The sequence below is a fragment of the Sabethes cyaneus genome, chromosome 2 (genome assembly GCF_943734655.1).
Source record: "Sabethes cyaneus chromosome 2, idSabCyanKW18_F2, whole genome shotgun sequence".
NCBI lineage: Eukaryota > Metazoa > Arthropoda > Insecta > Diptera > Culicidae > Sabethes > Sabethes cyaneus.
In genome coordinates, this window is record NC_071354.1 from 144,472,559 (window position 1) to 144,614,381 (window position 141,823).

The following is a 141,823-nucleotide window of genomic DNA, read 5'->3' on the forward strand; positions in this document are numbered from 1 at the left end:
CAATCCGGGAAAAATTGTAAGTGTACAAAATGTTGCCAGCTTAGTAAAAGAAGCATTTGGCGAAGCAGCAACAATAAAAAATGCTTTGAGCGGACTCCGTGCTACCGGTATTTGCCCCTTCAATGAAAACATTTTTTCAAAAAACGATTTTGCCGCTGCAGAAACATTAAATATCGAAAGCGCAGTGGAAATTGAAACGTTAAACTTTAATAATTGTACCAGCGTAGAACAACACGGAGATGAAACAGCCAGCCAAGAACAACCGATAGAAAAAGAACGAAGTGGAGACGAGTGTAATATAGACCTACCGAATGAATTTTTGCAGGCTGATGTCAGTGTTGCTGATTATACGTCCGAGATTTGTGAAGAAATTTCGAAACAAGAGGAAATCTATTTTCTCGAGGAATATTCAGATACATCGTGTGTATTTGTTGATATGAACAGTAATATAGAAAACGACCAAAATGTGACCATGGACTCATCCATTGTAGGACACGCTGACGATACATCCATGATTGCTGAACTAGTTGGCAATTTTTCAGAAGAATTTATTCTTAAATTGGATCCAAACCTATATTTCCAAGTTGGGGAAAACGGGGAAATCTGCGAAATAGTTATAGTTGATCAAATGACGCTATCAACAGATGCACCTGAAATACCCTTGCTAACCAACAGTTCTACGGTAAATGAAAAATGTGACCTGGGAACACAAAGCTTAAAAGGAGGAAAACCATACAAACCTGGTAAAAGAGCTGTTAAGCTGTTAAGCTGTTAAGTTTGCTACTTGCGATTTGGATGAGCTCCGTCTAAGTTCGATGATGTCCTCACTAATGAGCAGCATATTATCCTTGCTGATGAGTCGACCGATAAACTTGTGAAAGTTGGCGTATTTGGCTCGTTATTTCCAGCTGTAGTTGATGGCGGCTGCACTCATTTTGACAGATGCTGTAGATCCTTTACTCATTGCCTGGTCTGACGCTGCCGTCGTTGTAGTGGCTGAGGAAGTGGCGATGAAGATGTAACAAGTTACGGCTGCTGGGAAGACAACTTGTTATTACCATATTTCGACAGATTTTGTTGTTGCTGCTAAGGAAATCTGGTAGTACCGCTTGACATTCCCTCCCGATCTTTGATTTGAAATTTAGCTCACTTACTGGATGATGGTGTTCCTTACTAGAATTATTCCATGCATACTCCTTTCAATAGGTAGTACCGTGGACCCCGGCTCGTTTGACCATTTTTAATCTGAACACTTTTTAATTTGAACCCCGTTGGTTTGCACGACGTGCAAATTAAAAATGGTTCAAACGTCATTCTCAACATGACATCATTTGTTTATGCAGACAATGCACATAAACACGATTTGTTTGTACTGACCTAGCGTGTTTAATCGGTTTCACATGTCGTTTTCCTAACGATTAAGATAGAAATCCGATCAGAAAATGCAATATTCGCACTTGCAACTGCCAACTAAAACAAACCACCAAAACAATAACAAAGAGCAGGGCGGCCAGTTCACACAGGTTTCAGCATATTTCGGGTTACCAGTTGTTCAAATTAAAAAGTAACCCCGTTAGTTTGCATGAGGAATCGTTCAAACGAACGGGGGTCCACTGTACCTCGAAATGTCTTTCTAGCTGCTTTACCTTGTAAACAAACAACAGTTTTTCACAGATTCGCAAATGTAAAATGAAAATTCTTGAATAAAATTTGTAAATATGATACAATACTCGCACATAGCAACTGGATTTTTTTAACACACTGTTGTTCTGTGAAACACCCGAGCAGATCAATACAAACTCGTTCTGGTTTGTTCCAATTATTGCGTTTTTTCACATTCCAGTGAAAACTAGATCCGCAGTTTTGTCACACAAATTTTAACATTAAATCACTAGATCCAATATGTTTCAATATATTGTATATTTTACTAAAATCAAATTTAATCAAGAAAATGCAGACACGAGTTTAACTTCGCTACGCGAACGCAATCAACCTTAAGAAACTGCGAAGTGTATACATCAGCTGTTTACTTTCCTACGTTCCATATAAGGGTGCGTTGTGCCCGTTTGTTTTGGTGCTTTCTACCCCATTGTTGTGGAGCGTTCTTTCCATAGGTTTTGGCGTTTTTCCCCACATAATCATTTTGACTCTTGTTAAAAATCGTCAAAATTAACAAAAAATACTTGTTTTTTAAATGAAATTTCACCAGAAATATGTGTAAAAAAGATCCCAAAACCGGGTAAATATTAAAAACCGAGAAACAAACACTCCGTAGTTCTGCAAAATGGTGTTTTGCTTAAGTGGTGCGTTCTGCACCACTTTACCCTACTTGTGCCAGAGCCATCTGATGTGAAAAGCAACGACCAGTTTATGCTATTATTCCAACATGTTTCGTTGCAATTACCAATCCCGCAACGCATTCGCAGAATGCCTTATGGCATGTGTTGTTTTTGTGTTACCAAAGATTTTGCAAACCGCGTATGCCCAGAGTGAGGTCATTATTTTGCTTCAAAGAAAACCGTAGATGGTAATTACAGACCTATACATTCGACGCACTGCAATGTCAATACCAAGATTAGACCATGTTGCGTGTCACCTAGAAGGGGCAAAGAAGTTCTTTGTGTGATTTAGAATTTAGAATTAGGATTTAGAATGGATCGATGCGAATGATGTGGACGCTACTGGAGTTTCTGAGTATTCACCAACATCTATTGACAAACTCAAGGCTGAAATACGTTCTCTTCTTGAGCGGGTTAAAAGGATACACTGCTGTATGCAATACGTATTGTACGCAACGAAAAGCAATCCTACACTCAAAGTATTCTGCACATAACTAATGTAAAATTTCCATATGAAAATCCATATCATTATCATGTGTCATATATAAACACAATCAGACCAGAAGTGCATATAAAAATTATATGCATACTAGTTGAGCCCGAATCTTACGATTCGGAAAATATTATATGACTGTTCAGAATTCCGAAAACTGCAGATACATTCCATTGGCCAGTGTTTGCGAAAATGTTTAATCTTTGTATTAGTTCTTTGAGTTCTTATATTGGGAGGTTGCTACACATATATAAAATTCTAAGTGTAAAAGATGATGGGTTTTTATGCCAATTTGAGAATGGTTATAATGCTATCAACTCAAATTGGCTTTTCCCATTCGCCTCAATAAGATAATGAGTCACTTGAGGATAAGTAAATAAATAAACAAATAAACAAATAATATAGCTCTAAGATGTTGTACATAAAAGAGCCATAGCCGGAAACTGAAACAAATAGTTTTTATGGTCGTATTGGATTTTATTTGACTGAATAAAAACTTCTGGCTGTTTGCAATATTTATGTGGTCTGATTGAAGTAGAATGTTGCTTCGAAAATTCTTGTTCGTTTGCTATCATTAACTCATTTTTTTACAATTTTGCAACTTGGTCCGGGTTGATTTAAAACCGACCATATGATATCGCGTCAAGCAATCGAGTTGAGCAGGCGAGTCGAGCAGTCGAATCAAGCAATCGAGTCAAGCAGGTGGATCGAGCAGTCAAGTCGAACAGTCAAGTGGAGCAGTCATATCGAGCGAGCAGTCTAGTCGAGCCGTTAAATCAAGCTGTTGAGTCAAGCAGTCCGGTCGAGCAGTTGAGTCGAGCAGTTGAGTCGAGCAGTCGAGTCGAGCAGTTGAATTGAGTTGTCGAGTCGAGCAGTCAAGTCGAGCAGTTAAATAAAGCAGTCCAGTCGAGCAGTTTAATCGAGCAGTTAAGTCGAGTAGTGCAGTCGAGCAGTTGAATCGAGTAGTCTAGTCGAGCACTTGAGTCGAACAGTCGAATCGTCAAGCAGTCGGGTCAAGCGGTTTAGTCGAACAGTTTAGTTGAGCAGTTCATCCGAGCAGTTCATTCGAGCAGTCGAGTCGAGCAAGTGAGTCGAGTAGTCCAATCGAACGGTTTATTCGAGCAGTTGAGTCGAGTAGTCTAGTCGAGCCCTTGAGTCGAGCAGTCGAATCGTCAAGCAGTCGGGTCAAGTCGTTTAGTCGAACAGTTTAGTAGAACAGTTCATTCAAGCAGTCGAGTCGAGTAGTCCAGTCGAGCAATTAAGTAGAGTAGTCCAGTCGAGCAGTGGAATCTAGCAGTTGAATCGAGCAGTTGAGTCGAGCGTCGAATCGAACAGTTGAGTCGAGCAAATAAATTATGCTGTCCAGTCAAGCAGTCCAGTCGAATCGAACAGTCCAGTCGAGCAGTTCAATCGTGCAGTTAAGTCGAGCAGTCGGGTCGAGTAATAAGTCAATCAAATGTGTCAATCAGTCGAATCGACTAGTTAAGTCGAGTAGTCCACTCGAGCAGTTAAATCGAGCTGATCAGTCAAGCAGTCAAGTCTATCAATGCAATCAAGCAGTTGAGTCGAACAGTTCAGTCGAGCAATCAAATCGAGCAGTCCACTCGACCAGTCCAGTCGAGCAGTCTAGTCAACCAGTTGAGCAATCGAGCAGTCCAGCAGTCGACCAGTGGGGTGACTGAGAATACAACCCATTGCTACGAAAGCCTGACGTCCTGGCAGAGACCTGGTTTTCGGTACAGACATAAATATAAATAGAAAGCAAGCTAGTCATCGTTTTAAGGTTTTTTCTGTTTGTCTCTTTTGTTCAAGTTACTGATAAAGTATTGTCTTTAACCAACCGACTTGCGACAAACACATATTTTATTGTATACCTGCTGCATCACCAACAACAAGCGCTTGTGAGAGCGAGTAAGTATCAAAATATATTCTCACCGAAAGTTATCCTTCTCACTGATATGAAGAATTTGAAATTCATTTGTTCTATAGAACAATATATATATTATATAATATATTATTTTGTTATCGTGATAAATTCATGTTGCAATGTATGTTTGTTTTGTAGGCAAAGAATAACTGGTTTATCGCTCTTCGTTTTTGTCGCTTATTTCTGTGTATGAACAATGATACTTTGATTCCCTTAACATTACACACTCTTGATTTTGGCATTTTCAGCACTTTCGCCCACTTTGATCCAGACCACTCGGGATTTTTCAAAAAAAAAAAAAACTTTACGTCATTCGAGTTACATTCTGTACTGCTCTGAATGTGGTGGAATATTTTGATGAAACTTGGACCAGTTGTGCTCCATAAACATATAAATAAAGTTATGTCAAATACTTCCAGTTCCTAGCGTAAAAGGCGTGCCAGTGACGTACGAGGGGCGTCCAAATTTACTTTTAGTCAGACTTTAACGGTGACAACTAGCGAAACAGAATCTGGGAGAATTCCTTGTAGGTGGCGTTTACCAATTTTATATGCTAGTTGCAGCAGTCAAGCCGATCATCGTTTTTGTAGATGGGGCAAACCACTCTACTTTTCCGCTCCGGTAACTTCTCCTCCACCCAATTTTTGGAAATAACCCATGGTAGAGACGTTTCCAGCGTTTCTCGGTCATATTTATAAAATTTCCCTAGCACCAGTGGTAGGCAGTCGACCGATTCAGCTTGTTGGCCACATCCCTGACCGAAGCATTGGGATTCTTCTTAAACGCTTCTACGACACGCTAGTAATCCTGATCACTAATAGAACATCCATTCTAACCGCATTTCTCCTTTCGTTTGATGGTCAGTTTCGTAGTAACGTTAACCACACAACTGACGGCACGATTCCTATTCCGTGAACAAGCCAAGTCTGCTATCTAGGGTCAGGTTTGGGCATATCTTGACATATTTGGAGGACTCCGGGAACACCTAGGGAAGTCAATAACACAATATGGTACATGTTTCATAATAAAACCATGTCCGGGATTGGCCATTGTGATTCTAGGTACTCAATTTGACTTACATGGATCTATTTTAAAGTTAAGTGTGATTTCAGCTGTCGATGAGTTTTTATTCTTGCTCGAAACTTGTCATTTCCTAGGGGCTCCCGGGGTACCCCAAATATGTCCAGATACCCTGACCAAACCTGACCCTGGATAGCAGATTTGGTTTCTATTGATCTAGTTATTGAATTCTAGTGAGATTTTAGGTGTCGCACGATGAATTTTTGTGCATGGACGAAGCGGTCAATTGTATGAGTGTTCCCGGAGGTGCCCGGAACTTGTCCAAATAAAACCAACGTGGTACTAGATGGATCGTCTGACTTTGATTGATCTAGTCAGGGACGTAAAATGACAAAAAATTGATGACATTTACCATTTTTCTTGCTATCAGTCTTGCGACATGTTACTGGTATACAAGCACCGAAAAAAATGCAAGAACAACGACAACATCCTTTGTTCTACGTATTGTACACTTTTCGGTTTTAGGGAGAAAATGTCACCAGTCTTGGGACACTTTTTTGTCTTCTCTTTTGCTGTTGCGCACGTAAACCAAACATACAGCTTTCCCCCAAACAACACGGTTTCAAATAAGAAGGTTCCCGATACGCCTTATTCTCTATCACTTCTCCATACTATTCCAACTACAACTGTAAGCAAATAGCGGCAAATGCGTGTCATTTGTGCACGACATTTTGAATGAATGGTCAGCTGACGTACGAAAATGTTTGCTTATTATCAAGTACGTATTCGGGCTCGACACTTACAAGAGATAGGCACTGTCGATATACAAACAGTACAGAGCGATGATATTGGTTAAGAGTCTGACATGGTCATGCATGCTGGTGAATGTATAGAAAAAGTGTAACCGTTTCGGTCCCTGAATCTAGTTTTTAAATTCTGGCGTAATTTGAGGAGTCGCATGATAAGTTTTTGTTTATGTTCGATCCCACCACTTTCCACAGCGATAACTTAAACTGGAGCATTTCCAGTTAGTCCGAATAAAGCATAAAATTCCTGAAATGGTCGTCAATTGGCATAGGTTGCATAAAAAATCAATATCGGCTGTGATTTACGTTCATTTTGGAAGCGTCATTGTAGATTTATTTTTACTATACATATGCAATCTGCCCTTTAAAATTTCAAAGAGGCGTAACTAAAAAAGTAGTCGAACGATTTTTTTAAAAGTTGGCTCAGAAGTGCAGGGTGGCAATACAATCCAGCTGGCCTTTTGCCATTTAAATGACCTATTTAATTTTTTAATGAGGGTATTTTGAACACCGTACTACTAGCACCAGAAATAGAGGGATCTAACGTGCTAGATGGCGCGACCAGGTTGAATCCGACTTGCATGTGTCGGGACGCTCAACAAATTGACAACGAGTAGCCCAGGACCGGGTACAGTGGAGAGGAATTCTTGATACGGCAAGAGTCACCCCGGCTCTCTGCATTTATTGGTGTATCTTTTAAACCATAAATCCAATCATCCTAAAATTTAGAAGTTAACGGTTTGAAATACTCCTTTGTCATTTGCAATCAATTTTGTCCAAGCATATATAGGATAAAGTGTTACCAGGTCGATTGCCCATTTTTCCGCTGCCCAGAGGTTGATTTCCCGCTGAAATCCCGCTGTCTAGAGTCTATTTCCCGCTAGAAATCCCGCTGAATCAAAAGTCATATTATTCTTTCGTTTCTGGTACAGAATTAAAATTAAAAAATATTCATTTCAGTAAGGCTTGCATTTAAAATCAAGATGATCTGCTGAAATTGAGCGGTTTCAATTGAATGAACATTATGCAAATTTGCTGCATTTATGTTGACGAAGCTTCAGGAAACAGAAAAAGAAATATCTTGTTATTCTTCATAGACACCGCTATTCTATATTTCGAACGAAAGTTTTTTCGAACGAAATTTCCGCCAGCAAAATCAAATGGGCAAAACATCTCGTTCGAAACAAGTCGAACGAAATAAAAGTTTGTTCGAAACACAGAATAGGGGTGATAATGACAATTTACTACGAAATTTCGTAAGAATTATAACATTAAGGAGTCTAAGAACACATGCGAAAATTTCGAAAGAAGCTTTTAGCACAAGTTCTCTTTCTTTGTCTAGCTATGATAAAAATCATGCAAAATTTCAGCAACTCTGGCAAATGGTTATGGTTTTTGGTGACAAAAGAAGACATTAATATTTTTTGGGTATGAAATGGGAAAGGCAAATGAGGAGCGTCCAATATAGCTCTAGCTATCCCAAGCCCCTACCTAGCGCCTCCACGTGGCCATACCCGGTAATGCTCTATTGAGTAGCCAAGCTAGGAGGTGCGATACTGTGTGGTTCCCGGCTGCCTGATCTCATAATCGAGGTTTTGGGCAGACGGTGGAGCCACACGATCTAGTAAGCATAATATAAGTTATTTTAATTATTTTTGTCGTTTTAGCTTATGAAGCATTTACTGCTTTATAGTGAAAACTTTGGCCAAGACGAGTGTTAATACTGCACATGGATATTGGATACCAGAAGAAAAATTAAATTAATTATTAGAAGCATTTATGGAAACTAAAAGGACGCAACTCTATTCCATTCGAAGGACTGCTGGTGAGATTGTTCTATTTTTACCCATATATACCACATTTCATAAATAAACTAGAATCGGGAAGAGGGAGGGACCATCAGAGCACTTGTTTGAAGCGGTGGGCCTAGGGAGAGTGAAACAGTCAACTTTCTAGGGTTAATCTTGGCCCGATTAACAACACATCGTGGATAATGAGCGGGCTCTTCTCCCCACCTGCTGGAGTCATTCTGCATTAAGACGGTTTATTCAACGATTGACTCAGGTGACTTAGCCCTTGGAAGGAGATTCTCTAAATCCCTGGTACGTGTAAGTGATGTTGCTTATCGACCAATTCCCTTTTGGCCCTTCATACAAGAGTTGGGAAGCATGACCAATCGTTGAATATGTTCAACTCTTTTTGACATGATAGGCTCATTGCTATGAACGGATGTTCTGCTAAGGCAGGTGGTAGTACCATATATTCATATTCATATTCACAAAAGAAGACATTAATATTTTTTTTTTGAAACGATGATTCTACAATTGATAAAGGGACGGTAAGGGAAAGTAATGAAGAAGGCTTTTTTCGGTAATGAAGGGGAAGGGTGGAAAGGAAAGGGGGGGGGGGTAATTGGTAGCTATGGTTAACAAGTTGTCGTTGTGACTCCTATCTTTTGTCCAATGCTGGAAGGTGTATGGAGTCACAACGACAACTTGTTAACCATAGCTACCTATTACCCCCCCCTTCCTTTCCACCCTTCCCCTTCATTACCGAAAAAAGCCTTCTTCATTACTTTCCCTTACCGTCCCTTTATCAATTGTAGAATCATCGTTTCAAAAAAAAAATATTAATATATGCCTGACCGCATTTCAAGGTCATGACTAAAGTCACGAGTTTGGTCAAAAGAAGACATGTTTAAATTTTTATAAGCAGCCAAAATTCAAAAATATCTGTAAAACGCATCGGCTCTTTGTTCTCGCTGATGTTTTGTTTTAGCAAAAATGTACCGATTTGTCTTTTAGACTTCGGTTTTATCGGCTCATCAGCCGATTTGTTTTGGTTTTGTTATCATACAAATGCTGCGGTATATAGCAAATTATGATGTATATAGAAACATAAGTTGTTTGTGTTGTTTTGTTTCCAATTCATGAATCAGTTGGATTTTGCCATTCGCAACGAATTAATTTGTGGAAAAATTAGGAATACGTAAAACGGATTGGTTTGGTGGTCTTCTTTTTCAGTAAGTTCTAATGAGTATTTGTCAGAACTGATTCCATTCTTGGCAAAAAACACGGAGTTTTCTAATCAACAGAATATACTGAACTATCTGCCAATACACGAACAGACATTAGAGTGTCAATAAACGAAGTTTTTCGCTGTCAACCTCTCTTTCAGCACTCTTTTTGCCTACCAAATATCGCTAAATCGAGATCCCGCTAAAATCCCGCTGAGTTATTTAAAAAAAACCGCTAGATTCCCGCTAGCCGCTGTTTGGTTAATAAGCCCCGCTATCCGACTTGAAATCCCGCTAAATCTAGCGGGAAAACCACTGATCTGGCATCGCTGATAAATTGCTAATTGTTGCACAGCTAAGCACTCGTCTACAACAATTTGATGATTTTAAAAATATGAAAGCAGATTTTTTGAGCAAACTCGCTTACTATGCCCATAGACTAATTATAAAATAGGTTCTTATAGCCATCTGTGTGGAATTACTTACGAAAATTATGTAAAATTCATTTTTTCGTTAGTAACTCTGCATCCAATTATTACACCCCAAAATAACCTTCAAATCTTATATTGCACACCTCACGCCCTAATGGTGCATAGCTTTTGTTTGGACTTTTCCTCATTATTACATTGGCATTATTGCTTGTTATACTTATGGACAAAGCCATTTACATATACATACTTTAGGATTACTTTAGCATGCATTATGGACCTGGAAACCTCACAATAAACGGTGAAAATGGGAAACCACGGTTCGCAACGCTTGCGTTGATAAACAAAAAGCAACACCGCAGAGAAGTGAACTGTCAAAGGCGCGTTGCAAAAAAACAGGGGTTAGGATAAGAAAAACAGGTGTGCAGTAAACTTGGAAGGAGTACCATGCTGCATCAAAATCCGGACGGTATCAATATCCGGACACCTTCACTAATTTATCCTTATTAATTAATAATAAATGCAATTTATGAGGTGTATCTATGTGGATTACTTTGCAAATATATCTAAGACCGTTTATACATAATCGGTGGTTAAGTAGGCTGCGCGAAATAACTTAAATAAACCCAAACGTAACGTTGGTGTCAAACAGTGTCTTTTTTCTGCGAGTTTTTTAGATTACTAATAAGTAGTCCTTTCGCGATTTAAGGTTTTTGGAACTTATCATTATAAAGAAATCAACTTTTTAGGCTTAGTATCAACAAAGAAGGTTAGTTTTAATTAATTGAGATGGTGTCATTCATTTATGTGTTGAAATAAAGTGTATTTCTATAAATAATTACGCTGTCCGGATTTAAAACCATGTTTTTAAATCCGGACATGCTTGACTATTGATGTCAACTACCTAATGTTTTTCTTAAAAAATGCGAAAGGACACGTTGAACCAGGCAGAATGTGTGGTAAGAGAAGGGGTCTCGATCCATGGAACCGTCAAAATATTTGGAAATCCAAAATACTTTAAGGCATTATATGTAGAAGTATTTAATCACTTTCATTCTCTGGTTAGGTAAGTGGATCAGTGTAGCACTTAACTAAAATCGTACCGTTAATGACGACAAAGTGGCATTAAAAGTAAAAAATGTATAGAGAGATGATTATTTAATACTACATTTTACAAGTGATAAGGCATAGGTACATTTCTTAGACAAAATACGAGAAAGTTTTGCCCGTCCGGAAAACGATTCAAAAGTGTCCGGATATTGATTCACTGAGATGTGAGGTGTCCTGATTTATGAACAAGACACGCCTGTTTATTTCTCTTATTTTAATGTATTTTATTGAGTTTTCAATGTATAATTGACGTGTTATTGCGAATTTAAGCTTTATATTTGATTACAGTACAAAGCAATTACTAGAACGTTGCGAAATTATTGTTTACGGAGCATATTAAACACATGACCTGCTTAAGTGTCCGGATATTGATGCAGCATGGTATCGTACGTTGTCCCAATTATTGAACTTACGAATTTGTCGGCAAATTGGTTAATAAAGACCCAATTTTTGTTTACTTATTGAGCATAGTAAATTTCTATCAATGCTACGAAACCCATAGAACATGTTTATTTGCATCTAACGTTCGGTGAAAGCTTATTATCTAGATCAACTTTCTTCTTAATAATTTTGACAAGAAAATCGTTTGGTGAAGGCGAAATTGAGGCACATATAAACAAAGCAAAGCCTGTGATTTCTTCCGTTATCGAAACTTGACCTTCTGTTTTTGAACGCAGATTTCGCAGCCAGCTGTTAGAGTGCAGCTTAAAAATCACGTTGATCGAATCGTTCGAATCGAATTCGAATTCGATGGATAATGAAATTGTATAGCCGATGCTGTTGTCAAATTACACTTAACATAATAGGGTTTATTCCTACTGTTTCACCTGACTCACTGCGAATATGCGTATTATTGAAATGAAACGTAACCATACGCTTTATTCGTTTATAACGCATATGCAGTTAATATCGATAACAAACGATTTTTTGCAAGTTGTGCTTTTGTTATTGCATTTAATTTGTAAAAAGTTGCATAAATAACAATTCAGTTTCACAATACAATTATTGCGTACTACTGGCACATGAAATATAACGTTTAAGTACGTTATTTTTAGTGATCAAAATTAACGATATTTTCGATACAAGGGCGATATTTTTCGAAACCTTTCGAACCAACACGATAGCGCGAATACAACGCATTTCGCAGTGAGTCAGGTAACACAGTAATTCCCGTCGTAGTAAGTAAAAACACTAATTTTCATCATCTCTTGGATGGATTTATAAAAATACTCCTAAAGTTCTAGTGCTAATTTCACTCAAACACACTTACCTTCCGATCCGTGCACTTTAAATTTACTAAAAAGCGATTATTCAAGCATTTTATTAAAATTACGCAACTCACTTCATTTCTTAAAATCGTTTTAAAATCCGTCCATCAAAATTTATCATCGTCCGAATCAAAAATCACAACAATGTTTACGAAATTAGCGCCAATGTATTTGTGTATGCCGTCTTGCTTAAAAGTGTTATTCTGCACAAATTTCTGCTGGTCATGCAAGTTTTTTGGTTGCAGAATAACGACAATGCGTTGTGTGAGTTATTTTTATTTTACGAATGACGGAAATTAAAACGATTAGTCAACATTTTTTCTTCGTCGTACGAAAAAATGTAGGAAATTTGAATTTGAAAATTCTTTATTGAAAAAAACAGCATTTAAACAGATCTCAGCGCGGTTTGATTGATCGCGTATGATAGTCAACAAACTAAAATATTAGGGAATAACTTATTTTGCATTGTGTGTCATAAAAAACGTTGATATTTTTAATAATTTGTGTTGGATAGGACGGTAATAGGCAATTATGACGGAGCCGTAACATATTCTATATCGTCGAGGAAAAGTGCAGTGCAAACACTACGAAGTGTGTAATAATTTGGTGGTGTTCAATAATTGGCAAACTACCATAAATTTAATTTTTATGTCGATATAAAATAACGAACATAAAAATAAAGTTGCTTTACATCGAGGTATTACTGTAATAATAATTCATGAACTCATGCCGTCTTTGATACTTAAGAAGTTCGTGATATCATGATTATTATTCATGGTGTGTTGTCATAAAATCGCACTAACATTCTGAAATCATGAGTCATTTTTGCGTGGTGAATGACCATTGGTTAAAACCATATTAAATAATAACGATAATAATAAATGAGTTATTTTTCTCATTATTGAGTATGTTTGAATCTCTGCTGGCCGGTGTTAATTGATAGAGTCAGTAAAATCATTCAGACATGAATGCACCGAAAATTATAAACCCAAGTAACCAGTAAGCACTAAACACTAGTCCTTTGACAACATTGTATAAGCATACAGAACTATGATTAAAAGCTTACTTTTCTTTATATACTTCTGTAGAACTCACATAATGCTAAAAAGGCGAATTAGCGGGTCATTAAAATGCTACGTCAAAAGCATTCAATAAGCATTATTGGTGTTTGTTTGAGGCTTAATCGAAACGTCATTTTGTCTACATTATCGACGTACCGAAAAAGTATCGACGGCATATCGTTTGCTAGTTATGGAAAATAAAAACAGATTCGGCCGGGGTTTAAAAAACTAAAAAAGTATTTTCTCACTTTCATTTTTTAAGCAGGCGATTTTTTTGCAGCATCTCAAGGGAAGCAGGATAAACAGAACCTTTTTTTTTGAAATGCTGAATAATGTTACCTCCTAGACAGGGCTCGAACCGGGAGTTAGTCATGCAACCTCATTCAGGGCACGACTAGTGACCGTAGAATAGCAAAATAATAAGTCAAGTACAAGCTGCCCAAGTAACAATCTGAGTTTTATTGTACTCTTATGGTGGTCTTCAAGACCAATTTTGGTCTTAACCCTCTAACGGGCAACACCGTAAAAACGATGCGATCAAGCTAATGACTATTTTATCATGAAAGTACACACAAAAATCCTTAAGTTCTGATTTTCATGCAAATATAATTATCTGGAGGAGCGCCAGGTAAGAAAAGGTCCAATTTCTCTTTTTCTTTTTTCATGTCTAACGCTCTGCCTAGATGTTTTTTCAATTCAGATATATTACAAAATTAAAATGCATGAAATTTACTCATAGAAACATTTTTTAGGTCAATCATTTTGTTCTAGATGTCCTTTTCCTTCAAAAGTAAAAATGGGAATATTCACGCGTTAATTATTTTCCGAATTTTTCGGAATTTTTGTTTTTGAAAGATGATAACTTTTGAATGCATGGTCAGAATGTTATGATATCTGTTCTGAACACATTTTGCGTATTGCCAATTAAAAACAAATTTTGTATGCGCCTCTGGAGCTCTAAAAGCGAAGGCCGTCTACAGACGATCTTACCCGTTAGAGGGTTAAATGCCATCATAACAGTGTAATAAAATCCAAATTGTTACTTGGGTGTTTATCAACACTTACTGCTCGTTTTAATGCAATTGACTAAATGCATTATATTGTTACGTTATATGCTCATATATTGCTTTCTTTAATGCTGAATTACGTTAATGCTTCTATGCATCAACAATGTTAATATACGTTTTATAAGCATTAAGATTGCTGATATACAAAAGTTTGGCGCTAGGGATGCAGAATTATTTCCAATATACGGTTTTGGGTTAATGCTTATGATTTCTTGGGAAGTGTCTCCAAAAAAATAACAAACACAAACAGTAAAATCATTTCACTAGCCCCGAAATTATCCTCTACTTTAACAGCCATCGATAAAGAAGGGTAAAGTCTTAAGCCTAACGCTTTACTTTCTTTTTGATTCCGTGTAGGTAACAAATATAGTATTTGAAACATTCAGCCCTTTGAGTGTAGTTTTCAAAGTCGGTTCTAAATAGCGATCACTCTGCATATGGAAACAAATATTTAGTCCCCATAATGTGAAAAGCGACTCACGATTTAAAGATCCTAGTATATTTCTATAGAAATACACCATGAATAAATTTTATATCACGATTATAATTTCTTGCAGTTCAAAGACAGCACGAGATCATAAAAAATATTGATGATCTTGTATTGCTTGCCGCGCGTCACTTTACTCATGGAATCATGAGTAATCGCAATGATTTCATCGCACTGCAAACTTTATGATTTCATGGTTTTATTCAAAGAAACGGATTTTATTTTTCCGTGTACTTTTGTGGAATGCTATCTCTCATTTATTTTAGGTAGATCCCGGAGGCTCTTCTTTCATTTTAGTTTATGTTGTCCAGATTATTATTTCCGCTTTTCCATTTTTCAGATGATTATCTTTCGAATCCTCTTGACCAGCATGCTACTCATAATGGAAATTTTATGTGAACATCTCGTGGAATTTGTTTCGAACTACCAAACCAATATGCAGGTGATTTTGATTGATTCTAATTTGAGATTGCTTGGCAGTTTTTGAACAACTTTTTCTCTATATTTCAGATAAACTATTCATTTCGATACTACATTGACCACCCACAGTCAGGCGTTGCGCTTGATCATTGGGAAGATCGTCGAGGGGACTATGTACACGGTGGCTACGGCGTTCTGGATCCGGGAGGATATGTCCGAACCGTGCATTACGAAGTGGACGGTGACAGTGGCTTTCGAACGGTTATAAAAACAAGTGCTCCCGGTAAATTTATAACACGCAATCGAAACCGACACCTGATTGCTTATTGCTTGTGTTTTCATTCATTGTATTTTATAGGCAGTACATCACAGTACAACATCCACAGTGCCAAAAAGTCACAACCTTCGCAACCGCTGTGGTACGCTCAACCGGTTGCGTTCGTGCAAGGTGGCAATAAATCCTAGCACCATCTTTGGGTGCGATAACAGACCTGACTGTTCCAACTCCCTGCCCCGCGCGTGGCATACTACCGATAGAAAGCTTACAACAGCAGTAATAGTAAGGTTCGCTGTGTTTAGGACTTTTTTTCTAAGCTGCACCTCATTTCATCACCCTAGCACCTAACGCCCGAAAGCAGTTGCGCAACGAACTACACTTTCTTCGGAACTCTGGGAACACATGACCCACTAATATCGTTGTACCTTTTTGTGTGTGATTTTTTTCCAGCGCGTGAGCATTTTATACTTTCAATGAGATAAATAAATTTAAGAAAATAAACAGAAAAAGCCCAGACGAGGCGTTAATCGCCAAAGCTATCACGCAATAACCGTTTGTTTGTGCAGATTTATTGTGAATAAATAAAGTAATTTTACTGTCACACAACGAGAAAAGGCAGTCTGTTTTAACGAAAGCGTAGCCCTCTGGTAGACATTTTTGCTGGGTCAGGTTGGAGAATTTATTTCAATGGATCAGCGACTTTGCACAGTATGGCCCCTACGCCCTGCCAGAAGTAAGTCTGATTTGTGCGTAAGCGAGAATGCTCAAACGGTGCAATTTGAACTATTGGCCTATTAAGATAGTTGACTTGAAGTGTTGTTTCCAGTCAAGAGTTAATGCAATGTTACGCAAAACGAAAAAAAAATTGTATCGTCAACTGCAGATTTTGTATCCAAAGGCATCAAAATTGGGTAACCAATATAATTGTCCTGAAGTACTGAAACCGACTACAGATTTAATTGAAAAAAATATTAATATGCTTCTTCGAAGAAACAAGATTAAGTTTTTCGGGACTAGAGACTTCAAATTAACCTAGAAAATGATCATTTCGTCAGACGCATTTTTCTTTCAAAACAACCGGCTGCGTATTTTTTGTTCACCTTTTATTCATAGTTTTCCTCGTTCTGCTATATTTGACTGTAACAGATTGTCTGTGAATCAATCAAACTGTCTGCTGAAAAGCAATTTTTTACAGCGAAAAATGCGTGCGTTTAATCTCTAATGACTATGAGCTCTCAGTTCCAAGTCTCGTCGTACAAACCATATCGACGATAATTGATACACCGTATGCCGACACGTGATTAGCATACTTAGCAGTTGATCCAAATCAGCAAATATTAAATATACTACATGGGCTTTCAGTGAAGCAAAGCGTTTCTAGTCCTGCCAGTAAGATAAACTTCTGAATAAAATGACCGGAGTTTGTACTTATTTGCAGTATTCCTGTACTTTCGACACTTTGTTATGTCATCACAGCGAAAAAATTTAACTACATTGATGTAAAATTCACGATAATTACCTGATCGCCTCTGCAAAATATTACCATTGCTGATATGTCAATGCCAGAATCTGTCTGCTGTTGCATTGATGCCTTTAACAGTAGCAGCTATAATTTAACGGAAATGCCATACTGCAGCAGTACACATACCGCTAGCCTCATCGTCGAAATCCCCCCAGGGGACTCATAAAGCAGAAACTTCATTTCCAGTGGGCGAAGAACTAGGAAAAGTTCAAGGCCACTCGGCAAAAGTAAAACCGACTACCACCGCCGCCAGCGTTCCGCCCGGTGCACGTTATGATCCAGTTTTGATATAATCGGCTTGTTGCTTTAAATGTAGATGCTAGTGATCTTTCGCGTAGTAAAGCTTCACCACTTTGGAAAGCCTCCGAATGCAAAAAAAAAAACAAAACAGAAAATGTTAACCGGTATAGGAAACGCTGAAGTCCGGCGCTGAGTGCTTCAATAAAATAAACAACTCGCGTAGGCACGGTTCAAACTCAGAGCGAGTTCGCCGCTTGAAACCGTCCGCGTTGAAATCTTTCGTGTTATGGGCTAAAATGATTTTCAAATGCGCCTGATGGGTTGAGTCTAGAACCAATCAACTTAAAATCATTGGCGTAACTAGCGCTCATTTCTATGGAGGGCTATAGCCCCGGATTTTTTTTTCCCCCGTTGTATTGGTCGGCCAAGTCAATTTTTCTAGGGGGGGCTAAATCTCTCCTAAGCTAAGCCCCCCCTAGCCCCCCCTAGTTCCGCCAATGCTTAAAATGAATGTATATAGATACCAGTAAACTTTCGTTGAGTAAAGTATCGTTAGTTGGAAAAACCCACCGAATCTAAGATACAAACTAAAAGTTATTCACTATTTGAGACCAATTGAAAGCCAGTACGGCTTTGGGTGTAGAAAAACTTGCAGCTAGGTTCGTCACTTTCCATGGGTTAGCGTTGAAATCTTTCTCGGTACACTACGAAATAATTCACCAATGCGCCTGAGCCGTTGATTTTGGGGGCGAGGGGAATCATTACTAAGCATAACTTTTAGAGCTGTTTTGCATCAAAGACATGAACATTAGTTTTTAGTCGAGAGCATTCGAAAAACTTTTGTCGACATAATTTTTATAATGTGATATACTCAAACAAATACGGTTTTATAAGCGCTGTATTAAAATAGTTCGGATTGCCGTAAAAATATCAAAAGGATTTTATTAAGTTCACATAACATTCCTATTATTTGAATCATAAACGGCACTTTAAATTTATCGTTAGTTTTTTATAATATAACGATGAAAAGATTACAATTTTTTTACAAATTTTCTTTTCGTTGTTCCAATTTTAAGTTTATGTATTTCTATTTGAATGATACGCAACTGCAGAAGACACAGATTAGATTCTTCAATATTACGTCGCGTGAATGCCAAACGACTCACAATACTTTTATTACTATACAGTGACAAACACTACCGAAAGGCGTAAAATCCTTTATTTCGTTCAAAGCATTGTAGATTTCTATACTCCAAAAAGTAGACTATATCTGTTTTTATTTTGTTCGGTCGACTTCGAATTCAGTCGAAGTGCAGCTGTAGGTGTTATTCCTACAGCGAACCTACAAGAAAGCATCAGTAATCAGTAAACAATTTTTATTATAACACACTTCAAACACACTAAATACTTGACTTAGCTAAACTATGGACGATGAATCGGAACATTAGTATCTACCTAGAAAACTTGTGTTTTGGAGTATATAAAATTGATTTTTGTTCTCCATTCGTTTCAAATAAAGAAATTTGCACGTTTGGTCGTGCCTTCACCCAGTTCGAAACTGTTAATTTAAATTACCTTAGCATGCTAAAAGAACCAATTAGGTCTCCTTGGAGTGTTGTTTTATTCCCTTACAACCCTAGTGACGAGCCACGGTAGCAAAAACCGCAAATAAAAACGGGAAAAAATGTTCTACCCCATGGATTGTTTTTAAATCTTTTTTCTTGTACGCCGTAATCTGTCTGTGTCTATGTTCCTTATCTAAAACTACTGAACCGATCGGAGTGAAAATTTGCATGTAGGGGTTTTTGGGGCCAGGGAAGGTTCTTATTTTGGTTAGAGATCTCTCCCCCCAATAAGATGGGGGCTGCGATACTAATCTACACCTTTGAAAATGGATTTCTGTCTGTCAGCCTGTCTGTCAGCAAATGGAACCAAATTTGACATGTGGGTGTTTTTGGAGACAAGAACTTTTTTATATGGTGAATTGAACCCTCTCCCTACTTTAGGAGGGGGGCTCCTATACAAATGAAATACAAATTTCCTCATAACTCGAGAATTAATTAATCAAGTGGAACCATATTTGGCATGTGGGTGTTTTTCGAGGCATGAATTTTTTCTATGATAAATTAGGACCCCTTACCTTTTTAGGAGGGGGGCTCCCATACATTAGAGAAGCAGTGTGGTTTACCGTCAAACATAACCACGCTTTCGGATCAACAGTCGACAGAAACACGTGGTTGCTGTTTGCTTGGTAGTGCCGCGCATGTCGCAAGTAAACCCTAAAAAAGAATCGGGTGCCAGTAAATCCATCGTCCTGTGAAGGCCGATGTTTTGACACATGTAGCGACATACGTTGTCGGATAAGAATTTGATGAATATGACGACAGTCGCAACATTGGTGACTATGGCTGATCCTAGGCTCTATTCCATTACGTCCAAAGTCTCAGTCTATTTCGGAATTCATTATTCAGTTAAAAGCTAAGTCTCATCGTTGTAATTTTGCCGCGTTTTTGCCTGAAGCCTTGCGGTATCAATTTGTCGCCGGAGTCAGAAACGCAAAGTTGCGTACTATCCTTGGTGAATCTGATCTCACCTTTGAGAAAGCCTGCAATAAGGCCCGCAGTTACTAAGTTGTCGAACAGGAGTCGCAAGCAGGTTTTATTTTCGGTTTTTTGCTCAGTAGATGCTCATTTGAGTACAACTCATCAAAGAAACAGAATTCGAAAAAGTAGTGTAAGAGGCAATTGTAGTGTAAATTATTTTCTATTTTTATTATAGCTGAAGAAAGAACAATTTTATCTTTTGTATTTACAGCGCTAAGGGGCTGCCCATACCCCGTTGCACAGAGGAGTATTTGCACCAAAAATCTGGTCAAAATGAGGAAAGTTGAAACTCGTTCAATCCCCTCCGATTAAACCTCGCTGTCTTCCCAGATACCTATCACACAATGTAACGTTAATTTTGAAACCATTTGTCTTGTTTACATCTTGCATAGAGCTGTCAAACTTCGAGTAAAAATGGGCCATATATTTTCGCTCATGTAGGTAAGGATGTTGCCTTTCACATTTCTAAGGCTATATATATCCTATCGACCAGCTGTAAAAGGGCTTTTGAAACTCAAAGATTTTACAATTATTTGTTGATATAGACTTTAGATTTCAATGAATATAATGATGACAAGCGAGCAGTATTTATTATAGCAAATTAGCACAAATATGTTGCTACTTTAATGTGACACTTGTTTATGTTCTCACCTTTTCTCATTACAATCTTTGATGCCATTTGATAGCTTAGAGTCCCAGGAAAAGCGTTGTCAGTGAAATTTTTGCAATTTCATGAAATAAAAACTTTTTACTAAATGATGAAATATTCAATTTCGCAGCATTTTTCATATGATAAATTATACTATCATGAAATTTCAAGCATTTGAAAGATAAATTTTATGTCATTGCGCTTGTGAGACACCAGAGAATGCTCTATAAAGTAATTGAACAAGAAATTTTAGGTATTAAAAGAGAAAATCGCCAAATTTCTTTAATATCTATCAAATTTGCGCATGCGTTGAGACTCTTTTTTACGCAAATCATTCGATAAGCGTGTTATCATTCAAAATGTCTGTTTTGTAAGAAGAATAAGTACATCCTGGATCTGGATTAGGTTTTCCTGTGATAATTTCCGAAGGGTCACCCATCGAAGAGATTCAATGGACCGACAGAGAAGCATGAGCAGGAAAACGAAGACAAGTGATTAAGATCTCACCTCTCTCTCTCTCTCTCTCTCTCTCTCTCTCTCTCTCCTCAACTCTCCACACACCTCTATTTCTCACCTCTATCTCTAATACACACCTGTCTTTCTCACCTCTCTCCCTCTCACCATTCTCCCTCTCACCTTTCTCTCTATCTTACCTCTCTCTCATATATATCTCTCTCTTTATTCACACAATTTCTAAAAAGTTTCCATTCTTCAACTATCAGTAAAACAATGTCAGAAAAGTTGTGCTACACTACTAGGTAGATACAAACATAATTCCATAAAAAATTGCTTCATAAAACTAATGATACTATTTTTCACTCATTACCGCTTGTTTACTGTACTAAAAATGATTAACAATACTTTTGACCAACTTTTCGGCTCAAATACTCCTATGTGCGTTGGTAGCAAAAAGAGCGCTCATTAGGCTATTAACGGAGTAGCAGCCCCATAGCACCGTAAAGACAAAAGTTAAAATTATACTTTCTTCAACAATGTTATAGATAACAATTAACTCTGCAATTGCCCTTTAGACCACTTTTTAGAATACTGTTTCGCTGAGGCACTGTAGTCAAATGAGCATCTACTGAGCAAATAATCGCAAATGAAACCTGGTCGCAAGTGATTTATGGAGCATCGAAAATAGCTAGGGTAAGACTGTCCAGAACGCACCGTGGGGGTAGAATGGCCCATGCTATAATTGCTTAAAAACACGGAAACTATTTGGTAAAATTATGAATGCGCATTTTATTTTGGTGTAAAACACGCTAATTCGTAATTGTGTAGAATGTAAAAGCATCAAACATAGCCACATCCAATAAAATCAAGCGATTATCCGCGATCTCATTCCACATGTAAGAAATCACGGTTTTCTCTTAAGCTTTTACACTAGTCGGTATGCAAATTTCATAATAAATACAGTCTATCTAATTGATATACTGTCATACTCGATGATTCATCACAAAAACGGCATTAACTATGCTTATTTTTCACATATATTGCAAAAAACTTCAAAATACAAAACAGGGGTTGAATGCATCACAGCGAACAGTTATAAAATATCTTTAATTTGCAGTACATCTTTTGTTTCGGATTATTTATTAAAAATGTAGCAATATTATGTATTGTATAGGACTTAGAATTTGCCTTAAACCTAATTTTACATTGTTTAACTTACAATATTTCATCACACATCAGTTGGAGAAAAGTAGATGATTAAATTTTATTGCCTTTTATATGCCTTTTATATAAATTTTATATGTTGAGATATGAACCCATTGTATCCCAGCAAACAAGCGTATGTAACAAACGCTATAATGAACGCTTCCGCAATAGCGGCAGCCTAGTTTTAGGAGTTTATACAACACGTGATTGAATGGTAAATTTTTTGGTTGCGTTTAACGCCTAGCTGGGCAAACCTGGTGCGTTTTGTCCACGGGCTTTAGCGTTCTGCCTCACATAATGATTTTGACCCTTGCCAAAAATCGTCAAAAATAACAAAAAATACTGGTTATTGTTAGGAAATTTCACCAGGAGTAAGTGTAAAAAAGATCCCAAAGTCTTCTAGAAGTTGAAAAACGTGGAACAAACACGCCGTTGCTCTGCAAAATGATGTTTTGCTAAAGCGGTGCCACCTTACCACCTAACCCTACTTTGGGAGAGCAATTGCACCAAAAGTCGTGTAAGTCGTCACCGAGGCAGCCAACGAAGTCTGTGGAAGAGCTTGCAATCCGCAAACGTGTCCAGCCAAGCAGTCGACATGCTATGTATGTGAAAAGTCCGGCCATATTTCTACTATGTGTAATTCATCGGAGATTCACCAGGAGCCTACAACTAGTCAAAGCCGTGTTGCTGAAATGTCAGAAGCTGTGAACAACTGGTGATTAAATCTCAGGTCAAAATTCGTCGAACAACAAGGAAAATGGAGGAATTTAATGGGTGTGAAATTTTCATCCATTAGCATACTTAGGTCAAGTTTGGAGTCTGAGTCCCCTTTCATACTTTCATAAAATTCAAAATCAAACCAAAGTCATGTCAATATCATTTGAGATGTGAAAGTCAAAATCAAGTCGAAGTCCAATCAAAGTCATGTCCATGACACGTCAAAGTCAAGTCAGAGTCGAGTCAAACCAAGTCAAAATTAATTCGAGTCAGAGTGAAATCAAGTCATGTCAAAGTAAAATCAGAATCAAATTCATTTTAGAGTCAAGTCAAGGATGATGCCAAGATTCAAGTCAAAGTCGAACAGTGAATAATAAGAGAAGCAATTAAGAAGTAGAAAAGTCAAAAGTCGACGAAAGAATTCATAAACCTCAAACAGTTTAAAATTAAGTTTTTAAGACGACAGAGGAATAATATTAGCTAGTGTTTTGATTATACAAAAGAAATATTTCTAATAATTATAACTTTTTTTAGACTAATTGTTAAAGCCATTGTCAATTAAAAGTTTCTTTTAAAGCCCGGAGAATGTTATGTAGTGTATGTCAGGGTTCACGTACTGTTGCATTAAGCTACTTCCTGTAAATTGTCATTAAAGCAGTGGTTTATATTACTTACCTAAGTCACAGCAGTAATGCGCTCGCTCACTTTTCGTTCCTGACCACTGGTTGTATACTTTGTATACATATATTAATCTTATATATAAAAATGGATTTCTGTCTGTCTGTGAAAATTTACATGTAGGGGTTTTTGGGGCCTGGGAAGGTTTTTATGATGGTTAGAGACTCCTCCCCCCACTAAGAGGGCCCCCCTCTTAGGAGAGGGGAGAGGGGGCTCCCATTCAAATGAAACACAAATTTCTGCATAACTCGAGAACTAATCACGCAAATGGAACAAAATTTTGCATGTGGATGTTTTTGGAGACAAGAATTTTTTCTATCTTGAATTGAGACCCCTGTCCTTTTTAGAAGGGGAATTATGACCCTCTCCCCTTTAAGAGGGGGGTCCATACAAATGAAATACAAATTTCCTCATAACTCGAGAACGAATCAAGCAAATGGAACCAAATTTGACATGTGAAGGTTTTTGTAGGCAAGCATTTTTTCTATGGTGAATGAGTACCCCTTCCCACTTTAAGAGGGGGGGAGCTCCTATACAAATGAAATACAAATTTCCTCATAACTGCAGAACTAATCAAGCAAATGGAACCAAATTTAGCATGTGGGTGTTTTATAGGCAATTTTTTTTCTATGGTGAATTAAGACCCCTCCCCTCTTTAGGAGGGGAATTATATCCCCTCCCCCTTTAATAGTGGGGAGGCTCCCATACAAATGAAATCCCTCATAACTAGAGAACTAATCAAGTAAATGGAATCAAATTTGGCATGTGAGGGATTTTGGAGGCAGGAGTTTTTATTATGATGGTTTGAGGCCCCTCACCCCTGTGGTAGGGGGAAAAGGACTCTCATACAAATAAAACAGTATTTTTTGCGTAACTCAAAAACTAATCCAACTCGAGAAATTTTAGACTCTTTCATAAAACATTAGTCAATAACAAGACCACCAAAAACTATCAATAGTAACATTAGATGATTCAGGGCAAGACGGTCACAGGCCGCGAGTATTGCCGGCGACCTGCCGTCGGAAGCGCCGGCCACTGCGGGAGGCAGCCCTCCGTAGAGATCACCTCTATCTAGGTTTATTTATTTTCCTAGATCTACTGACCTCTGTAACTTTCCTTCAGTTGGGTCACTCTTGCGAAATGGTACTTTCTACGAAAAGATTTTGCGTGAAATGGTACATCCCGCGTAAGGTTTTTCGCGAAATGGTATTCTGCGAAACTCGTTATGGTCAACCGAGAATTGGTTCATGTTATTCACTCATTGCTCTTGGATTAGAGTGAACTGGTGGTTGATAAACTCCAGTGTCCAGAGAAAGATTCGTTTTGCATGCTGTGGGTGCAATAGATTACCTAATATTGATTAGAGATAGCATATTTGGTTGAATCGTTAATAACGAACACTGGCGAACGTCTGTCATCAATGATGTTTTGAGAAATCTAATTACCAGCAAGGCTTCGGATGGCACATACGATTAACTGTCGAAGCCCGAAGCAGATCGCTCTCATCGATTGGGATCTACCAAACCTTCATGATAATTGCAAACGTGCGTGGAGCAAGTACAGTCATCCCAGTATTATGGGCCACCCAGTATTATGGGCCAGTGTACACTTTACGTTAGTTTTATACGTAACAAATTAATATTTAACTATCGAATATGAGTGCAATAGATAGAAGCAAAATTCTACTGCATGCTTGACAGCAATACACTTGGTTCCAATGCGTTAATTTTCTTAATTTTCGATAGTTGTCACTTGGCTCCAATCGACTGTCGATTTAATGTTATTTTTGTGGTTGTAATAAAAAGTCGGTTGTGAATTATAAACTGAATAGCGGCGTAAATTTGTATGTCTGAGCGTAAAATGGATGGAAATCGGGGGAATAGGTATGTATTCATTGAATTACGGTGAAACCACCTAGAAAAATGCATTTTCCGCTTTAATAGACAAAATGAAACAATGGCCCATAATACTGGGAGCAAAATTAACTTTTCCCAGTGTTATGGGTCATGCATATAGATCAACAGTATTCGCTGTTTTTGACAGTTGGGAGGTTGAAGAAACACCCGAGCGTGTAGTCTTTGTAGGCCCCAGATTTGAAGCGGTGCGCGAGGATATGTCGCTCTAAACGTAGACAACATTGTTGAGAAAATGTGTCTAGATGAGGGCACTTGGAACGTCGTCAATAGATCGATTTCAAGAATTCTGGTTGAGCTGCAGCAAAAATGGAGGGCAGATCAGCAGGTCGGTAATGCCTAGCTTCAAAAGAGGGGTGATAAGCGTATAGAGGACAAGGTGGTCCATTGAACGGACATATCTAGGCCGCATATGACACACAGATCAAAAGCAACGCGATTCTGGGCGCGGTAAAACCCTAGACGGACTCATATGTGTGGGGGATGGGATCTTTCCCAAAATAGTCCCTGTACCTAGATGAACAGTGTTCAGTGTGGAAATGGAAGAAATCCTGCGATGGTGACTGTGCGTGGTGCGCGTTATGTTGGAGGACACTTCCTTATCAGGTCACGTCTCGATAGGTGGAGAAATCCCGCTACGGAGGCCATGTGCGTGCTATTGGAAGGCACTCCTGATTTGGCTCACGTCTCGACGGGTAAAGTTTCTGTGAATGCGGTCGAGATGCTAGCAACACTTTCGCAAAGAAATCCTGCGAAGGTGGCCGTGAAGAGATGGACGTTAAGTTGGGCGCCATCTCAGCATCGGTGCACGTCTCGACAGGTAGCGGAGTAGTACATAGGCACGCCCTCCTCCCGAAGTAATACCTAGCGGTGGTCCCGGGAGGATTTGGGGCCAGCAGCAGTGAGGTTTTTAGTGGGTTAGAGTCCCACACCGTGCCACGTGATGCAGTGCATCATCAGTGTGCCAGGCATTGAGCTTTTCCTCACGGTAAAAACACACATACATACACACACACGGTTTTCTCGAAATAAAACCATTTTTTTTACTGACTCATAATACTGGGAATATTGACCCATAATTCTGACCAGGTTTAAAAGTGGCTCATAATACTGGGAATGGAATATGCTTACATTTTGTTGTTCTGCAAAAAAGGGTGTGAATTTGGAACAAATTTACCTACTGAACAACAAATTATGATATATATTAACCAATTAGATTATAAATAAACTGTTAATTATTTAAATCTGCGTTTCTACCAATAATTTTGTAGCATCATCATGTTTAACTGGCCCATAATACTGGGATGACTGTAGTATTGAAACTCTCTTGAGAGATTGTTTTACGAATCTGTCCCGACTGTCTTAACGCCGCATCGTGCAGCGCATCCTTCCTTCGTCACTAATTCCAGTCATCTCCTATCTACTGTGCCATAGTTGTAACGCCGCACTGATCTAGCCGCAAATTTCCAAGTTGTGCTGGGTTACTGCCCAGTCAGCATTTTCTTATGTGTTAAGTGTTACGTACTGATATGTGCTCAACAAAATCGTATTTGACACGCAAAAGCCGCACTGCGGAATAATTTTGTGCGATACACTTATATAGGTTTTTCAATACGTTAAGATCAGATTAAGCACGACCAGCTGGATGCAGTTATACGACTTTGTGCTGAAAATCGTATGCTTGTCAGTTGCTTGCATTGTAAAGGATAGAATATCAACTTGTGCGCGCTTTATTGGGCTTTATTTACGAATCCGAATTTGTTAAGAGATATTTACGATAATTTTCGTACATTGATATACGAGTTGGTGCTGGCCGGGTGTATGCTTGTCGCATGCGCACTTTGTCATGAACGTAAAGTTCAGCAAGAATTTCTGCTCGCTTATTTCGCTGGCAGAGGTTGGTCTACACGCTTAAAAAATTTAACTCACGAATGAATGAGATTAACACAGATATGAGTGAATTTCAACTCAAAAATGAGTAAAAACCTACTCACTTTAACAAAAAGTGGAACAGCCCAAAAATATGAGTAATTTGGCAATTTCTCAATTCTGAGTAGTTTAGACCGACCTCAAAACTGAGTTAAATTTACTCGTAATTTGTGTAAGTTCTGGGTGAAATGGCACTCATTTTTGAGCAAATATTGCTCATTAATAACCTTCTGCGATGAACTCATAAAAGGAGTAAGAGTTACTCAAAATAGTGTGTAAAATATACGCATGTTTTGATCTGTTCCACTTTTTGCGAAAGTGGGTTGAATTTTTTAAGCGTGTACTTTTGTCAACACTGACAACACAAATAGTTTTAAATGTCACTTTCCGATAGCGTCATGCTCGTCATGCTCGTGTAATCCTGCATTAAGCATAAAGTAATGCATTTACATCTCGCTGTTGTGAAATATCCTATGACCATTGTGGGACTCGGGAGTTCTATATAACCAAACTATAACCTTATGGTTGAACAACACATACTCCATTCAATAAATTGTAGTGTGCTCTCCTCTGTAGTCTACAAAATTATCCTTTTCCGAAATTTCTTAAAAGACCAGTTTTCAGAAAAATATTTCCATGGAGGTATCATTTTAGTTTCATTATAACTGAAAGACACGGAAACAGTCGGTTATAGAGAGTAAGTGCATTAGGAAAGATAGCACTATGCGTCGCTGATCATCGAAGTCAAGGAACTTCGTCCGCTGTCTGCTGCCCAAGCCTGAATAGACAGCCGATTTCCCATCGGAAGCGGCGGCATGTTGTAAACGATTGTCTGATCTACTCGATAACATGATTAACTTAATCATAAAAGCTACACGATGGCTGAAAGGCCGATAGTAGTAAAGTATTTTACGAAATTTGCCGGTAAATTAAACATCGAGCGAGAAAGAAACTTCAGACCAATAATATTTCTCATTTTTTCACAAAAATCGCATCACAAGAAATATTTTTTTGTTTGCTACGAATATTTCGAGATAATTTTTCTTAATCATTGACTACGTATTTCATATGTAATCTCTTCAACTAACCATTGACCGAAAAAATTAGGTCGAACCGTCTACTGAGAGTTATTATTTTTAACGAAAACTGACAAAGGTAGAAATAATTTCTTTATGAAATAAATTGAGCAAGAATCTCGGTCAACATAAGATAAAACCAAAATTTTAATCTTTTTCACACGTGGCGCCAGTAATAAAAATTATCACACATATTTAGACAACTAGTCACCAAGTCAGTTACCAAATAAAAATTACTGTTGGTTAAAATATATTGCTTTAGATTACTTTATATTAAGAATTACTCTTTATTCTTCAGTCAATAAAAAAATTATAACAGAATCAAAACTAAATGAAAGTTTGTTATGAAAGTTGTCTCATTAATATTCAAAATAATTAAATTAATAACACAGGTTTTTATTTTTTAATATTTCTCGAATATTACGACGTATACGTTACGGAAACTCTTGATTAGATTTTTAACCCTGTTAGGATGCTTGTTGGCATCATGCCGCATGATATGAACAGTTAAATCATTATACTTGGCCTGAGGAAAGAAGTCGGGTAAACTCTACATAATAAATTCTACAAGAAATAGAAACAGAAACACCGATACATATTTCGCTAGCTAGGTGCAGTACAACTTTAATATTTTTCGTTTTACTTGTTTCCGAAATCATCACAAACAAATCAATCATCTTCTGAAAATTGAAAGAAAATTTCATTGCAAGGTAAAAATCGAATCAAATTGTAATCGTTTGTTAACATAAAAAATCCATTATGAGTTGAAGACTTGAACACTCAACGGCTGTCATCTTTGGCAAACGGCGTGCCTCTGAACCGTCTAATCGAGGCTAGATTGAGAAAGCTTCCACAACCAGCAGCGCTGAGGCTGGCTGGCTCACCCCCGCCTTTCAAAGCAACGAGCTGCAGTTTAATCCAATTTGCGGAAATAATTGAAACATCGTGCATGCCCCTTTACTGCCATTGCTCTTTGCAGCTCGTTCGTTCGCATAGGTTAGTTTGCATGGGCCAGCATGAGAGTGACCCACATTCGGGCGCCTCCTCCGCCTCTCGCGGCTTGAGTGTCGTGCATCGAAACGCCTAATGGGTAATGAATGCTGTAGATGAGGTGGAGCGGTTGCTGTGAGCTGAAAGTGCGCCGGTATATTACATCAAACTCACTTTTGCGGCTGCTGCTGCTGCTAGTGTGCAACTACCGACTCGATATGTTGGAAGAGTGAACGAACGAGAGTAAGATTGGAACAAATTACGGTGAACTTGAAAAATATGTTTCTTTTTTGCCTCTGTTATGCGGTACTGGCTGACATACCGCGGGGCCAGTCGTCTAACCGTTTGAAATTCTTCGTTTCGCTACTGGAGGACGGCTACAGAGTTGGTTTTTTTCCTCTTTTTTTTTGCTTCAATCGTTAACTATTTTCTTTATTGGGCTATTGGGTTTCCAGTTCGAAGTGAGAGCTATTTAAATGTGACGAGGCGAATATCAAGTGGGCTTTAAAAACAGCCGTCACAGTTATGTCTTGCTGATGGTTGCAAACATGACGCTCTGAAATACAAACTGCAGGAAAAAAAAACAGACATAACACCAGAAAGTGCAAGTGAAGATGCAGTAAGATGAAAGTAAATCAGCCTTATGCAACTGGTATGGCGGGACTGGTTTGCGTTGGACACGTTCGCAGCCAGAAGCGATGTAAATACAATTAATTGGACTTTGTGCCTATCTCCCGGTCACTTGCATCGTATATTTGAGCGTGATGTGAAAAATGTTAAAAGAATGAGTATGACATGTTACAAATTGTATTATAGAAAGGAAAAATAGGGTTTCCTTAAATACTACAAAATAGAATATAAAAACTGAGCTACGTCAAGGTCACATGTGGACTATTTTGGTGGTGATTAAAAAGGGAAACAAAAATGATATTGCCTATTATCACGGGATTACGCCGCGCTGCGCTGGCTCGTAATTAGATGATATCTTTATCGGTGCTCGTTGCACTAGTACTTGGAGTAGTACAAATCTGGTGGAGTTCAACTTATTTTGTTTACAACATATGGAAGATGGAACACACGTCGGTACGGTGTATATCGACATCAAAGCTGCGTTCGATTGCGTTGACCACACTCTGCTGTTTTAGTCCGGTGTAATGGTTGTAATCCTTCCTTCAAAACCGGGGAACGCTGAGTTTGGCGACTTCAGGAGTACTTCAGGCGTTCTTCAGGGCAGCAACGTCAGAACCTTGTTATTTTCGCTGTATTATCACCGATGTCTGCATAATGCTTCCTCCAGAATGCAGAATCGTGTACGCTGATGACCCTAAAAATTTACCTCAGTTTTTTCGCCTCAGTACCTCAGTTGTTGATTGAATTAAATAACAAAAGCTGTAATTGAACGAAAGAAAGCTGCAATTCAATACGGTTATGCCATTAACAGCCAGAATATTGAACGCGCAGCGGTCGTCAAGGATCTTGGTGTTTTACTGGATACCGAACTTACATTCCAGGACACCTACAGCAGCATTCATTCCAAAGTAAACAAAGACCTTGTATTCATAACACGCACAAACGCCGATCCGTTCAGATCATGATGTCCCTTAAGCTGGAAGTACAAAGTTAGCAGAACATTAGCTGAACCATTCAGTTAATTGATGCTCAATTAATGCGAATTAATGCTCCAAACGGCAAATTTAATGCTCCATTGTTTCATAGGAAAAAACAATATACTGCTTGCTTAAGATTAAGCTAGCAGTGAAATGTCGGAAATGGCACTTCCGGTGCAGATAGAGCTACCCAAGTATCAAAATAATTTAATGCTCATTTAATGCTCTAAGAAAATCATAGTTTTGGTAACTTTGGTGGGCATTTTCCATGAAAAATTTAAAGAAAAAGAAAATGCACTGCTAGCTTAAGATTAAGCCCGGATTGAAGCAACACGAGGGCCCTACGGTCTTTTGGCACTATTCAAAGGATATTCTTGAGTGGTACGAAGCCAACGGAGTTACTTTCGTACCCAAGGACATGAACCCACCCAACTCACCGAAACTAAGGCCCAATGAAAAATACTGGCCTATTATGAAGTAGGCACTACAGAAGCACCCTAAGGAGGTAAAATTTGAGGAAGACATGAAGAAAAAGGTGGGTTTCCGTACAGAAGAAGCTGCAGCGAGATGTTGCACGAAACTTTTTGAGTGGAGTTAAGCGTAAGAAGCGAGCATACGGTTATGGTATTGCAGTTGAATGAAATAAAAAGCCAAAAGCTTACTAATGGGTTATGTTTTATCGTCGGAAAGTTTGAAAAGGATCGGTCAATTAGGTAATTTTCTACAGCGTTTTTTCCGTAATGCAATTTGATGTGGGACACCCATTAGCTGCAAGAAAAACCCGATTTGCCTGAACCCGAATTCACCTATTGGTGAAAGGAACCTTTGTTATACCATCTCATTTGTCATTTGAGTTAGAATTCGACACGCCTTCGGAGCTCAACTTTTTGATAACACTATGATAGTAATCATCAATACATATGTATGTCTATGTAATATTCTGATAAATTTGTATAGTATAATTTGTTATTTTGAGTTAATAGCAGGGTGACATTCCGGGGTTGGGTTTAAATGAGCAACTGTCCGTTTCCTGGATGTATTCGGAACGTTCCTAGAATGTGTCCAGCTGTGGCCAATGTAACCCTGGGCACTTTATATGTCGACAAATGAGCTACTTTTGCAATTTTGACTACTTAAAGATGTCATATGTTGTACTTTAGCTGAATACAGAAGCTGATCCCCGATCCGGAACATTCTCGGACGTGTTGTTCCGGAATATCTTCGGAACCGTACATCCGATCCAAATTCTGTTCAATAGAATTCTTCTAGGTCACAAAACTCTGCATTTGTTAGTTATTCAGTCAAATCGGTCCAGGCATTTTCCAAAAGCAGATGTTTATTGTTATATTTTCACTACTGAGACTGTAATGCGTTTATTTGTAACTTCTTGTAACTGTTATCCTGGATTTCAAATAATCGCTGTCGTATCGCCCTCTCTGCAAATTGAGAAAAAAGCTAACGTCCACAATCTGGTATCTATTTTCCAGAGTATCCATATCCAGCAGACAGCACAAATCTTTATATTCCGGAAGATTTCCTCTCCATCCCAAATTTCTCACGGCAAATTTAACGAATTTTTTCTGTACCGCTTCCAATTTGTTCATGTATGTTGCATACATTGGCCTGCACACCACACTTGCGAATTCTAATTTTGATCGTACCAGGCTCACATATATAGATTTGATCGTATACGGGTCATCCAGTTCTGTTGCGAATCGTCTTACTACAGCAAATAGTGCAAGACACTCGGAAACCAGCGTATTCACGTGATCGTTGAAAGTCAACCCTGCGTCTAGATTGACTCCTAAGTCCTTAATCCTGCTCACTCGTTTGATGGTTTTTCCATCCAAGCTGTAGTCGAATATTAACGGATTTGAGCAGCGTGTAAACGTTATGGTAGCACATTTTTCGTTGTTGATTTGCAACTTGCATGCTGAACAGAAACGCCCAAAAGTTTGCACATCTCTTTGAAGCTTTAAGTAATCTTCCTGCTTTTTCACTGGATAAAAGAGCTTCACATCATCAGCGTAAATTAATACGAGGGCATTGTCAATTGGGGTAGGCAGTTCATTCATCAGTAGGATGAACAGAAGTGGTCCCAAATGACTGCCTTGCGGAACTCCTGATGTTACATTGTAAAGTTCTGAATTTGCACCATCTACAGTAACGTATTGCTTTCTTCCGGTCAAATATCCATGAATCCATGTTATGGTTATCAAGGAGCCACCAATACCGGCACGTGCCGCGGCACGCAACACCTCTAGAATTCCAACAACGTCGAAGGCTTTCGTCATATCTGTGTACACATAATCAACTTGATACCCCATTTTCATCCATTCTATGACACGCGTTGTGAACTCACACAAGTTTGTTACCACTGACCGGCGCTTGAAGAATCCATGCTGTACTGATGATATCCAATTTTCAACTGCTGAATATAACTTGTTATAAACTAGCGCTTCAAACACCTTCGGGATTGCGGATAATATAGCTACTCCTCTATAATTTTCTGCTTTTATTTTGGACCCCTTTTTATGAATTGGTTTTAGCCGTGAGATTTTCCACGAGTTAGGAAAGTATCCAATCCCTAGAGAAGCACTGAAAATTCTGGTCAACGGATTAGCCAACGAATCGCAGCAGGTCTTTAATAGCTTGTTTGAAATTTCATCCGGCCCAGGTGCTTTAGTTGCATCAAGTGCATACAAGCCACGCGCGATTTCCTCTTCGGAGAACGTTATAGATTCCATCGTCGGATTTTCCTGGTTGGGACAACTCTCATTACTACTCTCTTCCAGGTATATTGACCTGAAAAAGTTGGCAAAAATTTGAGCTGCGCTTTGTGGGCTCGATGAAGTTGTCCCTGCATGGCTGATCCGAATCGGTTTGCTCCTGCTCTTCCTTTTACCGTTGACAAATTTCCAAAAGCTCTTCGGATCACTTTTTATATTATTTTGAACCTTTGATACGTACGCAGTATATAATCGGCGGTGTTCTTGTTAAAAAATCGCGTGTAGTCGCTTATATTCGTTTTGGTCGCAATCAAGATGGTCTCTTTTAAATCGGTTATACGCTTTCTTTTTTGCTTTTTGCAGACGTATCAGAGCTGTATCAAACCATTCTGGATACTTACTTTTTGTCCCGCACCGTGATAATGTTATAGGAGCATGTCGACTACAAATTACAAAGAACGGATAGTAAAACTTTAATACCATATTATCTATATTATCTATAGTTTCATATTTTTTTCAAAATTTTGGAAACAAACATAACATTACTGTTTGAAATATTGAAAGCATGAACAATTTAAAGATGATTCCCAGGCTCATCTCAAAAGTGGTGAAAATCACATGGGACTGTTATGCATTTATAGGCAGTAATGGTAGTTATCATCAACACATATGCATGCATATGTAATATACTGACAGATTTGTAGAATACTTGAAAGCAATCAAAAAATCGTGTGCAAAGTTCTTGAGCAGGATCGATATTTAAGGGGGACCCTCACTGCAAAGTCGAAAAACTTGTTTGTTTTGCATTTTCAGAAGACTTTTATCTTTAGAAATGTTGAGCCCATAGTATTTTTCGGTACGTGGTCTCGTTGAGAATTTACAGTAAAACTGTTGGATCACTTGAAGGGAAGTGCAGTGCTGTACAATAGTTTAAACGTGCTCTCCTCGAAATCATATGTTTTCAGCGACTGTGCGTGTATCGCAGTATCTTGAAGGATCGATTTGGGTGAATTTTTTTTTGACGTGTAAAATTTACTTATCTAAATTGTGACGTAACCGCTTTTCGATATCTCAACTTTTTAATTTTCGCTGCATTTAAAAAAAACGTTACACTTCGCAACCAGTAAGAGATAGATAGTCTAGACTATGTACAGCAAAGTTGCTTATTTTACTGTGTTCTATAACTTTTGTGGAGACACTGTACTTTTTTGGACGCATTTAAAAAAACACAAGAAATTGTATCACCCCAATAGGTAGATTTACGGTCACCCTAATAGTGTAAAAAGTTGCGCCAGATTTTTAAAATAAACTGATCCAAAGACACACCACCTGGAACATTAAGCATTTTTACGCTAGAGCACGTGATGTTTTTTTCTATTTGGTTCATATCAGTAAAGTTTGCTTTAATAATTTCATCAATGTTTTTCAAATAACTTTTGACTGGTAAGGCCAGTTCTAATAAGATTTAGCAGATATGTTCACAGCGTTAAGGCCTCCTGTTTGATTTAAAAATAATTGAAATCTGATTAATGGTCTGGTTAAAATCGTTATAAATAATTGTAACTTTTATTATGTTGTACACGACTGCTCATAACTTTCAAATTAAACATCCAATCAAAAAACAAATCAATAGTGATCTATGAGGCTATATTACCTACCAAATGAGACTAATAGCGCATAAATCGGTTTGGCCATCTCTGAGAAACGTTCGACTAATTGACACCTTGAAAAAGCACATTTTTAAGCATAACTTTTGAACCGCTTGATTGTTTGCGATAAAACTCTTCCAAAAAATTTGCAGTAGTAAGAGCATTCATTTGATTTTAAAATGGTTGAAATCGGTTGAGTGGTTCCGGAGAAAATCATGTCACGTAATTTTTACGTTTTTACTTATTACTTTTAAACAAAATGGCGTAACGCAAAACCATCCAAAAGTGATCTACAAGGTGATAGCACCTTTCAAATAAGCGTAATAGCAAATTAATCGGTTCAGCCATCTCCGAGAAACAGACGACTAAAGTCAAGCGTCACGTACACACACACACACACACACACACACACACACACACACACACACACACACACACACACACACACACACACACACACACACACACACACACACACACACACACACACACACACACACACACACACACACACACACACACACACACACACACACACACACACACACACACACACACACACACACACACACACACACACACACACACACACACACACACACACACACACACACACACACACACACACACACACACACACACACACACACACACACACACACACACACACACACACACACACACACACACACACACACACACACACACACACACACACACACACACACACACACACACACACACACACACACACACACACACACACACACACACACACAGACATTGCTCAATTCGTCGATTCGTCGGCAGTTGATTTCAGTAGTCCAGTTGAGCAGTTGAATCGAGTAGTCTAGTCAATCAGTTGAATCGCACAGTTTAGTCAAGCAGTCTAGTTGAGCAGTCAGGTTGAGTAGTAAAGTCGAGTAGTGAAATCGAGCAGTATAGTCGAGCGACTTGACTCGTACAGTTGAGTCGAGCTGTCAAGTCAAGCAGTCAAACCGAAAAGTTCAGTCGAGCAGTTCAGTAGCTTTTGTTAGTTGCATTTTACAAGAATACAATATTCTAGGCAATTTATCGTAGTTCTCAAAATGCACGTACACAAAATACAACAGAAGACCGCAAATCTCTTGCACCTTTACTTGCTGAGTTATCGCATACTCAAGCTTCAAATTTTCATATCTTCACGACCCCATAGGGTAAAATGGGGCAAGCTGATTAATGAATTCAGCGCTTCATCTTAAAGCTTAAGTCGAGTACTACAAAACAAAAGCAACAAAAGCTAAGCATGAAAACCCAATTGTTAAAGAAGTTTTAAAGAATATGCCCTATAGTTCAGCACTCGATAAAGATAAGAACTTTATTTCTTCAGCAAAGTTGTTTATTTTTACAATATTTACAACTTTGCCGAAGAAACTATGTCTATATTTCCTAACACAAAAAAGTTATTTCTTTTATTTTCATTATAGTAAGCGATGACGAACTTTTGACAGTTTTAGATTAAAGGGGATACAGTGGTTTACCGATTTTATCTACCCATCCGAAAATTTTTGGTAGATGTATTTGGAAAGTAGACAAATTTGGGGAAAAATGAATTGCTCCAAAACTATTTAAATGAACAAAAAATATTGTTAATATTGATCATTTTCATACATAATTGAAGTATTATTTTAGCGTAATTTTACGCATAGGGTTCATTTTATTGATATCAACCATTAACCATAATGCATATCAACTCAGCAATATTACGAAAAAAGACATATCGAAATTCAAAATTGCTTGCTGTTAGCACCCCGATAAGTTCTGATGTCGATAATAACTAAAAACGCCGACCATCTATCAGAACGTGGTCGATTCGTGATTCGATCTGGTTGGGTGAACTCCAGGATGACTGGTGGTAGAGGTTACGCTAAAAAAAGGTACTACGTACAACATGGCTTGGAGGCGAAAAAGTCGACAACTCTTAGATCATCTTCCTTCGTCTGCGGGTCTGCGTTGAACCGTCCAATTACCGGTTTAAGTTCCTTTTCCTGATCAACCCGAGCTTATAATCCCTGATGATAATTTTGACATCATATCTTGGGTAGCGGTCGTATTCGCACTCATACTGTGTGTAAAATTTATCTTTGTTATCATGATACTTCCGAGGTGAGCGCTCTGCATGTTAATTATACTAATATTAAAGAACTGGCCCTTAATTCTTAATCTATCTTAATACTCGAGGGTTGATCGGCCTCCACCCGATTACCCGCTTCTGCATCTCGCCCATCACTATAGAAGCTATGAACACGGTTTATCAATCTTTTCATAATTCAAAGTTTGGATTTCACAAATGGTTCAATGTCAAGTAATAAACATCATTTACCTTCCCATGTAGTAAAACAATTTAAAATAAAAGCTGTGATAGAAATTTACGATTCGAAAAGTTCTGTGACAAATCGGTTAAAATGTTTGTATCATTATTGTTTGGCTTTGATACCTAATAGGTTCACTTAATAAAGTAACAAGTTAGTGGGAATACATCCGCCAGTATTGAAACTTTCATAATTTAAGAACAAGCCATAACATATATTACATACATAAAATCAACAGACATCACCAATAGCGCAACGACCATGGATGTAACAAAAGCATATCCCAAAAACTTAATAAACGCTTCGAAATCTGTGCCAAATTTGCAACAACACCCATCGATTTCATATCATTTTTAAACAGTAGCTTTCAATTTCAACACCTTACATCGAGTCGACAAGCACCACCGGTCGGTCCTGTCCTCACTGGCTTGCATCTGATATAATCCTCCTCATTGTCCATTGTCCAGTTACATATTTTACGCTACAATACGTGCCAATGATCATTGTCTAACATATAGCACACAACCGGGTTGACAACTCAATGCACGACATGACAACAAAAAAGCGAAATCGAGTTTAACATATTCCGTAATAAGACACTGTCTTCTGATGAGAGTACCTAGCTGCAGCTCCCAACCAGTGCACTATGGGCAAAAACGAGCTAAAAAACAGACACAATTAAGATACGGCCTGCAGGCTGATAGAATATAAGTGATCTTATGTAAAATTTTCCGGAGAATCTCGTGGTGCCAACCCCTGTCCTGTTTGCCATCGGGAAGTTTCCCATTTGGCTCATTTTCCCCTATTTTTGATATTTTTTCACACTTATTGGACTATACCAAGCGTGACTTCGAGGAAATAAAACTAAAAAACCTGATAATTTTGGGTAAAAAAGTCCCCAGAATCGAACAGGGTTTACTCCATTTAGTTTAGAGCACATTAATTTTATTGGGTGAGTTCCCGTTTGCTATGGTCGGCTTGGTAACGCCGGTAACGAGTTCAACCAAGTTCTGCCTTCTGCGGACTTTTTTGCACACAATTATAAGGTTTTTCGCTTTGTTTTCTCGAAACCTTGCTTGGTATATAGCTCAATAGATGTACGAAAATGTTTAAAATAGGGGAAAATGAGCAAAATGGGACACTTCCCGATGGCAAACAGGAAAGGGGTTAGAACCACGAGATTCTCCGGAAAATTTTACATAAGGTCACCTATATTTTACCAGCCTGCCGGCCGTATCTTAAGTGCGTCTGTTTTTTCGCTCGTTTTTGCCCATAGTGCAGTGTGTAGAAGCGACTCGATCTGCCGCATACAGCCAAAAAGAAAAGCAAAAACAAAATCAAAACAAAACTCAATAAAGCATAAAACATATGAGCATACTTAACCCGATTGTAGCCAATTCGAGAGCATAGTTTCAGTATGACTTGCTCGAAGTATATATGTTCGTTCTGCAATCGAGAGTTATGATGCAAAAATCGCCGAAGAAAAAACGCGAGAAGCTTGCAACAAATTGCGGCAGGTCATGGCTCGTTCGACAAATGTGTGAACTTTTGGTCGAATTTATGCCGGTGGTGTGAGATTTTTAGAGGAGAATTACCTATATGGGAATGCGATTATTTCAAGTAAATGCAGTTCTCAGAGTCTAACCGCTAATTTTGAAAAATAACCTGACGTAAACTGAATTGATAAAAACAGATCAAAATTACAAACACTGACTTACATCATTCCTTGTCACCAAATACTTCAACGTGTAAATCGTAAAATTTTATTCAAGATCAAAATTTCATTTGTGAAAATGTTGATTTTTATCGAATTTTACAAAATTTCGAATTATAATTCTTAATCAAAACCAAGTTGATACTTATTGAATAAAAATAACTTTGCGATTCTTGTGCCATTAAAGCAAATGCAAAAACGTTTTAATATTCCATGTATAACATTACTTTCTAAATTGAATCAAGTCAGCCAATAAAGTTTAGAATGTCTAATTAGTCAAAGACGGCTAAGTTTCTGAAAAGAAGTGAATAAAATAAAAATCATTTATCGTAACAAACATCATTATATCTCTGTAACAATTATAGTTATCAACTAAACCAGAACGATTTCTAGTGAAACGTCCATAATTTAGACTAATTGTTACAGTTCAGGCTGATAATTAGTGCCAACTTCATTCTAACCGACATTTGTTTGTAAATGAAAATCCACTCTATCTGGCGGTCAAGTGCAGCCTACATCTGTCACGCCAAGACCAGTTGACCATAACCACACCACCAATTAACATTCCAACGTCCAACGCCAGCAACTAAGGCAACAACAAATCCGTCATCATCGTCCTTCAGCCATCTCATACAACAATCATGTCCGGTTAGCGCGCATGTTTGTTACAGATTTCGCACGAATGCTTCCTTAATTCTTTACTTTTGCGACCTCTTTCGTGGCAAGCTCCAAGTATCTAGTACCATGAAATGCACTTCGATGTTGTACTTTACGATTATTCTTGCAGTCGTGCTTCCTCGGCTAAAACATCTAGCCAGTCAGTGGTTTCGACTGACTAATCTCCCACCCTGCCCAAGCCCGCGATCCGTATCCGCACATATGACGCGAACCAGTGAACTATAACCAAGTTTCGCCATAGTTGTGTACTGATGAAAACTAATAGCTTGGCAATTAGAAATTGCCGCACCATACAAACCACTACGTTCTGCTCCAACCGGAATAAAATATACACCACCAACGCAGTATGTACTTTATGAAAATGAAACCAACCACAACCCTTCAGCATTATGTGTGGTTATAGTTGGAAGAAAAAAATGCCTTGGTATGTGCTACACGAATGCAAACTCTTCCACTGTAGCTGGTGTATCCGCTACCGAATTAAATGTCCTATGCTTTAAAGCTCTATTAGGCCGAGCGAATTGCACCGGCAACGCGACACGGTTAAACCGTGGATTTCCTTTTGACTGAAGTATTTATATTTTTCGTACGGTTTTGACTTTAACTTTCTAAAATGCTTTTACAATAGTAGATATAATTTTTATATGTTGCTATGTCGTAATTGCTTTCGTCAGGACAGGTTCTCGTCAATAGCCCACATGTCGTTGGCTAAGCTGGGTCGCCATGAGCCTCTGGGTCTACCTCTTTTTTGTCCTTGCGGATTCCAGTACTTCTATGCACATTTCGTTCGCTCTTGAAGAAGAAGGTGTGTCCGATTCACTTCCACCTACGTCCTCGAATTTCTCAATCGTCAAGCTGCTCGATTAAGGGGAAATCCTAGACAATCCTCGATTTAATCTACTGTAAATAGGATACCGTCTCTAGTTTCTGATAATAAATAACAGAAATTAGCGCTAGTGTTTCATCATGCGTCATACGTGAGAGTATACTTGAAACTATCAATGTTGCCCTGTCGAATACAACAGATGTCGTTACTTTGTAACGCATATTGTATATTTCGGAAACAGCCCAATTTTGCACGACAATAAATTTACTCAACGTGCAACATTACTCTCTCATGCATCTCAGTTTCTTTTGTGTTTATCGCTAATCGCAATATAACGTTGGACACCTAAACCAATAAATAGTTGGTAAACGTTGTTTTTATTTATTGCGTTCATGTTGCGAAATTTAATTTTTTCGAATTTTTTTTGAATGGTAATACGATGCTGTGGAGAGGTCAGGTGGGTAAACATAGATAAGTGAGAAATTTTGATTTACTACCACTAGAAAAGCGCCATCTCTTGAAACGCAACGGTTCGTATGGTGTCCTATTACTCCAACTAACATCACATACATCACAGTAACCCTTATTGGGTCGGTGGAAACGCCATTGTGCAACACCTTGAAGGAGTACGCCTCGTACTAAGCCTTGATTAGATGGACTAGCTTATCTAGAACTCTTCTACCCCTAAGTGCGCCCCAGATATTTTCCTAGTTGACTCGGTTAAAAGCTTTTTCGAAGTCAAAACCAGCACGAGAGAGTCTTGGAATTCATTGATCTGCTCCAATATAATACGGAGCATTGTGATATGGTGAACACATGATCGACCAGCACGAAGTTCTGTTTACTGCCAACGAAGTGTAGTGTCGATCTTCTCTTGGATCTAGTTAAACCTCTCACGGGCAACATCTTAAAAACGATGCAATCGAGCTAATGACTATTTTTTCATGGAAGTACATTCAAAAGAAGCTCAAGTGTTGATTTTCGTACAAAAATAATTGTCTGGAGAAGCGCCAGGTTAAAAAAGTCTAATTTCTCTTTTTATTTCTCCATGTCTAACGCTCTATCCAGACATTTTTTGAATTCAGATTGAATTTTTGTTTTTAATAGCTGATAACTTTTGAATTCGTGGTCAAAATGTTGTGATATTAATATTAAAATGTCAAGAAATCTGTTCTGAATACATTTTTCATATTGTCAATTCAAAACAAATTACATATGTGGCTCTCGTAAACTTTCCCCCCGGCATTCCCACTATACGCATTCGCTATCTCGCCTATCATCTGAAGCGGGTATTTCATCCATTAACCCGCAGAACCCCGTGATTTTCGGGCAGACAAACCGTATTTTCGGACACATACAAACCATCATCGCCAATAGCCGATACAAGCCACCGCCATCGTTTCATCGTCTCATCGTGTCAAAGGACATCGCCATTGCCGTATTTCTTCGCCGTGGGTTTACATTTCCCACCTGTTGCGGATTGTATACGCGTTTCTGGGTTATTCTGGGTTATTCTATTCATAACCACCCATCGTTATAGTCGTGGTCCAGCTACAGAGATTCGCAGTGTCGCCTTGGTTCCCGTGGCTACCAACTACATGCCCGAGGAAACCGTAATACCCGCTAAGTGGGAGGAAAGTGGATAACTCGACTAGAAACGAGTAAATTTTGGAGGAGGAACGGAAGGAGTACTGCTGCAGGAACGGGGCCCCGGAAGTGAAGAGGATAGAAAAGTTAGTTAGTTTTAAGGAAGTGGGAGGAGAAATTATATACAATTAAAGTTTGTGAAAAGCTAAAACCCAGTGACTTTCAATCAAGCAATTCCTGATATCCGCGAAATTCTATTTAGTGTGCCGACCCTAAGGTGTTTGTCATCGGGGAGTCCTTTAGACGCTCGCTGCTAGCTTGCCGACAGGTACACATTGCTTAAGCTGTTCTATGCGGTCAATCAGTAGCGGACCAGTTCAGTCCTTTAGCGGTACCTTAGTATTCATTCGGCACCACTAAGGCGGCGAAAAATATCGTACAACAAATGGACATCACCATTCCCAACAGCGCATTCCCCTTCTTCGGCTTAGGAGTTAGTCCAGGCTTTCATGTCTCGCCCAAAAGCTCATTCAACAGCTTCTCTAGCTCGGCGTATCGTTGGCGGGCAGCTGTCTTAGCCGCTCTGGTTAACGCTCGCTCAGTGTCGGCTTTAACCTTTCTCCGTTCGTTAACCATCTTTCATCCTTCAGTTTCATCCGAAGTCTACTTCCACCGCCCGCTGCTCACTTTGCCCAGTGTTTCGTCAATTGTCGTGATCCAGACGTTCTTGAAGCCGGTTCATTGTTTTTCGACGGTCCCCCTAGGTGGCAACTCCTCGATTCGGAATTCAAGTTGTTCCACGAAGGCGCTTTTCGCCTCAGGATTCTACAATCGTAACGTCATCCAACTTTCTTCTCTCATCACTGAATACTGAGGCGTAAGCGTATGTCAGTGATAAGAAAGTGATGGTTGGATAGAATATCGGCGCTACGCTTGATGCGTGTTGCGTCCATTATTATATAGTCAAGGTAGTCACATTGTTGCAAGTTACATTGTTATATAGTCAAGGTAGTACAATGTGGCAGCGAACTCAAGACTGGGCATGGGCATAGTAGATGGCTCACATATACATAGCAAAGAACGATACTACTAACGCCATCTCTTATCTAGGAAGTTGCTATTGCTTACAAGTGTTTGTGATAGCAACCATCTGAAACCTTAACCGTAGAGATCTGACCGAATGCCCAGTCTTGAGTTCTGTAGTCTTCGGTGGCAGGCTATGATGGGCTGGACACGTTGCCAGAATGCCCGACTATTTTCAACACGTAGCCAAAACTATTTTCTACAGAGAATCAGGAAAAGGCAGTAGACCTAGGGGAAGACCCTGCACCTAATGAATGTGCACTATTGAGAGCGAAGCACGTTCAGCTGGTGTACGAGGGAATTGGAGAACGGCAACCCAGAACCGACAATAGTGGAGGACCTTAATTCGTTCGGCGCAGAATCAATAACGGTCCGTTGTCACTAAAGTAAAGTGAAGTAAAGTAAGTAGCATTGTTAATTTCTCAACAGTAAATCTTAAACAGCATTGAATTTCGAACCAAATAGAACCAATGAGCAGGATCAAGGATCAAAATTTTGATATTTCATTCAAATTTCAAACTGTACTGTTCTTATATCTGTAAACCTTATTATTAATGTTGATGTAACTTTCTGTCATTGATCAAATATTTTATTACAAACACTGTAATTTTGAGACAAACCTGCATTTATTAAAAATGTTACACAGCAGTTTAATAAATCATGACTGCTGCAAAAATTATTAGTAACATTCAAAACAGTACGCAAAGTTTGGAGATAGCAGCATCAAATTTTACTGCCCTAATGGGCTGACTGCCAGTAGAACAGCGAACGCATGTACCTAAGGTAGTGCGAACTTTGCGGTTGTTTAGCTGTAGAAACTCAAATTTAACTCCACCGTTCGTCGGCGATTCTTCCGATTCGAAGGTAGATATACATTCCACCACTTGGAAAATTGACAATTAAAATCGCGATCGTATTTCGGTAGCTGGCGTAAGGTTTGGAATGCTCCATTATGGGTGGCTCGTGGCTCGACTGTTCATGTGAGGTGAAGGGTACTAGAGCAAGGCGGAAAATATTGTCGTCGACTCGATAGCAAACACACCCTCAAACATATAGATATAGATTCTCGATAGTGTGTGTCTATAGTGAGAAGCAACTCAAGAAGTCCTCCAAGAAAATCTATGACGTAGCTATTGACGAACTTGGCCCCAACGAACGAACGGTCAGTGGCTATCGATCAGGGCGGTATAAAAACTAAGTCTAGTATTCAGAATAGCATCAGATGTCCGTTTGTAACACCACGTGCAACAGTTGCAATTATCTAACAATCTAGTGAAGAGTGCTTAAATTTGGCTAATAGTTTTAATCCGTTCGGATAGCTTGGCAGTTCAGCACCCGTGCAACTTGAAACGAGTGGCCGTATCGTACCGCAATATGTTGAGAGTGAGTTAAAGTGCCTATGCTGGGGCTGGGTTGTATTAAGGTGTACTTTTGGGTGTCGAGTGGCTGCGAAAGTGAAATTGACTCCACTTGAAGGTGGAGAAGTGCTCGCCTGGAGTACGGCGGCCGATATGGATCAGCAGATGGATGCAACGATTAGTTACATAATTGCGTTGCGAGACAGCCGGCAGTGTTTAGTAGTTCATGCAATAGAAACATGTGTATCGTAGGCAAAAGCGACATCAAACTTGAAATTTCATAACCTCGTCTGAATGGGAAGCATGCTCACGGGCTAACGAAATCGATTGATTTGTATCGTATTAAAGCATAACAAAGGGAATTGGTCCATGTACTGCTACTACCACGCGATATACTTTCAAGATAATTTGTTGGTAATCAGTGTTTAATCAACCTAAAGTTGTGTTTAAAAGTCTGTATACGACAGACACCAGGACTGGTTTTTCAATGTTTCATTGCATCATCGAACAATTCTGATGATGGTACACTAAATAAAATAAAGAGTTTTAAGTTTTAGTGAAGCAATACATACGGTTGAACATAAACTACGGTGCTATTATTTGAGTGTTCAAAACGCATTCGGCTGAAAAGTTGTTTATTTATTCAATGTGACATATCATAACTTATCAACTTATCTTGTCAGTTTACACAATGATTACATGGCACATTTATCGAAAGTTTTTCAAAATATTTTCAAATGTTTTTATAGAGTGTGGTAAACATTTATATAAATCTCCTTTCTAATTTCAATGCTTCAATGGCTATATTTGTTCAAAAACTTCTGTTTAAGGGAATTAATCAATATAATTCAAAAATTGTACTCTAGATCCGCTCAAGATTTGAAATATATCCATTCAAAACTGAAACAAATTTCAACTCAGAAGCTTGAACTGAACCAAAATATTAAAACTGGTTTATAAGCTTTCGAAAATCACACAAAATAGTTTTCTGCTTGAGTTTATCAGGCGTACACCAAAATATGTTTAGAGTGAAAATTAGCAACAGATCTGCTCTAAACACATTTGTTCCTATTTGTGGATTTGCTATCATTATATTTGACGACCATGATTTTTACTCATTGTAACTGGATCGTCAGAAACTTTACGCTATTTTCGAAATGAAATAAATCTTTCGATCGATCGATCTTCTAAGCATCGGCCTCCGTAAAAAAAACTAGGTATTGATTTTTAAGTGTGCGCTATTAAAAAATTGCCAAATATCATTCCAGGTCTTATTTTTATCATTTTCGTTTGCTAAGAAAACGAGATGTTCCACTAGCACAGTCATCATTTTAGTCATTGTCACTGCAACTGCAGACAAATACGCTCTTGATTAAGAATAAATTAGGCTTTCCTCGCCTTTGACACTTAGTTTGGAGTCATTTTCTCCGCAATTTCTCAAATTTTCGAGCATAGACGACACAGTTGCATTAGTAAGAATAAGAATTTTACTGCAAAAATTTGCCTAACGTCAGCATTTGTGGTTCTTAACTTAGTCCTGCATTATTTTCAAATAATACATACCTATTAAGGTTTAAAATTTAGCTAGCTTCGAGGTAAGATGCTGGTCTAACAAACCTGTTGTCGTAGATTCGATTCACGGCTGGGTGGTACTGCAAGAGGCAGTAGGATCGTTGCACTAGCCCCTTAATTTTCCTGTGTACTATTAACTGGCTGTGAAGTCTGTCGATAAAGAAGGATCAAGTCTTTAAGACGTTTATAACCAAGGCCTATTATTCATAAACTTTCTTGCGAGTATATCGGCAATATCAAATTAGAACTTCTTAGGATTATCGCTTCGCCCATCGGCTTTATACACTTTTGTCCGTGAAGCTGTCCATAATCCATCTTCACGTCCATTTCGTCGTCCATGAGGATTCCTCCTTCGTGCTTCGTGAGAACTTCATTGTACAACTTCCGGGCACGTCTTCTTACTACTACATTTCACTACAGTGTCCTGTTTGGCAGCTTTTTTTGTTAGGTGGGACTTAGACTGCTTTGTTAATTGAATTGAACTTTTATAGTATATCCCTATTTGCTGTACGTGTCAGGCATACCAAACACCATTATACAAGTGATTGGCCATTTGCCGCTACACGTTCCCAGTCAGGTATGATATGGTTTCTGAAATCAAAAACCTTCCTTCCCGGGATTAGGAGATCAAAGCTCACCGGGAGATAAACAACCCTTGTCGAGAAAATTTAATCTGCTCGTATATAACGCATCACAACTGCATAACAGATGTTCCAAAGTTTCACTTTCAAGATTGCAAAAGCGACAGATTACCAACCTGACCAATGTTTTTAACATGATATCTACTCGGACAGTACCCAGTTACTAGGCCAGTGTATGTACAAAGAGCTCTCTTATTGAGCTCTATGTGCTTTTTGGTGGTTTTTGCATTTGGAGTTATAAATCTTTTAAACTGATTACATCCTCTGACTGCTACCCAATTGGCTGTCACTTTCTGTTCTTCCCAGCGTCTAAGAGTTTGGTAGTTTACTAGCCCGAATAGACGAAATCTTTCACAAAAACGAATCGTTCGGACGGTGCTTTGCTGGCATTGGATTTCTTGAAGATATCATAACCCGACAGCCCTGGGTTTACCCTAATTACTCCCACAACACCCCCAAATGCAACTTCCGAGCCTTAGTTTCACGCTTGCTGATTAATAGTATGCCATCTCAACAACTTAGCGATCTTCGAACCTGACCACGCCGGATTTTCAAATTAGATGTCCAAAATTAATCTTCGGTTTGCGGTTTCCTTCAAATATAGCTTCTTTAAAATAAAGTTAATCATGAGGAAGTTTTCAGCACTGAAAGGAAAAATTTCAATACAAACTGCTGTCAAAATCAAAATGTGTCAAAATGTGTCCAGATTCGACCACTAAGAGCGGCAAAACATAGAGATGAAATCAGAGATCTTCACTGCCGACGGTTATCCGCCATGGTTTTCACTTGTCGTTACTACAGGTTCTCGTCTACAAACCGAATGTGTTTGGCTAAGCTGCGTCGCCAAGAGCCTCTGGGTCTGCCTCTTCTAAGCTGTGCTTCTCTGCAAATCTCGATCGCTCCTTTCCTCAAGATGTATTCGACCCACTCCACCTACGTTCACGTGTTTCTGTTACCATCGGCCGTTGATGACATCGACAATGGAGTTCCTCATTTGATATCGAGTTGCTAGGCCACCAGGCACATATCATCTCAGGCAACGATGAATAAATACCTGCAGTTTTTACGTTGTCTCCGCTGAGACGCACTATGTTTCAAAGGCATACAGTAGTACGGATTTAACTTTTGCGTTGAAAATTCGGTCTTTCATATGTAGAGTGATGTTTTGAACGCCAAAATGTTTCGCAGACCTGCAAAGGCACCCCTGACCTTCCTGATCCGTGTGACTATATCAACCTTGGTACCACCATCATGCATTGTCTGGCTACCAAGATATTGAAAGGCGTCTACCTACTCAACTAATCAACTTGTTTTCCCGCTACTATGAAGTTGGTGAAATTGTCAGTATTCACTACCATAGACTTTCTTTTGCTACATTGACTGCTGGGACCTGCTGGCTGGGAGCTCTCGGAAAGGTCATCTTTGCATGCTGTGTCGACGTTGTGCGAGCAAAACAATGTCGTCGGCTAGATCGAGGTCATTTTGCTGCCCCATCGTTAGAAGATTCCAAGACAATCCTCGATTTGATCTACCGTCAATTGCTCCAACTAATATCTCATCTATAACCAGGCAACGTCACATTCAATGGCATAGCGTCACTCAACAATGAAGCAGTGAAGCTTCGGTTTCAACAGAAGCAGCACCGCTTCAGTTTCAAACTGGCTTCAGTCAGCTTCAGCGAAACTGGTTTCACTTCATCAAGACTATCAGTTTCAACTTTTCGTTTGTACTTTTCTATCAAATATTCAGAAGAAGGTCAGCAACTTTGAATGCAAATAAATTGAATTTGAGTAACATTTCCTAGATTGCAACGCATATTAAAGTTAACCTAGTCAATGTCGACAAATCGTGCCTGACTTTCTGCCGTCGTCAATTGAAACAGCCACCAACTTCAACTGAAGCTTGCATGAAACGTTCTGTTCAACAAATGAAGCAAGTCACTTCATATATGAAGCGAAGGTAAGAGAAAGTCAGTTTCATTTATTTCGACGATGCCAGGCCCTGTCTATAACTATTAGAAACAGCAGTGGTCATGAAATGCCTGGCGTAACCCTTATAGGGTCGGACAAGATGCCGTTGCGCAAAACCTTGCACGAGAACGCCTCAGGCTGGGCCTCGACGAAATGGACTAGCTTATCTGGAACTCCTCTACACGTAACTGCACGCTAGATGTTTTCGTGTTTGAGTCGGTCAAACGCTTTTTCGAAGTCGTTGAACACCAGCAGTAGAGAGTCCTGGAATTCGTTGATCTGCTTCAATATAATGCGGAGCGCTGTGATATGATCTATCACATAACCGATCAGCACGGAAACCAGCTTGCTGCCATCAGAGAGTATGCCACTGTGCCCGGTGGATTTGGGCTAACCCAGTTTTGTGTAAGTTGACGCAACCAAAGTCTAGAATTCTCATCACGGCTATTGGGTGCGGAATCTGTCCCGAAGTCTACTTCCTGGCTCTTTGCTGAAAATAGGTTTGGCTACTCTTTCAGGCATTCTGACCACGCGCCCAGTCCGATGCAGCCTGCCACCAGCTCGTAGTTCATGCATCTGTGTCACACTCCATTTTCCATTTTTCCATCAGGTATTGATCGTAGAATCCTACGCTCAAAAACTCCGAATACTTGTCAATCAGCTATCTTCAGCATCCATGATTCATGGCCGTAAAGGACCAACAGGTGGATTAGTGCTCTATGGAGCACCAGTTTTGTGCGAATTTACACACTACGGGACTTTAGCTGGCTACGTCACCCGCAGAAAATTTGATTCGCAGCTTACATCGTTGTCATATATCACGAGGGTTCCAAGGTATATCAACACAGAGAACAGAGTACCAGGTAATTGACAAAAAGTGTGTAAAAGGTTTTTATGTAATCTACGAGTAATCCTTCAATAGAGCACCCCTCGAGCAGTAAGTGGCAAACTAAATCTTGATGTCGCTGCCATCGCTGCTATGTAACTCCAGCACAAAGAAATATTGATAAAGGTACATGGATGTTTTTTGATGCGTTTGGCAAACTATTTTTGGAGGGCGCTACCGACAGATTTTACACACAAAAAATCGATTACTTCCTTCGAGCCTGTTAATCTGTTCTCTGTGATATCAATTCCTCCGCGACTATATTATCGTTCCCGCTCGTATTAACACCAATTGGGTTCCCACGTTCTCTGCCAGCAACGATATACTTCGATTTGGCGGTGTTAATGGGAAGTTCCATCCTTATTGCTTCCCATTTAACAGGCCTAAAGACCTCTTCCGCTACTCTACGTTTGATTTTGATGATATCGACCTCATCCGCAAAACCGACAAGCATGTGAGATTTCGTAATGATAGTTTCCTTTCCACGTTTGCTCTTCGTATTGCACCGTCCGAGGCAATGCTGAATAACAGGTTAGAGATCGCATCCCCTTGCTTAAATCCATACAATGTCACGAAAGCGTGAGGTCCCACCGTTAATCAGACGCATGGTTTTTACCCATCCAGCGTCGCACGAATCAGCGTAATTTGTTTCGTCGGAAAACCATATTCTAGCCTTATCTGATGTAGCTCATTTCGTTTGACTGAACCGTACGCCGCCTTAAAGTCCACAAACAGATGATGAATCTGCAAGTTGTGCTTCTGGAACTTGTCTTGCAACTGACGCAAGGTAAACATCTGATCCACCGTAGAGTGACCCTGATGAAAAACAGTTTGGTACTCGCCGAGAAAGTAATATGCTAATAGAACAAGATACGGGAGGGTGTCCTATAAGCAGAATTTAGCAACGTACTGCGAATAGTTTTTACACTCAAGTCGATGTCCTTTTTTAAAAATAGGGCAAATGTGGCCATCCAATTTCTCTTCCGACATTTGTTCTTCGTCCCAGATTCTGACAATGATCCGGTGGATTGCTTTGTATAGCTGCTTGCTTCCCGCTTTTAGAATTTCAGCCGGAGTACTATCCTTTGCCAGCAATCTTACCGTTTTTCAGCTCACTAATTGCCTTCTTAACCTCTTCCTATGTTGGTTGTTGAGTTGGTTGAGTTGTGGGTTCAAACCCTACCTGGACAGTTATTTTTCACAATTTGCTTAAAAAATTCCAGTTCTTCCAATATTCGTTCTTTACAAAAAACACATTTACTCCCTCATATGAAGGTTAAAGTAATTTTATTAAATTATTAAATAGTTTTCTTCATTGAAGATTGCATAAAGTACATTCTAATCAAAGGCATTACAAGCAATTTCAAAGAAAAAGGTAGCGCACGGTAGTTTTTAAACTTTATTGATGATTCAATTTAAAGTTTATCAATTTCAACAACTAGAGTTATTCACTGTGAAACAACAAGATACATTATTACGTATTGCATATCGATGAAACATACATTATAGCTGACCTTATTAATATATCCATATAATAATTAGACCATTTAACTTCTTACGAGTGGTGAATGACCCGTTAGTTCAACCACTCTATAATAAACTCAACAACAACAACCATTTAACTTAAAAACTGCTTAATTTGACACGTAATAAATTCTTTACATTTACATCTATACGTACATTACAGTTCATATCCGCTTGTGTCATCCTCATCGCGACGGCCAGGGCCGCCCCGGTAGAACCAGCGCACTACAGTTTCGTGGCCGAGCATCCACATTACGAGCACTTGTCTCATGCCATTCCCGAAGTTCACTATCCAGTCCAGCTAGTCGGAGCACATGATCAGCATGCCTATGTCGAAGTGCCCCAAAATTATATTGTCGAATCCCATGATCTAGGCGGTTACCAAGGACACAGTGCCGAAAGCTACGTTGACAGCAATACCTACCATGGCGGATACAGTTCCCTTTATGGTGGTTCTAATCAAGGTCACCTGTACACTTCCGGAGGGCAAGGAGCGTACGCTAACAAATACAATGATTACTATGCTTATCCCAAGTACAACTTCGAATATGGTGTCGACGATCCCCACACCGGAGATCACAAGAAACAGTGGGAATCCCGTGATGGAGATGTGGTTAAAGGTAATCACTATTTTATTTAAGCAAACACTAAAATTAAACCATCTTTTCCTGTTCAGGAGGATATATGTTCAAGGAAGCCGACGGTACAACCCGCGTAGTTGAATATACTGCCGATGACCACAACGGCTTCAACGCGGTTGTGAAAAACATTGGTCACGCCGATCATCCGGTTGTTCACGCCCAGCCCGCTGAAAACTACTACGGACAGCTGGGTAACTACGCAGGAGCATACGCTACTGGAGACTATTACGGCAAAGGAGCTACCAGCTACACCAAAGTTTGGAGGCAGCATTAGAATGCATAAATTGCATAACATAACAGCGGAAACTCATCCAAAGATATGGCCAGACCACACGGAATCGATGTATAATATTTATTTGATAGGTTATAGATCAAGCTATCCTATGCTCGAAGCGAAACGATGAAAAGTTTTAGCCAGATTCTCTCTTCACTCATTATATGCACAGGAAGTTAGAGGACTTTTCAATTTTGTGGTAGCAGTAGCTTCAAAATATGTGCGTTTGATGGACTGTAAACTTGTTGAAAAGTTTTGAACTTCAATAAAGAAATAAATTGATCTGTGATAAAAACCATTTGCTTAGCTCTTCTTTTCCTCATCACTTCGCGTGTCTGACTAATCGCTTTATATTTCAGACATACATGAGAGAGGTCGAAAGACCAGCATCCTTAATGAAAGTGATCTATTTAAGAAGTGAAAGTGAAGTACTTTTCCTATCATATACATCATTTGAAATGAAAACAAAACTAAACGATATAAATATTTCGCAATCGTTTCCAAGCAGCTTCATTCTTCTTGGAGCTCTCTAACAATTCACCCATTTTGTTCGCTGCATCACCGCAAAGCTCAAATAGAAAAATCGAAATGATCAAGGTTATGAGTAATGCTTCTTCTGCTAATCTTGAAACATTAACTAACAAAATTCCTCTTGCATTTTAGATCATCCCGTTGTTAGTTGTTTCTCTGCTGGTTGCAATCACGGCAGCCATTGACAACCCACACCACGCTGCTTCTAAGTATCAGTACCAGTACCAGTACGGTGTCAACGATGGACAAACCGGCGATCATAAGTCCCACTGGGAGCACCGGGATGGTGACCACGTGGAAGGTCAGTACACTGTAGCAGATGCAGACGGGACGCATCGAGTAGTGCAATACAAAGCAGATCCGACCGTGGGATTTCAGGTACACGTTAAGCGAGAAGGACAGGGTAATCACCCACACGGGCAGAGTTATACAATTATTGATCAGCAATATTAATTGTGCGAAGACACGTCATAATGCCAAAAACATAGTTTTCGAAATATATAGTTTAGCCCTCATTTTCTTTTCACTCTTATTAGTTATCAAACTTTTTTCCGCTCCGCACAGCTCATAGAGAACAACAAAAGTAATGAAGCTCATTGTTCTATTCTCTCATAAACTCTCATAAAACTTCTACAAACAACTTAACACCGAGCCTGAGACGTTTGACAAACCTAACCACTAGTCATCATGCAATAAATTTAATCTAAAAGATCGACAACAATGATTTTTGAAGTTTCAGCCAGGCTAAAGTTTTGATAAGGATATTGTGAGTATAACAGCTTAAAATCAATACAGCTTCAAAATAATTCTGGCTTAGAAAATAATTTCTTATTTAATTTTAAATTTCACGAAAATAATCTGTCTGCAAACGTTGACTTGCATCTATTAGCAAGTCAAGCCAATTTACCATTTCCTTAATGAAAATAAAACATTTTTGTGAAAATTGAATGCTTTCAATCCTTTACAGTTTTCCGAAGAGAGTGATGATCGTGAATCGGTGGTACAAACCACAACTCAAAATTATTCACTCTTAAACTCTTTTATCTATTATAATTTTTTGTTTAATCAAACGAAAATAAAACAAGACATGCTTAAAAGGTCGTCTTTGATTATTTTAAGAAGGTAGTTATAATTTCAATATGGAAACCGTTAACTATAGTTAACTAAGGTCGTATACTAACCGCGGAGGAGGTATAGGGAGTCTCGGCACTATAAGATGGCAGCCCCATCGCGAGACTCGGTAGTGTAGTGTTGCCCCAGTACGGCTACACACCTAAATAAAATAACTAACAAAATGTAAGCAAATTCGAAGGGGAATATCCGGCATCGACCTAGGCGACGGAACAAGGACGACGAATGGAAACTCGGTACTTGGAACTGCAGATCGCTAAATTTCGCAGGTTGCGAGCGGGTGCTGATTGAACAGCTTGAACCCCGCAAACTCGGCATCGTAGCTCTGCAGAAAATCTGTCGCAAAGAAGAGAATGTATGGAAGATCCGTGGCGGAAAGGTCCAGTTTTACCAGAGCGGTGGCGCTACCAATGAACTGGGAACAGGCTTTGTAGTATTGAGCGGAATACAGGATCGCGTGATAGATTGGACGACGATCAACGAGAGAATGTGTGGATTGAGGATAAAGGGCCGTTTCTTCAATTATAGCATCATTAACGTGCACTGCCCACACGAAGGCATACCCGACGATGAGAAAGAAGCGTTCTACGCGAGGTTGGAGGCAACGTACGACAGCTGCTCGTCATGGTACATCCAGGTAGGAAAGAGATGTATAGACCGGTGGTAGAACCCCATAGCCTGCACGCCGACACGAACGACAACGGCCAACGATGTATAAACTTCGCAGCTTCCAGAGGCCTGGTGATCCGGAGCACCTTTTCCCCGCGCAAGGATATCCACAAAGTCACCTGGATATCACCTGACCAACGTACAATGACCAGCGATGAAATCCGAAGGAAACGCGATTAAACTTTTCATTCACTGTACTATAGCTCGCGCCACGCTCGGTATAAACTGTTCCAACTTCAGACACATAATGTTAATCTTTCTAAATCATCAATAAAACACTAATTTAAAAACGCCGCATGCCTCGTAACTATGTACGGTAGTTGAAAGGAATTAGAAATTAAAATCTAATTGCCTTTAATCACCATTGCTTCTCTTCATCTTCATTTTATGATAAATCTTTCAAAACCTTTTATTACCGTTTCAGCTAACTCAATAAGATGCAAAACAAATAATTAGTAACGATTACAAATGATTATATGTTCATCAAAGCAATAACGACGCAAATATCATAAAGGTATCTTACAGGTTTCAAAATTTAGTTTGAAGATCATTAGAAATGCGCAACAAAACAAATCAAAAACAAGAATCAAGACCATTGGCGCAACTAGCGCTCATTTCTAGGGCGGGCTATAGCCCCGGCATTTTGTACGACCATTTTATTGGTCGGCCAAGTCAATTTTTCTAGGGGGGGCTAAATCTCTCCTAGGGGAGGCTTAGCCCCCCCCCCCTCTAGTTCCGCCAATGATCAAGAGATCACGTGAAAGAATAAAGAGGGTCTCAATGATTTGTTGACCAGATGCAAAGCTTTACCGGGCAATGTTTTAATGCCTGTTTGTTAAAAGTTTAATAAATGCATTCCAATTGACAGAAACTCGCCCAACATACCCAGCTAGCATTTTTATATGTATATAAAAGTTAAAAATCAGCATCACATACATAAATCGTATCTAATCGTATACATCTAATAAATCGTATTTGATGCGCAAAACTGGTATATCCGTGGTATTTTGCGGGCGATATACGTGATGAGGAATAAACATACGCATTTCATCGATATGAGTAATTATTTACGACACTATCCGATTAAGCCCGACCCGCTCCGTACTGCTATATGATTCTGTCCTGAATATCGTATGTATGTCAGCAATTATCGTTATATAGGACTGAAAATCAACTTGGGCGGACTTTATTTAGCTTTAGTTACGATTCCGAATTTGTTCAGAATTATTTACGATAATTTTCGGTTATTGACGTACGATATGGTGCTATCTGGGTAATCCCTTTTAGATATAAACCTCCCAAGTAACACATAAAACAAGGTAGAAAATGATTTTCAAGCAAAGCAGTCATTTAAGAGTGCGTACCTAATCTTTGGAAACATCTGTAATTAGTATTGAGATGTTTTATGACAGCATAAAAGTAGGGTAAATTAACTATTTGTGGACCAGTTAGTACTTGAGTAGTTTTCTTCCACGAATTATTTTAAACTGGTTTACGCTAAACACGCAACCGACGGCACTTACAATATGAGTAACTTTCGATTAACGCTAAAAAATATCAATTTATGTTGCAAATCTCAATATTTTCCACATTTTTTAAAACAAATTAGAATGTCCGTTTTCCTTTTATGGACTTTTTGGTTTATAATAGGATAGCGATCGGGTCCATTATAGGAATTCTAGTGCATTTTGCATGACGAGGGTCCACTAATAGCGTCATATTTTGCATTGTTAACCGTATAATGGACCCTCACTTGTTAAAAATGTCGATTTTAAGACATTAATCATCAAATGCGGCTAAAACTTTGTAATCTGAACCGTGTGGCATGTTGCGTACTTTCTGTTTCATGTCGTATATCCTCGGAATTAAGAAGTACAAGCTAATAAACGCCGAAACTGTGTCCGGGGCCATTATAGGTAAATGGTCCACTATAGGATAACTTAACCTATTTGACAGCTCGTATAAAATGAATATGAATTGTTTGTTTTCGAGCAGGGATGGTTTGATCACTTTGACTCAATTTTGATTCATTTGACAGTACCGTCTCAGCCGAGCAAAATTTGACAAGTTGATATAAGGGATATTTGTAGAACTACTTATTATCTACAATTTTGATGCACAAAGTTTTGCTGTACCTTTTGTATTTACGGTGCTACAATGCTAGTACCTCTTTAGTAACTAAATGATTGTTCATTTAGTCACTAACGAGATACTAGCATTGTAGCGCTGTAACTACTTGTTAAGCGTAGCTACCAATAACACCCCTCACCTTTCCACTCTTTCCCCTCTATTTTCAAAAAAACTTTTCATTACTTTCCCCTACCCTCCCTTCATCAATTGTAGAACCACCGTTTCAAAAAATATTACCTAATAGATGCTTGACCACATGTCAAGGTCAAGACTAAAAACACGAGGTTTGGTCTACAGCAAAACTTTGTTCAGAAAAATTGTAGATAATAATTTGTTCTACAAATACCCCATATATCACTTTGCCAAAATTTGCTCGGCTGAGACGGTACTGTTAAATGAATCAAAATTCAGTCAAAGTTATCGAACCATCCCTGTTTTCGAGATGCCTCTAAGATTACTAAGTTTACACAGGGTAGCAAACATAGCAAATCTAATAAATATTTAATAGTTGTCCGCAAAATTTCCTATTACAGCTGTCCCTAATGAGGACTCAATGTGTTCCTCTGACCAATACACTTTAAGTATAAGAGTGACTTTCGCACTGTTAAGAGGCTTCATAGGGGTAATAATATTATAGAATTAATCATGAAGGAAGGGTAATATACCCATGATAAAGTCACTTGATATCGAATGACCTGATTCTACTAAGAATCATTTCAGGTGCAATACCTATAGCGCTGAGGGGATGGACATCTCAATTGCAAGTGTAGTTCGACAAGCGAACATAGAAACGAGATTTTCAGTCATTGTAGCCAACTCTTACCCATCGCGGACGACTTCAGCGTTATCATTAAAAACTTTGCGACGGCGCACTGTGGGATGAAACCCGAATCTTGTCGGACAAAAGTGCTTACGTTAAATTGTTATTCCTAGGTATATAGGGCATGGGAGGATATTTTCAGCCCATTAAGCGATGGCATCTCCGTGTGCAAACTAACCTGCGAAGAAACCCGAAAGATTTTTGGAGTTTTGTAAACTCGAAACGCAAATGCAATTCTATTCCCGCCAACGTATATCTTGATGGCTCAGAATCGTGCTCCACTACAGACTCCTGCGAAATGTTTGCATCCTTCTTCTCTTCGGTATTTGCAAATGAGTTCGCCTCCGACGCATAAGCTGGTTTGGCTGCAATGAATGTTCCCGAAGGACTCGTCGACCTTGACACTTTCGAAATTACTCCAGTGATGATTGTTGAAGCAGCTCGTAGATTGAAGCGATCATATTCCCCCGGATCTGATGGAATCCCAGCCGCTATTTTTTGTTGCTGCGCATTTGAGTTATCCGTACCACTTTGTTGTATTTTCAACAAGTCTTTTGCACAAGGAAAATTTCCCAGTATTTGGAAACGATCCTTTATGTTTCCCGTTCATAAGAGTGGCGATCGTCGGAATGTTAGGAACTACAGAGGAATTACCAGCTTGTCTGCAGCTTCCAAACTTTTTGAAATTATTGTGGGCACTGCCATGCTTAACCGTACCAAAAATTATATATCAGCCCACCAGCACGGGTTCATGCCTGGCCGATCGGTTTCCACCAATCTACTCGACTTTACCTCCTTCTGCATCACGCAACTTGAAGAAAAAGCACAAGTCGACGCAGTTTACACGGACATAAAAGCTGCATTCGACCGGATCGATCATCGCATCCTTCTGCAGAAATTGCATCGTTTGGGAGCCTCAGAGCAGCTATTGGCTTGGCTTGAACTAGAAACTGGATGCGCACTTATCTACGCTGACGATCTTAAACTGTTTCTTACCGTGCGCTCCATCGACGACTGCCGTCGGCTCCAAAAATTGTTAGATGGCTTCGTGAATTGGTGTAAAATCAACTACTTGATAGTGAGCACAGCAAAATGTGAGGTTATAACGTTTCATCGCACTCAAAACTCTATCATCTTTGACTACAATATAAATGGAAATACTCTCCGGAGGGTAGAGCAAGTTAGCGACCTCGGCATCTTACTCGACTCCAAACTTATGTTTAACGCTCACCGTTCTGCTATTATCTCCAAAGCATCCCGACAGCTAGGATTTATCTCCAAAATCGGAAGAGATTTTAGAGATCCTCACTGCTTGAAATCTTTATACTGTGCACTAGTTCGTCCTTTGCTTGAAAACGCCTGCGTAGTTTGGCAACCACATCAGCTCACCTGGATTCTAAGAATCGAACGCATCCAAAGACGATTTATCCGTATTGCCCTCAGAGAGTTGCCTTGGAGAGACCCAGAGAATCTCCCTCCTTATCGTGAACGTTGTCTTCTGCTCGGTTTGGACACACTAGAACGGCGCAGAAAAGTTCAGCAGGCAACGTTCGTAGCAAAAATTTTGAACAACGACATTGATTCGCCGACGCTGCTTTCAAAAGTGAATTTCCGAGCATCTCAAAGATCTCTGCGAACTACGGCCTTATTGCACACGGAATTTCACCGAACCACGTTTGGGTACCACGAACCAGTGACGTCATGCATCCGGATGTTCACTCGGGTTGAAGAACTGTACGAATTTGGAGAGCCTACTCGAATTTTTGTTCAAAAATTGTCAAGAACTGATGCTTTGTAAGAGTTTGTGTGACCTTCATTAAGACATTGTCAGATGAATGTATCAAATAAAATAAATAAATAAATAAATTAAATCTATTTTTTCGGCCTATGACCTAGTTCTAGTGGAAAAACAGGTGGTTTTGACGTTCTTTAAATGAAAAATAATAGATTACTTACAGTCTTGAGAAAATAGTTATAATATATTAAAATTGTATGTCGGGAAAGTATTTTTATTGGCGAAAGAAAAGGAAAATAGACTGAATTTAGAAACCTGCTGAAAATACCCTCCCGTACCCTAATATCTTCAAATAAAATTTGTTATTTCATTTCTGCAACTTTGGTGGTGAAATCAGGATGGCCCTCACCCCGAGCAGAAGCGAAGAGCAAAATAATATCAAAATGTGTTATGGAAATCGAATAGCACATATCAAAATTTGGTCTTGTTTTGGATGACATAGTTGGTAAAATAACAAAAAAAATCAAAATTTCATGACCAAAAAAATAACTACTTATGTTATTTTAATAACAAAGCAATAACATGATTGTATTCAGAATTTGGAACAACCTATTTTAGTATTATTAAGATATTGTATAACAAATGCAGTAGCATATGAAATATTAAAAAATCATTTTATAAAATATTTATAATCTAAAATCTCTTTAATCAATAAAAAAATTGTATGAATATATCGAATGTCATTTTAAGGTCATAATAAGATATGAAAAAAATCAGTTATTAAACTCATTTTACAACCACTGTTTTAAATATCGGTTAAATATTAGGTCTTATCGATGTATCTCCATATCTATTCAATAACAAAATATAACATTATAACACAATTTGATATTGTTTTTATATAATTTTGCTCTGCGCTCCTGCTCGGGATAGTAAGCAAGTCAAAGCATGAACTTTTTATGGCTTAAATTAGCTGAATAAAGAAATTAAAGAGCATTAAACTTTAAGTAATTTTGCCGAAGCAATGAAAATCGTATCTATTATAGGTAATTTGTAAGAGCAAGTTTAAAACTTTTAGTCGAGGTGGACCTTAAAAATACGATTTATGTATTTATATATCCTTTCGTGTTTATTTTTCACAAATCACGACCTCAGAACACTTTGAGAACCATAAAAGCCGCACATTTTCTGTAAAGGGATCGAATTGGTTTCGAAGTTATAGGCATTTTTTCTAAAAAAAAGCTTTTTACTAATCAAATTTTGTGTGGATCTTAAGTAATATATGGGATATAAAAATTCATTCTGATCGAATCGGTCCATGTCGGCCTCTTTCTGCTAGGTCGTTTTGAATATAAGGGTAAGCGGGGCAAGACCGCCCGCCTAAGAAAAACCACCTGTATAAAAAAAAGTTGTAGCTCAATTTCTAATTTATCTGCTTTAAATGAACAATCCATCTATTACCTACACGTAAAAAATAAAAACATAAATATTTGTAATGATTTTCCATTTTTTATTGCGATTTGGAAACTCGTCCAAAAAAATAGAATATTTTTCCATGCGGGGTGAAACACGCCCACTAATGGGGTAAAACCGCCATAGCCTATAACTTTACCAATATTCAACCGATTTCAACGAAACTGGTGGCATTGGATTCGTGAATTTATCTAATTTAAACAAATTAAATCAGGTTGCCATCAAACAATACATGGTTTCCCGAGATTCGCAATTTCGAAAGAATGTCCGGCAATCACTCGTATTTGAAGAATATCAGTAATATAGGTACAAACAGTCTTGAAATTGATACCGTGTAGTTTCCTGAGACAACGAGATGGATCGGTTTAGGCATCTTGGAGTCAATCTTTAAGGACTAGAGATGATCTAAGATAAAATATAACAATATGGTATTAAAGTTCCTGCAATTGATTCGGTGGGTCATTTTTTGACATTTCAAATTGTTCTGATTGATAAACTAGATACAGATTATTTTTGCATTGCTAAGAAAATTTGCTATATTTTCATAAAAAAATGTTTATTCCATGATATTTGTTCCAAGAGGGAGGAATTATTGAAAAAAGCTATATCCGAGAAAACAAGAATATGTCCATAGCACCCGCAGGGAAAATTGGCGATTTAGATTTTTCTAAACAGTCTACCAGCTATAAACTAAGCACATTTATATTGTTTTATGTAAATCTGAGATTCTTTGGTCCAAACTATGCAATTATTTTAAAAATTTTCTTATCGCACTAGCATTATGCACGACGGTCTTGCGCCGTTCGTTGCGGGCGGTTTTACCCCCAAATGACCGATTTACACATTTCACTATTTATTTCAACAAAACTGCATGAACAGTCACCTAATTTAGGTACTGTCGGATGGGGACAGGATCAGAGATGCGATATGGGTTGGATTTACTAAAAGTTTTAACGTTTTGAATAAAATAAACCCTAAGTTCTGCGGGAACAAAGTTATAAAAAACGAAACGATTATAACGAAAAATCTGTTTTTATTTATTTCTCCGATAGTTTATACGGTATTGCTGTACAAGGTATTGTAAAATATTGCGTACGTATTCAGTAATTTGACTGTCATCAACATTTAACACCAATTTGAGCAAGGCCCTGTAAAACCATGGTGGGCGGTTTTACCCCGGCGGGCGTTGTTACCCCGTTTACCCTTACCTACTCCACAGAGCAAATTAACAGAATTTTGAAGTAAAAATTACGGTTTTACTTACTTCACGATTTTTCGTTGATATAATGAATTCATTAAACGAAAACAAGTCTCCATAATAAGTCCGCTCAACAACATGTTCACCCAACAATTTTTTCTGTATAACACCTATTTTTTACGAGTAGGGAAATCTGCTGAGCACCTGAGAAGATACGGTACAATCAGACACCTGCGAAGACAAATCAGGTAGTGTGGGGTTGGCGATCCCGACGCCCCTTATGGTACGTGAGGAACCCGACCCACTAAAATCCTACGCGAGTCTCCAGCCTCAATCCTCCCTGCCACCACCTTCACGGTATTACTTCAGAGAGGGGCTATTGTGCTCAACGCATCCTCTTAAATAACTACTGGACTATGGTAGTTAGGCTGTTTATTCGCCGTTGATCAGCTCTTTAGCAGTTTTGCAGCTCGAGTACAATCTGGGTATGAAAGCTCCCCAGCCATCCGAGCTAAAACACATCCTTTGGACTAAGTTATCCGAAGTAGCGTCCCGTCCGCTCACTGCCATCATGTTGCATGTTCTGCAATTTCCTCTACATCCACGCATTCCGGACACTCGGGGGACTCCGTATGCCCGAGCTTGTGCAGTTACTGTCTAAAACAACCATGCCCTGACAGAATCTGTGCCAGGTGGAAGTTGACTTCGCCGTGACGCCTGTTGACCCACACGGGCACTTCCGGGATAAGTCGATGTGTCCACCGGTCGTTTGTGGAATCAGACCTTGCCCGCTGCCATGTGGTCATCGAGGCCGATCTTGTGATACTCCGTATGCCTCCAGTTCCACGATGCCAATAGGCTAACACGTAGATTACGTCATGTGAACCTGTGCGATACGCACTCGCCACTCTTAAGCACACGAGACGATAGCTACTTTCCAGCTTACCTAAGTAAACCTTTCGTTCTTACCGCCGATGACCGCACCGGCCCGCCATACCTAAGTATGGACTGGACCACATTGGCTTCGCTTGCTGCCGTATACCGCAGAGCTCTTAGACATCATACGAGGCAATGCCGAAATTGCTGTGGAAACTTTCTCGCAGGCATAGTCGACGTGGCTCTCGAACTTGAGCTTGTCGTCGACCATGACTCCTATGAGTTTTAAGGAGCTCGTTACCGAAATAGTGCAGTCCCCGACGCTGATATTTGCTTGCTGCACCGACTTGCGATTGTTCACCACGATAACCTCCGTTTTATGATGCGCTAGCTCCAGTTTCCTGGAGCGCATCCAATCTTCAAGCTGTATAACAGCTTATTAGCGGCTATTAGCAATACAACGGTTGAATAGGCTACTAACCAACATAAATGTTTGTTGAACAACAACGTGCATTCGATAAGTCGACGGAAAGTTAATGCCAAAAAGCTCCGTTGTTCGATGTCACGCATCTGCAACACTCTAGGAAGGGAATTGTATGTAGGAAGCAAACCAGATCCCCAGAGCATGATGTTGAGCAAATCCAGACCGTGAAATCCCAATGCTGCAGAATGATTCGGATGTACGGTGGAAAGTCTTTTGATCTGAATGACGGAAGCTACGTTCCACTATCAAAGTCGACCGACTCGATACTACGCACTACACACACGTGTTCTGGGGCGGATAGCAGCATCGCAATACGCCAAAAATCCGCAAGCGTTCCTGAAGAGCCAAAAGATCGGAACCAGACAACTGGAGCACTTCGGAGCTACAACAATAATTGCAAGGTATGAACTACGAGCTGCAATCACTCCTTGAAAAAAATTCCATCGTACAGCTAGCGAAAGTCTGAAGACTAAGGTAGATCGGCCACGCCACGAGGATGCCAGACGACAGTGAAGAAACTGTTACGTCATCTACCCTCGACTAGATCGACATTGACATACGAGTCTTGAGATGCTTGAGGAATTGCAAGCGAGTAGTTCAGTAGGACCGGTTCAGCCACCACGGCTCCTAGCAGCTAAAGAAAGAAGATATCAGCATCCCACATTATGGAAACCCATTTTATCTGTCTTCCAAAATATTTAATCAGGCTAAGTGGAAACTCCGCAAAGTCACATGTTTCGCTAGGAAGTTCGTAAAGCGGTGAACTGTAAACCAATTAACTCCAATCGAAAAAGAGATGTCAGTTCCCCGGTTAAAGTTCCGGATAAGACGATAAGGCGTCCCGGTGCTTGAGGGCCTTTTCTTCCATAATCATCTATGGAATTGTCGAAATTTAAATATTTCGAAATTGATCGTATTACTCTGCCTTTTCGATAATTTCATTTTTTTAATTGTAGTGCGGTATTAAGCATGACTTACCTTCTATACCAATCTAAACCAATCTAATTGTAATCACTTGAAATAATAAACTCAATTACCACCGATGCATGTTATTTCAACGTTTACCTCCGATGTATATCTAAGCTTAGCGCTACTAAGTTGATTATAGTTCTCCAATCTTCCGAAACGTTGGTAATGCTAACGTTAGGAATCATGACAATATTTTCAGTCAAATCATTACTAATTTTATTTCAAGCTTTATGATAATCTTTTGCAATAATTCTATCATGCGAAACCTATAATTTCGATCACCTGTTATGAAAACTAATTTTACACTCGCAGCAGTGTGAGTCGTTAATAGAGTTTTAATCAAATATAAAATGAATAAACCTTTCTTTCGAGGAATCAAAATCTTTAGTTACGGTAGGTCAGTAGGAAGCTGGGGGAAGGCGTATCACAGTTAGCTATGTACTAGTAGGGAATTAGAAAATCTGTAACAGGTATTTTAAAATTGTACTTCAATTACACGGTTGTCTTGTTGGAATGCTGTACTGAATAATAAAAGGACTTACACAGTAACTGATCGAACAGGTGTCAAGGACGGGAAAAAAGCAATTGAATTTTTACAGTGATGTATTTAAAATAAATCGCAGTTCATTGCGTGCACGGTGAGAAAATACATGCTATTGATTGATTGAAATGATTTGAACTAAAGCACTTTTTTTGAAATAAAAATCTCATTGATCTTACTTGCGTATTGCCCTTTGAAAACATATCTGATACACTTTGTTGTTATGTAACAAACCTTAGGGAGCTTAAACGGACTCTCAAAATAGCTTTTTCCAGCATAATTTTATATATTTGATGAAAGCAGTTCAAGACCACAGATGATTTCATGGATAAAGAAAACACAACAATCAACATCACACATAACAAACAAGTCCGAAAACAAAACAAAAAAACACCTAAAACAGGTGCAATAAAATCATCCACAGTCCGACGCGCTTTTCGGATGAATATGATATAATAACGGCAACGGTGCCGTATTAACGAGCGAAAGTGTTGATCAGGAACTGGCACGTTTTGATGGGTAATCTCGTCCAATTCATGGCGGCCAATGTAAAGTGAGCCAATTGGATGTTAGTGGTCACACCGCCGCCACTTTATTAATTTTCGTTTTTTTTTCTTATTTATTTCATTTTCTTTTCAATGCATCGCTAATTCCGCCAGTTTCAATGTCCCTCAAGGCCGCCGCAGCCAATCGACGGCGGCGTCGGATATGAATTGATTGCCTCTGACCGAGCGACGCGCGCCGCCACCGAAATGTGCGTGCCAAGTATCCGAAACTGTTGGTTGTGGACAAGATGAGATTTTATTTCTTTCGCATCGGTTTGGTGATTTCATAGGGGCCGAAGACTAACACGCGTTACGCCGCTTTTGGTTCAGCGTTATAGTACACAAAAAGCTAATCCGTATAAATATTGTTCTCCGTACTGGCAGAGACATCAGTTCATCCACAGCATTCGTTCTAGTACATTGTCATAGCGACAACATCAACCGCAGGAGATCCAAAATGCTTAAAGTGAGTGATTATATCGTGTGGGCATTGATGTTAAGTGATCTTAGGAAAAGTGATACTAATTAGCATTACGTTTTACTCTGTAGATTGTTACTTTGGTTGCCTGCCTGGCTATCGCCGTTTCAGCTGAATACTACTTAGGAGAGCATGTGGAACACGAGGAATACCACTCGCATCCTAAGTACAAGTTCGAATACGGCGTAAAGGATCCACACACCGGTGATCACAAGAGCCAGTGGGAACATCGTGACGGAGATGTAGTAGTTGGATCATACACACTGGATGAAGCCGACGGCACGCACCGTGTAGTGTCCTACAACTCCGACGACCACAACGGATTCCAGGCTCACGTACAGCGAGTAGGACATGCCCACCATCCCCATGGAGAAAGCTACGCCAACATCGATCAGCACCACTAAAGACTGGAACGTGACGCAGTGTTAGTGTTATTAGATGTGTAAATTTAGAACGCCAAACCAATAAAATGTTCCTCACCTGTACAGTATATTTACCTTATCTCTTTATTCACCCAGCCGTCCTGTAATTCTAATAGTGTGATGTAGTGCTCGAAATTGTCGCAAATTACTTTGAAATATTATTTCAATGTGTTAATTAAATATAGACCATAACTCACAGTCGATCGAGGTAATTCCTTTTTCATAAGATTCACAGTTTAGGAGAGAGTAGTCAACGGTGAAACAGCAGGAACAGTGATACAACGGGAATATCTTCACTATAAAGCATTCAAGTTTCATGATATTTTCCTGGAAAGTGACGATTATGAACCTTCATCACGTGATGTAGCTGAGAGTAATTTCTTAAGTGGAGTTTCTTCGACTGTAATCATTGATTATAATAGATCGGTGACTGCCTGTGCAGTTTTTAAATGAAGTAGACGATTTTTTTTCTCTTACGTCAACATTTTGATCTCAAATCTAAACCTAAGATCGAAACGATGGCGTAAGAGAAAACAAATCGTCTACTTCATTTAAAGACTGAATAGCTATAGCTAGTCCACAATCTATTATTAGAAATTTGTTTATTTTTTAATATAATTTATATTTCATCAAAAATCATATTTGTGGGGGAGTCAAAGCAAATCACACAGTGATAAGACTTAACAAGGGCATAGCAAATTATTTTTAAAGTTTTTGTCTACAACCTTTCCCCCGCCCCACCCCTTTGAAAATAGCTTGAAAATTGGGGGCAAACAAATAATTTGTGGGATATAAGATAAATTTTTGTTTATAAAATCAATTGTCTGTGGGATCTACAGCCTTAAGAACTCGAAAAATGAGTATACGGAGTGTATGAAATGCTTCTAATAATCGATTTGTATACTGACACCGCTATTTCGCTACTTTTCATTAAACATTCTCATTGGCAACAATGAGACAATGGGTAACACTGAAGCAATACTCTCGCCATACAAAATTTTTCAAAAATTTCATAGCAAGAAGCACAATACTCACACGTATTTCTTCCCGCTTGATCAAATTCTGCTTTGCTTCAACTGCTACCTGGAGCTATGCACATATACATACAAATTCCTTGTTGAACAGCATAGGCATTCTCTCGTGCGATACGTAGCTGTGAGTGAGCATGAGGGAATTAATCTCTAAATAAATCGCAAACTTAAACTAAAACGCACATTTAAATTACATGTTTATCTAATTCTTATTAGGCTTGTTACTTTCTCGTTAAGAAAATGTCGATTCTCGCGAAGGAAAAACGTAAATTGCGCCAATATGTTTGCCATCTTAATTCATGAATGTGTGCTGCATTTCTCGTTGCTGATTTTTTTTCTGACGGTAGATTCTATTTTGCTCTCTGGTTCGTTGGATGAAATGCCTGCTGTGGAAGAATTAAACAAAATGCCCACGGCTGAATTTGGTTCACATCGCATAGCAACAGAAACATCGCGTATAATAGCGAAAGAAATTAATATGTGAGTTTCTCGCTTGTGATAAAGGTTGAAATTTCATGTGCTTGAAATCTCATTGAGTTTTTTGCTGCTATGAACTTTTCAACACTGATTTAGGGAGTTAGGGAACCGGGAGTACCGGAATCGGGAATACTGGTACTACCGGCTGATTTTCCAGTACCGAAATACCGGTACCGGCACAAAAGAATACAGGTACTTTCAGTATTGATCAACTATGCATTTTTTGTAACATTCGTCTACAAAAACGAAGATGAGTAACAATTTTAAAATATTTTCCAAACTGTGCAGAATGTTTTGATAAGACAAGTGGATGTGGATCCAGGTGATCCTCAACGATTTTGAGTAACAAGCAGCAAGATTGAGGAAATTGTTAATAAGATGCCGCGTCGCTTTGATTATGGCAGTAAAGATCACAAGGAAAAGTTTGAACGTTTAACCTTCCGTTACTCGCACTGTTGTATTTTGTACAACACTTGCAGATTTTTGAATGCCATTTTATTTTAAAGTAACAGATCGATGTCAAACCAATGCGTATCCTTCAATAAACTTATTATCATTATATTATAACAGAATTATTAAATAGATCAATGCTTTAGATTGTTCTGAAAAATAGATCAGCATAAACCGAAATCGCAGAAACGATGCAAACGCGGTACAGAGGGTACCGCAATTAGTCCCTAATGGAACTTTCTTTCGTTTCTTCATAAGGGAAAATGGTTTCTGTATCCAGTAAAGTCATTCATCAGTTGATGATCATTCCGGAGGTGTGAAAATGTTCACAATTTCGTGGCTTCAGGCCGCTAGTATATGGGTCAGTTTTCTGACTGTGTTATATCTACGGAATCTGTTTCTTTTTTGTAAGGACTTGTTTTCAGAAAATGTTATGATAGACCAAAAACGCTAGGCTGATGAACGAAAGTTTCAAATTTTCTTACTATGTGTCACTACTGTGCGGAAAACTTTCTAAAAAATCTTGCCCAACCGAATTAAAACGCTACATCAGCCCTACTTTCCAAGATGCCAACAGCAGAAATGATATTGTACTATGTTTTATGTGAAAAACATCTAAAAAAAACATGATAACTTCTAGAAAAAAATTCTAGTCAATAGAATGCTATCTCATTTAGGAACGATAAAATGATCTTTCCGAATGCAACAAGCTGTATACGGCCGCAGTTGTACAGTGTACAATTTGCAGTACATTTTAGCGCCACCTGGTGACAAACTTATAAAATTCTATCCCCCAACCGAAAGGTCTTGACCTATTGATAAACGTTGCTGCAGACAGTAACTTTCTATATAGGCAAGATTCCGAAATATTTCGAGATAAAGAGTGTTGTACAAAATACAACGCGCGAGTATCCGTGTTACAAAAGTTGACGCGAGTAACGGAAGGTTAACAAACAGTTGAATTAAGTTCCGAACTTACTTACTTACTTATGTGTCCATGTCCGCCGGTCCGGCAGAACAAAGGGATGAAATCAGAGATCTCCACTGCTGACGGTTACCCGCCATGGCTTTTACCTGTCGCCAGGACAGGTTCTCGTCTACAGCCCGGATGTCGTTGGCTAAGCTCCGTCGCCATGAGCCTCTGGGTCTGCCTCTTCTACGCTGTCCTTGTGGATTCCAATCGAGTGCTGCTCTGCAAATCTCGTTCGCTCTTTTCCTCAAGGTGTGTCCGATCCACTTCCACCTACGTTCACGAATTTCTGTGGCTATCGGCCGTTGATGACACCGACGATGGAGTTCCTCATTGGATATCCAATTATCAGGCCACCGGGCACGAATAATGTATCGCAGGCACCGGTGAATGAATACCTGCAGTTTTTGCGTTGTCTCCGCTGAGACGCACCACGTTTCGCAGGCATACAGCAGTACGGATTTAACGTTTGAATTAAAGATTCGGGTTTTCGTACGTAGAGTGATCTGGTTTGAGCGCCAAATGTTTCGCAGACCTGCAAAGGCACCCCTGGCCTTCCTGATCCGTGTGGCTATATCAGTCTTGGTACCACCATCGGGCGTTGTTTGGCTACCAAGATATTGAAAGACGGCTACCTGCACAACTTGTTGTCCCGCTACTGTAAAGTTGGTGGAATTGTCAGTGTTCACTACCATAGACTTAGTTATCGCTGCATTGACTGTGAGACCTGCTGCCTGGGAGCTCTCGGAGAGGTCGTCTAACTTGCTCTGCATATCGTTTCGGCGTTGTGCGAGCAAGACAATGTCGTCGGCTAGGTCGAGGTCATTTAGCTGCTCCATCGTTAGAGGATTCCAAGGCAATCGTCAATTTTGGTCTACTGTCAATTGCTCCAACTAATATCTCATCCATAACGATGAGAAACAGAAGCGGTGATAAAATGCAGCCCTGTCTCACGCCAGCAGTAACCCTTATGGGGTCGGACAAGACGCCGTCGTGCAAAACCTTGCACGAGAACGCCTCGTACTGAGCCTCGATGAGATGGACTAGCTTATCTGGAACTCCTCTACGCCTAAGTGCGCCCCAGATGTTTTCGTGATTGAGTCGGTCGAACGCCTTTTCGAAGTCAACGAACACCAGCAGAAGAGAGTCCTGGAATTCGTTGATCTGCTCCAATATAATGCGGAGCGTTGTGATATGGTCTACACATGATCGGCCAGCACGGAATCCAGCTTGCTGCCGCCGGAGAGTAGCGTCGATCTTTTCCTGGATCCGGTTGAGGATTACCTTACAGAGTACTTTGAGAGTAATACAGAGCAACGTGATGCCACGCCAGTTACCGCATTCCGTTAGGTCTCCTTTCTTAGGGACTTTGACCAATATGCCCTGCATCCAGTCCACCGGAAAAGTTGCGGTTTCCCAAATATTGCTGAAAAGCTTATGCATCATCTGGGCTGACAAAGATGGGTCAGCTTTGAGCATTTCGGCTGAAATACGATCTATCCCTGGCGCTCTATTGGATTTCATACTCTAGATGGCTGCTACAATTTCATCCAGCGATGGCGCCTCCGAGTTCACGCGATTTATTCGACGAACTGTAGGCGTCGTACGCTGCTGGTTTTGTTGGTCTCTGACATTTGAAACTCGGAAGAGTTGTTCAAAATGTTCAGTCCATCGCTTAAGCTGTTCTGTACGGTCAGTCAATAGCTGACCAGCTCTGTCCTTTAGCGGCATCTTTGCATTCATCCTGGCACCACTAAGGCGGCGAGAAATATCGTACAACAAACGGATATCACCATTGGCGGCGGCGGTTTCTCCTTGTTCGGCTAGGGAGTTAGTCCAGGCTCTCTTGTCCCGCCTACAAGCACGTTTAACAGCCCTCTCCAGTTCGGCGTATCGTTGACGGGCAGCTGTCTTAGCCGATCTGGTCCGCGCTCGCTGAATGCCGGCTTTCGCCTCTCTCCGCTCGTCGATCTTCCTCCAAGTTTCATCCGAAATCCACTCCCTCCGCCCACTGCGCGCTCTGCCGAGGGTTTCATCACTGGTCGTGATGAAGGCGTTCTTGATGCCTCCATTGCTCTTCGACGGTTCCACCAGGTGGCAACTCCGAAGCTCGAGATTCAAATTGTTCAACAAAGGCCCTTTTCACCTCAGGATTCTCCAATCGGCGGACGTCGTAGCGGCACCCAACTTTCTCCTCCCGTCGTTGGACACGTGCGACGCGCAGACGTATCTCAGCGATAACAAGATGATGGTCGGATGCAATGTCAGCGCTGCGTTTGTTGCGTACATCAAAAAGGCTCCTTCTCCATTTCCGGCTGATGCAGATGTGGTCGATTTGCTTTTCTGTTCGGCCGTCGCGGGAAACCCACGTGACTTTATGTACTGGTCTATTGGGGGAGCAGCGATCCACCAATGACCATGTCGTTATTACCACAGAATTCTGTAAACAGCTCCCCGTTTTCGCTCATCTCTCCTAGGCCATGGCGTCCCACGACGCGTTCAAGCTCCGCGTTGTTTGAGCCAATCTTAAGTTCCGAAGACGTGTCGAAAAATAACAAGGTTTGACAAAACGAGTCTTTCTTTTTAAAAAGGAGGTACTACCGCTGATCGGTATCATTCGTCACCAAACTTAAGATTTGACCAGATTAATAACAAAACAAAAATACTACGTTGCCCCCTTAAAGATAGCAATATCTAAGTATGCACGGAAGAAAAAATTGCCGAAATACACTAATATAAAATAAAAATACGCTCCCTTGAAAATGAAAATAAATATCGACCCAAGCTGCCCTTGGATCACTCAGAATCTGAGAGTGTTATTCAAAAATCGATCGGATGCATACAATTGCTGGAAAAAAGACAAGCAATGTGCAAGCAAGTGGAACAATTTTACGCGGTTAAGAAATATTGCTAATCGTGAAGTGAAAAGATCTAAGCAAGAATTTTTCGCTTCTAATCTCAGTCCTCAACTGCCTGCATATAAACTCTGGAGGAATATCAAACGAATAGGGCTCAAAGAAGTGCCCTGTAAAACTGGTTGCAGTGTTACGAGTGCATCATCGCTTAACTCATACTTTGTTTCTCATTTCAATCGAACCAATTTACACTATTACAGCATAGCATAGCCAAATAGTGTACCGATTCAGCCAGGGTGTATGTTAAAACGATCCACAAGAATTTCGTTCGAATACACTCGGTTAATGCTAGTATTACTTATCAATGTGACTAGTTCAAACCTTCTACAGAAGCCACCAGACAAAATACGATACGTGGTTCTAACTCCTTGAGAAAGATGTTAAATACATCGAAACGTCGGGCATAGAATAAATAAGTGTCGTTTTGCTTTGCCGTATGACTGTCCTACCGAAAACATAAAGTTTGGAATCATAAACAGTCGATAGCTCCACTTCGATTATTATAACGTCATCTTTTCCTCGCGACTGGAAAATCGCTCGTATTGTTCCAATTGCGAAAACTGATAATCCTTCTTCGAAAGCTGATTATCATCCAATCAGCATTCTTCCTGCGCTATCTAAAATCTTCGAGGGACTAATTGTGAAACAACTGAATGACTATTTAGTGCAAAACAGTTTATTGTATCCTCTTCAATCAGGATATCGCAAACATTGCAGCACAACCACAGCGCTCATCAAAATCTAAAATGATATCCGTTGTGCCATGAATCGAAAACTTGTCACAATCATGGTACGTCTCGATTTCAGCAAAGCTTTCGATTCCATTAATCACTCACTGCTATGTAAAAAATTTAAGCGTTTATTCGCCCTTGAAAAATGTGCTATTGATCTCCTCCACTCATATCTTTCGGGAAGATCACAATATGTTGAGTTCAATGGCATGAAATAGAACTTATTAAACGTAACAAGCGGAGTCACGCAGGGGTCAATTTTGGGACCGCTTTATTTTCTATGTTTATTAACGATCTGCCTGAACAACTTCTGCATTGTAAATTTCATCTTTATGCTGATGACTTTCAACTATATCTTTCCGGGAAAATTAATGAAACGCGAAAAGTAGTGAATAATATCAATGGACATCAGCAAAATTATCGAATGGAGCATCTCCAATGGCATTCGATTAAATGCGGCAAAAACTCAAGCAATTGTTTTTAGAACAAAAAGAATGGTTCTTGATGAGGTTGAAAATATAGTGGTTGGAGACAAAATAATCGACTATTGATGATGATGATGATGGTCCCACCTCATACCCCTACAACGGTTTGAGCGAGACGATTTATCTATTAAGATATTTATGTAATGACAATGTAGCCAGGTGCAAAAGCAAATAACGAACTGACTTCTAATGCAGACATATCAAACTTTCAAGTGAATATCAACATTCTCAAAAAATGTCCAAGGCTCGTCCAAAACGTTGCCAACCCGAAAATTATCTGGACTTGATTAGGAATTGAACCTAATATTTAGAAGCACAAGCCGGTCAGAGTTGGTTCTAGATAACGATCTAGAACTACGAGGGAGGTCCTGCAGAACTTTGGTGCTCGATACACAACTCCGCATCAAAGCGATGGTGTATGAGTTCCAAAGTCCACAAGCAAACCCAAGCCTGTCCAGCTTCCGCTCCAAACCCTTTGTTCAGGACTTTAACCTGACCATTCAATTTCCAGATTGTGTATGTCTGTTCTCGCGCGCGTAGCTCAAACATGTGTAGCCTTCTCTAAACTTTTTTTAATTAATAATAATAACAATTTCAAATCCATCATCATCAGTGAACACTAAATATACAAAAAATAAATAAATATACAATCTTCTTAAATTAATACAAAAAAAAACATCACATTGTGTCTATAAAGTAGATTTTATGTGTGAAATACAAAGCCTTTTGAATTCCGCCATTGTTGCTGCACGTTTTTTTTGTCTAGGCATCGAATTGAAATAGTTCATTCCTTTGTACAACAGAGAGTTCTGTGATCTTCCAAACAAAAAATTTGGTGTTCTTGCATCATTCGCGTTTCTAGTGTTGTACGAATGCAAATCACTTCCTCTTTCAATTCGATCACACAAATATCGAGGCAGCATCCCGTTAAGAATTTTATATAGAAACACCATTGTCAAAAAATAAACTCTTTGCTTCACACAAAGCCATTGCAATGCATCCAGCATAATATATGAGGAAGTGTATCTATTACATCTTAAAATTAATCGCATAACTTTATTTTGCAAGCGCTGCAACTTCAATATTTGTGTATCGTTTGCAAGGAACAGGATGGATGAGCAAAAATCTATATGTGGTGAAATGATTGACTTATATAAAAGAATTTTACTACTAATCGTCAATTCATTTTTTAAACGGCACAAGACAAGACACGTTACGAGCGGCTGTGTACCTAGCCCAATCATCACTATTATTACTTCTACGAAAATTCTTGTACTTTTTGTCTCTTTCACGTTTCAGACGTACTAGATCTAAAGAGTAAGGGTAAGCGGGGCAAGTCCGCCCGCCTAAGCAAAACCACCTGTATAAAAAAAAGTTGTAGCTCAATTTCTAATTTATCTGCTTTAAATGAACAATTGATCTATTACCTACATATAAAAAATAAAAACATAAATATCTGTAATGATTTTCTATTTTTTATTGCGATTTGGAAACACGTCCAAAAAATAAAGTATTTTTTCCATGCGGGGTGAAACACGCCCACTAACGGGGTAAAACCGCTATAGCATATAACTTTAACAATATTCAACCGATTTGAATGAAACTGGTGGCATTGGATTCATGAATTTATCTAATTTAAACAAATTGAATCAGTTTGCTATCAAACAATACATAGTTCCCCGAGATTCGCAAGTTCGAAAGAGTGTCCGGCAACCACTCGTATTGGAAGAATATCAGTAATATAGGTACCGACAGTCTTGAAATTGATACCGTGTAGTTTCCTTAGACAACAAGATGGATCGGGTTAGGCATCCTGGAGTCAATCTTTAAGGACTAGAGAGGATCTAAGATAAAATATAACAATATGGGTATTAAAGTTCCTGCAATTGATCCGGTAGGTCATTTTTTGACATTTCAAATTGTTCTGATTGATAAAGCAGATACATGTTACTTTTCCATTGCTAAGATAATTTGCTATATTTTCATAAAAAATATGTTTATTCTATGTTATTTGTCCCAAGAGGGAGGAATTATTAAAAAAAGCTATATCCGAGAAAACAAGAAAATGTCCATAGCGCCCGCAGGGAAAATTGGCGATTTAGATTTTTCCAAACAGTCCACCAGCTATAAACTAAGCACATTTATATTGTTTTATGTAAATATGAGATCCTTTGGTCCAAACTATGCAATTATTTTAAAAATCTCCTTATCGCACTAGCATTATACACGACGGTCTTGCGCCGTTCTTTGTGGGCGGTTTTACCCCCAAATGACCGATTTACACATTTCACTATTTATTTCAACAAAACTGCATGAACAGTTACCTAATTTAGGTACTGTCGGATGAAGACAGGATCAGAGAAGCGATGTGGGTTGGATTTACTGAAAGTTTTAACGTTTTGAATAAAATAAACCCTAAGTTCTGCGGGAACAAAGTTATAAAAAACGAAACGATTATAACGAAAAATCTATTTTTATTTATTTCTCCGATAGTTTATATGATATTGCTGTACAAGGTATTGTAAAATATTGCGTACGCATTCAGTAATATGACTGTCATCAACATTTAACACCAATTTGAGCAAGGCCCTGTAAAACCATGGTGGGCGGTTTTACCCCGGCGGGCGTTGTTACCCCGTTTACCCTTACCAGTTGTTTGTGTTACGTAGTTCTACATACTTATCAAAAACAAGGTTATTGGTACACTCTTTCAGCGTGTTGGTAAGCACAGCTGCCTTATGGTCCAAAACACCAGTTATTGGGAGAAAATCCAAGCTTCTCGAAACAAGCTGAGACACTGCCTGCTTCGAATATCTATTGTATATTCCAGCACTTTATCTTTACTTTATCATCAGGTTTGGTCCTTCTCGATTAAAATAAAAATTGTCTCATGGTCAGAAATTTTACAATTGGCCCCTGTAACAGAATGGACCTTGTCAAAGTTTGAAAACACGTGATCAATTAGTGTTCGACTGTGTCTGGAAATTCTAGTAAATTGGCTAACCGTTTGCCTTAAATTGAAAAAATCTGCTAATTGCTTTAATTGGTTCGAATTTGATCCATTAAGCCAATCAATATTAAAGTCACCCGCAATAATATTTAATTTATTTAAGTCAACAAAATTATCCCACCAGTTGTCTAAAATTTCCAAAAAGCGCTGATCATTTGAACTAGGGGAATGATATATTACTCCAAAATTTCCAATCGTCATGCCTCTTTCAACTGAAATGCCTAGAAACCAATTATTCTCAACGGATTCTTTTGTACGAACGTTGAATTTAACTGATTCCTTAGCGTAAATAGCAACACCACCAGTATGTCTGGAATGCGAAAGGCAAAAAGCAACTTTATAACCCGGTATACTATATTGATTGTAGGCATCAGCGTCCACTATATGAGTTTCGGCTAGAGCTACCAACATTGGACGTTTTATTTCTACAAGATGTCGCAACGCAACATAATTTGTAGATAAACCAGCAATATTCAGGTAGACTATTTCTAACTTCCTATCGCATTGTGATTTCTTTTGTTGCTATTTACTTGACAATATGTTGCTTTTTCTTTTTTCATACAGTCTCCGATAAACCGGACACTGTGAACTAGATGCTGGGTGTTTTACGTCCAAATTCATTTTAAGTACTTTATTTGATTTTATACAATTCACGCATTCAAAGGTTGTCAAAAACTTGGGCATACTCATGGCCAGTTACATGAAGTGGGATGCCCAAGTATCAGCCGTATGTAAAAAGGTTTACGGGTCTTTGCAATCTTTAGTTGCACTGCGCCATTTCACTCCTCAATCGATTCGGCTACAATTAGCTCGGGCTCTCATAATTCCACTATTTGATTATGGAAATGTCCTGTACGCAAACGTCTCAAACGAGAACTTTGAAAGGCTCAAATTGACATTCAATTCTGTTACTCGTTACGTCCACAATGCTCGCCGATTCGACCATATTTCAAGGTTCCAGAATTCTCTGGTTGGGTGCACATTCAAGAACTATTTGGACTTTCTAATGTGCTCTCAAACATACAAAATACTATTTGATGGGCCAGCTTACCTGTCTGACTTTTATTCGTTTTCTCTATCGCCTAGAACAAATAATCTCACATTGTACATAAGCTTTGAGAACCAGTAGGAGGTTATTTGTGTTACAGTGATATATGTGTTATAAATAAAATAATAATTTTCTTTTCTGGTAAGCGACCAGCGACGTGACAAAATGAGTTTGCCTCTCATCATATCAATGACCGTTAACGGATAAATATACCTGGACTTATGCCTCCAAAAGCGACGTCTGCTCTTCTCGAGATCTCACAAAGTTCCGCCATTGGTTTGGCCGGATTGGTCAACCTAACGCTATGTCCGACCCATCTGAATTTGGTATACTAAAAACAACATTCTTTTCGTATCAAAAGAGGATACCGCCCAAACACTCCGGAACTTCGCTCAATCGAGAACATTTAGGTCATAATGAAAGAAAATCTTCCTGGTCAAAAATGACTCCAAATTCCTAAATTACAACTTAGTAACTTTTAGAAATATTGAGCTGGTTAATTAAATAACTCAATCGTCATTGGAAGCAAATCTTCGCGTACATTTTTAATTATGACACTCCGGTAGCACTTGCCGTTTCATTACACGCATGAAATAAACACCGTATGTTATGATGACGTTTGTGTTTACATAATTACCCGCACGTTTCCAGCCAACTGCAAACGCATAAAAGTAATGATGAAAAAATCATTTAAAGACCACACTGGCTGCGAGCGCTCCTCATTCGTCACATCACAACAAGTTGTTCGACCGAAAGGAAATCTGGGGACATGCGGAGTGTTTTGCAATATTGGAAATCAATTTTGTTAATCGATTTAGATCAATTATCGCGAATTATTAGCAATCGACCGTGAAACGGTAAACGTTGATTGACATTGACTCAAGCTGAGTGGACGCGAGGCTAGGACAAGGTCTGAACCAGGTTACATGTTTTTCTTTCAATATCAAAGTCCATCTCATGGAATAATTTTCCGAATTCGATTCTATATTTGGATAAATTGGTCTACATCTTTGGTCTGAGATCGAGTTTAGTAATGTTGATGGATGTTGGCGTAGCTTTCGCCGTGGGGATGATGGGCGTGTCCTTTGCGCTGGACATGTGGTTGGAATCCAGTTTTATGGTCCGAGCTGTAATCCACAATACGGTGGGTGCCATCAGCCTCATCGAGCGTGTACTGTCCCTTAACATGGTCTCCATCACGGTGCTCCCACTGACTCTTGTGGTCATGGGTGTGGTGATCCTTGACACCGTACTCGTACTTGTACTTGGGATAGCTGAAGTAGTCCTCGATGGCCAGGACGGTAACAGCAAGGCACAGAACAAGAATGGTGGTCTGCGCAATCAAAGTTCAAAATATGATCTGTGTCCAAAGTTATTAAAGTATACTAACCTTAAACATTTTGATGCTTAATGGAACGATTGTTGTTGTTCAAATGAAACGCTGGAACTTGACTGATATCGACTAGGCGCTGCGGTAGAATATTTATACGAGCCGCCCTAACGAGTGCCGTTGGGTTGTTTTTCCATTCTTGTAACACGTATGACCACACGATCCAATAAAATTTCACCCGACTATTTGTCAAGCGATCAAACGAAAAAAATGCATGTTGCGCGCATATATGTCGGCTGCCATACATGATTGATTATTGTTCGATCGGGGGAGATTTGAATTTTTGCACTAGCCTAGCACGAGATGGGCAGCGAACCGTGAGTTTTCTGGCAGCTGTTTTACATAGACACTAACAAGGTTAATAGAGAAAACTAAACGGGCGTAAAAAAGCTTACTTTCAATTAGGCGGTATGGCACTTGAGTAGGTGCGAAATCGTTTGAATCGTTTAGGCTGCTGTGGACAAACACATTTGGCGATGCTGGGGAAGAAAAGACAACTTGTTTTTAGTATAAATATTCTGCGGTTCGGTGATCAAGGCATCAGTCCCGCTCCAGCTATCCAGTTGCATTAGTTCGCAGCATCAAATCAGTACCAGCTCCAAGATGTTCAAGGTAGTTGAATTGTGCATTGGCATCTCCAATTAACCAAAGTTAATCAAAAATCATTCAATTGTTCTCTTTTGGCAGATAACCACCTTGCTCGTCTGCTTGGCCGTTGCCGTTTTGGCATACGAAGATTATCATAGCCATCCGAAGTACAAGTACGAATATGGAGTTAAGGATAGCCATACACACGATCACAAGAGCCAGTGGGAACATCGCGATGGAGATCACGTCGAGGGACAGTACACCCTTGATGAGGCCGATGGTACCCACCGCGTTGTGGATTACACCTCGGATCATCACGGCGGATTCCAGCCGCATGTTCAGCGCAACGGGCACGCCCATCATCCTCATGGCGAAAGCTATGCTAACATCCACCAACATTACTGATCAACCCTATCTCATGCCAAAGAAACAGAACGATTTCGAAAAATAAAAAAATAAATCAACTTTACTTCTGATCGAAACGTTTTATTTGCAATTTTTGTTGTTCCAATTGCTTGGTCCATTGAAAATTATGTTATGAACTTCTGCAAAATCTCTTTGCAAAATAACGTTTTGCAACTGCCTTAACGTGAAATAAGTCGTCATTGATTTTGTGAATTTCCAAAGCAATAAAAATTCGGTTCAAGAAAATATATTTACTGTGTTCAGATTGGCAAGAAGAATGCAGTGAATACATTTTTAAAAAACAGAGCCCTTGTTTTGGGCCCAAAAACTGTTTTTGAAATTGGGTTTTCTGACGACAAGTTAATGACTGCTCATTACCCGTTAGATATTTGAATTTAAATACGCATAATTTCATAACCTTGATGAACAAGCAGATCAGGACTTTACTTACAAAAGCCGCCTCACTTCATCAGTTTTGCCATCATATTGATGCACACTGGGGAACGTGCCGTGTTTCTTTAAAATTTAAAATAAAACAAAATAATTTTTGTAACCCAGAAGTCTGCTGTTTTCAACTTCATCTCCCACTATTTTTGCGAGTGTATGAATTAACTGCGAAAAAATAGTTTCAGTTTCAAGTCTAGTTATAAATAAAATATAAGTTTATGTATCACTTTAATCACTATATATCACTAAAGTGATATATAAAATTCACGGAGACGAACTCTAGCAATAAATATAAGTTTAGTTTCAAGCCTAATTATGCCTAGTTTTATTTCCAAAATTTAACCGTTGGTTTCGAGGTACGATGCTGGTCTAATAAGCTAAGCCGAATGTTCGAATCTCTGCTATGCGGTGCTGCAAAATAGAGTAGGTAGAATTGTTGCACTAGCCCCGTAATTGTCTTGTACTCTAATAGCCGGCTGTAAAGTCTATCGATAAACAAGGGTTGAGTCTTAGATACACGTTTAAGCCCAAGGCTTTGCTTTTTCTCAAGTCCAAATTCAATTCTAATTTCCTGCACAATTTTAACACTGATTTCATGACCAATTTTAAGTATAGTTTCAAGTCCAACTCCAAATACAATTTCAAGTGTAATTTGAATCCAACTTTTTTTCCAATTTCAACTTTAGTTTCAATTCATACCTAAAGTTTAATTTCAAGTCTGATTGCATGTCTTTTGTCAAGTCTAATTGCAAGTCCGATCTCATGTCCAATTTCAAATCCATTCAAGTTTAACATTAGGTCCGATTTTAAATCCAGTTTCAAGTCCAATGACAGTCATCCCAGTATTATGGGCCAGTTAAGCATGATGCTGCTACAAAGTAGAAACACAGATCTAAATAATTTGCAGATTATTTATAACTTAACTGGTTATAAACATATCATAATTTGATGTTCTGTAGGCAATCTTGTTCAAAAGTCACACACTTTTTTGCAGAACAACAAAATGTATTCATATTCCGTTCCCAGTATTATGGGCCACTTTTAAACCTGGTCAGAATTATGGGTCAATGTTCCCAGTATTATGGGTCAGTAAAACAAAATTGATTCAATAGATTCAATTAGCTTCTTCTTCAGGAAGCTCATCAAACTGATTCTATGTATGATGGATGGTACTCAAAGAAAATAACAAATAAATGAGTGAAAAACAAGACTAAAAATAGACAAAAATTGGATAGGAAACAAAGAAAAATAGAACAAGAGGAAAAACGGTAGTAAAATAGGACTGGTACCAAATGGCCGAATCACGAATGACTGAAATCCAAATGGCCGAATTTCAACAACAATCACAGAAGGCCGAATAATGAATGACCGCATTACGAAAGGCCGACGCACGAGTGGCCGAATCACAAAAGGCCGACTATTTTCGGAACACCGCTAGCAATTCTTAAATGAAAATACAGCATTTTGATAGGTCCATTTTTATTGATCACGCTTGAAGGCCAAAAACTAAAATATTAGGAAGTAACTAATTTTACATTGTGTGTCATAAGAAACGTTAATTTTTGGCATAAATCTTATTGGATAGAGCGGGAATAGGCAATTACGACGAAACAGCACTAGACCCTAGTACATTCAAGTACTTTTTTACACGGTTTGTTTTTTCGGTTATTAAGAACGGGGCAACTTAGGGACCATTCATTTATTTCTCAATACATTTGGGTGCGGTCCGACATTTGTTACGTAGTTTGTAAATGGTCCCTAAGTTGTACCGTTCTTGAGTATTCGAAAAAACAAAAACAAAGTGTAAGGCTCTTCTTAACTTTTTTAGTAATTACTGAGTATACAGAATTTAGCATCACGTGTTTATGTTTATTGAATTTTACATAAGAAAAAACAACAACAGGGAAGTGGGGTAGGGGTTGAGCCAATGTCCACGTTTGTCCACGGAGTGGGACGAGGGGGTTGAAAATTGATATTTTTCTGTCCACGTGGTATCTGGATGGCCCCCAATAGATTCGTCATCCTACGATTACTTCATTTTTCCACGCCAAACCACTCTTCTCAAAGGTCGGCTGCCCCACCTTTTGTTTATATCTGGGCACGTTAGTACTTGCCATACTATAGTCGTAAAATACCTGGCGACAACAGGGTATTTCCAGCCCATCAAGCGGTAGCCTGAACAATATTCAGGACTCATTGAAGATAATTAGTTATGCAGTGACAACAGCTTGCTACTGGCGTTAGTGTATCATTGAATCGTTCATATACATTAGCACCAGAAGCAAGTGGTTGTCACTCAAATACTAGCTATGTCAACACGATAGAAGCGTTTCAGGCGTTGCAGGCCTCACATATTGGTGTAGTGTAAATAACGCACCATATGCTGGACTTAAAAACAAAATGCTGCTAATGGCTAGTGAATGAAAATTGATTTATATTTTCATATCAGAGGGGAATGTTTGTGTTCTTCCGTGATAAAAAGAAGTAGAATTGTTCTGTGATAGCATATTCACAGCTGTTAAGTTTCTAGAATAAGTAAACGTGATCATAATTGTGTGTTTTCCAAACCATCATTAAGAGCGGATACGCGCAAGCGATTGCTGTTGGTTTTTTCAGCCTGGTTACGTGCTAGTGGAAAAACAGTGGTTTTGATGATTATTAAATAAAATTTAGCTAATTACTTACATATTTATGAAAATAGTTGTAACACGTTAAAGCCTATGACTGCTACATTCGTTTCAGGCAAAGTTTTTATTTGGGAAAGTGTAGCCAAAAAAGGTAATGTATGCCGAAATTAGTAGCGTGCTGGGAATACCATCCCGTACCCTATATGAAAATAATTTTTTTGCGAATGTTCTAAAGCTCCAGAATGTTCCTCAAGATTATAATGAAAAAACGACCGTTTGTTTTTTTGTTTAAAATTCTTGGTTGGCTTTCGGTCACGGGTTGCGTGCGAAAATATTTATTTTCCGTTTACAGTCGACGTTTCGAGGGATATCCCCTCATCTTCAGGACAGAACGTATACAAATATTTTTTGTCAAGTGGATTGTGTCATTGCACTGTGGAAAGCTTGTTATTCTACAACAGGTTTTACCCGGGCACATCGAACACAGATTATATAATGAATGATATAATATGAATTATATAATCATTATATAATCTGTGTTCGATGTGCCCGGGTAAAACCTGTTGTAGAATAACAAGCTTTCCACAGTGCAATGACACAATCCACTTGACAAAAAAATATTTGTATACGTTCTGTCCTGAAGATGAGGGGATATCCCTCGAAACGTCGACTGTAAACGGAAAATAAATATTTTCGCACGCAACCCGTGACCGAAAGCCAACCAAGAGTTCCTCAAGATTATAAGGTAATGCCGCGGAATGGCTCATCTGTTACTGTTGAATTGGCGTAATTTTTCAACGTTCTGAATGAATGAAAAAAAATTTTCCTTTAACCGATGTTTCTTGCACCGTATCATTGTTACTAGGAGATGGAACCAATTTTTGTGCAGTCTAAGCGGATCACTGCTTATAAAAAGCGATGAGTTGACTAAGGGTATATCGAGCAATTCCAGCTCAACTAGCAAAACGATTTGACTCGACTATTTTTGATTGGAATGAAATTGTCCTAATGTGTTGAATACCAAGCAAGAACAGTAACTTTTCAAAAAGACGTATTTAGAAGTTAGATTAGTGTTTTTTTCAACATCATACCTATCTTGAAAACTACTTATTTCATCAAAATGGCGTCAAAAAAAATTGTAGGAAATTAAGTGTATATTTAGAAAAAAATTACTCTGAAAGAAATTTTTTTTCAAAACCATGATAAAAATTATAAAATGTCAATTATCTCAAAACCTCCCTCTCCGATTTTTTTAATTTTTTTTTAAAGATAGCTTAAATTATGCCCTAAAATCTGGTGAAGAGCTATCGATGGAGACTCTTTAGGCTTTGAAGTCAGACAAATTTTTCAAAAATATCCAAACTTTTAGTTTGTAAAACTCAAACAAAATCAAATTCAATATATACCTATATTGATTTTATGTGCAACGTAAGAACACTAAATAACGCGAATACTAGACACAACACTTATGGTTCTTACAAAAAACTTTGTTTTTTGTAAGAACCATAAGTGTTGTGTCTAGTATTCGCGCCAAAATCAAATTCTACGCATAATTTTGAACAAATTTATGATAACGATGATGATGATGATGATGATGATGATGATGATGATGATGATGATGATGATGATGATGATGATGATGATGATGATGATGATGATGATGATGATGATGATGATGATGATGATGATGATGATGATGATGATGATGATGATGATGATGATGATGATGATGATGATGATGATGATGATGATGATGATGATGATGATGATGATGATGATGATGATGATGATGATGATGATGATGATGATGATGATGATGATGATGATGATGATGATGATGATGATGATGATGATGATGATGATGATGATGATGATGATGATGATGATGATGATGATGTGATGATGATGATGATGATGATGATGATGATGATGATGATGATGATGATGATGATGATGATGATGATGATGATGATGATGATGATGATGATGATGATGATGATGATGATGATGATGATGATGATGATGATGATGATGATGATGATGATGATGATGATGATGATGATGATGATGATGATGATGATGATGATGATGATGATGATGATGATGATGATGATGATGATGATGATGATGATGATGAATCCCTATATCGAATTGAATAACCGGATAGCCGTGTTCCCAGTTAATCGAGTCCGACCTGTACACAGCTTTATCTGTGTTTTTCAAATTTTGGCTACAAGTAAGCTAGTTTTCACGGCCCATCCAAACTTGTTTGGTCAATCTTGTTTTCTTATTCCATTTACAAAGATTATAGCGTAGTAGCTATTGTGTTCACTCTTCCACTTATCATCAATTTTCACTATTTAGGTATTAAAATACCCCATCCATTGAAATATTTCCATTATTCAAATTTTGCACTCAATCAAGGCTACGCTAATTTCCCACAATATTAATGTTGTTATATGCTAACGCGCTACTCGTATCCCAAAACATCATATTTGTAATAACAGTAATAGTATTTTTCCAATGCATAAGAAGCACTGGGCACCTATTTTATAGTCGATTTACATTGGGTATAAAAGGTATGTTAACCAAGTTTCTAATTATGCGGCCTCTCTATCGTGTGTTTCATGAACCTGAAAAACTAATTTATTGCCACTATTTATTGCCACTAACTACACATCTGTTGATAAAAATAGCGACAGCTTTGCCCCCAGAAAATATATAGAAAAGGCGACAAGTTCAAAATAGAAATAGATCGAAAAAACTGGTCTACACATTTGACCATCAATAAAATATTTAACAACATATAATGATTACCAGCGTAACATCTATCTTTCGTAAAAACATTCATAGCTGCCATTAGCTGCAGACAGTAATTATTCCTTAATCAACAAATAAGGATAGTTGAGAAAATTATACATTTTTGCAAGCAAGCAGCCTGTCTACTCCGTTGTCTGCATTACTCAATCATAATGACCTGAGAATAAATACTATCTGAACATGGTTTGAAAGCATAGGAATAGCAGGTTTGTGGCATAGTCAGTTTTCAATTACCCAGAGGGTACTGAAATTTATTGCTGAAATTCAAATGGACTCTCTGTTTGTTGTGAATACATCAAACTAGAGCATTTGAGCATAACATTAAATGCTTACTTTAAATTAGCATTTTGCCTTTCTACTATATAAATATATTGTACTAGGTGGCCCGGCAAATTTCATATTGCCACAAATAAGACTGATTATGACAAATTGTAAATTTTAAATGAACTAAGAGAACTGCAACTTTTCAGAGAAACGAATGTAGGTTCTCAAGGTATAAGTTAAGTTTTGCAGTTTTTCGCGGAGTTCAGCTTTTACTGAAGTCGATTAAACATCTGGTCTTCAGAGACATTCAATATCTAAAAACCGTATTAAGCCATAAGTAAAGCCCTAGACACAATGCATACGCATTTTACTACGTTGCGGCAATTTGACAGTTTTTCCATGGGTTTTATGTCAAATTCTATTATGGAAACATGTCGGCGTAAAAGTTTGGTTGTCAATTTCCAATGCCCAGCAGTTGTGTTAGTGGTCATTGCGTCGAGTACGTTTAAAATCAAAGTTACTAATAGAACATGCGAGTTTTATCTGCTTGTCTAAATTGATTCGTTGAAACCATTATTAAGTCATTAAACCCGCAGAAGCCTCCTCAACAAATCTTCTCAACAGCAAAAAAAAGTCCAAACGGAAGCAACAAAGGAAATTATTGCACCGCAAATCGACAAGTACTTCCCTGCAAAAACATCAACAGCTTGGCCCCAGGCCAAGCCGAAGAAAGCGTACACCGTGCGGAGTGTAAACAAACCTCATTTCTCACTCATCTCTAATTTAGCAACATCTGCAATTGCACATATGATTACAAAAATGCCGCTGATTTACCAAATTGAGCCAAATGTCGACCACATTAATTATCTCGTCCATCGCAGCGCGCTATAAATATTCACGCATCCTCGGTATCAATCATCAGTCAGTTCACAGCATCCGATCAACCACCTCTTGAACGAAACCAAGCCAGCAGTTAAAAATATGTACAAGGTGAGATTCACTGCAGCCAACAATTTTCTTCATCGAAGTGTTTATTATTTTCACTCTCATTTGATTGTTTACATTCGATTATATCATGTCAAATCATCGTAGATCATCGGGCAGCCGTCGCTGTTGCTCTGCCATATAAACCAGTAGCGGAACCGGAGCACTACATCGAACCCAAGGAAGATCATCATCATCCGCAGTATAAATTCGAATATGGAGTGAAAGATGCCCACAGCGGAGACCATAAGGTGCAGTGGGAGCAGCGGGACGGTGATGTCGTCAAGGGATCATACAGTCTGGACGAGCCCGATGGCGGACACCGTATCGTTGAATACCATTCCGATCCTCACGGCGGAATTCAAATTCAGGTGAAGAAAGTTGGTGGCCACGCCCCTGCCCCGGCAGTACACCACGAGCCCATTCCCGTAGTGTCGGCTCCGATTGTGCATAAACCCATCAAGAAGCATCGGTACTGAAGTGATAAAGGCTGAGTTGCAATGTTTGAGGCGTGCTACAGAGTTCCTGGAAGCGTTGACCGTTTCCGTCTTATAGGAGTGAATGAATAAAGTGTGTGTAAATATACTGAAAAAAAAAGGAATAAAATTATTGCTGTCTTTTGGTACATTCCAATTATATTCGATTCGAAGAGATGTAGGTAATACAATAAAATATTGATCAAAAAATTTTAAAGTGACATTCACATAGAATGTACGAGAGAGTGACGTAGGACCATATATCAATATTTTATAAGGTTACTCGAATTTGTAGTAGTTCAGTTGCTATTCTTTATTATTGCTTTACTGGTGATCAGCATTTTATATACAGCCAAATTTCGAATACTGGCTGACGGCTGTATGGAACAAGTGAAACAACCATAAACCATGGAAGTGATTTTTTACATTTGGAATTACAGTCAGTCCACAATCATGGGTCACACACAATTATGGGTCATTTTAGCTTTATCTGCCGATTAATGCGTGAATATTATACTAATTGATTGTTAAAATTGTTACTCTTACGTAGCTCTAACAATTTGATCAATCAATAGATGATATTTAAACGGAAATTAGTAGCTAGAGCCAAATGACCCACAATACCCAAAACATTATTTCCCATCACCTTCAGCACCTTTTCCTACAAGACTTCAATTTCGAATACCGAGGACCCCCGCTAATTTGAACGATTCCTCATGCAAACTAACAGGGTTTGTTTTTTATTTGAACAACTGGCAACCCTAAATATGCTATAAATTGTATGAACTGGTCGCTCTGCTCTTTGTTATTGTGGTTTCGGTGGTTCGATTAAGTTGGCAGTTGGAAGCAGTGAATATTTCATTCTCCAATCGAATTACTAGAAGAATCGTTGGGAAAACAAAATATGAAACAGATTATTAAACATGCTGGATCAGTAGAAACAAATCAGGCTTACGTGCATCGTCTTCATAAGCAAATGATTTCATGTTGATTATGATATTTCATGGTATTGCACGATATTATGATATTATATATTATGGTATTGCACATCGTGGCGCGGTCTCAAATAAAAAGTGTTCAGATTGAAAACGGTCAGAACGGGGGTCCACGTTATATCTTAACTTCACATGTATAGTTTTCAGTTGAACTTTTCATGGATTGAACATTTATTGTGAGTTTCATTGAAAGTTATCCACCGCGCTGCTCAAAAATGAAATACGCTTTCATGGTTGCTGGGTCGATTTTGATATTATTAGAGGAAATTACACAGAAATCATAAAGTTTTAGTTACTTTTGGCTACCCAGTTACGTGAACAACATGTTTGTTTACAAAATTTTGGCAGCAGTTCTAGCGCTGTTTGCTTCAAGCGCCAGATCGCGTTTAACTTTGGGCAAAGCTCCCAATAAAATAACTCCGGGGCATTGCGCGTCTTTAATCCCATATTGTATCTGTGGCATCCTAAACTGTCGCGAAGCAGCACTAACTTTTTTTTTTTTTTTTTTTTGTTAGATTATAGTCACTTTAACAGCTTATGTCATTCGTGACTTCTGCGGGGCTGGGATTTGAACCCGGGTCCTCGGCGTGAGCACTAACTTTCATGGATTTAAGTGGGTTCTTCACCCTACTAGCACGGTTGTTACAAAGTTGTTGTGGTAACCGAAATATGACTAATTTCAGTCGTAATCCGGTTGCTTCAACTAAATGGACCTAAAGTGTGCTACTTGGGCATTTTCTTAATAATATAGATCAGTGAACCTTCGATTCGTCACCCCTTCCTCGTGAAAATACGAATCTTTTCCATCATGTACTAACGGTCTCCCTAATTTCCTTTTTGAAACTAGTGAAATAGTTTTAAGTACTGACCGCCAAATTTATTGTATAGAAAAAGCACAAAAAGCACGATAACTGCTTTTTTCACCATATTCTTTCATTACGCCACTGGCTACCCGAGCAGGGTTTTAGAGCAAATTGAAAACAAAATTTGATATCTTGATGTAACGGATTTTGAATACTCGGCGTGATTTCATTTTGGTCGACTTAGCGGTTAAAATATCAAAATTGATTGCAAAAATTCCACGCCGTGAAATTAAATTGAAGACTACTTTTGCTATCAAAAATATCAAACGGAATACTAATCTTGCTGTCACACAATATTAATAGGAAAGCAGAATTAGTTATCATTTTACTATCATATCATCATCATTTTGCTATCATCATATAATTTGAACCAACCATTTTATTAGAAAAAAATTTATGTGAAAATAGATTAATTTAAATATTGAAGGTTTATTTACATCATATATAGAATCTGCCAACACATTTTCTTTTGATAAAAATGAAAGCAAAATTATAGCAAAGTCTGATACATCATAAGTGCCATTTTGAGTTGGTAACAAAACATGTTTTCTAGTTGATATCAACAGCAAAATATGTAATAACTTTGATATACTTTTGTTGTCAATCCTTGCTCGGGTATCTAGCCACGGGTTTGGTAATGACACAGATGACTTTTCCTTTGTTATAAACGATATAAGGCAGCCATTGGAATTTCATTAAGGCTTTGGGAAACACTGTGCAGATCGCAGCGGTGGGTGGGGTAAAACGACTCGTGCTATTAATTGTTTAATAACGTCGAAACTACAGGTATACCTCGATAGTACGTACCCTCGTTAGTACGTACCCTCCATAATACGTATATTTTGCCTCGATAGTACGTATCCTCGATAATACATACGTTTTGCCTCGATAGTACGTACATTTTCCAGCAACACTACTTGTTTCAGTCCAAGCTTCATAAAGGGTAAAATCATTGATTTAAAAAAATTAAAAATTAATTGCTCTATTAAATCATTACCACTAAAATACATATTTATTCAATAGTGTATGCAAATTTGCAAATTTCATGCAATTACTAGCGTAATATAACAATGTTTCCAAACCTAAAATTGTGATTCGAAAGTACGTACATTTCGGAAATTCGTACGCTAAACGAAGCAAAGGTGTACGTCCTATCGAGGTATACCTGTAAAAAGTGTACCACATCAAATTGCATCGCAGAAAAAACGCTGTAAAAATTACCCATTGGGTATTTTCTCTTGAAAATTTGGGTAGAAATAGTTTAAATTGTATTATTTACACTGTATGACAGTGTCGCTGTCAGTTTTTTGAAAATTGGAAGAAATGGCGTCACCCGAAAAGCAACGTCGAGAATGGGTTTTGCACAAGCACTTGGAAAATCCTCTACTCTATCATCGGGACATCGGAAAACAACTCGGAAACGTCAGTTAACGGTGAGTCGTGTGATTAAACGTAACTACAAAATTCTGAGCAACGAACGAAAGGAGAAATGCGGTCAGAATGGATGTTTTATTAGTGATTAGGCTCACAAGCATGTCGTGAAAGTGCTTAAGCGGAATCCCAATGCTTCGGACAGGGATGTGGTCAAAAAGTTAAATCTGTCCAAGTCTTTCGTTTAGAGAGCCTAGGACCAGGAGGGACTGCATACGTACAAAGTGCAAAAGATTCCAAATAGTGGTGAACGGCAAAATATGGTGGAAAAGTCACGGGCCCGGAAACTGTACACCCATATGTTGACGAAACCTCGTTGTCTCATCCTGGATGATTAGACTTACGTCAAGGCGGAATTCCGGCAGCTTCCGAAGACCCAAAGACATGAACCCGCCCAACGCACCGGAGCTAAGGCCCGTCGAAAAATACTGAGCTATTATGAAGAACGCACTACGGAAGCATCCCAAGGAGGTCAAAATTGTGGAAGACAAGAAAAAAGTGGGTTACCGTACAGAAGGAGCTGCAGTCAGATGTTGTATAGAACCTTATGAGAGGAGTTATGCGTAAGGTGCGAGCATACGTATCCCGCAAAGGCTTCGTGCCACAAGTCGAAACATGTCGGGATTTAATACAGAGGGATCTTGTCGGATGAACGTGAGGTGATCGAAAGGTGGAAGCAGCACTACAATGAGCCCTTAATGGCGCGAAGTCGAACTAACAAGGCAGTAGAAGTGATGACTACATCAATACGGCGTATGATGGTGATATGCCGATCCGCCCAATAGGTTCAGTTATCGAAGCCCACAAGAGGCTTAAAAACAATAAGCCAGCTGGCAAATAAGGCATCGCAGCTGAGCTTACCAAGATGGGCCCGGATAGATAGGCTCCCTGACTGCACCGACTGATAGTCAGGATTTGGGAAACAGAACAGCTACCGGAGGAGTGGAAGGAGGGAGCAATATGCCTAATATGCAAGAAGGGCGACAAGTTGGAATGTGAGAACTATCGAGCGATCACTGTTCTCAACGCCGCCCAATTCCGGTGTTGGAATTCGTTGAAAAATTGAACGTGGTCGATTTAGCGGGTATAAAATGACCATAGGACGCCCGAAAGTGTCCAAAATAGTGGCACAATTAAAAGAGATAATAGTTTTAAGTAATATTAGTTTGCTTTAGAAGCAGCAGAACGTGTTATTTCGCACTTTTGCGATGCACACGATATTCATATATTCCGCGATGCTATGAAGCGTGAATGTATGCGGCTCATCAGTAAAAAGTGAATTGAACCATTCATTTATCTGTTTTTTTCATGATAATATTGCCAGCCGATGCTCGGCGTATATATTCATTTTGCGAATTCTCCAACCTTTGCATTCATACCTTTGCAACCTACCTATTCATAGATTTCAAGGCCACCAATGATACTATTGACCGTGAAGAGCTATAGAAAATTATAGAAAAAACAACTTTTCCAGAAAACTGATTAAGGGCATAATGGATGTACAGTGCAGTGTGAGGTTTCCGGGCGTATTTTCGAGTTGGCTTGAAACTCGCAGGGGACTTCAACAAGGCGATGGTATTTCCTGTCTTCTGTTCAACATCGCGCTAAAAGGTGTTATAAAACGTTCGGGTTTTAAACGATACAGGTTTTAACATGCGGGCACGATGTTCAATAAATCTAGCTAGTTCATCTGTTTCGCTGACGATTTAGACATTGTCGGAAAGACGTTCCAGGTGGTTGCCGAGCAGTATGCCAAACTGATACATGAAGCAATGAAGATTAGATTAGTGGTGAATATGTCTAAAACCTACCAAGTACCTTTATTAGGAGAAACCGAGCGCAAAGAAGCTCGTATATAGGCAATAGTGTGGTAGTCGACTGGGACGAGTTCGAGGTGGTGGACGAATTTGTAAACCTACCTCGGATCGTTGATGACGTCGGATAGCAACTGGAGCAGAAAAATACGCAGACGTATTTTTGTCAGAAGTCGTACTTACTACGGATTCCACAAGACCCCTCACCCTCGTGCCAAATGTACCACGAACAAGACGCTTTAAGACCGGTAGTCCTCTACGGGCACGCAATGTGGACAATGTTCGACGGGGACTTGAAAACAGGTTCAAACGTCGTGTGGTTAAACTCCGACTCCGTCTCGAATCCGGTTGGTATCAGACGCAGAGGTGCGCAGCGTGCTTGCTGGTTGGACCAAGTGGAGCAAGACCTGGAAAATGTGGAGCATTCGTGAAATTGAAGACGGACAGCCATGGATCGAGTTTATTGGCGGAACATTGTCATGCAGGTGAAAATCTAAAGGAATTGACACCAGGATAAGTATGTAAGTACTACTCGTGCAGTTACTCGATTAAAAATCATTCGATTTTTTTACCATTGCTTGAATTAATCAAACGATTAATGAACAAGATATAGGGTAGATGCTCCAGTAGTTGTGGTAGTACCAGTAGTGGTGGAAACTCGAAATATATCATAATTTTGGCGGTTTTCGTGATAATTTCAGTTTTCTATTCGTAAATATATATTTGTTAACAGTTTTATCTAAGATACACAGTTAAAATTCAAGAACTTCAAATTATCTTTACATACTATCCCCCGACATAATCCCTATTCGCGCTCTTTTTAATGGTTTACTTTCAGGATGTTGGAAGGTGTAATCCCAAGCAACAATGTAAATTTTATTGTACTCTAATGGTGGTCTTCAAGGCCAATTTTGATCTTAAATACCATCATAAGAGTAGAATAAAACCCAAATTGTTACTTGGGATGATTTATTTATACCAGTCACCAAGTATGCAGCCAATAAAAATGAATACGTATCCACACTGTCGAAGTGGAGATCGATCACATCTCATCAAAATCGATTAGAGGAGGAGGACATCTATCGGTAATTAGCGTTACCAATGACGGAGAGATCAGTCTGCTATCGATCACGGCCTAGAACAGGTGTCATAAGGGGGAACCTACGCAATTTACCTATCGCATGCATAGTACTATAGTTTTAGAATAAATGTAGTTTGATACCAGTTAATTCAACGTGTTTCGTAAGAATTAAAACGTGTTTTTAGTGCAATATTCAATTGCAATTTATTAGATTCAAGGAGCCTTGATTGGCCGTGTCGTCGTCATCACTAACCAAGGAAGGAAAAAAAATTGGTCGATGGCCGTCGACGTTTGGCCATCCAAGAACCACATGCATCCTTCGGAGAAGGACGGATTCTCTCACAACACAGGACATCAAGCTCTACTTCAATATTCAATGTGCAAATGATCGAAGGAAAAAGATATTTTTACGCTTTTCCAAAATTGTTTACATTCAGGATTTCAGTTTGGTCAAGGTTTATTCGCAATAAATAATTACTGACCTTTTGGGACGGATAGATTCTATTACTTTCTTCTAGAATCGAAGTAAACGAAATCGCAGGTGAATAAGTGGTACTGGGCCCAAGAAGCAAAAGCGTGCTAACATGTGATTGGCTGATTCGTTCGTTCTTGATAGTGGCTGATATTTATGCCTCTTTCAATGGTGACTCAATAAATTGTTATTATATTCTATATATATTTCAATGCTTTGAAAAATTTCTGATCGATTGATGCAAATATATGTAATATAGGGTATGTTGCTGCTTCGACGTAATTGCCTATTCCCGTTCTATCCGACACAAATTATTCAAAATATCAGTGATTTTTATGACACACAATGCAAAATTAGTTAATCCCTAATATTTTAGTTTGTTGCCTCTCATACTCGATCAATCAAAGTGAGCTGAGATCTATTTAAATGCTTTTTTTTTTCATTAAAAAATTCCTTGCAGCCAAAATTCCCACATTTTTTCGTGCGACGAAGAAGAAAATGTCGACTAATCGTTTCAATTTCCGTCATTCATAAAATGAAAATAACTCACGCAACGCATTGTTGTTATTCTGCAGCCGGGAAAATTTGCCTGACCTACAGAAATTTAGCAGAATAACATTTGTCATGCTGTCCTACACAAATGCATGCGCGCTAGCTTCGTAAACATTATTGTGATTTTTAGTTCGGACGATGAAAAATTTTGACGGACGGATTTTAAAACGGTACGACGATTTTAAGATAAAAAGTCAGTTGCGTAATTTCAATCAACTGCTTTATTAATCGCTTTTTAGTGACTTCAAAGGGCACGGATCGGAAGTTAAGTGTGTTTAAGTCAAATCAGCAGCAGAGCTTTTGGATTATTCGTTAAATCCACCTAAGAAATGATGAAAATTAGAGTGGCTTTCCTTACTACGACGGGAATTAGAAATAAACCCTACGTAGAAAAATTGCTGAGTGTGCAAAACGTAACCACTTTTCGTTACATGTTCATTTCTCGTACTTCTAACAATTTTCGCATTTATAACAGATGGATAAGTATCTGAGAGATAAGAAGAGGTCTGCAAATAACGGAACTGTGGTGACTATTAAAGAGCGGATGTGCAGATAAGATAGATGCAGATTTTTTGTAAGGATTATCGAAAAAAAACATGTATGTAAAAGTGGCTGCGTACAAATCAGCCCCGAGTAAGATCGCGCACTTAGCTAGTTATGTACTATGTTATTATAGGATAAACAGCACGCTATTCTAAACTATTCACGACCCTTCTCAGGTGGAAAACAAGTTCTGTTGGCAATGCTCTCAAAAAAAAGAGCAAGACAGCCCATATAAACACCTAGTACAAGCAATAACTTAAAAGAATATTATGACAAAATGGTCGACATACTTTGTGGACTACAAAGGATCATAACCATCTACCAGATGCGTTAAGCACGGATTCCGCAAGACAACAAGGAGGAAGCCAAAATCCCGGAAAAATAGCGCGAATTTATGCGCCACAATTTGAAGTTGAGGTATAACCACGCGCTTTATTTTTTCATACAGATAACAGTAATTTCTTAATAAAGTTTCTTATTTGTCAATTGCTTTGCTTATTTTAAAAGCTTTGTTCTTCTCTCAAACGCAACTCTTCACACATAATAAAGAATTGTTTTATATTTTTACAAATTTTTACAGGCAACAAAGTCAAAACCAGAGCATCGAAAAAGCATTTTCTCCTGTAAAATAGTGAAATTGACGATCACCGCATGTAAATTTTCGGTAAAATTTAATGAGGTGCGGATCAATCGAAGGTTATTACATTAGATTAAGCTTTCACAACTGCTCCGGCTGTGTTCCGTCATATTTTTTTCAGACAAAACAGTACTAACATACAAAAGATATTAAGATTTGCAGGTAACAAAAACAATATCTGATATCAATGCGATGATATTTTCCGATTCAACACTGTACGATTATTTTTCCCATCTTACCAAGAGTTTGTACAAAAGCATACAGCAACTTGGTTTAAACGGGCATTGCGCAAGATTTTAGAAACTGAGATCGTCGTCGTTCGCTTCAATCGATTCTAGACCAAGTTGACGTCCTGAAAGTGAACCGTGTTTTTAACTTGCTCACCTATCCATCTTGTGTGAACAAATTGGGGATGAAATGTAAAAAGTAGGGCACGGGAGGGTATTTTCAGCCTATTAAGCGATAGCATCTATTTTTTCGGTCTATGGCCTAGTTCTAGTGGAAGAACAAGTGGTTTTGGCGTTCTTTGAATAAAAAATAGTATATTGCTTACAGCCTTGAGAAAATAGTTATAACATATTAAAATTGCATGTCGGCAAAGTATTTTTATTGGCGAAAGATCAGGCAAACAGGCTGAATTTAGAAACCTGCTGAAAATACCCTCCCGTACCCTACAAGCCTATCTTTAGACAGTAACTCTCGATGTGAGAAATAACAGTCGATGGCTAGCAACAGCTTTCTTCCAAAATTAGCTATGGACATTTCATTTCCGTTCACTATGGTAAACTGCTGACAAGTTTTACCTATTACCAATAGGTTTGCCATGAGAAAATTTACATCGCGACGTAATTGTTCGCTAACTGGTGATCTTTTAAACAATGTGCGATATCGTAGCTGATCATTAGAAAAAGTATGATTTAATTCTTAGTGAGCCGCAATTTCTAACAAACTTATGATGAAAACTGACGTCCCAAGAAGATACACACCACGAAGTCTTAGCTCTACGACTCAAACGAGGAATTTAATACATGATGACTGTCAATTTAAATGTAAAGAAGCAACGCCAACGTCCTTAAGAACTTGACCCCTCTTTATCGACAGACTTCACCGTCGGTTATTAGAGTAGGGGAGAGTAGTCAACAGTGAGACAACAGGAACAGTGAGACAACAGGAACAGTGAGACATAGGGAAAAGCTTAGCCATAAAACATACAATATCCATGATATTTTCCTGCAAAGTAAAGTTTGTGTATCTATATCACATAATACAGTTTGAGAAAAATTTGTTAATTTTTTAGTATATTTTTCAACAAAAGTCGTTTTTGGGGGGTCAAAGTAAATTTTATCGCGATCATTTTCAGATGATTTTTAACAGCAAATCGCATAACTAATCCAAATTAAATTTACTACATGGCATCTCATAGGAATGAGAGATAAAAATTAAAAATATAAGACCATCGAATTGTTTGCTAACACCACTATTTCACTATTTCTTATAAAACATTCGTCTTGGGAACAGTGAGACAAACAGATATGCATAATCTTCAAAAAAAAAATTGTGTTGAATTGTAAATCAATCCATATAAATTGATTGCAAATGAGTCTGAAGTGTAAGTTGAAGGTCAGATAACCAGGATTGGACATTTATATGAATATAAATGTAGATGTGAGAAAAATCGCAATTTTCAATAATGCACAACAATAATGTATCCTTTATGCACAAAATAAACAGTACGACCTCTAAACTATTCTTTGTAACCAAAAAATATGGTTTAAGTTTAATTCTAATATGTGTCTCAGTATTCAATACTCGTTGTCTCACTCTTCCCACCTACTGGGGAACAGTGAACCAAAAAGACACCTTCACATTTGCGTTTGTAACTATTTTATCTTTTAACCAAAAGGGCTGAAACATTTTTTCAGACAACTAGAAGGATATACCTTTCAAATGGATTGAAGACCTCGTTGGTAACTATCACCAAAAAAATTTTAAAATTTTTGGAAAAAAAGTGTCTCACTGTAGACGTCTCTCCCCTACAAGAAAATTACGGGGCTAGTGTAAAGCTCCTATTAGCTCTATAGCGGCACCCCTCAGTCGAGATTCGAACATACGACGACTGGCTTGTTAGACCAGCATTGTACCCCGGAGCTAATTGAGCTAATTTAAATGTTAGATCCGCAAATTCTTTACGAAGTACTTCGACTTGATAGTAGTTCCAGCATGTTTGATGCACGAGTGTTTAATTCCTAACAAGTTTGTTTTTGTATAGTTTAATACAGTTAGTTTGAAGTACGAAATTAGTTTTGTACGGTTGTTCAAAGTGCGAAACTTTCATTTCAATTTTTTCTATTTTGAAATCAGGATTACTACGATAAACCACATAAAGATGTTTATCCCATTAAGAGGCACTTGTCGTCGCTCGGTACCTAATGAAACACATTTTACCACACAACACACCCCACGAAACATTTCTTTCTCGAATGCAGGAAGCGACAAATCACATAACTCTAACAAGTCTTTATTGCACAGTCAACAAAAAGTCAGGTGTAACCGACACCGATGGTCAACACAAGTCTGACTCCGACACGGTACTGCCGCCCTACACCGACGCCAGAATTGTCATCATCGAGATCTCATCAGTGATGCTGATCGATGTTGGCATAACTTTCACCGCCGTGTCCGTGTCCGTCGTGATGCTCGCCGTAAACGGCCGGGTGGCTAGCGTGTCCAGCACGCTGCACATGGGCCTGGAATCCAGCATGCTTGTCCGATTTGTAGTTCACAACTCGGTGCGTGCCGTCCGGTTCGTGGAGTGAGTATGAGCCTTCTACAGCATCACCATCCCGATGTTCCCACTGTTCCTTATTGTCTCCGGTATGCGAATCCTTGACACCGTACTCGAACTTGTACTTGGGGTGCGCATGATGTTCCTCCTCGTGAGCCAGGACGGCAATTGCAAGACAGGCAATCAATGCGACAAACTGTAATCAAGTAAGATTGAGTGAATGATTGAACTTGCAGTGACGAAAGAGAAATATAAAAACTAATGGAAAATCTAAACGGCGCACTTAGAGCTACCTTGAACATGTTGAATTTCCCGCTTCTGTTGCTGGTGGACGGAGGCTGACCTATTGCTTGAGTGCTGTTCCGAGACTGATAGCCATTACAGTTTGGCATGGAATATTTATACACGAAAGTTTATTTTCTGTCAGCTCGAAGCAAATGCAGCATGTGAGGTTATTATTCATGCTCAGGTTAATTTACACGCTACTCTCTTCTATATAATCATCTGGTAGAAATACCGCTTTCATGGCTTGCACTCTACACTCTGTGTACTGACACAATTTTATGTCCTTTTCTTGCGGCGTAAAATGTTCTTGAACATTTTCGGACTTCTTTGGATAGCAATTGTATGCAATTGGTATATTGGAGAACCGCACAAAACATAGAGCATTTTTCGTCGGAATCACCTCTGCCGAGTCGCACTGCGGGTGAACGGTCCGAAAAAATTGGTATCGAAATTGGTAAAATTATTTCCAATGTTCAATGAAAATAGTTGGTTAGAAAACAAGAAACTTAGCAGAAAGAAGGTGATGAAAATGCAGCTTTCAAATCACCCTAAATTCTTATTCTAAGTAAAATAATAGAATTATTTTGTACCATAACAAAGTATAGTGCAATCTGCCGGATAAAGTCGAATAGTCTCTCAATATATTTTGACCAGCGGAATGCTCCACCGTCCATTTCAACATCATCAAAATGAATCCGTAGGCACTGCAGCAGCTGCAATGCGTTTTTTAGCTCGACGGTCATGACTTTGGCGCAAATGTACACCCCATCTATGACAGAATTAATTTGCTCAAACCAGAGAGAGGCACAATTTTTCTGCATTAATTTTCGTCGGCTTCTCTTTCAATAACATCGCACTATTTCGCGTCAATACACTGCCTTTGGCAGACAATAGCACAGGTATAAAAATCAGTCTAAAAATATGAAAACATTTCTCGACTGATTAATTTGATATACCATTCAACCCTCGTCGTAAAACCGATTATTATTAAAAATATTTTTGTGTAAACTTTAGACTCTGTCGACTGTCAGTTTCGTAATTTTTACCGTACTTTTTTGGCCTTTTCAGTCTTTTACGGAATATAGAACTGGCTTTTTCAATTCACTCCGACGTTTCGACTTTTTTTTTGTAAACTTTTGTAGATGGTAAACGTGGTAAACCAACTACTAATATAATGTATTAGTTAGCACGAAGTGAAACGTAAAGTGAAAGTGGTTTACCAACTTTTCTGTGAAGTTTTCGACCATCGTAGAAGTTTTTTTATATTCTTTTTTCAATAGACGTAGGTATGGTTATTACTAAGAAAATTCGCTTTAATTATCTGTGCAAAATTTTATTTTACGATGCTTGGTTCAATAGGCATAAATTTTTTAAGTTCATTGTTTTCGTTCATATGTACACAAACTATTGTTTATTGTTTGTTATAATAAATTTGGTCCTATTCTGGTACCCTATGAACCACATCTGCGCGATAATTAAAAAAAATCATTTTTTTTTTCATAGATTTAACTCAAGACCTGAGTTGCTAACTCAAATAAATTTATATTTATAATCAAAACACCTTCCACCGCTAGGTGGATCGAGCCAAACTTTTACGCGAAAGGCCACTCCATTCCATCCTCCACGGCGGCGGCCAGCCCAGTCATTGAGCGTGAGCGCGTACGCACCAGCGACGTACGTCTGCTAAGATGATGATTGATTTTAATTGTAAATTGAGCAATGTGCTACCAACCAATCGCTTCTAGCGAGAAAAATCTTTCGCGAAATATGAGTACCAAAAAAAAATTGTAAACTCGGTGGCACTCGGTATGCGTATCATCTCTCGGAGAATTTGGGCTATGGTTCAACGCACGGTAATGTATAAATACAATATACTATGTGACTCAAGGTATCAGTTTCGCAGACTGCACCTCACAATCAACATTTCTTTCAATCAACACCGAGAAAATGTTTAAAGTTAGTAACTTCAAAACTAGTAGTCGAATTTTCAGAACTAAAAACTTCCTGTCATTCCAGGTTCTAGCGCTCCTTGCCTGCTTGGTCATCGTTGTGTCGGCCAAGGAATACAAAGAGGAACACCATGCTCATCCCAAGTACAAGTTCGAGTACGGAGTTCACGATCCACACACCGGAGATCACAAAGCCCAGTGGGAACACCGGGACGGTGATGTCGTCAAGGGACAGTACTCTCTACATGAAGCCGATGGCAGTGAACGTATCGTTGAATACAAAGCCGATGACCACAACGGTTTCGAAGCTGTCGTCAAGAATGTCCAGCACGGACATGCTCCTCATCATTACTAGGATCTAGTGAAAGTGCGCTGCGGATAGAACAATTTCGTACTTAGCTGTTAAATGTGATATGATAAATCGAAGTGATTCATTTATCTAAAACTAAACTGATTGTTTTCATTCGCCATTTGTTAGGTAGTGAATTGAACGTCCTCTTACAGTTATTTTGTTATTTTCGGTAAATAACATTCAGGTGTTCTTAGAATCTTACTAAACGCAACAAAAAGATAACTGGAATGCACGTTCAAAATTTGAGATTCATCTTTGTCTTCTAATTTCATTTGATTCAGTTTTTACTATACAAAAACTATCGTTGGATGCGGTGACCTGAAACGGTTCAGGACCAATGCCCTTGATTCTACACAGTGCCCACAGTGACCACGGTGTAATAATTGTTTATTTATAATAATCCACCTGACAAGTTTGTCTTAATGAATAGTGTATACTTTGCTTGAATGAAATTCAGTGTTTGTACTCGGTTTGCAAACTGGGATGCAGACATTGCAAACTCGAATGCAAATTCGGCAGAACTAAATAGGCGAACAAAATAGCTGCTGTTCGGGTGCCCAAACGAGCAAATAAATTCTGAGCAGCACTTTTTGTGACAGCTAAAACTAATTAATTTTAATAATATGGTTAGATGCTTATACACTTTTACATTCTTACTTTTCAATTTCCTCCCACGCTTACGAATCACTATCAGCTAGATTTTCTCCACTCTCCTACTTTTCACTGTTTTCCCTGTTAAATTACTTTTTCTATTATTGATCTTCACTTTAAATTCACTGTACTCACGATATCTCCTGCGATTTGTTAGCGGCTGTTTTGCAATTAGTATCCAATTTTCCGTCTGTTTTCAGGTTTCCTACAGGTAAGTATTTATACAGGTAAGTTTATCCTCCACTTCTTTTCCATTTTTACTTACAGATTCCACGTCTAGAATGATATTTTCATCTAATCTATCACCTACTGACCTCAACAGAAACGCTATGACTTCTAAATTTTCTACAGTTTGAATAACGATCTGCATGAAACTGCACTATCACTTTCCGTATTTACATACCGATCGTAAACAAACTTTTATACTAGCTATGTAGCGAGAAACGTCACTTTCGGTAATTGGTTGCCAGAATGATTTACAAACAGGAGTTCAGCCGCGGTAACATACCCCCGCCCGTAACATCCGGTAGGTCATTCAGAAGCTCCAGATTTACCGTCTCAAATCTCAGGCACAGCTAGTTTAATAATGCCGCGGGATGCAACTTCCCATCAGTAACCACAAACTCCTCATTTTTAGATCTTTTAGGTTTCACCGCAGGGTCAGCTATCGACTTCATTACATTTTTCGATTCCTTACGTATCAGAAGATAGGTATCTTTATTGCTGATTTGCTGGTGACAGCAGGCATACCCTCCCATTGGGTCTAATTGCTTTGGGCCGTAGGCCGTCCAACCTAGTCTACACCGCACAGCAATTGGCTCCATAGTAGAGCCAACCTTCACTTCTAACGGGGCAAATGAATGTATGTTGTTCAACCCAAAAAGGATCTGTGGATGGCCATTATAGGATGCAATCGGCAATTCGCGCATATGTGGGTATTGTGTAACCATATCTTCCATATCAAGTTTCTGGCGAGGTAGCATAAGTTGCTGCACTGTACGAACCGTTCGCAAAGGAATTTTGTCACTAGATCCTACAGCCGACGCCCACACACTCAGTTTTCTGGATTTCTTCTCGACCCGCGAAACATCTGTCGTCCATCTAATAGTAAGCTTTTCTTCTATACCAACGACTCCGAGTCGATCCGCCAACTTATCTTCAATCAACGTAACCGACGAACCTTCATCCAGAAAGGCCAACACCGTTAATTTCTTTCCTCCGCAATGCAATTCCACTGGCATGATACGAAACATGACAGCATTATTAGTACGAATGTGTGCACTAATACCGACTATCCGATTCGAAGAACAATTGATGGGATGAAGCAGTGCATCTTCACAGTCATCAACGTTGCAGCGGAGCTTAAACCGGCACTGTCCTCCATGCTTGTTCAAGCACAGCTTACATAATTTGTACTAGTTGACCATTTCTACTCGCTTTTCATACGGCAATTCCTTAAAATCCTGGCAGTAACGCAGACGATGGTCGATCCGATTGCATAATCGGCACGGCTTCAACCTTCGTTGAATTGAGACTCCCGAAATTTCCCCTTCAAAATGGTTGTACAGACCCTCTACATCGTTAGCTTGGCTTCTAGATGGACCACCTACTTCCCTTGCCGATGCAACAAAACTAATATCTACGCCAGCTTCACACGCGTCTTCCGCAATCCGTGACAGAAAATTCGTCAACGTACGCAAAGTCACCCTTTTCTTTCCCCTTTTATACTCTACCCATTGACGCTTCTCCGCATCCGGAAGCTTGCTTACAAGATCCTTAATAAGAAGTGGGTTTACCAAATGGTCTTTCATTTCCGTCGCTTCGAGGTGCTCACACAGCTGCTCCACCACATTGCTAAATGGAATAAACCCACGCAGGTCATTCGGTTTTAGACGGTCCAACTCGTGTATTCGGTTAAGATGACTTTGCAGTAACTGCTCTGGTCGATCAAAGTGCTGACGAAGCTTCTGAATTACGCGAGGAACAGATTTCGGTAAGAGAAGTTGCCCTCGAACGAGATCCAGTGCGTTCCCCTTTAGGCATTGCTGCAGGCGGGATAGGTTGTCAATGTGACTGAACCCACAGGCCTCTGTCGATGACATATAGGCCGCGTAAAACAAGGGCCAATCTTCTGGTCTGCCGGAGAAGGCAGGAAGCTGTTTTCTTATACCTTGTCTCGCTGCTAGTTGAGCCTTTGTCGGTCCGGATCGCTGTTGAATCGGCTTATTTGATTCACTACGCCTTTTGCGCTGAGCAGAAGCATTCGAGAAACGTTCATCTTGTGACGTTTCATCATTATTGCTTTTCTCATCAAACGAACTCTCTTCACCACAGTCGTCACTTTCGTCGCTAATATCAGACTCTGCCATGTGCGTCGTCTTCCGCAACTTTTCTGCTACCGGGTTAGTTACTTCCGGATTACGCAGCGGAGTTCTTCTATTCAACGGCATCCGACTTGACGGCCCTTCAAGTGGATTTGTAAGCGAAATAGCTTTCAATTTGCTTCCTGTCTTAACCTTTTCGAGCTGCCGATCGATGACGGACATTTTTCCTTTGAAGACATTTTCCAACTCCTGTAGGCTTTTTAGATGGTCTTGCTTTGCCTTCAGTTGCTGCTGCAATTCGCGAGTCTTTTCTTCCAGCTCCAGCTCCCGCAGTTCAGCCTTCCACTGCAACTCCCTTTTGCGCATTTCTTGTTCTTCCAGCCACTTCTTCTTCTTAAGACCAGTCCGAAACTCCATTTCCTTTCGCCGGATCATTTTTTCCGCTTCCCATTCTTGTTCCAACCGTTTATGTTCGTCCTCCATTGCTTTCAATCGGTATTCTACCGCAAAGGTTGGCTGACTGACGGACAATCTAATCCGAGATATATCCGACTGTTCCGAATTTGATTCAACAGAAACCCCAGCAGAAGCGTCCTTCTTACGGCGACTTTTCCTCGCCTTTGTCTTTTGGTACTCTTTTGCTGCGACTTGACAGGCAACTTCGTCGCAGTACCACTCTTCCTCCTTCTTAACGGTATCGGTTACTCCCACGCAAATGTAGTGGAACCATCTGTCACAGTAGTCGCAAGCAACCATTCTCTCCTGCTGTGTTGGGGCCACTCTGCACTTACTGCATACCGTCGTAGTGAAGTCTAGCTCGTTATCGCTCATCGTGCCGTGGTTGGGTCCGAATCAAGTTGAAAATTTTAGTTTGTTCGGTTGCCCAAACGAGCAAATAAATTCTGAGCAATACTTTTTGTGACAGCTAAAACTAATTAATTTTATTAATATGGTTAGATGCTTATACACTTTTACATTCTTACTTTTCAATTTCCTCCCACGCTTACGAATCACTATCAGCTAGATTTTCTCCACTCTCCTACTTTTCACTGTTTTCCCTGTTAAATTACTTTTTCTATTATTGATCTTCACTTTAAATTCACTGTACTCACGATATCTCCTGCGATTTGTTAGCGGCTGTTATGCAATTCGTATCCAATTTTCCGTCTGTTTTCAGGTTTCCTACAGGTAAGTATTTATACAGGTAAGTTTATCCTCCACTTCTTTTCCATTTTTACTTACAGATTCCACGTCTAGAATGATATTTTCATCTAATCTATCACCTACTGACCTCAACAGAAACGCTATGACTTCTAAATTTTCTACAGTTTGAATAACGATCTGCATGAAACTGCACTATCACTTTCCGTATTTACATACCGATCGTAAACAAACTTTTATGCTAGCTATGTAGCGAGAAACGTCACTTTCGGTAATTGGTTGCCAGAATGATTTACAAACAGGAGTTCTGCCGCGGTAACAGCTGCATTGATGATCGATGTCGCAAGGTCGATCCTGATGCGCGAAAATCAAGCAGAGATAAGAGATGGGGGCAAACGATGTCACTGGTGAGTAGTTTAACAACGAAAGTGGCTTGCTGCATTTTTCTTCTCCGAACGTTTTTTTTTTTCAAGATTAAGCAGTTGACATCTATCAGGATACGCTGAAAGACTCCAAGTATCACGCCATGAAATATTCCTGAGAGCAAGCAGTATAAATCTTTTTTTGACTGGCACAATCCTTGAGTTCCATGTTGCGTCGTTTGGTGTCCATACTACGGAAGAGTTTTCAAGGATCGGTCTAACAAGTAATATAACACTTTTAGGCAATACAGAACCGTGACGCACTTGGCCATTTTAGAAATGAAGCCAAATTGTCGGTTTGCCTTGGAAATAATCGACATGTAATGCGCATAGAATGTAAGCATAGGATCCAGCATAGAATATAAGCATAGGACTAGCAAGATACGTTACATGGTCCACTAGGTTGAGAATCGTACGGTCGATATAGTAATCAAACATAAACGAACTGTAGAATCTTAACCAGTTAGGACACTTTACTTTTCGTTCTTTCACTCGATCGGATAACTCGAGATAGATAACAACTTACCCGAAACCGAAACCGGTCGGCAAAAAAATAATTTATACTTATTGTAAAAATGAAAAGTAAAGGATCCGAGCTGCTTGAAATTCATACCAGTTCTTACATTAGCACGAATCCGTAATTGAGGTAAAATCGGTAGAACGATAAAAGGGCATTTCGTTGTATTTTTCCTTACTGATAACGAGTTTGTTCAGCTGACACCAATTGACGAACAGTGCTGCCATATTTGAGAATTGAGCCAATCATCGTTACAACGCACCACTAAGTAGATTTTCAGATCATCATTGTAAATAGGTTAGCATCTATAACCATTCGAGAATGCAGCATTGTTGAAGTAAATGACGAACAAAAGTGGTTTCAAATTGCATCCTTGTGAAATACCAGCCATATTAACAAATGGTGGAGAGACGCATAGGCCATGTTTAACTGTTAAACTTAAAAATGCAGCGGTTTTCCAGTAAAATAGGATGAAAGTCATGACACCAATCTGCTAGAGGCTCCCATTCGCAACCATTGATGAAGGGACAGTAGGGGAAAGTAATGATTTTTTTTTGGAATGGAGGGGAAAGAGTGAAAAGGTGAAGGGGGGGGGGGGGATTATTGGTAGCTATGCTTAACAAGTAGTCGTTGTGACTCCTACCTTTTGTCCAATGCTGGAAGGTACATTGCTCGAACCAAGCTATAATCTGGGATTATAACCCAAGCTATAATCTGGGATTATATCGACAGCGCTCCACGCGCACTATTCTACATACATTCTCTGCACGATGTCGGCGTTGGTATCTCACGCACGACCGCAAGTATTTCACGCCGAGTAACATAGAAATGCGAACAGTGAAACATCACATGCTCCGGCGTTTCCACGGTTACCGCACAAACGGGGCAGAAAGGTGAACCTTCCGTCCCACACCTGTGTAGGTACTTCTAGAGACACCCATGGCCTGACAAAAACTACGTGAGTTTACCTCGCCATGTCTTCTGCCGATCCAAGATGAGATATTTTGGATCAGCACTGTCCCATTCCCTCTGGCGACCTACTTATAGCATCCGGCCTAACTCTATCCCGAATGCCTTTGACGTTCCTCTGCCTACGGCACTCGACATCCTAGCCTAGAAGTATGCATGTAGGGAGAATACCCCCAATATCATATATCGCTTCTAGCGATATGGTCCGATATCCCCTTGCAACTCGCAGCGCCATCAGTCTGAACATCTTCCTCAGACATGCCTGATTGCGCTAACTGCCCATTCAGCCCTTACTGCATATTCAGCCGTGTCATACACTAGCGTCCGGTTCTCAAAGTAGCTTCTAAGTTACCCGCATAGCTACTTCAATATCCGCATATTGTGCAGTGCCAGGGCGATCGGACCTCAACTAGCGCTGTTAAAGGTGTTTTTGACGCCAATCGTGACCATGGCACAAAATCTGTCATCCCACCTGTTTTGCTTCATTGTCTTTTCCTCTCTCTCTATGGCTGAATTGATGGCATCGATGGTGGACTCCATACTGCATCTTGGCAGCCCGGCCTCGCTCTCCATAATGCACGTTAGCCTGTTTATAAGTACCCGCTCTAACAACTTCCCTATAGTGTCAGTATTGTGTTGGGAAACAGTACTAGTCTTTGCATTTTCCATCTGTCCGGAAATTCGCTTGGATATGCTTGGATCGCCACCTTCATTGCCTCGTTCGGTATCCCGTCTGGGCCGGGAGCCCTCTTTGCCTTCAAGCCCTTGGCAACCATGTAGCTGCATCATCACAAATCTGCAAAGCTATAAAATGATGGCTTTCCCAAAACGTCAACTAAATGCATCACAATTACACCAGAACATACATACCGTCATCCGGGGATACTTGCAACACCGGGGTTACTTGCAACACTTTTGCGCATCGCGCTTTTGACAGCTCTAACGCATTTGTTTGTTAACATAACCATTTGTAGTCAATGGGGTTTTAAAGAAGGGACGTTTACCTATTGTTTAGTTAAGTTTAATCGATTATATCATTGATTTGCTTGTTTTTATACGACTGCAAAGTAATTTCATTTTCAGAGTAGGAAAAATGGATGCGCAAAGTTACGTCAGTGCATTGACATGAAATTATTTTTTATCGTTTGGTTCCTGTACACAATTAGTACATCATATAAGCTAACAAATAGCAACTTTGAGCTTTATTTATATTTTGAACTTGGGGAAGTAACGACGAATTCGTGTTGTTACTTCCAATATGGCGCGGCTTGCAGCACTTGTAAAATAAATAATTAGAGTAATAGACAGTATGTAAACAGTATGTTTGCATCTGTACGATGTTATTTTGTCTACTGCCATCTCCAGAAAAATTAAAATTCTGAAAAATTCCACGTGCCTTGAACAGCAATTTGAAGTTCGCCTACATGCTGCATTGTCACCGAATACCTTTAAAAAAGCGATAGACAAAATTGGGAATCAAAACATGCCTCCAGTATCACTTGTTTTACTAGAAATATACTCAAAATATCTAAAAATGCTCATTTGCGGTTTGAAATCAAATTTAAAATCATAAGAAGCGCAAAATCAGTAAAGTGTTGCAAGTAACCCCGTTTACTTGGTAACTTGCAACACCCCTATTTTCGGTTCATTCTACAGGCTCATTTAGTTGATAATTTTTCTCATAATCATAAATCAAAAGTACTGACAAGTTTACAAGTTTTGACTACTCACACTTGGATCTAAACGGTACACTTCGAAAGTTATACCAAGTCAAAGTTCAAAAGTGTTGCAAGTATCCCCGGATGACGGTATTTATTTTTCCCATCTTCTTCCACTCACTACCTCTCATTTTCTAACTTTCCTGTCACCTAACAACTCGACTCTATTTTCTATCACTAAACATTTTTTTCTTCGACGTCATGCCACTCTTCCCACTTTCTTATGGACTATTCTAACTTGCTCTTCGCTCTCCCATCTCTTATCCTCAGCCACTTAGCATAACTTTCTGACGTATGCAATGGTCGTCACCATGCAACGTCGCCAAGCCAAAATCTTCCACGAGTCGTTGTGCACCGATCGGCTGCTGGAGAAGTCCTATGTCGTCCCGGTCTAGTGCCGCACCGAATCAATATCACACAGCGCTGTCTCGACACAACCTTGCGTCGGTTATGTGCTGGTTGAGAAAATATCCGACCGATGATTTCACCCAGCTAACATTTTCGTACGTATATCAAAGTAAAAAATGAGAAATATGTACCGCTATATATCTTGAAAAATCGCACTAGATGCATGAAACCAGCATATGCGTACTATTTTGGAGGCGATATACGTACTGCAGATTATTCGTAAACAATTCACATTCATAAGTATTTGTATACGATGAGATCCGACTCAACATGATTAGTTCCATAATGCTATACAATTCTGTGATGAAAATCGTATGTAAATCAGTCGTCATCGTTTTGTACGTTTTAATATAACCTAGGGTGCGATTTGATAAGCTTTGTGTACGAATTCGATTTTATTTAGAGACATTTAAGATGATTTGCATATATTGATATACGATTTGTGGTTTGCTGGGCGATCACGGCCACAGCTCGAAAACCAGGAACCGAAACACAAGATCCCGACGTGTGATCTGAGGACGAGAAATAAAAACCCTGGACGAAAGTCATCCAACATTAGCCGGCTGCATTCACTGTGAGCGTAGAAGTATTACCTCCTCGGAGGGTTGTTATCACTCTAGTCATTCTCGTTTCTACGCCGCGATTTCAGCCAAGTGACTCAAAATTGTTCTCCGAGTCGAACCCCGATGCGGATCTTTCCAGAAGCGTGAAGCGAACGCACGTGCCGATTACACAGACTCTTGGTGATTGCTGTACGAATGAATGTCATCAGTAAGTGCTCGATGCTCGTCTAGCGTACTGACATCTTTTACCTTTCTGTACCGGATCTTTACTCCTTGTCCAAATGGGATCTGCCGATTGCACAGTGGTTAAAAAAGCGGAAAACGGGAGCCTGACGTTTTTAAGAAGAAAAACGTAAATAAAATGCTATACTATCTATTGCAAAGTTGTTGTATGTCATCAAAAGCAACTTTTGGTACGAATGAATTTTTGGTTAATCCACCTAAAAAGGAGATAAAATTTTTATACTTTCAACGATTTGATAAAGCAATAAGTCTTTAGACTTGGGTTTTATCGGCTCATCAGTCAGAAAAAAAAATAAACGAAATTTAGCTTTGCCCTAACGTTTCAACATTATATTATGTCTTTTTCAAAGAGATAGCTATTCGTTTTGTCGTATTATTGTTTATATAGGTATCGTCATTGTGCGTCAAATGTATCGTCATGCATATAAATAAAAACAAAAATAAAAACAGAAACGTACACTAACATCACACACTAAACAATTCTGCTCATACCGCCATCACATCATTCACATGCAGCGGTTTGTCCTGCGTTCTGTTTGCTACGCAGGACAAACCGCTGCATGTGAATGATGTGATGGCGGTATGAGCAGAATTGTTTAGTGTGTGATGTTAGTGTACGTTTCTGTTTTTAGTTTTGTTTTTATTTATATGCATGACGATACATTTGACGCACAATGACGATACCTATATAAACAATAATACGACAAAACGAATAGCTATCTCTTTGAAAAAGACATAATATAATGTTGAAACGTTAGGGCAAAGCTAAATTTCGTTTATTTTTTTTTCTGACTGATGAGCCGATAAAACCCAAGTCTAAAGAATTATTGAATACAGTCGATAACCACGTCAAATAAAGCAATAAGGTTTCTTCGGCAAACTTGTAGAAAATAAAATTTGAAAAATCTTTGCCGAAGACACTTTGGCTCTATCTCTTCAAATAAACGATCTACAACATTTTCTACATGAACAACATCTAAAAACTAAAAAAATCCATTTAACTATTTTAAATGGGATTTTGAAGGCCCACTATGTTCTAGAGACTTGTCTATATTTTAAAAACACATCGTTTTGTCATAATATCATAACAATATCTTGATGCTTCATGTTAGTTTAATGATTTTTTTGCCGAAAAATAGTACTTTTTCGTGCCACAATATCTCCGAAAGTGGCCAATAGTTGTAGAAAACATAATAATCATTTGAAAGATTAACATTTTGGCTTCCACACTCAGGTATATTCATTAGTATCCCTTGGTTACTTTGAGGCTAGAGCGTCTCTCAAAAATTGTCATTTACAACCTTCCATCGATATTCTTTAATTCTGGCAACCCATGACTGCTCGACATAATGGCATACTATTTTGAATTACTCTTTTTTGAGTGTCCGCGAGTGAGGCAGATGAAAAAGAGATCTATCCATGTGCTAGCTCTCTTTTTCATCGTGGTATTATAGTATTTCGCAAAAATGTGTGCGCAAAAGAGAAAATAAAAGTATCATGTTTCTCGTTCTTGCATAAAAGTAATGAAATACAAAATTTGGCATTTTGATTGCTTGTTAACGTAAAACTTGCGTTTGCTACTAATATTCCTATCGTATAATTTTTTACTTTACGATATAATTGAACTGGAGTAATACCAGAAAGAGAACAAGGCGTACCGCAAAAAAGTTAACGTAAAGAAGTAATCAAAATGCCAAATGTAGCAAGTTACCCCGTTTGACGGTATATATTAAAAACAAAAATAGGTTTGGTTTTCACGTTTAAACTTCAAATAAAAATGCTTAATAACCATATATTTTCCACCATATATATAATCAAGCAAATTAGAAAATTCACTTTGTTTTACCTCTGTGTGTGTGTGTGTGTGTGTGTGTGTGTGTGTGTGTATGTGTGTGTGTGTGTAAGTGTGTGTGTGTGTGTAAGTGTGTGTGTGTGTGTAAGTGTGTGTGTGTGTAAGTGTGTGTGTGTGTGTGTAAGTGTGTGTGTGTGTGTGTAAGTGTGTGTGTGTGTGTAAGTGTGTGTGTGTGTGTGTAAGTGTGTGTGTGTGTGTGTGTAAGTGTGTGTGTGTGTGTAAGTGTGTGTGTGTGTGTAAGTGTGTGTGTGTGTGTGTGTGTGTGTGTGTGTGTAAGTGTGTGTGTGTGTGTGTGTAAGTGTGTGTGTGTGTAAGTGTGTGTGTGTGTAAGTGTGTGTGTGTGTGTAAGTGTGTGTGTGTGTGTAAGTGTGTGTGTGTGTGTAAGTGTGTGTGTGTGTAAGTGTGTGTGTGTGTAAGTGTGTGTGTGTGTGTGTGTAAGTGTGTGTGTGTGTGTACGTGTGTGTGTGTGTGTGTGCCTGTTTCTCGGAGATGGCTGAACCGATTCGTTTGCTATTACGCTTATTTGAAAGGTGTTATCACCTTGTAGATCACTATTGAATGGTTTTGCGGTCCGACATTTTGTTTAAAAGTTATAAGCAAAAATGTTAAAATTACGTGGCATGATTTTCTCCGGAACTGCTCAACCGATTTCAACAATTTTACTATCAAATGAAGGCTCTTGCTACTGTAAATTTTTTGGGAGAGTTTTATCGAAAACAATCAAGCGGTTCAAAAGTTATGCTTAAAAATGTGCTTTTTCAAGGTGTCAATCAGTCGAACGTTTCTCAGAGATGGCCAAACCCATTTATGCGCTATTAGTCTCATTTGGTAGGTAATATAACCTTATAGATCACTATTGATTTGTTTTTTGATTGGACGTTTAATTTGAAAGTTATGAGCAGTCGTGTACAGCATAAAAAAATTTACAATTATTCGTAACGATTTTAACCAGATAATTAATCAGATTTCAATTATCTTAGTATCAAACGAGAGGCCTTAACGCTGTGAATATATCTGCCAAATTTCATTAAAATTGGCTTTACTATTAGGGTGACCGTAAATCTACCTATTAGGGTGTTACAAATTTTTGTGTTTTTAAATGCATCCAAAAAGTACAGTGTCTCCACAAAAGTTGTAGAACACAATAAAATAAGCAACTTTGCTGTACATAGTAACTATCTACCTCTTACTGGTTGCGAAGAGAAACGATTTTTTTTAAAAATGCAGCGAAAATTGAAAAATTGAGATATCGAATAGCGGCTACGTCACAATTTAGATAATTAATTTTTACACGTCAAAACAAAAATCAGCCATATCGGTCCTCTAGATACTGAGATACACGCACCGTCGCTGAAAACATATGGTTTCGAGGAGAGCGCGTTTAAACTATTGTAGGTACAGCATTGCACTTCCCTTCAAGCGATCCCCCAGTTTTACTGTAAATTCTCAACGAGACCACGCACCGAAAAATACTCTGGGCTCAACATTTCTTCAGATAAAAGACTCCCCCTTAAATATCAATCCTGCCCAAGAAAAAAAAAATTCTACAAATTTATCAGTATTTTACATACACATGCATATGTGTTGATGATAACTACCATTACTGCCCATTAATGCATAACAGTCCCATGTGAATTTCCCCACTTTTGAGATAAGCCTTTAAATTGTTCATGCTTTCAATATTTCAAACAGTAATGTTAAGTTTGTTCCCAAAATTTTGAAAAAAATATCAAACTATGTCAGTCACAAGTTACAAAACACGGCATAACAGTCTCAGTAGTGAAAATATAACAATAAACAGCTGCTTTTAGAAAATGTCTGGACCGATTTGACTGAATAACTACCAAACGCAAAGTTTTGTGGCCTAGAAGAATTCTATTGAACAGAATTTGGAACGGATGTACGGTTCCGAAGATATGTCCGGAACAAGTTCCGGAATATATGAAACTTGAACATAGAAGCACCTTGAATCATAACAAACCCGTCATGCGACACCTCCAAGTACTCGAAATTGCACATCTAGACCATTGGTAGTCGTATAAAATGTGCAAGAAAAACGGCCAGTTTCTAACTTAAACCAAACCCCAGAATGCGACCCCGCTATTATCTTAAAATAACAAATTACAAATAAAAGGAAGACATTTTTTGATTGCTTTCAAATATTATGCAAATTTATCAATATATTACATACACATGCATATGTATTGATGATAACTACCATAGTGAGTGTTAGCAAAAAGTTTAATTATGTTCCGAAGGCGTGTCGAATTCTATCTCAAATGTCAAATGATATGGTATAACAAAGGTTCCTTTCACCAATAGGTGGATTAAATCGGGTTTTTTTTTTCTTTGTTTTTACGTGAGTATGTTTGTATGTTCCACCATAACTCCAGAACACCTTGACCGATCTCCACCAAACTTGGCACACATGTTCCTTAATATAAGAGAATCAGCACTGGGGGGTCAACAAAAAGGGGGGAGGAGGTTCCCAAAGAGGTGGGGGAGGGTCCATAACTCCGAAGCGGCTTTAACCGGGGGGGCACCGAACTGTTTGGACGGTTCTCCCATAAGTGACGGTAGGACAAAAGGAGGAGTTGTGACCGGAGGTTGCTGACGAGAAGAGGGAGTAACGCCCATATGACTGTCACAATTTATCCGTACAATAGAAAAAATCAGAATACGAAACACTAAACTGCAATGCCCGCAGCTGTAGATTTGTCAAGTGTAATTATGCACCGAATTAAAGTACCCTGTATAAAAAGTGTTCGATCATTAGTGCTAATTGTTGTTGGCCGACTCTGTTTGAGTCCCAGGGGCAATCATTCAAACAGCGTGGAGTTCATCTGAGAACACCATGTTTTTCCCTTGGTAAGCTTTATGTGGCATGCTGCAGAGTGGGCTCAGCCAATAATTTGTGCATACTTGCTCCTGGTGGTGACACTAAAAATATTGTTTACAAACAAGTTTTGTCTTGAAGTGAGATGAAAGGAATGACCGGTTTGTTGTATCCATGGAAGAAACACTGTTGCACCTTCTACTTTTTTTTATTAGGACAGCATGTAATACTAAACTAATAAATAAATAAAAAGCTGTGTTTAGAAAAGTACAATAACAAAACTATTCATTTCCTGTGGGTGGGGTGGCCATCGTTAAAAGCGGGAGGTGCAAATAGGAAAAATGGCTTTGTTTTTCTTTCTTTATAGGATTTTATAGGGACTTCCGTAAAGAAAACAGATGTGCAGGTGGCCGGGTAGACAAAAGAGGGAGAGCTGACAAATGGGGAGGAACGTCCGAAAGAGGAACAAACGCTGTATTTTTTACATTATAAGCATTTCGGTTACAATAACCGATGTACACATGACTGTGAGACAAAGGCTCCCCGAGTAAGATCGGGCACTCAGCTAGTTAAATATAAATTACCTATAATATATAAAGTAAATAAATAAATTAAATATAAAATTAAATATAAATAATACATACAGCAAACAATTCCATCACTTCACAATACGCAACTTTGCTTTGTTGCTATGTGAAGATGCATTGGTTCACTAATATTACACGCAAATTTTCTAAAAGGCACGTCTAGAAGAAAGCCCCATCAAAAACCATGATTTGTCGAGTTAAATTTCTATTGGTTTCGAATTACCAAAATTGAGAAACATTACGAAGTGAACGGCCATGGCTTTTTAATTTCTCAGCAAATTGAACTCTGTTAAGCAAATAACACAAGATCATACAAGTGCCATTGAAACACATTCGGTTACGGTTTCCAATTTTCTTTGCGTACCAATTGAGAATGTGTTTCATTTTGCTATAAGTTTCTACTCGAAAATTCGCGCTATTTGAGCTATAGAGGACGTAATTATTTTCTAATATTGTTTTAGCGAAAAATAATTAAAAAGGAGTGTTAGATAGTTCAACAAATGATGGCCTTTTGCACCAATGAGTTAATGCTTATCTTCAATATACACCGCAATCGAACATATCGGTGCAACAATGCTACCGTTCAATATCCTGCAGATGAAGTTGAATTCTTATAAAGCAATAAAAACTTTGTAACTACCTAAACAACGTTAATTGAACATACAGCAAAACTCACATCAAACCACATACTTCCTCTATGCTCCTGGTTTGTTTCGGTAAGAAAAAGTAAACGCTTTAAAATAATCTTTCGAGACCACGCGATTAGGCACGTTTACAAGATAATTTACACCCCGCAGATTTCATTTCTAACTGGTCAAACGCTTGAACCAGTTTGTCGTTTATTTGCAAAGAAAAACATACTAAATCATTTCTGATTATATAAACTAAGCAACGAACTAAGCGATTAACACAAAATAACAGTAATTTTTCAGATTGCATTCGATCCCGTTTGTCCGTCGAATTCAGATCGGTTAAGATTCGATTCTTTCGCTAAGAGGTAGGCCAATATCGCATTGCATCTGGTCTGGCACTCAATGGTAGTGGTAGATATTTTGATTCGCATAGCTGGTGGCAGGCAACCCACCCCCAGTTTTCCATCCATTGCCGCTGTAGGCGGCCTGTTGATCAACCCAACCGTTCTGCGGCAACTGCTGAAGCTGGTACTGGTTAGATTGCTTCCAGAAATTATTGCCCACAACAGGCGAATGGCCAGTGTTTCGAATTTTATACTCCTCCTGCGGCTGATGCTGGTCCTGGTGGCGCACCACGAACGGTGAACCGTAGTTCTGTGGGTGAACGGCCTGGCCGATCCGTTTCACAATTGCCTGAAAGCCATGCCATTTGTCAGCTTTGTACTGAACCAGTCGTTTGGTGCCGTCCGGTTCGTCCACAGTATAGCCGCCCTTCAGTCCATCGCCGTTACTGATTTCCCACTGGCTCTTATGATCTCCAGTGCGCGGATCCTTCACAGCATATTCGAACTTATACTTGCCAACCGAATGCCAATCATCTGCATGGTCATAGCTAGCTATGCCGAAAGCCACCAGGCAGGATACCAGAAATAGAGCCTGTTGATAATCTCTTATCAGTATTATTAGGTCATAGAAGTAGCCCAGCTGTTTTACCTGTATCATTTTGTAGTTCTATTACCACTTGTCGTTACTGTTGACAGCACTAAAATAAAATTTTAACTGGCATAAATTCATTCGAATGCACTGGTTTTTATAAGTCAACCCAAAGGGTCACAGCTCTTATCCATCCAATTATAATCAATGACTTTACATTTGCAATTCCTCTGATAGGTACTTTATCGATTTGTTTTATTTTTCTAATTGCGAATTGGTATCTTGGTATCTTAAGTTGCAGGTGAACTCATTATGACCCCTGTTGATGGATGACTAACTAACCGTTGGCGTACATTTTGCAACGGAATGTCATTTTTTCATTCGTCAGTGTTTAGACTGGTCAAAAAGTCAGTTAATTTGACTTAAGATACAAGCTTCCATCAGATGTTTTAAATAGAAGACCATTAGAAGCTTTCATGAGATATTGCAAATAGTAGACCGTATTCGCTGTAGACATTGACAAATCTAATATTTTACAGTCATTTCGAGACAACGATCGCATGCACTCTGGGTGACCATTAAATTAGAACCATTAAAAGTATATTTTTGCAACTTTTGGATGGTGAGTATCTAAACTCGTTATAAATTGATTTGTGAAGGGCGGATCAATTCTGTTGAATGTGCATGATAAATTACCTTTTCCTATTAGGTTGTTGAAATTATTAAACTACTGGCACAACTACCGTAAGAACTATTAATTGTAAAAGAAAAAAGAAAAGGCATGCACAACTAAAAGTACAATTTTATTGCAATAGACATTGTTAACCATATATAAACTTTTCCCAAGAACCTCACCTTGAATCTGTACAAAAACAAATTCTTCTGTATGCGAAACGAAAAGTATCGAATATTTTTTCGTAGGACTATGCCTTATAGAAAGGGAAGGTGTTATGCCAAAAATTCTAAAAATGCGCGCGTCACGAAAAGATATACGACGCTAATAATTCAGCGACTGCTTAGCCATTTTTTAATATTTCCACTGCTCAGAGCTGAGATATTAACATTTCAAACTTGTAAAACAATAGCTTATAAAACAAGATATTTTTAAAATCAGTCAATTTATGTTAATAGAATCGTTCAAATTCTTCGAATTTCTGATCTGAAAATCATGCAACCATCGATTTTTCTATTACTTATTATCATGACCATGTGTGATGGCTTAGTAAATTACACAAATTATATTATTGGAATAATATTACAAATAATTGCGCTATTTCCATCCTAATTCTGATCAGTGATTGGCAGCGAACTGGCAGCAATGGCTAGTAACAAACATAAATCAAAATACTCGGAGTAACCTAATTCCTTTACACTAGCACGGCGACTGTCATAATTAGTGTTGTCATTTATCATTTTGACATGTTATTAATTAATAAGGTAAACATAAAGGACATGCTTGATCGCAGCAGTACTCAGTGAATTATGTTGTTGATATTGAAATTCATGTATTTATCTGTAGAAAGTTGAAGTGCTCAAGCTTTGGTTGATACCTTCAACGCCTTTTATGAACGGTTGATATTATTTAATTTATTAACTCCTATTCGACTCATACTTTTATTATGACATACTCCAGTATGACATGACTCCACGACAAAAAAGAAAACGAAATAATGCTATCGAAAAGATGCCAAAATAAAACAAAATGGTGTTCCGCTTCAGGGCATGAGTATTGAATTATTAAACAATATTAACACGTACTATTTTGGTTTTGGCAGAAAAATCAAAACAACTTCGTAATTTATTCGGTAAAACTTTTTATTAATTTATTAATGCTACAATTACTGTAATTCATGTAACAATGTGTCAAAACTAAATAACGTTAGCACAAGTTATATAAATTTGAATAGGTTAGTAATTAACTGTATGCAAAATATTAAAAGACTAAAAACGGAAAAACGTTACTTTCCTGTCTGTAACTGAAGATTGCTTTGAAAACAAAAATCTTTCTTGAGAAATAGGTCGTCCTTTTTGTGTTACACTCTTTCGAAGCACTGTGCCGATCGAACGAAGCACAAAATTCTTGTCCAGAAATTTGTCTCAAAGCGACCTTGCAGTAACGTTATCGTTAACGTTAACGTTTCGTTATCCATAACGGCGCAATCGTATTTCGCCAGAAAATTCTCATAGAGTTTCCATGGTCATTTTTTCCAGATCTTGCCTCGCCTTACGGGCAGTTACAACTTGTGCCTTGGAACTTCTCAAATCATCATTCTCTATTGATTTCCGGACAAAGAATTGCAAAACTGCCGCCTTCCATTTGACAATTGACAACTGACTGAGAAATTCCATTTGAAAAAATTCAACAACTCCGAATGAGTTTAAGAATCAGCTGACTTTGTTTTCCTGTTAATTCTGGGTTTACTGTCGATGGTCAAATGTTTTCCAAGCTTTTTCAAGACATCACATCATATTCTCTGGGATAAATCTATGTAAATCTAATCTTCAGCCAACTCATGAGCGGATATTTTGTTATTTTCACTGGGAACGTTCATGATCCACTTGGTACGGAGACACCATGATTATATTACGTTTGGTGAGCGGTTGGTTAATGCGTAACATGGAGCCCATGCTGGTCCTTAACCTCTTATCAAGCAACTCCTACCCCTACCATCTCATGGTACCAACTACCAACTACATGGTACTAAGGTCGTATACTGACAGGGAAGGAGGCACTCATGCGTTCACAGAGTGTAGCAACGACGAAGTCTTGAGTGTTTGTTTTCATATCAGGGGCGATTCTTGGTGTCTAACCGACTCCTCAATCAAATGTGCGGTTGTACTTAGGTTAGGAGTGACTCATGACAGCGTCTGATCCGGAGCGGGTAGCGCAAGGTATGTAAACGGGTGGCAACTAAACTTATGGAATTTTTTCGAGGCCTCTCTTTACAACTACAACGAGCTCAGAGAGCAATGAGAGTGTGTATGTGTTAGCTCTCTCTCTCTCCTCTTTCTGCCAGTATTTTTTTTATTTGTTTATGCTTGACAAGTTTTGCTCAAAATGACGTTAAAACAAGAAGACACATTCCGCCGTGACGTTACAACGTTTTGACTCTTCTTTGCACAGTATTTGTGCTTCAGCTGGGAAAATCGTTGAGAAACCCCCAAATATTATTATATATTTGGAAAGAGCATACAATTTCCTATTAAAAGTGTACAAATTAATAGCATTTGCTTTACCTAGATTGTTTTGGAAAGCAAATATGTAACGTGACGTTACAAAGCGCCAGAAATTCGTCTGTTGGTTCTTCTGTTCAAAAACATGAAAATTCTGCTCTCTTTCAAATTTTATCTAAAAACTTTCTTCTATGATTTGATAAAAGATGAATTCTGAACAATTTGCTATGTTCAGAATTCCGATAATTAGTGAAGTTAATTTTTAAACAGATTTTACTTTTCGTGACGTTACAACGCTCTGCTCTACACAGAGAGGGTCGTAGCTCCGTTGTAACGTCACGAAAAATCTGTTCAGGTAATATTCGTCAATTATCGCTGTTGCTGCCTTCTGTACATAAGGGATAATCCAAAGACGTGTTGTTAGTATGTCTTTCACCATTTTGACTACGTAATTTTGGGGTTGTTCACAAATTACGTCGCGCAGTGGGAGTAATTCTAAGAAAGTGAGACATAAGTAATATCATCGAAACCTTAAGACATAGCATAATAGTTGCTTCTAGAAAGTTTCTTCATTTAAAATGCACTTTCCAGTGGTGAATAAATATTCGGACATTAGGGTGTCCTCAAGCAGATACAAATAATATTTTCTTTATTTTAAGTCAGAAATGATTGCTATCAACAAAAAAATTGTAGCAAAACTAATTTTAAGAAACTTTGTTGAATACTGAAGATTTCTATTTCTTACATAAAAAAAGTTATAGAGAAAAACTCTTAGGGACACCCTTAAAAATAGTTTTTTTTTGTCTAGCGCTTTAATAACGCTTCGTATGCCTTGCAAATGTTCTAAGAAATTGGTGATCTAATTAAATTGCCCATTTTTGTCGGAAATAGTAGAGCTCTATCTTTTTCCCTTTATCACTGTTTTTTTTTTATTTTTACATGTACTCTTCAAGGGGGTGTATCTCGGGGGAGAGCAGCTATGAGCAGCTAAACTCACTTGTTTTTTGTGAGTCAATTTATGCTGTATTCCACCATGTACAACTTAGGGTAGAACACTGTGGAAAATCTAAAAAAAGTTATTATGAAGGCAACCGTAGGTGAACATGTAGAAATAAAAGAAACAAGGGATAGCTCCTAAAGGAAAAAAGATAGATCTTTACTGTTTTCGACGAAAATGTGTAATTTAATTCGATTACCAATTTCTTAGAACATCTAAAAGGCGTACGAAGTGTTATTAAAGAGATAGATCGAAAAAAAAACTATTTTTAAGGGTGTCCCTAAGAGTTTGGCTCTATAACTTCTTTCATGTAAGAAATAGAAACCTTCAGCAATCAACGAAATTTCTTGAAATTAGTTTTTCTACAAATTTTCTGTAGACAGCAATCATTTCTGACTTGAAAAAGAGAAAATAATTTTTGTATCTGCTTAGGGACACCCTAATGTCCAAATGTTTTTTCATCACTAGAAAGTGCTTTTTAAATGAAGAAACTTTCCTGAAGCAACTATTAAGCAACTATTACCTTAAGACATAGGTTTTGATGCTATTACTTATGTCGCACTTGTTTTGAATCCGTTCGGCTGACCGCCGTGACGTTACAACGCGAGCTTCAATCAGTTGTAACTTAGGTTCTACTTAACTTATCTTCATTCTTTAGGCACCGTTTTAAAGGTATTTTTGAGTACAAAGAGAATACGGATTATTAGATTGTTCGAATTTGTACTTTTCTGCGAAAGCGAAAAAGTACACCTTTTTCGTGACGTTACAACGCAAAAAAATGACCCTATTTAATCCACTTGAAATACAAAATAACTGCAAAATTACATCCAAACTATTTTTGGAATGGATTCAGCATATATTCCTCTGTAAGTTGGTCGAAAACAAGTGATATTATTAAATGTTTTAGCGCACTGTAGCAACATTTTTAAAAATATCACGAAAAGTCATTTATTTCTTGTAAATTTCATTTATTTTCGATGTACGTTTTATATAACTTCCAAAAATGCTAGAATATCAATTATGGCAGTTTTTAAAGGTTCAAACATTGCCCAATCATGGAAAAATATTCAACTATGCTAAAAGCAACTTTTATAAAATGTCTGATTGGTATACCGGCCCGCGGAATGTGTCAGAAGCATTTCGCGAGAGCGTTGTACACTTTTACGAATTGCACAAAGATTTCGGCAAAAATTATACGGTACAACATTTTAAAAGCGAAAACCTTGTGGCTTCGACTGTTTACCATATCTAAAGATCCCCAACAACGACTCACAAACAAGGTAATTCAGATAGCAGACAGATTCCGTTCTCTTTCAAGTGTCTTCAATAACAAGGATTCCGTGAGCAAACCGTATACCGCAAAAAAGTTCAACTGTTCCCACCAGTACATCTGCAAAACATTGAAAGAGTCGGAATAAAGTGCCGAAATAAGATAAGAGTCCCGGAGTACACACAGGAACAGATTTCGACGTTAAAGTCCCAATGCGGCTGGTTGATAACAAACTATTCCGGAAAACGCTTTGTTTTGGACGACGAAAGTTACTTCTCTGTTTCGAAGACGCACATTCCCGGAAATGATCGATAATATTCCATACATAGTTCTACTGCATCTCCGAGCATAAAATACAAGTTTAAACATAAGTTTGAATAGAAAGTGCAAAGTGATACTATACATTGCCGTTTCCGAGAGAGGTATTTCTTAGCCATGGTTTAGGTCCTCTGGTTTGGCTATCAATCAAGATGTGTACCAGAATTGTTTGAAGAAAATTTAGATCCCTTTTCTACGAAAACATCATGCAGATGGACAATACGTGTTTTGGCAGGATAAAGCTTCATCGCAAAAATCTCCAAAAAACACAATCGTTCCTGAAAACCACAACCCGACAAATCTGCCTCAGTGTCGCCCAGTCGAAGTTTTTTTTGGGATTTTGAGCTCCTTCATGTATAAAAATAACTGGAGAGCCACGAATTGCAAACAGTTGATTGGTAAAATCACGAGCAGGGCCCAGCATCGTCGATACAAATAAATGAAACTGACTTTCTCTTACCTTCACTTCATGTATGAAGCTTGCTTCATTTGTGGAACAGAACGTTTCAAGCAAGCTACAGTTGAAGTTGGTGGCTGTTTCAATTGATGACGGCAGAAAGTCAGGCATGATTCGTCGACAATGACTAGGTTAACGCTAGGAAACGCTAGCAAAGGCTCTACACTGGGCTGTTTCTAGGATTTGGGAGGAGGAAAAGCTACCGGAGGAATGGATGGAAGGAGTGATTTGTCCCATCTACAAAAAGGGTGATCGGCTAGACTGCTGCAACTATCGTGGTATAACGCTGGTAAACGCCGCCTACAAGGTACTCTCCCAGATCCTGTTACGCCGGCTGTCACCGATAGCACAAGGTTTCGTAGGGAATTATCAGGCGGGTTTCATGGGGGCTCGCGCAACTACGGACCAAATTTTTACTATCCAACAGATCTTGCAGAAATGTCGGGAATACAACGTGCCCATGCATCACATCTTTATTGATTTCAAAGCAGCATACGATACAGTCGATCGAGACAAGCTATGGCAGATAATGCACGAATACGGTTTTCCGGACAAACTGACGCGACTGATCAGAGATACATTGGATCGAGTGATGTGTTTCGTACGCATCTCTGGGACACTCTCGAGTCCCTTCGAGACGCGACGAGGGTTGAGACAAGGTGATGATCTATCCTGCATGCTGTTCAACATCGCTCTTGAGGGGGTGATCCGACGAGCGGGCATCGAAACGAGAGGCACGATTTTTACCAAGAGTAGCCAACTTCTAGGCTTTGCAGATGACTTCGATATCATTGCCAGGAACTTTGCGACGGCGGAGGCAATCTACGCCAGACTGAAAGTGGAGTCTAGGAGAATCGGGCTAAAAATAAATGCGTCGAAGACCAAATACATGAAAGGAAGAGGCTCAAAGGAAACAAATGCGTGCCTCCCACGGACGGTAACCGTTGACGGCAACGAACTAGAAGTGGTAGAGGAGTTCGTGTATTTGGGATCGCTGGTGACCGCGGACAACAACACTAGTAAGGAGATCCAGCGGCGCATCCAAGCGAGAAATCGGGCCTACTTTGCCCTTCGTAAAACGCTACGATCAGGAAGCATACGCCGCCGCACGAAGCTAACAATGTACAAAACCATTATTAGACCGGTAGTTCTTTATGGACTTGAAGCCGTGACGCTGCTTACGGAGGACATACGCGCCCTTGCCGTGTTTGAGCGGAAAGTGCTGCGGACGATATTTGGCGGAGTACAAACTGAAAGCGGAGAGTGGCGGAGGCGTATGAATCACGAGCTACAGGCACTGATTGGGGAGACTCCCATCGTACATCTAGCGAAAGTTAGCAGGCTACGGTGGGCCGGACACGTCGTAAGGATGCCGGACGACAGTGCGACGAAAATAGTCCTCTTCAACAACCCCACCGGCACCAGGAACAGGGGGGCCCAACGTGCACGATGGCTCGACCAGGTCGAAAGCGATTTGCGACTTCTGAGACGACTAGGAAATTGGCGACGAGTGGCCCAAGACCAAGTTAAATGGAGACGAGTGCTTGAAATAGCACGAGCCACCCCGGCTCTATGCTGCTGAAGAAGAAGAAGAAGAAGAAGAAGAAGACTAGGTTAACTTTAATATGCCTTGCATTGTAGGAAATGTAACTCAAATTCAATTCATTTGCATTCAAAGTTGCTGGCCTTTTTCTGAATATTTGATAGAAAAGTACAAACGAAAAGTTGAAACCGATAGTCATGATGAAGTGAAACCCGTTTGACTTACGCTGAATAAGGCTAGTTTGAAACTGAAGCGGTGCTGCTTCTGTTGAACCCGAAGTTTTGAACCTACGTTGGCGGAAAAGGACAAGCTAAACGAGGCCCCTTTCCTGGACTGCTGGAACTCTACCGAAACAGTCATGAACAGTATAGCAGAGAATATCCTCGGTTACATAGAACGAATCAGGGTGGTATGATAACGAATATAAGAGGGTGAGTGATGAGAAGAACGATGCACGGACGAAGAAGATGCATGGTTCCATTCATCAGAACGTGGAATGGCGCAGATTGGTGAAAACGCAACGAAACCAAATCCTGCAAAAAAGCGCTGCACAGTGGGCAGAATCGATCGAAAAAACGGAACTTTTTGTTGCCGCTGTTTTTAAGGTATCAGCTTCGTACGATGGTGTATTACATAGGGCAAAGTAGGCCCGATTTCCCGATCGATAACGCCACTCCTTGCTAGTGTTGTCCGCGGTGACCACCGATCCCAAGAGGCAGGAAATAAGCACGCAACAGGTGGTCCACTGTGTGTGACTTATAGGAGGGCCTTGCAACGATAATGGTGCAGTTTATACAGATTAACCTAAACCACTGTGGCACGGCACAGAAGTTGCTTTGGTAAACTACAGCTGAGACGGGGTGCGTATTGCCATTATCGACCAAAATCATCGTTGGCGGACAAGTGAATGTCTCCAAACGTAGTGTGAAGTATCTGGGTGTTATGGCTGACAACAGTGGTAAAGCGTCAACAGCGGTTACTGCGATATCCAAAATTATGCCGAACGGCTATGACTACGGAGTGCTTATGCACGTCCTCCCTCCTGAAGTAAAATCTAACGGTAGTTCCGGGAGGGGTTCAGGAAACGGGGAGCAGGAGAGTTTATAGTAGGTAGGTGCATATTGGCACCTTGCGAATCCTATTCGGCACCGTGAAGGTGCTGTCTATAAAGATTTTCTCTCTGCATAAACAATATAAAAAAGGAACACTAATGACATCTCCGTTTCTTACAACCTGCCTAGTACAGAAAGAACCCTTCATTTCAGACGGGTTTTCCGTAGTTTTGGGCATCATGAACGAGCGTATCACCCAATGTCCATCATGACTTTTCTCGTACGGTTTAAGAGCACGCAAACGGTGTGTCAATCTATACAGTAAACGACTTTGACGGAGATTTCTTTTACTTAATAAGAAAGAACCATTCTTTTTCCTACATTTTTACGTTTAGCTTTGTTTGGTAAATTTAGTGATGATGTTGGTAGAAGTTCGCATAACTGCTAGCGTGACCGTGAGAACCCACAGAATGTTGGTTTTTGGCATGCGATCCGTAAAGCTGTGGATGCTCGGCATGTCCTTCCCGCTTCACATGGGCCTGAAAACCATGGTGCTTATCGGAAGTGTACTCCACCACTCGCTTGGTACCATCAGCTTCGTACAATGTGTATTGTCCCTTAACGATATCGCCATCACGGTGTTCCCACTGATCCTTACTATCACCGGTATGAAAATCCTTAACTCCATACTGGAATTTATACTTGGGATGGGCGAATATTTCCTTGTGTATTTCAGCGACAACAATAGTTGACAACGCAAGAAGAAGCGTAAGCTAAAAGAAAGATACAAAAATTGTGAAATTCTTTCAACCAACGCAAGTCAAAATTTACTTACTCTCAACATGTTGAACTCTTTCCGAGTTATTGCTTGGTGCAGCAGCTGATTCCAAACTGATTCCAAATAAGTCTTCGTCAGCCAATTTATACAGGTTCAAAGTTTTCATCACGTATATTTAAAACTTCCCTATCGCTGCACCCTCATCTGTAGCATGGATACCTTGCTCAAGCTCAACTTTTCTGCCGTGTACGTTCAGTAGATGTTCGATTCATTTTCCTAAAACGACAAAATAAGCCACAAAGAATGATTCACTAAGGCCAACGTAAAGAAAATATAGAAAATCTGGTTCATCTAACTTTGAACCAACCTACGGCTAACTTTCCCAAGCTGCATGATGACTGCCGCATAAAGGGTATACCTACCGGGAGATGAATAAACTGAGAACCGATGTATGCGAACTTGAACCGTAGAAAACCAGAAAACAAAATCACTGACGCATAGATGCAGCACGTAAACCTTTTCCTGCCATTGCAATTCAAACTGAAAACCTATAGACCTACTAGAAGCGACATTGTTGATCAACAAATTAGGCTAAAAAATTAAGAACGCTGGTAAAATGTTTCCGATAATGTTTTTGCCAAAACATTAGCGCAAAAAGCTGCTCGTCTATCGCTCTGTGACAAAACCACCAACGATCAATCCTGCGGTTGCGGTTGCACTTGTTCTTTGAGAATCTACCGAATGTGAGACCAGAGATGTTGCGAAAATTTCTGCTTTGTCGAATTTCATGCACTACGCGATTTAATCATGCGTTAAACATTGATATTTAACCTATTTAGGTGATTTGCGGAGCTTTCTGTTAGTGTTTCTTTATTTTGCATTTATATTCAGAATTAAAGCATGGCAGAGTTTTAGGTAAAAGCTGAACTACTAACTTAGTGGCATTCCTTGATTTTAAATCCTAGAACCAGTTTTTTAACAAGCTTCATAAATAATGAAAACGTGTAACTAAACAATATAGCGCGTTAAAGACCGAAATGCCTCTTACAGGCTTGTTCAAGAAATGTTATTTTGATTGTTCACACAAATTACATGTTGTGGAATAAGCAGAACCACCGTGCACAAATGGGAGAGAGCGTAGTAGATTAAATTCAGGTAGTTTCCAGTTATTTAATATCAACTCATTGAAATAAAGTACTTATTTAGCAACAAAACGTTTGTGGAATATTCCAAGATATTCAGAGAATTACGCAACAAAGTTTTTGGGCTCCTCAGGATTTCGATTAGCATATGAATCCAGCTGACAAAATCTCAATATTATTTTGCTCGACACATTTTTTGGAAGTATACACACTTTACAAGAACTGCACATTGAAAGTGATCTACCACGATCTATAGAGGCTTTCATTTTAAGCTGTCAACCAAACTTGTAAGAGGTAAGTATGCTGTAACATACCTGGATGGAAGCACACAAAGTAAGAAAGCAAGACATTTATTCAACGTGTCTACTTTACTTTCCTTTTTAGCAACAATCCGCTTATCAAATCTGTGCAGAATTCAGAAGCCGTCTCCACGTTTCTCGGTCGTGGGCTGCCGCTTTCCAATTGCCTTTAACACCCGCTGCTCTAGCATCCTTTTCGACAGCGCTTAGTCAACGCGTACGGGGTCTGCCTCTAAGTCGTCAACCCCTGTCGGACTCTCTGGTGAATATTGTATTAGCTGGTCTCTCATCCGGTATCCTTGCTACGTGGCCAGCCCATTGCAACCTGCCGTGTTTTAGCTTCTTCTAATTCTAATATGCCGCCAAGAATTGATCGCAGGATCTAACGCATTAAAACAGCGAGAGTTCGTTGGTCGCTCTCTTTCAACGTCCACGGGTAGAGTACCACCGGGAGAATAAACGTCTTATAGAGCGCGAGTTTCTGTTGAACTTAGGGAACCTCAGCTGGCTACGTAATCCGTAGAAAGCCCTGTTGACAGCCGCTATCCGTCTTGTTACTTCACGGTTCACTTCGTTGTCACAGGTCACTAACGTACCAAGGTAAACAAATCCACTTCAAAGCCCAGCTAGCACCAAATCGTACATCAAAAACCGAAATTTATCGTATATAAATCCGTCAAGAAACAACCAAGTTACGGCCATTTCCGTGACATCAGTACCAGTAACATCTGTTACTCTGACTATTTTAGGACATGACGCAAACCATATTAATATGAGTGTCAAACTTTAAAATTTTATGAGCCACTGACACTGGAAGCATTTCCAGATCCTCAGCTTGACAATGCTGTAGCAGGTTCTAGGGATCCTGGTGGAAATGGTCGTTTTAAGAAATATCCGAAATCATATGAATATGGGTGTCAAACTTCAGGATCTTCAATCCTCTTTAATTCTTGAAGTTAGACATCTATACTGGTATGATTTCGGTCATGTTTCAAATGGCCATAAAGGTATGACGTTACTGGCAACATTTCCAGCACTGATTCCACTAAAATAGCCATATCTTGGTTGTTTCTCGACGGAACTACGTTCTCTTGTCACCAATCGACTGGAAATGAAATCTAGTTTTACAATAAAATATGAATATTGTTGAATTTTCATGACGAAAAAAGATACAAGCGATGAAAAATATCAGTTTTCGACATACCTCCGGACAGCTCGGAATATCCCCAGTGTTCACAGGCTACTGCGAATTTTGAAATATTTTGGGAAAACTAGAAAAATTTCCCCGTGGACTTCAATTGGTTTCACCTGAAGATGACTTATTTTGTAGAAGTTATGGTTGTTTGAATTTCGTCAAAATTTTGCCAATCCCGATCAGTTTGTCTAACCCCTGTACATTCAGCACAAACTTGTATAGCAGTACGGAGTGGGTCGGGCTTAATCGTATATTATCGTATATAATTAGGTACTTATATAGATGAACCACGTATATTTATTCCTAATCACGCATATCGCCTCCAAAATAGCACGGGTATGCCAATTTTGTGCATCAAATACGATTTATTAGCATGTATACGTACATATATACATGCTGATTTTTAACTTTTATCTATACCTATAAAAATGGATTTCTGTCTGTCTATCTGTCTGTCTGTTTGTCTGTCCGTATGTTCCTTATAGAATCGAAAACTACTCAGCCGATCGGCGCGAAAATTTGCATGTAGGGGTTTTTGGAGCCAGTAAAGGTTCTTATGACGATTAGAGACCCCTCCCCCTACTAAAAGGGGGGGCTCCCATACAAATGAAATACAAATTTCAGCATAACTCGAGAACTAATTAATCAAATGGAACCATATTTGGTATGTGGGTGTTTTTGGAGGCATGAAGTTTGTCTATCATGAATTAGAACCCCTTACCTTTTTAGGAGGAGGGCTCCCATACAAATGAAATACAAATTTCCTCATAACTCGAGAACTAATCAAGTAAATGGAACCAAATTTGACATGTGGGGGGTTTTGGAGGCAGGAATTTTTATTATGATGGTTTGAGACCCTTCACCCCTGTGCTAGGGGGGAAAAGGACTCTCATACGAATAAAACAGAAATTTTTGCGTAACTCAAAAACTAATCGAACTTGAGAAATTTTAAACTCTTTCATAAAACATTAGTCAATAAAAGACCACCAAAGACTATCAAAAGTAACATTAGATAATTTAGCGCGAGACGGCCACAGGCCGCGAGTGTTGCCGGCGATCTGCCATCGGAAGCGCCGGCCACTGCGGGGAGGCAACCCCCCGTAGAGATCACCTCTATCCAGGTTTATTTATTTTCCTAGATCTACTGACCTCTATTACTTTCCTTCAGTTGGGTCACCCCTGCGAAATGGTACTTTCTATGAAAAGATTTTTTGTGAAATAGTACATCCCGCGTAAGGTTCTTCGCGAAATAGTATTCGGCGAAACTCTATATTCCGCGTTATGGTCAACCGAAAATTGGTGTTCCGCAAAATGGTATTCGGCGAAATGGTTTGTAATGATGGCGAATGTTTAAATGCTATCCGCTTTATTTTATCATGCTAAGCAATGGCGGGGAGTTGTTTTCTATTTTACTGTGAGGAAAATTTGTATATTAAAACACCCATGAACTCCTCAGAAACTTGCAAAACTCGAGATTGTGATAAAGGTCATCCGAGATTCAGGATTTATGTACAACACAGTTTAATTTGTGGCAATACGAAGTTTGTCGGGTCAGCTAGTTGCTTGTAGGTCCACCCAATTCATTTTAGTCCTTCACGACCAGCATTGACATGAAAGTTGCTGGGTAGATATATTCGATTCTGCAGTAATTCTACTTGCATACAATTGGAAACCCTTGAGATGATGGTGGCTACCCCCATACATACATACATACATACATACATACATACATACATACATACATACATACATACATACATGACTTTGCTTTGCTATAAATTTTGAAGCTAAATTTTTAATGAATATTTCGAAAGATTAAAATTTTGTGAAAACGTGTCCGAAATCCGTTTCAAAAGATTCGAAACATTGACAAACTTACAGCTGTACGGCTAAATGGCTTATCCAAATCATTTAAAATTCTTTTCTCTTCCAAACCGTATAAAATGATTTGGTGTTTGACTCATCCTTCTTTTGTTATTGCAATTTATGTATTTTTTAAAGAAAGTTACATTAAAGAAATTGATTTTATGGCTGTGTGGTAGCGGAAATTTTGAACAGAAAACACTATGGACGACGGAAAACTAACTAACGGAAACACTTTTATCATGCAAACTGAACTTTATTGCGCCCGACTCCAACAATGGTACAATACGGAATCAATCTTTCGTGTCCTATCATGTCGGTTACAATAAACTTCCTACACACATACAGAACAGTTTTGGCGCGTACTAATTTGACAAGTTAGGCAGTGCCCAAAACAACGGGAATATGCATAACGGAACATGAGTGAAACGGAATAGGGTGCATAAACATACTACATAACGTAACGTAACCTAAATCATACTACAGTTGTATCATCAATTGAAGATATAGAATCAATGAATCAATTCGTTGAGAAAAAATATGTAGAATGAGACAAAAAAAAGCAATTTATCTTATATACGCCCTATAGTAAACTTAATAGTTCCGGTCACTTAACCTCAAATTAAAAATTAGATTCTATGAAACTAACACTCCTTGAAAATAATAAAAGTTTATACGTATTTTTACCTACCAACGTGAATATATAGAAGGTAACAGAAGGCAAATAAATCCGAAAATAGCAGATACACGGAAGTCACTTTTCACGTGACAATTTTCACACAAATTTTGGAATTTACACGGATTTCTGAATTAGTGTAATTTATTTTTACCCGGTTTTGGTTTTCGTGGAACGTATCGCGGAAGAAATGGCCAATATGTTCACAATTTTAAATCAATAGCCAATTTCGATTTCAAATGGATGCATAACAAAACAGATCTGTAGTTTCATGATAAATTGAAATTATTTCTGTGTTTACGCCATATTCAGTGGTTGATTGATGAGCTTTTCGGAAAACGTGTAACAACATTCGGTTGGATCAGATTCGGTTGGATAGATATAGCGTTTATTTACAAAAATAAGCGTTGCAACGGCAGGCGATAACAAACAGAGATCATACTTTGTCGGTCGAACCTAATGGTGGTGTGAAAGCAGATTCGAATTAGCGTAACTGCTTGCATGTCCGTGCCAGTGCTCACCACCATGCGATCCGCCACCGTATCCACCGTCGTGATGATGTCCGTACACCTGTGGGTGGTGGGCGTGCCCAACTCGCTTGACATGAGCCTGGAATCCATTGTGCTTGTCGGAGGAGTATTCCACAATACGCTCAGTACCATCAGGTTCGTGCAGTGAATACTGGCCCTTCACAACATCACCATCCCGATGTTCCCACTGGTTCTTGTGGTCCCCGGTCTTGTGGTCCTTGACACCGTATTCAAACTTGTATTTCGGGTAAGCGTAATGATCCTTATGTTCATGACCACCATATCCTCCTTCCCACTGAGCGGACACAGCCGCCACTGCCAAAGAGAGGACTAGAACAAACTGAGGAAAACAAAATGTAACAGAAGTAAGAAAATAAATCATGTAAACTACATTACTTTAAACATTTTGGAAAACAGCTAGATCTATTTGATCGAACCACTCGATGAGAACTGATACTCAACTATTCTGCTGAGGTCTAATTTATACACAACTCAGACTAGTCTTTTCACTGTCCTTTAATCATTGGAACCAGGTTTATTATGCCGGCGGACCTACGTTGATCGCTACGTTTCGAAATGACTGCGTTCATTCAGCTTTTACGAATCGAGTTTGCGGACTCCGAGTAGGAAACGGCTACCGAGAAATTTTGCTTCGATGTTGCACCCTACATCATGCTACAACCTGTCACTTAAGGTTGAGAACGGTCGGTCAACCCTTGAAGAGGGAGAAAACAGTTTTCCAAAAAATTACGCCTCACGCCGCCGCGTTCAAACTTAGCAGAATTGATTTTGCACAAGAACGCCCGCTTACCGTAAACTAATCGCATTACATTAGTCGATCGTTTGTCAACTTTTCGACATTCATAATTGAAATATGTAAAAATCGCTCAACCGGCAAATCAGCAATATGTGAAAACGAATGGAAAATAGCGAAAATAATTCATAATGACCTACTGTCAATGAAGTCGGATCGTTTGTGGTTTTCTTGGAGGGCGTTACTGCACTCTGGCCGCGTGGGTGGACAAAAACGAGGGATGAAATCGTTGCCTGCAGCATGAAATAGCAGCAATTTCATCCAATGCACGATACTTACTCGCTAGTTGGCTTAATTTTAATGGTAACGATGACAATCAACCACCCATCCGTACAAATTGACTAGCCAAAGCCAACACCAATGAAAATTAGTTTCTTTATCGGGGGAAACTCGAACAGAACCTAAGAAGGTTGTTCTATTATAATTACTATATACAATTATTTTTCGCCGGCTGCCGGCAGCCAGGCATGTTCATCGACGGTACAGTCGTAAAAAGATCAATTACAATCATGTAGAAATGTTTCGCATGTTTAGCGCTTTTAATGCACTTTGATGCACATCGATTAATTGGCGTGGTAAACTTTTTCTGGCAAAGTTATGTAACCAATAATCGGTACCTAAACGAATCGGAAGCTTCGACTATTAGAGATTTGCACTTGAGAATGTGGTGCGAAGGTAATGGCGTGAAAAAATGTTGAGGAAGTGGGACATTGTTGTACAGCTGCTTCATACTTTAATGAGCATCTATTATTATTATTATTGTTTCCTCGTCACAGATAGTACAAATACTTGTGTTGATATTTTAAGCGAAATGAAAGCGATCCCATAGAGTGTCTTTATTTTGGCCTAGTTTGACAAATTTGGCACTTTATATGCGTAAAACTATCAATGTGCTCAAACTATAATTACATTGTTAAACAGATATATAGAACTTCCGAATCAAACCGATCCAGGGTTGGGTAAACTTAGTTTCATACATCATGAAGCCATAAGCTTACCCGGAAAGCCATTTTCGTCCAGAATTTTCCATAGCTCTTGTCGGTTTACACTATCATATGCGGCCTTGAAAACAATGAATAGGCGATGCGAGGAGACTCAGAATTCGCGTCACTTCTGAAGGATTTACCGCTGGGTGAAGGTTTGGTCGGTTCTAGACCGACCGGCCTGATAATTTCTTACGAATCTATTGGCTATTGGCGACAGTCGATGGAAGATGCCTTGAGAAAGCACTTTGTAGGCAGCTCGGCAGTTCTCCCAATCCTACTTATCGCCTTTGTTTATAGATAGGGAAATACCCCGTCTTTCTACTCTTCCGGTAGTTGCTCCGTCTCCCAAATCTTGACAACTAATTGATACAAACAGCTGGCCAACTTGTCCGGGCTCATTTCAATAAGTTCTGCTACAATGCCATCCTTTCCTGCTGCTTTGTTGTTCCTCCGCCGCTTGATGGCTTCTTTAACTTCGCTCATCGATGGGTGTGGCACATCTCTATTGCTTGCTATACCAATGCAGTCAGTACCTCCACTATCACGGTCTTTCATCTGCACGCCATTCAGGTGTTCATCATAGTGCCGTTTCCACCTTTCAACCACCGCACGGTTGTCAGTCAAAATACCTCCATCTCCATCTCTGCACATTTAGGCCCGCGGCACAAAGCCTTTGCGAGATTCGTTGAGTCTCTGGTAGAACTTCCATGTGTCGTGAAAGCCGTATAGCTGCTCGAGTTCTTCGCACTCCTTTTCCTCCTGGTGGCATTTCTTCTCCTGGAAAAGAATCGGCAACAACTCGATCACCCACTTCTGCATCTCACCCATCACTATAAAAGCGGTGTTCAGCTCGTGCATTTTGCCGCAGCGCTATTAGATAGTGTGACTATCCCTATTCGTACATACCATCATTCCATAACAGCATCTTCTCTTCTGTTGGGTACTCTTACCACTGCGTCCATTATTTTGAACTATTGGGGCATACCGTTTTATTAATAATATGTTTCATTGATATTTTTCGGTGAAATAAAATTTTATTTCACCGAAAAATATCAATGAAACATATTATTAAAATTGTTACGGTGACGGAAAATAAAAAGTAAATACCGTTTTATTATTTTACTATACGCTTCAAGCTTACCTATCACTTATTTGAGGAAGTGACAGGCTGGTAGCTGGAGCGAGACATGTGCCAATCAGGGATGACTAAGTTTATGAACCTAGTACCCTGATCGGCAACGCCAACCAGAGCTCCCCTTTTTGAGATACTGCAGTCTGCGTACTATTTGTACTCCACGATTGCAGAGCAAGTGCTCCTGGGTTAAATATCATCTTGTACGAAACTGAGATTCCAAAGATGATATTTACTCGGACAATGTCCTGTCGCAAGACCGGTAAGCTTGCTAAGATCCCTCTTATCAGACTCAGCAACTTTTGAGTAACCCAGGGGTGGATAATCGACTCGACCCATGAGTAGAGAGTTGGAGCCACACCGTCGTTTGTCGTCTCACAACGAGTCGGCGTGTTGAGGATAGACGAGGATCAGGAATGAACCTCAGCTAGCGCATCGTTCAAGTCCTGTTCCTCCCCTGCTTTCCTCTCCACCTCATTCGTTTCTTTGTTTTTCGGCAGAGAGGGCTTGCACAGTAAGAAATCGTCCACTGCATCAGTGATCGGCTTGAAGCAGCAAGGGCAAATTGCTGTGGAGGGCGCCCTGGTACTGTTACACTGGCGCCCTGGTACTTCACAAGCTCCGCTGCGGTGAGAGACGTTATATAACCCCCTCTACCATTCATCCCTCGGCACGGGTCGCGTCACACCTTGGATTAGGGGTTTATCCATTCAAGTTTTTACATAATAGCCACGGATAACAGCTATTACAACCATCCCGTTTAGGGGCTTTGGACCCTCTGCTTTGGTTCCTGGGAGTCAAGAGAACCGTCCTGCAGGCGGAGAGTTTACACTTCAGCCTTCGCATGAGTGCCCCCCTCTCTGTCCGCATACGACCCTAATTTCCACCGGTTGTCCGATTTCTACTAAAGAACGTATCCCGAATGGTACCACGAGGAGGTAGAGATAGGAGCATAAAAGCATACCTCCAGCAGCGCTACGATTACGACTCTTCACTTCTTCAGAAAGTCTCTTTTCATCGCCTGGGTTTTTGTCTATTGTTTTGATCCAAAATATTACTTGAGTCGCTCGTTGCTTTGGTTTTTTAGTGGCGAGGCCCGCAGCTAACCCCACAGTATCGCCTGAGAACGTAGCTTGAAAGAGCCCTCCTTCCCTGTCAGGATACGACCCTGGTTTCTACCGGGGTGGATTACCCGATGACCTGGAAAAGGGTGAACATATGCATTCCATAACCTCTCTTCACTAACTCCTATTCCTACCTCCACGTGATTCCGGCTGGGATATGCAATCTCGGTTGTCATACGAAAACAGGGAAGGGGGCGCAGTGGCTACCGTCCACTCTAATTTGGAAGCCCCAAGCATCCTCATCAAGATGGGGACCCTAGGCTAACAACCTACTGTACCCGAAAACAAAAAAAAATTGCTGAAAATGAAAAAAGAATCCATCTGGATGATTGGCAATGACTTTTAGCATGGACATGGAGGGTATGAAATGGGGAAGGCAAATGAGGAAGCGTCCAACATAGCTCCAGCCATCCCAAGCCCCTACCTAGCGCCTTCACGTGGCCTTACCCGGTTATGCTCTTTTGAGTAGCCAAGCTAGGAGGTGCGATGATGGGTGGTTCCGGGCTACCTGATTTCAAAACAGCGGACACAGACAAACAGACAAAACTCTTGGAAGAAAAATCAACAAAAATTATCGTACATCACATTTAGGTTGAACACTAGCACCATCTATGATCGACATTCCCAAATATCAAATAGCAACAGGAGTATCCCTCGAAGTAGCAAGTATTTTTTATGGGGAATTCCCCTTCTTTCGTCAAAAAGCTCCACTTTGACCAAAACGGAGACATTCCCAACTAAGCCCAAATTGGAAATGACGGTTTAATCGGTACGAAGAATGACAAACGAGTGTTATGTCTGTTTGTCTGTGCTGCGGGTTTAGATGACGACTGACCCACACGACATTGTTAGAGGTAAGCTGACATAAGTTATTTTAATTATTTGCTTCGTTTTAGCTCATGGAGCAAGCACCTCCTACTGTTTAAATAATGCTCATGGATACCAGAAGAAAAATTAAATTAATAATGGAAGCACTCATGTAAACTCAACATTCGAAGGACTGGTGGTGAGATTGTTCTATTTTTGTCCATATATCTTCATATAATGTATGATAACACATATCTTATTACATTGCCATATACCATCATTATCGCAAAGGGGAAGGAGCATCAGGGTATCGAATGAATCGAAGACTGGATGAGGGATGTGGTAACCAGACCAAGTCTTATAAGGTCGGAGAGGATTTTGACTAGTGTTCGACATCGCAACGAAAATTGAAGCCCGGGTTCCGGTCCGGTCCGGTCCGGTTAAAAGGCGGCACGAACTTTGTTATTCCGACTATAAAGACCAATAATCCGGTCCGATTTGGCTCTGTTCAGGTTCCGGGACCGGAACAGAGCCAAATCGGACCGGAATAAAGTCGGAATAACAATGTTCGTGCCGATGTTTACCGGACCGGACCGGAACCCGGACCTCAATTTTCGTTCCAATGTCGAACACTATTTTTGACGCGCCCTTCTAACACACAAATCATCACGCAAGATAAGTTTGCACGGTGAAGTTATGTATCTAGAAACCGAAAGTCTATGGTGCAAGCAGTGTCTTATATTCCCGCGAAATCATATAGGCGACATTGCTTATAGATCCACTCAACCCCTTTTGGCCTTCACGAACAGCATTGACATGAAAATTGCTGGGTAGGTAAATTCGATTCTGAAGTAATACTACTTGCATACAATGGGAAACCCTTGAGGTAATGGTGGCTACCCGCCATACATACATACATGACCTTTAGCATGGACATGGACACAAATCGGAACATGGACACTAGTCGGTACATGGGATATACTGATCCTTGCCCAGCAGGGCAAGCTAGCACTTGCAAGGAAAGTTCGATGCCTGCAGCTTGAAGTCCAGGGGCTGAGCGAGGACCACCGGTCGGATACTGGTGAACACAAGACATCATCCGGGCATATCTTGCTCTACTCGGGCATACGAGTGGAAAATGCTACTCGCGAAAGGAAAGTTGGATTCCTGCTGAGCCCTAGGGCACATGCGGCCCTGATGAAGTGGGAACTGATAAAAGAAAGCATAATCGTTGTCAGATTCAGCCAACGGGTTAGAAACCTTACAGTAATCAAGCTATGCGCCAACAGATGCTGTCGACCTGCAGGAGAAAGAGAGTTTCTACAGCTAGCAGAATAGCGTGGTTGAGAAAATCCCGTAGGGGGATATCCAAATCCACTTAGGCGACGCAAAGATTAGCTCGAACAACCCGGACCTTCAACGCGTCATGGGACGCCATGGCCTAGGAGAGATGGATGAGTAAAAACGGAGAACTGTTTACAAACTTTTATGGTAATAACAACATATTTATTGATGGATCGCTCTTTCACCATAGACCAGCACATGAAGTCGCGTCGGTTTCCTGTGACGGCCGAACAGAAAACCAAATCGACCACATATACATCAGCGGAAACTGGCGAGGGAACTTTCCAGATGTACGCAACAAACGCAGCGCTTATATTGCAACCGACAATCATCTTGTTATGGTTGAAATACGCTTACGCGTCGCACGTGTACAACGACGGCTGGACAAAGTTGGGTACCGTTATGACGTCCGCCGATTGGAGAATTCTAAGGTGAAAAGGACCTTTGCCGAATAATTTAAATCCCGAGCCACGGAGTTGCCATCTGGTGGAACCGTCGAAGAGTAATGGGCCAACAGCAAGAACGCCTTCATCACGATCACGACCAGTAGCAAAACCCGTGCATCGAACGGAAGGAGTGGATCTCGGATGAAACTTGGAAGAAGATCGACGAGCGGAAAGAGGCGAAGGCGAAAGCCGGTATTGAGCGAGCGCGAACCAGATCGGCTAAGACAGCTGCCCGTCAACATCACACCGAACTGGAGAGGGCTGTTCAACAAGTTTGCATGAGGGGACAGGAGAGCCTGGACTGAATCATTAGCTGAACAACGAGAAGCTGCCGCCGGTGGCGATATCTGTTTGTTGTACGATATTCCTGGCCGCCTTAGTGGTGCCAGGATGCCGCTAAAGGACAGAACGGGCCAGCCACTGGCTGACCGTACAGAACAGGTTAAGCGATGTACTGAATAACTCTTCCGAGTTGCAAATGTCACATACCAACCAAACCAACAGCGTATGGCGCCAACAGCTCGTCGTATTAATAGCGTCTAATCTGGTGCGCCATCAATGAAATTGAAGCAGCCATCAAGAGTATGAGATCCAATAAAACGCCAGGGATTTACTGTTTTTCAGCTGAGATGCCCAAGCTGACCCATCTTTTTCAGTCCAGATGATGCATCAACTTTTCAGCAATATATAGGAAACCACAACTTTTCCGTTGGACTGAATGCAGGGCATATTGGTCAAATTCTCTAAAAAAGGAAACCTAACTGAATGCGGTAACTGGCGTGGAATCACGTTGCTCTGTATTACTCTCAAAGTACTCTATAAGGTAATACTCAACCGGATCCAGGAGAAGATCGACGCTATTCTCCGGCGGCAGCAAGCTGGGTTCCGTGCTGACCGATCATATGTAGACCATATCACAACGCTCCGCACTATATTGGAGCAGATCAACGAATTCCAGGACTCCCTTCTGCTGGTGTTCGTTGACTTCGAAAAGACGTTCGACCGACTCAACCACGAAAACATCTGGGGCTCACTTAGGCGCAGAAGGATTCCAGGTGAACTAGTCCATTTCATCGAGGCTCAGTACGAGGCGTTCTCATGCGAAGTTTAGCACAATGACGTCTTGTCCGATCGTATAAGGGTTACTGCTGGCGTGAATAAGGGATGCAATTTATAACCGCTGCTGTTTCTCATCGTTATGGATGAGATATTAGTGCAATTGACAGTAGACCAAATCGAGGATTGCCTTGGAATCCTCTAACGATGGAACAGCTAAATGACCTAGCCGATGATATTGTTTTGCTCGCACAGCGTCAAAACGATATGCAGAGCAAGTTAGACGACGTCTCCGAGAGCTCCCAGGCAACAGGTCTAAATGTTAATGTAGCAAAAACTAAGTCTGTGATAGTGAACACTGACAATCCCCCCAACTTCACAATTACAGGACAACAAGTTGAGCAGGTGGAAGCCATTCAATATCTTAGGAACCAGAAAATACCCGATAGTGGTACCAAGACTGATCCGGAAGGTCAGCGGTGCCTTGGCAGGTCTGCGAAAGATTTGGCGCTCAAAGCAAATCACTCTACATCCGAGTTTTCGAACATTCGAAAACTGGATAACCACTGAGAAACTCCATCGCCGATTTCATCAACTGCCGATAGCAACAGAAATTCGTGAAGATAAGTAGAAGTGGATCGGACACACCTTCAGGAAAGGAGCGAACGAGATTTGCAGAGAAGCACTCGACTGGAATCCTCAAGGAAAGCATAGGAGAGGCAGACCCAGAGGCTCATGGCGACGCAACTTAGCCAACGATATCCGGGCTGCAGACGAGAACCTGTTCTGGCGACAGATAAAACCCATGGCGGATAACCGGCGGCACTGGAGATTTCTGATTTCATCCCTTTATCCTGCCGGACATAAGTAAGTAAGTAAGTACTACACTCTGCTAGGTACGGTACGGTGAGGGCTGAATGTTACAAATTCTAGTTGATGGACAAAGCCGAATTCATGGCCGTCCGTTCTAAGTTCTGCGGGTTGCACAAGCTAGTGCTTCGCTTTTGAAAGAAAAACAAACATGTTTAAACGAGCATGACTAAACCACCTCGTGACTTCATACTTTTCATCATTTACTTATACACATTGTAGGGTCTGTGATCTTTAAATAAGATTAGCCGCTGCTTTTGAGAGTCAGCGAGGATATAATTGATTTATTTTAGAAAAAAAAATTATAGTCTTCGCATGCTGTTGCAAATCTAATATTATACATTCAGGAGATATATTTCCCAAACCTGGCTTCTTTAGTTTGAGCTTGCGTTTACTGTTTTATTCAGTTTAATTACTTACTGGTAGCAATAATCTGAAATAAATGTCTGCCTTAAATACGTTACGCC

General features: G+C 39.4%; 9 protein-coding genes across 9 annotated transcripts; 4 read left to right on the forward strand and 5 right to left on the reverse strand.

Annotated features, from left to right (window-relative positions):
• Positions 1-15,362: 15,362 nt before the first annotated feature.
• On the forward strand, positions 15,363-15,907 carry LOC128738465 (cuticle protein 7). The gene is made up of 3 exons (XM_053833634.1): positions 15,363-15,464; positions 15,533-15,725; positions 15,801-15,907. Exons 1-3 carry the CDS (start codon positions 15,363-15,365, stop codon positions 15,905-15,907), a joined length of 402 nt encoding a protein of 133 aa, XP_053689609.1.
• Positions 15,908-49,772: 33,865 nt separating this feature from the next.
• On the forward strand, positions 49,773-52,788 carry LOC128736130 (pro-resilin-like). Its single transcript, XM_053830610.1, has 3 exons — positions 49,773-49,868; positions 52,037-52,493; positions 52,550-52,788. Exons 1-3 carry the CDS (start codon positions 49,773-49,775, stop codon positions 52,786-52,788), a joined length of 792 nt encoding a protein of 263 aa, XP_053686585.1.
• Positions 52,789-53,376: 588 nt separating this feature from the next.
• Positions 53,377-66,772, forward strand: LOC128736131 (uncharacterized). Its single transcript, XM_053830611.1, has 5 exons — positions 53,377-53,385; positions 53,452-53,697; positions 66,005-66,099; positions 66,275-66,356; positions 66,440-66,772. The coding sequence occupies exons 1-5, from the start codon at positions 53,377-53,379 to the stop codon at positions 66,770-66,772; spliced, it is 765 nt and encodes a 254-aa protein (XP_053686586.1).
• A 12,162-nt stretch (positions 66,773-78,934) lies between these two features.
• Positions 78,935-79,306, reverse strand: LOC128736132 (cuticle protein 19-like). Its single transcript, XM_053830612.1, has 2 exons — positions 79,298-79,306; positions 78,935-79,240 (listed from the first exon to the last, which is right to left on the reverse strand). Exons 1-2 carry the CDS (start codon positions 79,304-79,306, stop codon positions 78,935-78,937), a joined length of 315 nt encoding a protein of 104 aa, XP_053686587.1.
• A 594-nt stretch (positions 79,307-79,900) lies between these two features.
• Positions 79,901-101,670, forward strand: LOC128736133 (uncharacterized). Its single transcript, XM_053830613.1, has 5 exons — positions 79,901-79,909; positions 79,985-80,255; positions 87,541-87,904; positions 100,941-101,040; positions 101,383-101,670. The coding sequence occupies exons 1-5, from the start codon at positions 79,901-79,903 to the stop codon at positions 101,668-101,670; spliced, it is 1,032 nt and encodes a 343-aa protein (XP_053686588.1).
• LOC128733614 (cuticle protein 19-like) lies at positions 98,933-99,383 on the reverse strand. Its single transcript, XM_053827336.1, has 2 exons — positions 99,375-99,383; positions 98,933-99,277 (listed from the first exon to the last, which is right to left on the reverse strand). The coding sequence occupies exons 1-2, from the start codon at positions 99,381-99,383 to the stop codon at positions 98,933-98,935; spliced, it is 354 nt and encodes a 117-aa protein (XP_053683311.1).
• A 15,279-nt stretch (positions 101,671-116,949) lies between the features above and the next one.
• Positions 116,950-117,552, reverse strand: LOC128736134 (uncharacterized). Its single transcript, XM_053830614.1, has one exon. It carries the CDS (start codon positions 117,550-117,552, stop codon positions 116,950-116,952), a length of 603 nt encoding a protein of 200 aa, XP_053686589.1.
• A 9,152-nt stretch (positions 117,553-126,704) lies between these two features.
• On the reverse strand, positions 126,705-127,138 carry LOC128736135 (cuticle protein 19-like). The gene is made up of 2 exons (XM_053830615.1): positions 127,130-127,138; positions 126,705-127,067 (listed from the first exon to the last, which is right to left on the reverse strand). The coding sequence occupies exons 1-2, from the start codon at positions 127,136-127,138 to the stop codon at positions 126,705-126,707; spliced, it is 372 nt and encodes a 123-aa protein (XP_053686590.1).
• Positions 127,139-132,703: 5,565 nt separating this feature from the next.
• LOC128736136 (adult-specific cuticular protein ACP-20-like) lies at positions 132,704-134,601 on the reverse strand. Its single transcript, XM_053830616.1, has 2 exons — positions 134,590-134,601; positions 132,704-133,117 (listed from the first exon to the last, which is right to left on the reverse strand). The coding sequence occupies exons 1-2, from the start codon at positions 134,599-134,601 to the stop codon at positions 132,704-132,706; spliced, it is 426 nt and encodes a 141-aa protein (XP_053686591.1).
• Between the last annotated feature and the right edge of the window lie 7,222 nt (positions 134,602-141,823).

Bases quoted from the DNA above. Each gene is read 5' to 3' on its own strand.
- LOC128736130 (XM_053830610.1), top strand. From the start codon at position 49,773: ATGATCTATCACATAACCGATCAGCACGGAAACCAGCTTGCTGCCATC. The intron at 49,869-52,036 runs GTAAGTTGACGC...CGTACATTACAG, and splicing joins TTGGGCTAACCCAGTTTTGT to TTCATATCCGCTTGTGTCAT. The intron at 52,494-52,549 runs GTAATCACTATT...TTTCCTGTTCAG, and splicing joins TGATGGAGATGTGGTTAAAG to GAGGATATATGTTCAAGGAA.
- LOC128738465 (XM_053833634.1), top strand. From the start codon at position 15,363: ATGATTATCTTTCGAATCCTCTTGACCAGCATGCTACTCATAATGGAA. The intron at 15,465-15,532 runs GTGATTTTGATT...TCTATATTTCAG, and splicing joins ACTACCAAACCAATATGCAG to ATAAACTATTCATTTCGATA. The intron at 15,726-15,800 runs GTAAATTTATAA...TGTATTTTATAG, and splicing joins TATAAAAACAAGTGCTCCCG to GCAGTACATCACAGTACAAC.
- LOC128736134 (XM_053830614.1), bottom strand. From the start codon at position 117,552: ATGATACAGGTAAAACAGCTGGGCTACTTCTATGACCTAATAATACTG.
- LOC128736133 (XM_053830613.1), top strand. The intron at 80,256-87,540 runs GCGAAAGCTATG...AAATCATCGTAG, and splicing joins GCACGCCCATCATCCTCATG to ATCATCGGGCAGCCGTCGCT. The intron at 87,905-100,940 runs GTACTGAAGTGA...TTCCACCGCTAG, and splicing joins AAACCCATCAAGAAGCATCG to GTGGATCGAGCCAAACTTTT.
- LOC128736131 (XM_053830611.1), top strand. The intron at 53,698-66,004 runs GTACACGTTAAG...TAATTCCGCCAG, and splicing joins ATCCGACCGTGGGATTTCAG to TTTCAATGTCCCTCAAGGCC. The intron at 66,357-66,439 runs GTGAGTGATTAT...TTTACTCTGTAG, and splicing joins GGAGATCCAAAATGCTTAAA to ATTGTTACTTTGGTTGCCTG.